At 34.5% G+C, this 133,025-nt stretch overlaps 1 protein-coding gene across 1 annotated transcript; it reads left to right on the top strand.

Moving 5' to 3' along the window:
• Window positions 1-21,778: 21,778 nt before the first annotated feature.
• Window positions 21,779-132,177, top strand: LOC124642954 (nephrin). Its single transcript, XM_047181755.1, has 25 exons — window positions 21,779-21,931; window positions 32,097-32,172; window positions 40,636-40,751; window positions 58,189-58,342; window positions 80,478-80,614; window positions 85,669-85,836; window positions 88,005-88,136; window positions 103,602-103,738; window positions 109,801-109,954; window positions 111,276-111,413; window positions 113,005-113,169; window positions 113,815-113,973; window positions 117,692-117,823; window positions 119,318-119,398; window positions 120,037-120,319; window positions 121,196-121,431; window positions 122,051-122,159; window positions 122,423-122,592; window positions 123,906-124,076; window positions 125,041-125,240; window positions 125,674-125,842; window positions 126,320-126,438; window positions 128,286-128,421; window positions 129,285-129,388; window positions 130,411-132,177. Exons 2-25 carry the CDS (start codon window positions 32,150-32,152, stop codon window positions 130,657-130,659), a joined length of 3,642 nt encoding a protein of 1,213 aa, XP_047037711.1. The 5' UTR covers window positions 21,779-21,931; window positions 32,097-32,149; the 3' UTR covers window positions 130,660-132,177.
• Window positions 132,178-133,025: the final 848 nt, after the last annotated feature.

Raw genomic sequence — 133,025 nt, 5'->3', positions numbered from 1 at the left:
ATTTTATATTATAACTGTATAAGAACAGATTACGATACTTGCCTGTTATTTTTAGCACAGCACTACAAAATATAAACCGCTGACATAACCTTGTAATAGCGCAGTATAGATTTAGAAAAATATTGTTTACCAAGTTATTTGACACTCAGTTTGGCACAAAATTATAACATTCATTGATTATTGATATAATAATGTTGTTTTAATGCTCCTCAATTGTTAAAACGGTAAACAACCAGCAAAAATATTTTTATCGTAACTGCAACGCCATTGCAAAGTTACGTCGTCAGTTCAATCGCGACGTGTCAGGAACGCATTCTCTGAATGGCCGAACTATAGTCATAATTTGCCTAGCCTTTTCCCGACTATGTTGGGGTCGGCTTCCAGTCTAACCAGATGCAGCTGTGTACCAGTGTTTTACAAGGAGCAACTGCCAATCTGACCTGCTAAACCCAGTTACCTAGGTTCAAATGACAGCCGGGACCCACCAGTTTCTCGTGTCTTCCGAAACACGGATTGATTTATACATTAAACAGTTATACATTAAACAAAAAACATCCTCTCATTAAGACCAAGGAACCTATTTTATCAGGTTTAACCAAAACCAATGTAACCAACAGCAGCCCGGATCAAAATCTTGGCTTACCCTTCAAAAGTCAAGTGGAACCGATCAAATTGAGCGTTGATAAGCATCATACCAAAAACTAGCCTATTTGTAGAACTTCAGACCAATTAATTAATGAAGAGCCAATAGCCATTGAAGTAACGACGATTTTCCAAAACGTTTGAATCGCACGCCTTGAGATAGAAAGTTTGTTAACGGTGGCTATGCTTTCGGAATCTTGGGGGACTGTCCTGTAATTAATATTGTTAAAGTAGATTTTTATGTAATGACTAAAGAAATCATATATTATTAAAGAGGTGTATGTAGTTTTTTTTTTTAATTTCTCTCTAATGAATAAATAGATTAAACAAAAAAAAATTACAAAGCATAGAAAATCTCCTCATCGCTGCCTTTTAATTATTTTTGCCGTGTTTAGTTGGTTATAATAGTACCTCCACAAAATATCGATAGAATTAATAAATATTTAAAGGCGCTCAGTTTGTGTTTGTTTAAAGTTTGCTGAAAGAAAACTTTTGACTTTTTGCCTCGAGATATTTGATCTTGTAAAATTTTTCGATAGTTTTAACACGAATTCATAAATTACGTAACTTAATTTAAGTGTAAAAAAAAGTTTTTAATTAATTATGACAAGAAACGAGGTACACCAGAACCCAAGTAACTGGGTTTTGGAGTTCAGATAGGCAGTCGCTCCTTGTAAAACACTGGTACGCATCTGTATGCGGTTAGACTGGTAGCCGACCCCAACATAGTTGGGAAAAGGCTCGGAATATGATTATGATGATGACAAGAGGCAAGGTACACCTGTGTTTATCTTTGTCATGCAAATCAACTATATATTTTTTCTATCGTAAATATTACGTTTGTCAGGAAAGTCTATCCAGAATCCATGGTCACCCCAACCAAACCAAATTAACTTCACTTCGAACCGATTGAAGTCCACGATATATTCCAAAAGTTCTAGAAATTTATCCAACAAACTTGAATTAACTCCGCTGTAGAGAATTTAACTGTGGTACGAGTTATCTTCGTGTTTTCTGGTTAAATTCGTTCAGTTAGTTTTTGTTTGTTAGTTTTATGAAGGGGTTAGGGGGTAGTCAGAAGCCAGTAAGTCTGACACCAGTCTAACCAAGGCGTATTGGTTTGCCCGGGTAACTGGGTTGAGGAAGCCAGATAGGGCAGTCGCTCCTTGTAAAGCACTGGTACTCAGTTACATCCGGTTAGACTGGAAGCCGACCCCAACATAGTTGGGAAAAAGGCTCGGAGGACGGATGAATCCGTCTCAGTTAAAAGTTACCACGAACCAATTTCTTGGTAAACATAATTGTTTGAAGTCGTGATGAAAATAATATCTTGATAAAACCGGATTTAAAAGTGTGAAATCGACCAACCTTGAGAAAGCATAGTTCCTTCTCTATGAGAAGAGGCCTACAATAGGAAAATAAAATGGCCAATGATGATGATAAAGTTTCAGAGTATCATATAAAAATGTATGCACATATCTCTCGACTAGCGTTGCTCGTCCGAAGTTAGCTACAAATGATTGTATTACAAATATTTTATGTAGTTACAATTGTTAATAAAACATAACGCATGGGTGAAGCATAAAATTACAGACTTTTTTGAAGAGGGCTGTTGTGTTATTTCCTCCTTTGTAGCAAGTCTTTAAAAAAAATTGTCACAGTCCGTAACCCTTTTTTAACATTACAATTTTCACTATTGCAATCACCATAAAGGCCTTCTCCTCACACTCGTCTATCTCTGCCTACCCCCCAAAAACTACATACGGCACCATACCCCTTTGTCAGACCCTAAGTGAATCAATTTATCACCAGAGAAGATATGATGCGAACATTTATAAGCAGAGGAGAAAAAGTAGATTTATATTACGTTTCTTGCACAACGTGATATTATATCATATAAAGCATAATCTACACTTATGTTGTGGTAATCTTGCTTCCTATTTATTTGAGAAAATATTATGAAGATGAAGAGTTTGTTTGTTTTAACGGGCTAATCTCAGTAAATACGGGACTGGTTTAAAACACACATGTATTTTTTTTTAAATTGGACCAGTAATTCCAAACTTCATCGTCATCATCTGCTTAGCTTTTTCCCAATTATTTTGGGGTCGGCTTTCAGTCTAACCGAATGCAGTGCTATACAAGGAGCGACTGCATATCTATCCTCCTCAACCCAGTTACCCGGGCAACCCAATACCAGTAGGTGAGACTAGTCGTCAGTCCTACTAGTGTCTGACTACCCGTTACGACTGCTAAAGATGTTCAAATGACAGCCGGGACCTTCAATTTATCGTGCCTTCCGAAACCAGTAGTTCCAAACTAATAAACTACAATCTTTATAATATTCTAGGTATTAAATATTATTAAACAATTCACCAAAATACTCGAAGTAACGTAATCTTTCAAGTTGATCTAAAAATAGGTAGCTTGCTTTATTCGCGACATTTTCAGAAGATTTCAGGCCTACATAATACAATGACAAATAACAGCGACCTTTATCATTTTGTACAATGGAATATAAAATTCTAAATGTATTTCAATTGGTTTTTGAAAGGATTTTTTGGCTTCAATATTTATTTTAACGTAATTTAATAAGCGGCTATCAGTGCGATTTTGCTCAGGTTTTTTTTTTGTTTAAACTGAAAAAAAAGAAATGGGAAATTGAAGCATAATAATATAAAGATATGGGTAGTTTACATACAAGTAGTTTGGACAAACTAATCTCCAAAATCATTATCAGCCTTTTTATTGTCACTAGTACACATAAAACTTACAGTAGTACCTTCCAGGAATCGAACCCTACTTTAACCACTAGCATTTTTAACCACTACGCCATCACGACTTTCATACCCCTTACTTGAGAATAACCCGCGATACTTCCAAGTCCACAAAAACATAACATGTCAGACATCAGACGGTACCGGTCTTACAAATGTCAGAACATCATTCACTCCTCATCCCGTCTCGTTGAATGATAAACCTCAAGATAGGCGATAGTAAGAAATGTGAGATAGAAATAAGGAATTTTTAAGGGTTATAAATTGTTTGGGAAATACATAGGTATTTTTGTTGTGGGGTGTACCTATATACTTTCCATTATTTAGTGAGTTGTACAATTTTATACGTATACTAGCCAATAGTTCGCCAATAGTTTTAGTGAGAACTACTCCACACACTTGGATGAAAAGTAGCCTTACTCTGTAGATGAAAAATGTAACAGTAAAAGGAGTTTTCAGATCGGATCAGTAGTTTCTAAGATCAGCACTTAAAAAGAATATCTTCAGTTTTATAATCTATAATATAAAAATGAATCGCAAAATGTTTTGGTAAGCGCATAACTCAACAACGCCTGGACCAATTTGGCTAATTCTTTTTTTGTTGTGTTTGTTATTGTCAGGAGAAGGTTCTTATGAAAAAAAAAATAGGGTAAAGTAGAGAAGTCAGTTGACGGGAGCGAAGCCGCGGGCAAAAGCTAGTTGTTAATATAGATAATGTTATCATGTTTTAATTTTTTTCCGTCACTTCACTCTTTTAAGAAACTATGCTGCCAGTTTAAGCGTCGAGAAGGCAAAATACAGTACTTTATCGAAAATCAGCATTCCTACAAACTAAATCAAAGACTCAGCATAATAAAACAAAATTTATGTTATTTCCTATTTTCATGCAAAGCAATTTATTACATTATTGTTAAGTCGACTTTTTCAACCCTTTTCCTTATAGAGTACCCTTCGGAATTACATATCTTTGGGAACTGGTTATCTTTTGGGAAATTATATAGTTGCTTAGTATATTATTCGGATTAGCTAGTGATGTGACCATGTCGATATTTTTTATCGATGAATATAACATTATAGACTCCGCTGTCTACTTGTTTTTTTTTTTTGCAGACAGTTAAACAGAAATAAAAACATGCTTGACCTTAAAGGCTTATTATTTATTTAATGGCTTGTTACAATTGTAGTACCTAACATTTACATCAAAATTTCGCTGAGATTTTGTTCCCAGAAAAATTCAAATTCTAAAAAATAAAACTTAACCTTTACTTCGACCCATTTACCTAGAAACGTAACAATTTCTTGTTACGACTGCGATTTAATTTATCGAAAAAAGACCAATTAGGAAAAAGGGTAAAGAAACAAAGAAATTAAATTCATAAAAATCCCTTTTTGGTCCAAGCGTAGTTAATAAAAGAATATTAGGCTTTTGTCATTGCGAGCGATGGTTAAACGTAATTATTTTTTATCTTTTAAATGTTGCAAAATTTTTAAGAAAGTCCACTCCGTACAAAAAAATATAAAAGTGAACATAAAATACTTTAAAATCTTTAAAATATTTAACACTGTGTCTTGGTTTTTCTACAAAATTCTTTCTTTCTTTAAAATCTTAGTATTTTATCAACATAAAACTTAAATGCTTTATTCTCTCTTGATAAATAAGCTTGTTTAGAACTTACTTACTTAGAACTTCTTATACCAATTTCTTTCATTATTTAAGTCTATATATTTAAGTCTAAATATAGTATTGCGCTTTCTATAATAAAATTGGCATTAGTACACACCAAAAAGCCAGCCTGCAAAAAATAGAACTACTGTCTTAATCTGCATAATGACCCAAAACAATGGTTCCTTGAGATACAATTCCTTCTTGTAATTATAATCAAATGTAACTGCGGTACAAATAAATTTAGCTGAGGTAACTCCTGCAGATAATTTCAACTGAAATTTCCTTGTTTTCCGAGATAAATATCTGATGCTTTTGTTTTGGGAAACTTTAGAATTTCAGTCTTATATCCAAGGTGACAAGGATTTATTTTCAAAAATTAGTACGAAGGTAAAAACCTGGAAGTTAAGTAATATCTATGTATGAAATATGCAAGGTTAAGCTGCGTTCACCATGGTTACTATATAGGCGGGTGACGGAGCGTTAAGTGCGATATTGCGCCTGATCTCTCTCCGGTCGTGTCGGATTGCCGTCCTATCGGAGTGCACCTGTGTCTGCGCAAATTCTTGTGCATTAATATATAGCTTGGATATAACGGTCCAAAATTTAGTTGAGAGGATATGTTAACGGTCGAATAAAGTTAATTCAACTATGAATTTCGTAACCAAAGCAGTTTTATCGTCATTATTACGCTTCATTTTGCACAAAAGGTAGGCAGATGCTTTACTCTATTATCATGCAATGGTCTAGCCGAAACAATATAGATTGGCTTATGTAGAATTACGCCCTTTGTTTGGATTTGTGTTTGGGAATTGGGTAGAGCTATTGTTTCTCTGTGATACCATTTGGTTAATTAATTGAAAGATGGATCGTTAGTTATCTTTGACTTTATTAAAGCTTAGCTGATGATTTATCAGATTTAAGAAATTATAATGGTTCAGTGATCAATATTTCATTCAACAGTTGTAATATTGGGTAATATTAAATTCATACAGTTGTAAGTAAATAAATGAAAAATAAAGCCAAGAAATTATGAAAGAAAAAATATTTTTCCCATCTGTAATGTGTATTTATCAGTATAGATATAAAAAAAAAACACATTATTAATTCTAATAAAAAAAGGTTGGGTTATTTTCACTCTATTAATTCAGTGCATCATTCTTCCCGTACCTATTATATGAAATACTGGGAAGGTTCTATTTCAAATTATTCCGAATACAATTAAACAAACAGTATTGTTATCTTAGTAATTTATTGAACGAATAAATTTTATTCGGCTTACTGTTGAACGCCTAGCAATTTGATTTGGTTTTTAATTGGCATTTTATTGTTTGTTTTTTTTTTTTTTTTGTTGAAAATGTAAAAATACTTTATTTTTGAAAGCTTTCATTAGGTAAAAAGAAGATTTTTCTTATTTCTGTTAGGTATTTCCAATGCTAGCCAAAATCTTGGCTGAAACTAAGTTCATAATGTGTCAGCTAAATAGAAATATAGATATTAAGCGTCACGTTTGTAAATTAAACCTGCTTTTACATTGTAAGTAAAGTTATGTTGGTATTTTAAACAGAAAAATACCATGTTTTCATAACCGGTTGCGAGAAAAATGTATAAACTTCGGTAGTTCTTACAAAGTAAACAATAGTTCGTAAATAATACATTTTTTATTCCAATATTATGCCGAAAATAAACAAAATGTAGCCGAAACATATCAATTTATCGAAACCTTGTTGAAACGGCCTGGGAGCTGAAATCTCTACAGCTAGTGTTGTACCTGCTATGTTCCGGGAAAAATCCCGGAATATATTTGCGGGATATATCATATTTGCACATGAAAATTTAACTGACTCGTTATCATGAATGAATGTAACTATGGCAAGCAGCATTTAAAATAAACTTATCTTGATGGGACAAACAATTCATTATAAATGGCCAACAAGACCGAGATGTACAATGATGTGCCGATGTGTAATTGAACGCAGAACCGAAATGAATTTACGCTGCAACTCTTTTAATATCTGCCCGAAAGGCTTTTGATTACCAATTTCGCAAAAAACCAAAGCGTCTACAAAAATTAATTAACGAAAACTCATTTTTAAACATCCCACCCAATAAATCCGATAGCAATTCGGAAATTTCGATCACATCAATCAAAATCCCGATCGCGGGGTTCGAAAATTCCGGAATTTTCGTCGACATTTCGCATCCCTATTAACCCTTCCGTTGGGATTCGAGTAGTCGTCAACAGAATTGTGATCGAAACAGTGCTGAAGAAATTGAAAAAGGCAACCCTCAGAGACATAGACAAAGGCATATTATAAACGAGTATGAGTTTCGGAGTAAAAGTCTCCTTGCACGTGTATTTCTTTTTACAGACTGGCAACATTCAGCGAATGAAATAGCGTAGAGTTTTTATGCTTCGTCACTGAGAGAGAAAGGACTAAAAAACAGTATTTTTCCGTCAAAGTCGACAGTGTCAAAGGTTCAGACTTGTTTATGAAGTATAGCAATTTTTATTTTTTGACATTTGTGTGTGTAACTTCATCAGCTTTTGTGTTGAAATATCTAGTTTTTTGACTTTATGCTTCGCTCGCTTAGTGGCGTTTTTTGGAGGGAAAGATGTCGCTTTGTCTCTATTCTTTAAATATTTTTTTCGTACTATTCTGCTGTTCATGGCTATCCATTATTCGTTTCCTTTGTCGAAAAATAATGAAGTGTTTTTTAATTCTTATTATCGTTAGTATCGTGCATCATGGAATAAATTAACTGCATCATCGAAAACATTAACAAACCAACCCTTACTAAGTACAATTTGTACAAAAAAATCCTTATCGGAATAACGAAAAAAAATAGGCCCTTTAGACCGCGACATAATTTTAAAAGGGTTAAAAGTTGAATTCGGTTTAACCCTCAATAAAACAACACTTTAATTGAACATTAATGTTTTAACCCTTAATTGCTACAAGTGTTGGGTTGATTCTACCAATGAAATCGTCATCAACGAACATATGGTATAGCTATTGCTTCACAAAACAAATGAACCACAATATCGAGATCTTAGCCAAGCCAAAATAGACCTTATCTTAATACTGTTAGAGGTTATGTTAACTGTCAATATAAGTTTGTAAACGTCACAATACGTTGTGGTCTAAGTTTGAAGAGGGGTGTATATGAATTCAATTAATTAATGCAAATTATTTTGAACATTGATTGTTTGAAGGGCTTCTAATGAAAGTTTGACCATTGCTTTTTGTAATGTGTGTAGGAAATTATGCTGAAGTGTTTTAAAATTATACGTTGACTTAATTAATTAATTTTCTGTAAATGCCAAAATGGTTCCGTCATTTTAGCACTTGACTCTAAACTCTTCTTTTCAAACAAAAAACAACAAAATAAATGATCAAATAATAGCCCATGATAAACTATTACTCGATTAGTTAATTCCGGACAAAAAAATATGACCTTGATTATTCTTTAGCTTAAATTGCTTACTCTTATCAAACTCCTTTATATTTAACAATATTGAAAAAAAAACTTCCTACCTAATCTTAAAAAAGCTAAACATATCAATCTCATATTTTCACCCACATTTAAAATATCACACATCATTCACTCACCCATAAAGGCTACCCCAGACTCGCTGCCGCCTATAAAATAAATCCTCTCACCGAATGCGACATTTGGCACGCTCCTAATTGCTCAGTGTGTGCTCGCCTTTATTCCACCCCTTTATACCCCTTTGTCTCTGATTGCTTAATGCCAGCATTTTTAATTACTGGCTTCACAATTATTATTGTCATTCAATTTTTAACTTTTTTTTTTTGTATTTTTTAAATGGTTCGGCTTTTGTTTTTGTTGAATATGTTCCTCTATAGTGGGTGGATTTTGATGTGTAAGGTGGGACTTGAATATAGTCTTTAGAGTAGGAAATATTCGGTAAAAAAGCTTGAACTTTTGAATTCATTTTTCTTATCAGACTGGTCTAGAGATTAGCATGTTAAAAAGTACAAACTTAACTTTTATAATCAATAGATTATAGCGGTCATCCCGGCTGCCCACGAAATATTAATAATTTATACGTTGACCTTCCTCAAGAATGATTCTATCTACAGGTGAAAACCACATCAAAAACCGTGTTTAGTTTTCAGTATGATTTATTTCATTCATGTAGTTTATAAGATGTTAAAAGATATACATGATTCTGCTAAGGCCCAGCAATATAAGTACACATTTTAAAACTTTTTGGTTACTATTTCCATTCAAATTACATATTACTGGGGTATATTACTGAAGAGGTCAGATAGGCAGTCGCTCCTTGTAAAGCACTGGTACTCAGCTACATCCTGACTACATAGACTGGAAGCCGACCCCAACATATTTTGGAAAAAAGACTCGGAGGATGATGATTTCCATTCAAATTAGATGATGATTGAAGATTCCACTTACTATACCAGATTTTTTTATCCTACCTAGCATTTAAAACCAATGCCTATAGATCTATTACCAAGAAATGGCCCAACCCAGTCACCTCGGTTCGTTAGAATTTCCTGAACAATTAATTCGTTGCTATTCGATTCCTGTGCAATACAAATGTTTGCAGTACGATGCAAATGTTTGTTTGTGTGAGTAAGTTGTGTGTGTATTGGTGTTTGTGAATGGACATATGGTATGTAGAAAGTAAGTAGGGGTTTTTATCATGGTAATAGTAAACATCTACTATCATATTTTAGTCTTTATATATTGCTACTGGTCTTGATTATTTTCAAAGTTTTATGAGGGTTTTATGTTTGTTACGGTTTCTCCGGATTTAACTCAATCGTATGCGAGAAAGCAACTTAGTTAAAAAAATCTAATTTTCTAGGGCTCAAAATGTTAACATGTCTGTTTAGATAATTATGATTTACTTAGTAGTTATTTGTCCTTTCTAATACCATCTGAAAATCAAGTTTATATTTCATTAATTACTTTCCCATCTTAAATCTTTACCTGTATGATGGGAAATCACCAAATGACTGCTCTCGCTGTGGGTGTCAGACTCTTACTGACTTAAACCCACCATGTTCCTTCTTAAACCTTCTATCCCCAACTTTACAATGCACATACGTCAGTAATCAATTTAGCAAAAGCAAATAATAATAAATAAGCAGCATGTCTTGTGTGATCGTCCAATTATTTGGGACTAACGTCTGCTTCGGGCGGGCACGCCACAGTATATAAATTACATGGCGTAGGTCATGTGACGATGGTGTTTGCTATGAGATTTACGCGATTTGTGGGTTATGTGACACTTTGAGAAACAAAAGTGGTAGAATTTTAGCAAAAGAATGATGTAATATTGAGATAGGTCGTGGACTCATTTTGATCGACAAAAGTGGTAGACTTTAAGTAACAGAATTGTGTTTTTATGAGATCAAATCACACATAAAAATATAGAGGTAGACTTAGGTGTCACTTCAAAATGCACTTAGAAAGTAAAGGATTAATAAATAAAAGAAGAAGAAAGAATATGCATCTAAACTAAATCTTCAGGTACAGAAAGGTAAAGTTCAAAAAATCTGATAAGAAGGCAATAAAACACGAAATAGCAAAATGATATCATAAGAATAATGTTGAAGAATACCTCTAGTACCTCCGTATGTTTATTCAAAAATTCAGTAGATATAGCAAAAATACTAGCAGAATATGAAATTCCGACACCAAAAATTGGGTCACAGAACTGACCTACATGCAACTACCAAACAAACAACCTTTTGTTTACATTACTATTATACATTCACAAAAATGATTTACATTTACTGCCACGGAATAAAATATACCACCCGCTTCCGCTTATAAATTACGCCCCAAGCAAATGCAGTCAAAATGCGTTCGTTATGGGCAGTTTTGGAGAAATGCCAGCAAATACGACCAGTGGATAGGCACGAAATATATATGATTTGTTAATATCATAACTTAGAGAGGAAATGAAAAATCTTATGTCGTGAACTTTTGATCCGGATTTTTGCTAAAGCTATGTATATATATTGCGGATGGTTCGTGCGTATGCAGTGATTTATATTGATAACACTCTGGGTTGTCGTAAATTCTAATGTGTATGACGTGTTATGTGGTAACTTGAATCTATGTATAGTTGTAGATAGAATTACGTACAAATGTGCATTAACGTAACTGTGAATTTCTCCGTAAACTCCTTTTTAGGAAGTCGGCTTAAAATAAGTATCAAGTATTTCTTTTGTCTTATAAGAAAAATATATTCTAACTTGTCCGTCTGTTTTCTTTATATAGATTTCGAATTCGTCTGTGATTCCAATTTGATTATTTTAGTTAGTAGTTCCAAGATATAAGTATCACATATTTAGCACTTTATATACTTATATTAAAAAAAACAGCCTACCACGACTAGTATATCGTTAAAATTCCTTCAAGGAACAACATACACTTCTTTTCTAGAACCAAAGGTTACCCAATTTGTTAGTGATTACCAACGCGTTGGAATTCGACGGAATGCCAGTTCTACCCCTGTCTAGAGATTAGACTCTAGCGGTCGGCCGAGTCTATCGAATATATTCGATAATGGGTGTTGAATGAACAGGAAAATAAAACTTTTATCGATACTTAGAGGGTACTCTAGTGTTCTGTGTGAAGATAATGTGTGAAACTAATATTTCTCTTGTTTTTGGTGATTTTCAGTCGAATAATCTTTTTGTGGTTATTGATATAAGTTCACACTATTCTCACCAAATGGATATGGGGTTGCCCAGGCAATTGGATGGGGTCATATAGACAGTGGGTCCATGTAAAGCACTGGTACTCAGCTGCATCTGTTAGACTGGAAGCCCCCAACATAGTTGGGAATAGGTTAAATAAATTAATATAGTGTAATATGATGATGTAGGTTTAAATAAGCACTTACCCTTTTGAACTAAAAATCAGCATTTTAAACATCGCGCAATCCATGGAATTCATCAAGATTTTACCTCTATATACTTAAGTACTTTTTACCCGACTGCATGGAAATGGTATGAAAGAACAACACGTTACTTCTTTAGACATTGGCCAACTACGGTCTTTTTAGACTGTGGAAGTTATATGTTACAGAATGTTGTATTTTATCTGTGTCAAACTTTCGATAGCATACTGAAGTACATATGCGTTGAAATATGGATTCAGCGTTCAACCGAATAAGTTTATTTATTTCGTTTGACATCTCTTACTTAATTTTTTAAGCACGTATAATATGAATGTCGTTTTCAGTTAAATTTCAAAAGACATTTCCTGAAACTCACTTAAAAATAATTTTACATATTTTGTAAAATACTAAATATGTATTTCAGAGGAACAACTTAATTCACTTTTATTTATACCTACTTTGAAAATTACGAATCAGAATATTCATTTGACAATGAGGACATTTTCGAGTTTCAAACTTGAATATTTACAAGAATCAAAGAAATGGCTTATTAACTCCAATTAGCGTTTTCGAATTACTAATTAACAGAGAGCCATTGCACAAACGACTTCGAAAACTTGAAGAAAGTCGAAAAATTTGACGTCGAAATGTTAAATCTAATTAAAAGTTTATTAGAAAATAAGTTCCGTCAAACATTCTGTCATTGAATAAATAATTTGATGACATCTTCAAACGGTAGGGATGGGTAATGGCCGGTTTTGTTCTTTGGAGAATCAATTGGAGAGATTCTCTGTTTTGTGAAGAAGAATTAGGGAGTGTGTTTGTGTTTATTTTGAATCACCAGGTTGATATATTCTGTTATGTTTTACTTCTATTATCCACCGTTACATTATTTTGTACCTAGATAGATTGAAAAAAAAAAATGAAATGAATTAATTAATGTTTTTTTTTTTTTTTTTTATACCTCCGGCTGCAAAGCTCATAATAATATTTCATTCTAAACAAAATTAGAATAAAGAAGTTACTTTTAACCTAATACTCTAACCGTTTATTATACAAATAAAATATTCTATTCCAACTTAATTTTATAACCGTCACCATTAACACGAAACCCATAAAAATAATAATAAAATAAATACCCATAAAATTAACGGAAAAAAATAAAATTTAATTTATTACTGCTGCATTGTCAAGACCGTTATTCAAAATGCGCAGCGCATACGTCATTTTGAAATGACAGTCATTTTTGTCGACAATGACGTAAAGTTAAATCATTAATGGTGATTAATTTTACTGACGGTAAAACGACAGGATTGACGATTAATTTATGGATGAAAATTTTGTCTGTGGTGGACGGTTTTGGGTTTATTTTTGCTGATATTTTTGGGTGTTTTAATGGCACGTGACTGTGTATTGGTTTGATGATCGCGAGTTAATGTCAACCATTTTCTTTGTTTGATTTTTGCATTTGGAATAGTTTAATTTTATTTTTGGCTATTTGTAGTTATTTTATTCATGGTATAGTTATCGGCACGGATATTGAGCTCTCGGCGGAAGTGTGGGGATCGCTTTGCGCACTGTACACTTATGGCAATAAACCAATAAATCACTTCCGCGCAGGTTCAGGGCTCAATATCTTTGCCGATGATTATAGTACTGTTTTGTTTTCGTTCTTATAGGTATATTGCATTATTTAAAACAAGTTTTCTTCCTATCCTCTAAAAATAAGACAACATACATTCTCAATCCGAATTGCCATTTCCGAAAGGTCGTAAAACATTTATTCTATAAAATAATTCCTTAAAACTATTCTACAATCAACGGAAACCACCACACCCAAAGCTAAGCTAGCTAAAACAATTTTTATAGCAGCCAGCGTCCCCATTAATCTCTATTACGAACTTACCCCACAAGACTAAACGAGCATGGCCGAACGTATAAGTCAAAAAAATCAATAGTTTAAACTGAGCCAAGTTTTAGGGTACAGTAAAACTAAGAATTAAACAATCCGAGTTGGTCTTCTGCCAACTATCTTTGTTTCATTGATGCATATCTCGCGAGTTTTTGGCAGCGAAGCAGTGGGAATGGGCTCCTTGACTAGTTCTGATTTTCTTGATAAAAAATTACAATATGGAGGTGTCTGTTTTTGAGGTAGCGGTTTCTGATTGGTCAGTATTTTTGAATTTTCGATTTGTTTGAAGTTTGTATTGGTAAGTTTTTTTGCTTTGGCTGGAATTTGGGGACATTTCAGATTTGTGGCTTTTTAATATTGGTATTATTATCAGTTGCATTTTATATTTGGTAGGTAATCATTCCGTATTTAATTCTATAGTTTAAACTAGCTTATGCCTTCATAATTCGGCGTTCAAAATATCATGACATCAAATTCCACAAAAAAACCGTCTAACTCCAAAGTACCCTCATTAAATCCACCCAGCTTTCATAACTTCATAAAAACAAAGTCGAAAACCGTTTTAATATTAAAAATACCCATTGCAAACTCTATTAAGTTTGTCGTTTTCAAGTTTTGAACAAAGCACGAAATATCGGTCCAATCTCAAATGTTGGCACTTATACAGGGGGTTCTATCAATACAGATTTTTATCTGTGAACTTCCTGTATAGTTTTAGAGACCGTATTTTGTAGTTGCGTATGTATGTATCGGAATTTCTCGTGTTTTTGTAAGAAGGGGAATTGAGAAAAGGTATTTACTTAAATAGGTTTTTTCTTATTTTTTTGTTGCTATGGTTTTTGTTTTTAGATAGAAATGAATATATATAAATAAGTTTAGGTTACGTTTGATTTCTATGCATGTAGTTGTCCTTTTTTATTTCATTATAATTTTTATATGAACCAATCTTTTCTCACGCAAATTATTTCTAACATGAGCATTAAAAAAATTGATAAAGCAGAAAACTTACAAATAATAAGGTTTCTTAAACTATAACCTTCTTTTGGTATTCACATACAAAATGACACCAAACAACTCCAATAGAAGTTCCACCACCCCAAAAAACACCAACTTGAAAAATATTCGTTCAAACGAAAAAAAAAAATCTCGACGAAAATTTTCGGTATTTTTTTTTCCATTTTCGTCCTTTGTTCCACGGGCGTACGCATTTGAAAGTATGAAAGTTCAGCTGCCTTTGAGTCGTGTATGTCAATATATGACTGTTGTTTATCAAAAGCCTCGGGCTATGTTTTCTGTCCCAAATTTTGATAGAGGACTCCTGTTTTATTAAAAAGGAAAGAGAAGTGGCGATTTTTTTAACGTTCGCCAATTGGCTTTCTGTTTTCTGTTTGTTTAACAAAGGTTACCTTTTTCGGGGAATCACTGTGGTTGGTTTGAATATTTATTGGAAGCGCTTTTTTTTGGATTCAATATTTTTATTTTTAAATAAGTATATATTTTTTTCGATTTCTACTCGCCCTTTGTGCTTTGAAATACCTACTTCACGAAAATTCGTCATTAGTTCTCTAAAGTATGTTAAAATTCACATTTTGCATAATAACGTAAATACACAGAATATGAACTATTTTCGTTATTACTCTAAAATCTCAAAGGACAGTATTCATTAACTAATGAAGTGTAATTTCGCTTTTCTTGTAACACCAATTAAAATATTTGCTAACCATAATAATTATACCATGAAATAACATAATACCATCGTGTTTCGTCTACTGAAATTCCTATTGATAACGTTATTCGTCAAAATTTCGTGGTATTCGTAAAATTTGTTGTGAATTTTCACCAAATACGTTGGAGTGAATAGTGCACTTTCAAGTGATGTTTCAATGAATTTCGTCAAACAATATTGTTTTATATGATTTGTTACAATTAACGAAACATGATCAATTTCAATACGTCTATGTCATACTAGATGTTACTCGTGCCGTAATACGTATGCCTACTTATACAGCCTACGGTATTCAAAAATATACTTAGTAAAGTTGTTTTTTGGTAACTATGTTTTAAAATCAGTCTAATGTTGCAAATATACATAACTTACCTCTTAATCTGTTTATATAGTCGCTCAGGATATTATCTGGCTGTCAATATTACACTTATTATTTGGCCTATACTCACCTAGTTTTGATCAATCAAGGACTATCGTAGACAGAAGATAAAGTTCAGAAATTGAAACGGGTAATAGACTGTTTTAATATCTTCAAAGCTTAAAAATAGTGCTATATAAAAAGTTGAAGTTAATGGTGCCTAATTTCACCTAAAAATACTGTAGCAGTTTGTACCCCAAATAATTTACGAAATCCAAGATCCCTAAAGCTCAAAATGTTCTAATAAAGCACTGGTACAAATCCGTGGTACAATCAAGAACACAATAGTTCTTCAAATAGTGGCGGCACAGTAAATACCGCTTCAAATGAGGTACGTAAGTGTGGGTCAGGCCTTATTGTCCTTGTTTAGCTGCCGGTCTTTAGGTACGAATGTTTTTTTTTTGTTTTTTGGTTTATTGTAAGTGCTGGTTTTTTGTTATTGTATTGCTTGTTTTTTTTTTTTGTATTATGTGAGATTATTAACTAACTGTTCTCAAGAGATCTATTTTCCGCAGCTAGATACAAAGTAGATTTTTGAATTTTTATATTTTGATATTTTGAAGATTGTAAAACCATTACATTATGAAATAAAATAGCTATATTTACTTTAAATACAAGTTTTTCTTCTTATAAAAATTCCAGTCATCTTCATATCCATGTTATCTCTGCCGTGACATGCATATACCATGCTACACCGATAAAATCTTGACTCAAAGGACGAAAGATTTCGGTTCCTCCTCTACTCTTGATCACGTCGGTCTTGAAAAGAACTACAGAGCTGGGTTTTAATTAGGCCCGTCTTATCTACTTTCGCCAGGCGTCTAGAGGGGAAAGGAAGTTGAAAAAGTCAATAATTACCTTTTCCCACGGTCAGAAGTGGCTTTTAGTAGAAGGGTGTGGCTTTAGTGGGAGTGGGGAGCGGGTAAATTAAAGGCAGAATCAGTTGAAGTGTTTTTTTTTTGCAAGATTTTTGATGTTATTTTTTAATTCTGTAATCTCAGTCACTTTAACGAAGTCACGTTAAATCATCTGAGTCTACCAATCAAAGTAATTTATTAAAAAAAATAAGGCATACCTACATGTAATTCTGTTTTGAGTTTTGCAATCAGCAATGCAAAACTCAAAACATCTTTGAATCAATGATATTTTTTTGAGTTTTTATCAATTACGAAAAAAAAGGCGGCCTCTTTTATCCAAAAGAACAAATAACCCATAAACTCACACAAAAAATCAACAGTTTTATTTTACCAAAATCGCTACTGCCACCGCTCATGCCTGTAACCCCATCCAATCTTACAAGCAGCACTTCTAATTGCATTATTAACCTGGCACATTGCGATCGGCGGAACCCTTTTGTTTTTTTCGCCTTTTCCAAGGTTCCCGGAAAGCTACTGAATTGGATTAGCTACGGGAATATTTAAATATATTTTGAGTGAACTGGGTTTTTAGGTTTTTGTATTTTAAAGAAATAGGTCACGTCAAATTAGTTTACCGTTCTGAAGTTGCGTTTAATAGCTCGTCGGTCTTTGACTAATGGAATGCAAATAAAAATATATATTCAAAAGTAAATAAATAAGTAACAGTCGGGTAAGACAACACTTGGTGCGGTCGGTCCATAAATGGGTTACCATGACGAGTTCCTCCGTGTTTCGGAAGGCACGTTCGGAAAAGGTTAGGAAGATGATGCTCTAACGTAGCATAGTGTAGTAACTGCAACAAACTTTCTATTACCTACCGAAGACTTTAATGGCTAATTTTACAACGTCAAAGTCAGATAATTTTATCATTCGATCCGATATGTCATTCTACAAAGGTGTTTGTTATGTCTTGGGAAGTTAATTAGGGAGTGTTTCGTCGACATGTTATTAACCATTCATCGAGTTTTGGTCTGAAAATTAAATCAATTAGATTCATTAGTATTTCGCCACCTTTTAATTGATAGCTCGTGACAATATAAATAAATGAACGGATAAGATATTACAATTTATATCTTCTTACACTAATATTATACAATAAACAAATTGTTTCTTTGTACCTTAATGCTCCGATATTACTAATTCGATTTAAAAAATTATTTCACTATTGCAAAACCATACTATTGACAAGGAACATTTTATTCGGATACGGGCAGAAGTTCTCCTAGAACGTGGGAGAAACCGCGGTAAAACAGTTACGATAAAGATGTTGAATGATTCAAAACGTGGCAGTAAGTGTGGAAAGTCACGAACTTCAACTAGTTAATATCAATAGTAAAACAGTATATTAACTACACACCTCCTTAATACATTACCCACTTATCTATTTACTATTCTCTTTCCGTCTTAACATTTACCAAACTCGCAAACTCTATATTCGTTAGACCCTTTTTCTTTCTTTCCTTCTTTCTTCAAACTTAGCGAGATGTTCAGAATAAGTGATGGGAAAGAAAGTCAGTTACGAGATCTTTATACCTAATTAGTAAACTGATGATTTTATTATTAACTTTTGGACGAAAGTTGAATGTCCGATTGAGACTTTTTGCTTTTTGAGTTCTTGCCGACTTTTGCGAGATTTTGTACCACAGATGGTACAGTTGAATTTTACTGTAAAATGTAGGTAATTACTATTCGGTTGTATTTAAAGTGTCACACCTGTGTTCTTTAGTGTAGTGTTAAGCGTTACTCGAAATTGAAAACAGGTGTTAATTAACTTATTAATGCTGATATTTTACTTCCATTTTATTCATAGTTTCGTAGTAACAGTTTGTGCCACATAACTTCATGACATTATGCAATTTGACACTTCAGGAATTCAATTTTTTTAACCGACTTCAAAAGAGGAGTTTTTCAGTTTGATCTGTGTTTATGTACCCATGCAAGTACTTGTAAGTAAGTGAGCGATTATTTCACGTTTCGATTTTGTTGCGGTTTTCAGTATAGTATTTGTCAGACTTAGGCAAAGCTAGAACAAAGGCTCTAGGTAGATTAGTGAAGTCGATTTTTTGATCATTTGTGTATCATTGGTATCCAATTTTGGACGAGCAAAGCTGCTTGACATTATTTGTGCGACCTTAAGGTTTATATTTGTATAAGAAGTCAAATGGCTAACTTCAGAATTACAAAGTTATGTGGTACGCTATCGTCACTGTTATAGTTTTAGTTATCAATTCTACGAAACATTCCCACTAGCTACTATTCCTTCACACAAACCATCTTATTACTACACTTTTATCCCCACGCACACATCTGCATATCCATGTAAAAGGGCTCGTATATTACGAATAATATCCCCCACTATAATCGTATCCATATTTTATTGTTACAATCATCCCGCCCCGTTGCCATGGCAACGGAAGCCATAATGCTGTACTAGAAATTCTCCATTCATGGAGTATTGATGGAATGTATTGTGAGAAATGTGTTAGAGTTATGGGGTATATTGTTGTTTCCGTTGTCTATTTGTTTTGGGGTTAAGGGACTAATGTTTTGTGGGGTCAATAGGTTATTTTAACTTACCTATGTATTTTGACTTAAGCAGCGCGTCAAACTAATTTTGTGTAATCTTATAAAGAAGATTTTTTTTTATATACTTGTTTGTACTTTTAAGGCTCCTAAATTATTGACCAGAAAATGAAAAAAAAAAACACTGTTGAAAATAAACACTATTCCCGGGTGACATCTATACTAATACTAGGAAAACTTTGTTTGTTTGGTTGTAATGGATAAACTCAAAAACTATTGCACCGATTTTAAATATTCTTTCACCATTACAAAGCTATATCATCTGCGAGTAACATAGGCTATATTTATATCGCGTCGCGGGCAGTAGCTCCCACGGGAAGCGGGTGAAACCGCGGGAAAACGGCTAGTTGAGTATATTTTATCCGAGGACAGAACAAAGTTCTCACGAGACGCGGGTGATACCGCGGTAAACAGCCAGTAAAAGTTCACGTGAAAACCCTCAAATTAGAATCAAATATACTCGCAACATGATCTAAAGGTTAGAAAACACTAGACTCACAACTAAAGGTGACAACACTTCAACATTTTCACCCACCCAAACATTTACACCAGTGTATCTATTAAACTTATTTTTTCTGGCAACACAAAACCAATACAAAGTGCCACGCAGACCGCAACAAAGGCCGGGCTCCCACCTTTGTGTTGAACGTCGCTTGTCTGACAGCAATATCCGGTTTCTGACCGCAAGCTATAAGTGTGGGGCGGGCTTTATGTTTCGAGTGTTGGATTGGCGGGAGAAGTTTAGGTGTCTTTGGTAAGAGATTTTTATGGTTGGAGATTTCAGAGGTGGTAATGGTTTGAATTTTTGTTGAAATAGTACCAATATTTTTGAAATTAAAATTGCGTCCATCGATAATGCTATCGAGAATATAATACTTACAGTGTAGGGATTCGCTTTAAATGTAATAATAAATATCTAAAGATAAGAATTCTCATAAAACAAAAGGTATATGAGGGAACTTACGTGAACTTTTTTGTGTAGGTAAATAATGGTTCATTTTTTCAACTTTACCTTTCAAAAGTATTTGCTTAGCTAAGCCCCACTAAGCAACGAAACAGCACTTTTCGAAATCGATATTTAATATTACTTTATGAAACTTATTCAAAGCTTTAAAAAATCCGCTTCAGTGTTTAACTTAAACTACAAACCGTCTCCTTGTTTATAAATGTTTGTGGCAGGTACCTCTAAGAGTTTCGTTACAATTACATTATAATATTTAACTTCGCATACAACTTGAATTAAACATAGTCTGTGAAAGTCATGAAAAGGTAGACTAGGGATAAACATTTGTTGATTTACAGGCTGTTTCTCGCGGTTCCATAGGAGTTTTGAAAAAAGGAAAAAAATATTTAGAAAATATCATGATAAAATTAATAAGACAGTAGTATGCCTGGTGCAATCGGAATAAAAAAGCGTTTGTTCTAAGTAGGCTGAAAATCGGTACTTTTTGAACATCAGAATAGATGACAGGTTACAGCTGTCAAGACAATATACATACAATATACATATATATATTTTTTAATTCTGAAAAATCATTTGAGGTATTACTCAACCACGGTAAAAGTAATACAAGTAAAAGAAGGAATAATAAATATTTCATTTCACCTGACTTTATCACCATTTTTTGTAGGCATTATAAAATTAATTCAAAAAGCATAAATTATTATTAATTATCACCATTTTCTGGCCGAGTATTACATTCGAACATCATAAATTAAAATATAATCCTTAGGGATGTTCAGTAAGTCATTTATTTTTTACCAAAAAAAAAATGCTACTGATTTGGGGATGAAAAAAGGGGATCTGACTTTTTGTCAATTTCCGGATATATATTTTTTTGCTTCATCTTATTAAGCCAGGATTTTTTTGAAATTGATGGTGAATGAAAAAGGAACTTTCCGGGAAAATCGGCAATATTTTTTGGCATGGATTTTTTTATGAAGAGTGTATGATTAGGTCCATGTTTCAAAACCAGCTTACGATTAATTTATACTTAAAAAATGTGCTTAGCACAATGTGTACCTAACATATATATACACATATTAACATGTCTACCGTTTCATTGGAGTCTGCAAAGGCCTATTTGAAATAAAAACATTTGTCTTTGACTCTGACTTTCACTATGATATGTGTAAGATACCTACTCTCTTGAATATACCATGTACCCAATCCTTCCTGAAAAAACAAGTGTCATGTTATTTAAAATCATTTTTTCTTTCTTTCCAGCACCCCCAAAAGCAGTGGAGATCACGAACCACCCCTCAAACTCCAAATTAGAGGTGAAAGAGGGAGAGGATGTATCCCTCGAGTGTCTGGTGAAGAATGCCAAGCCAGCTGCCAGGATCGTCTGGTTCCGAGGGAACGTTGAACTCAAGGGAGATAAAGGTAGGTTGAAACAGTGGTACGTTTGAAACATTGTTGAGGATGGGGATTTTAAATGTGGTGGTTATGAAGGAAAGACTGTTAGTCGGCTAAAAGGAGGTTCTCAAGTTTTTTTTTTCTTATCCGGAACTGTTTTACTGCTGGGTAAACGCTTCCCCATTTTATCTCCACACCTTTCGATCCATTGATTATTCAAAACAACCATGGTTGTGGGCTCAGTTCATCTTTTATATTTTTTTGTTGCGCTCTTTTAAACAAAATATATTGCCTCTTTATTCATCTTACCTTAGAAACCAATTTCAAATTCTCGGTAACACCTAAAATAAAACGAAGACAGCAAAGTAAGTTTTTATTTTCTTTTTAAAAATTCTTTTCTGCATTCCAATATTTCGAAGTTCCGAAAACTCGATAAAATACCGGGATACCTGCATAGAATCGCAACTCTATCGCTAGGGACTGACCACTTTCCAACTAGAGGTGTCGATATGCCGACAGCACACCTCTAGCTTTGCTTTTGGGAATATTATTACGTTACAACATGCTACTTCAGTAGTTAGATAGGTAACTTAGTTTAGTAACCCAGGAAGTCTTGTCTACAATATGGGGTTTCAAAAAATTCACTGCACATACAACGTACATACATAGTATTTTTATATACAGCAACTTTAGAAAGTACTAGACAGCAAATATTTTATGAACCTTAGTTTTCTTACCTTAGTTACATACCTAGTTTAAATAAATACTGAAAAACTGTAAATCAACTGAGCACACAAGCTTACCCACAACCTTTATTGGTACAGATAAAAACAAAAATACTTAACTAGGTACCCTCGATAGCGGTTTTAGATGACCTTTCTTCAAACAACTCTAGAGGTATAAAAATATTGACACTAAAAGTCTTTTGACGTTCACAGTGAACGTGCAAAATAAATATGGAAATAATCTATCTTTCGCTTCGGACACATCTCGCAAAGGGAAAAATAAATATCGGGACTTAATCCAATCCGTCAGTGGGGATTAAAAAAACTATATTGCTTTCCGAGCCATCAGTTTTTTTTATTTCAATTAATATGTGATCATGCGTACATAGGTGTTTTTTGGAAAGCACGTTAAATTGGTGGTTCCCGGCTGTCAATTGAACATCTTTGGTAGTCGTTATGGGTATTTACAAACCTGAAAGTCTGACGAACAGACTTACCAAGGGGTATTGGGTTGCCCGGGTAACTGGGTTGAGGAGGTCTATGCAGAACTGGTACTCAACTGCATCTGGTTAAGACTTGGGAGCCCAACGTAGTTTAGGAAATGGCTAGGCAGATGATCAGTGTATACACAGGTGTGTGTATATTTTTATAGCTACATCTAGTTTTCCAAGGAATGTCAGTACTTAAAGTTACCGGTCCGAATAATGGCCTCCATTTTTTTTCTACTTGTTTGTTTGCCAAAAGTTTTATGGTTGAAAGGTACAGAGATTTTCAATTAGCGACTATTGCTTGAGCAAGTAACTTTAGTGGCCTTTAGTGTTTTCTCTCTATTTCTATTTATAAATGACTTTTTCTGTGAGTTACGACTACACATGTCATGGTCGTGTCTAAGACGAATTCCGACACCAAACATTCGTACAAAAAGACCAGAAAATTGAGAAAAGGACCAACATAATGTAATACTAAAAATAAATCCTGATATCCGTTTTTGGTACAATTTTCTCCACATTCGCTTAAAACTACCCTCAAACATCACTAATTAAATATTAGTATATTTAATTAGGCACGCTACTCGATAATTGGGTGGCCCAACACTAATTGGCTCATCGCTACGTCTGTACGGTCATTAATTAAACAAGTTTTTGATTTCAATTAGTAAACAATTGCACTGTGCTATTAACGAGCTTCGATGGCTAGTGATGTGAGCCATATCGATAGTTGTCTCCGTTTTACGATGAGGCTGTTTATCGATGCACGGGGGTGCCACCGCCTGCACCACAAGGACCGCCCCTTGTGCTCCGGCCATCATAGGGACCCCCTCCCCACTGGGGGGAGGCATGAGGGGCCTGCCGTAAGGCGGGCAATCGCCGGTGGGGGACTGGATGCCATAGATTCCCAGACCCCCTCCACTCAGGCGAGGTCGGAGTGCCGCTGGGCCTTTTTAGTGGGTATACCGGGAACGTCTTTACCGGGGAGTCTCACATACCACTCTCCCGTCCCCCGACGGGAAGGGGATGCGTAATAGCATTTTTAGCCCAGCGACAACAAAAAAAAAAAAGGCTGTTTATCGATCTTTGTTGATTTAGACTAGAACGATGAGATTTTATGAAGCTTTTCAGTTGATTGCGTATTCCTTTAACATTCTTATAAAAATGTGTTTGAATATTAAAAATGATTACTTTGTTTACCAAGTAAACAGGAAAACACACAAAAAAATACCAATAATAATACCCACTCAGACTCACTGACACGAAACAATTATTTTAAAGAAGATTGACACACACAGCCATCCATTTTCTTTCTACAAAAACGAAATCAGCCCACCATACAGCAATCTTGCTCAAATTTTTCGCATATTAAACAAAATAAAATGAACTGACGTGAAGCCTAAGTTCGGTGACAAATATTAATGAAAAAAGTGGATATCGATAGCCGTCACTATACGACTGCGAGTTTCGCGGCATAAAATATTAGATGTCGATATTTGTTAGCTGCATCACTAGATATTTGGTTTTGTGGAGTAACTGGATATGTCAATGGAATTAGGTGTTCGAGCGTGAGTAGTGCAGAAATTAATCAAAGTATTTTGAACAATTAGAGAATAATAATAATATTTTTTTGCCGTTGCCTTGTATTGAAATATTATTCTTCAGTTTAAAAGTGGTTTCCGTTTGATCCTTAAAAAAAACGCGTATTTCGGTGATTTAATAATTCTTGATATTTTTTTTGAACCTGTGTCATTTTTCGTTTCCGCATTTTGTGTAGTAGTTTTTGTTCATAGAGTTCAGAAAGTATTATTTTCCATTTTAATTGGTTGAAATTCAGCTAATTTGCGTGACACAGTTCCCACTCGGTTTCAAATTCACAGGAAAATGATAGTTAGGTGCAGTATGTTGCAACCTAGTTCAGGTCTGTTACTAAACTAGTTATTTCCCACTGTTTAACCGCTTCCAGATAACTTTTACATCCTATATAGTGTAGAATATACAAATGTGTTTTCTTAAGCCATAGTTAAGCTATATATACAATAGATATTTATTTTATTTAAGGCACACCAACAACTTATTCACAATAACTTTCCAAGATTAGGTATTATGTAAGAAGGCTGTGTAAATAAATTACAGCAAAGGGGTCATTTCATGTTTTTTGACGTCGTTAAAAAAAAAGGTATGCACATCAATCACAGTGAGACAAATATTTATAGGTCTACCTTAACACTACCTACAGGTTTTTTTTAATTTATACATCTATTCACGGTAGTAGACTTTATCAGAACATCTTAGTACTTTTCTTCAGCACATCTCAAAAAAACCTCAAGAAAAAATTAAAAAATGATCAAATCACATCCAGCAACACTATAATTCGGGTAGCTCCGCGCGCAATAACCGCATGTGACATTGACGTGACCCTAGATCGTTCCATATTACGAAGTATTTGGGGAAAACGGGGAAAAAATTTGAATTTCCTTCCAGCATCCGTTTATCTGACGTTGGGGATCGTTGAAGTTTTTAATTTGATTCCCTATTTGCTTTTTGAAGTTTCGATTGAAGATTTTTGGGGCTTCCAGGAGGTATATAATTATAGGTATGTTTGTGTGTGACGGTATTTGGAAAATTTTGTTTCCTATTTTTGTATAAGGAAGTTTAAAATTATAATTCTTGGATGTGTTTTTAATTGAATTAGGAACGTGTAAGCTTTTAGAAGAATGGACTGTTTGTGAGTAGATTGTAAAATTAAAATATTATTTCGGGTGATCTTTAATCAAATTATTTCATTGTTTATCAAAAAAATCTATTGTTATTATATTGTGTAAAATATACACGTACAAAATCAAAATATTGCAGCGACAAAAATAAATATCATGATAACATAATTATATTCGAAAACATATTAACGAATAAATTTCAATATAATTCTGAGATTCATATATAATGTAATAATATTGCAATTATTCTGAAAGTATATTATTTGAATCGGTTTCTGTTGAAAATAAATTATTTTCAATAACTCTTAGAAGATGAAAATATATCACAGAATTTGTCATTTAATTAGTTTTCATATACCTAATTTTATAGTCTGTACCAATATCACCCATTTAACAAATTTATTTGCTTTACTAGCTTCCGCCAGCGGCTTCGCCCGCGTGGTGTGGAGATAAAAAGTAGCCTATGTGTTAATCCAGGGTATCACCTGTCTATTTATTTATTTATTTATTTATTTAGGACAACCAACAAATCTTACACTAGTTACAATGAGTGTTATTACGAAATTTTCAATCTTATGCTAAGTGTAGACTTAATTATAGGTTGCCACATACCAAATTTCAATCAAATCGGTCCAGCCGTTTTTGCGTGATTGAATAACAAACATACATCCATACATTCTCACAAACTTTCACATTTATAATATAAGTAGGATATAATGAATATCCAATGTACTGATACCAAAAAAGTAAAAATGATTTCAGAAGGCATTGTATGTATTTTGTGATAAACGCACATTTCCTATCTTTCTTTCTTCTTTTACACAATGGCATATTAATCCTTACAAATGGGAGTAGGATTAGCAATCATGGAACCAGGATAATATACTCGTATGGCGAACCAATTGTGAGCCGTTTTGATCTATGTGAATTACTTCAGAAATTAATCTAGAGTAAAGTATTTGACAGACTTAGTGAGTTCAATAGTTTTTATTAAAATAGTAACTAATATCAATGGTGAATCATTAAAGGCAATTACAGACGTAACTTTTAAAAATTATAATTACTTTCTAGGCGTACTTGTCTGTAACTTTAATGAGTAACTTATGATGAAGGAAAACATAGTTGAGAAACACGGGACTTCTTGAAGTCTGAAATTGCTATTCAACCTTGAGCAAGCGTGGTGATAAACGTTCATTCCTTCTCTGCGTGAGAAGAGGCCTGTGCCCTGTGCCCTGCAGTAGGTTTATAAAAAGTTCGATAATATACCTAGCTATCCTTGGTTGCTATGCCGTAGATATAATTCGATGTCTAAGTATAATACATATTGGCAATTACCTTATTGACATTCTTAACCGACAAGGAAATAAATCGTAAATTATAGCTTTTATACGTCTCTAAGGAAGCATGTTTACATAAAGAATTGGTGGTTTTTGACAAGGATAATGTGACTATCCGAAGGTTATATTACTCGGAAGCCATGGCTAAATCTATTGAGGAAAGTGAAATAAATATAGTAGAGAAGCATAAAGAAATAACTAAGGAATGTTTTGATGAAACTCGAGAAATGGAATCCGATATTATTATAATGATAGGGAAGGAAATTTTACCTAGAGACAGCGGTTTTTTTCGAAAGTAAAAATATTGATTTTGATGTAAACAATTATAATTGCAATATGGTTGACAAAGTAAATATCATTGAAATGAAATCCTGCCTTCTTTTGAATTCGAATTCTTGATACAACCACAGATTATATAATAGTTACTACGTAACAGATAAATCACTCCATACAAAAAAGTCCATATCTACTGTTATAAGCACCTACAAGTTTCCCAACTACCTACAAATTCATAGCTGCGTTATAAAATGAACGTTAAAAGCTCGAGCGCTTGATTGTTATTCCAATGCGATAGCGCACAGTTCAGTGACCGCAACCGTGCCGTGGCCGTGCTTAGGGTTGCTTCTTACAATTTATTAATATTTAAGTAGGAAAACAAAGTTACGCTTATTTTAAGATAGCCTTTTTTAAAACTGAGTTTTTAAATAAAAAGTAATATCAAGGATATTTTTCTTTAGTTAACTATTGTATTGCCTACTAAAATGGAGTATGGGTACATATTACTAAATATTACCTGATACGTAAGCATAGGTAAGTACTTAAGTAAAGCTTTCGTCAAAATCAAAGGCGGTTTCCAACTATTTTTCGAGCACAAGTGCCATACCCCATATGGTACAACTCCGTCGAGTGTTGATACATACCTAAAATTGGTTTCTGCGTAGCGACACACTCGAGATGTGTTTTGAGCTACAAAGGTTGGAGTGTAGCAAAGGGTGTGCAAGGCTTTTGGGACTTCGTCGACGGAGTCGACGGAGCCCCGTTACGCGGGGCTCCTTGGTCCTAGGCAAAAGGTGCCCAGATGGTTTTCGTCTTATTTTTAAGTATTCTATACGATAGAAATGAAAAACTAGACATTTTCAGAAATTTTCATTTTTTATGAAAAAATTTCTAAGTCCCAAAAGCCTTGCACACCCTTTGCTACACACTAACCGCTACAAAACTCACAATACAGTTCATATAACTAAGTAGGTATCTAAAGTAAAATAGTACCTAATGATCTTTGTTGTTAAAATCATAAAGTAGATAAGTATTAATTTATAAAAAAAAAAATAGAATTACTAGATAAGTTCATACATATAAAATGTTTCTAAATCTTACAATAGTCGCATATAAACCAACACAACTCAAAATAATCCATCAGTTTGTGAGGTAGCTTAAAAAACCTAATAAAAACCAACAGCATAACATGCCACGAAATAAAAATAATAATATTGGAGCGCGCGCGGCGCGTGTGACTGTTGAAAGCCCTGAGCCGCGTGGGGCTACCGGTAACCCAGCGAGCGGTAGGCATTTATCGCGCGCAAGTACGTCGAGTGACAGAGGCCTGATACAACGGTAAATAAAACAATAGAATGTAGTTCTGAAGATAATATTAACGTTTCCTGAGAAATCGATTTTTCGAGCACATGTGACACAAAACTGGTGAAACAAGTACCATATAACCTTAGAGGGAATTCTCAGGAAAACTAATATTTCATTTTATATAATGTCGAAAGCAATTCGTACTGTTATAATGTATCAATGGGAAAGTATATAGATATTGTAGATAATGGCAGCAATAACACAGATATAGAAACCATCAAAGGGTCGATGCTGAAGGTTCGTTTCTTTAACTTGCTGTCTAAGTTACAAAATATAGCGGTTAGAAAATTAGGATTTAAAAACTATTCATTGATTAAGAAAGAAATGTTACTGGAAATATTTCATATAAAATACGATGTATTCCCATTCAAAACACGAAACAGTAATGGGATATAAACGAAAGAAGAATCTTGTGTAATAGGTATAACCATTATAGGCCGGATGCACCCAATAAAATTCTTAATTCGTCTTTGTCTCCACATTTGTTAGGTTTTAATTATTTAATAGTTGCATCTTGTAATCATAGATCATGCTAATTCTATTTGATATTTTTAATATAACGCGCTATCGCTTATACCATGAACTGACTACCAGGACATTCGTAAGCGTTTTGCGGTTTTCAAACCATCTATTTATTGGAGGCCGGAGTTTTTGTGGTCGCCCCAATAGCGAGCTTATGGCAGATGAAGGCTCATTGAGACTTATTAATACTTATATCGCTGACAAAAATGACAAGACACAATTTCAAACGTTTGGGGAATGAAATTACGTTTTAGACGTTGAATGTAGCTATCTGAAAATAGATTTATTAGTGGTAAGAGGTGGTTAAAAGAAAAATGGATAGATAGAAGAACCGGTTTAAAAAGATTTACTTTTAGCTGAAGCTAACGATGTTATGCTTGATTAAATCCTTAAAACTGCTTATAGTATTTCAAACTTCATTATTCATGCAAATTCCGCTAAAAACTACCCAGCACTACAATTAATAAAATACGCGAACTACTGCAAAACGGAATACTCAATAAAGAGCGCTTGAAAGCTCAAAACGTTCAATAATATGCTTGAAAATTTCGCCCAAAGATTCTCACTAATTAATACTGTCGATGCGGATCCGTCCAATACACGTCGTTGACTTTCGATAACTTGGCCCGAAAATTTTCATTACAACCGCACAGAAGCTGGTTTGACAGATTTAAAACGGAGAGATTTAATTGGCTTTCGAGATTCGAGCCAGTAGTGATAGGATTTATTGGGAATTAATTATTTTTGGCAGTGATCCGGGAGTCTGGATTGTACAAGGGCGTATAATCAAGTAGAGGTGGATTATATTTTTGACGCAGACTTTTTCCTTCGTTGGTATTTAATCGTCCTTTCTTTAATAATAGGACTAAAATGTGAATTCTAAGTTGTAAGAATTTTGTGCATTTGCTTTTGTGATGAAAATTAAAAGAACATTTTATGAATAAGATTTTATTTACCTCGATGACATACTAATGTGACTTAAGTTTTGCAATTTGACTTAGGTAGGTATGATATAAAGTCATACAGATATAATATATATCTATGTATATCTAAATTTTCTTTCGTCTCCAACACAGTAAATATTTACCACAAAAAAAAAAACATCAACAGTAACGTTGAAAATGCTTTCAAAAGCCTTCAATGTAAATTCGCACACCCAATGAGCAACTAATACTCGCTTCGACACACAGAACATTAACGTAACACAGTGCTTTATTCTGCACAAAATACAAAATGGCGGCGTTTCGACAAATTCGCGCGCATTACGTTATGACGTCACTGCTGGTGTGGACACACTACCGGAGTTCGGAGGACATGTTTGCTTTTCCTTTTTATTTGTAAGGACTTATGGAATATGTTTTTTTTTGGTAATATCTTTGAGGTTAGATTGCAGACTGTTTGTCTGTTTATTGGTTGTTTGATTGTATGATTTGTGCAGGTTATTTTTTCGTTAGGCTTCTATCATTATGTTAGGTGTTTGAGATATAACAGGGTGTATAATTTTATGGTATAGTCAATTTGTGTAGTTTCTCAATATTATGTACGTCAATTCTACGAAACGAAAAGTCGCAATGTATTTTTGGATTCCTTGATTTTGCAAATGCTTTCAATAGAAATACAATTGATAATGAATGAATAGATCTATTACACAAAATATAGTAACCTGATATTCCACTGTTGGTAGTTAGATTGAAATCGAAACTTTTCCAATAAATAACATCGATTTTATTGTTGGAGCTCAAATTCCAATCAATTTGAGCTTTCTGTTGTCACGTCACAGTGGGTCTGAAAATAGTTTTGCTAAAACCAGATCAATTAATATTTCAAATTCTAGTTTTCGGTTGTAATATTCGATTCAATCAATTTGTTCATGCTTTGTTTTATTCTTGTGTTTTGTGGATTTATGATTTAACGATGAGCTAGTCCTCCATAGAATTAGGCTAGGCCAATGATGATCAGCCATATCGTCTTCCACACAATCCATCTTAGGTTTAACGAGTGCTATTTATAGACTAGTTCTCACTTGAGAAAGTCAACTTTTAACATCTAATCTTTTTAATCAAGAAATGCAAAATTCAAAAGCCCCTCCCAAATAGTATCCCGCAGTTTAATTCACGAACATACCCCCTACATTCTCAGTGGAGCACTGTCAGTACCTAGATAGCTTAAATTAAGTAGGAACAAGCGATCCCCTGAGTGTGATCACACCTTTACAACGTCGGGATAAAGCGTTCGCTTAAAATATGTAGTTATGTTAATGTCTGGGACGGCCTTTACAGTTTAGTTGTTAGTTTAAAACATTGTTTCGTCTTGTTGTTTTATAATGTTAATGGTTTTTTGGGTTCTTGTTTCGAATTGTTAATTAGGATGATGAATAAAATGGTTTCGTTCGTTTTTATTTCTGTTTGTTTGAGTTTTATTCTTTTAGGCTATGTGTTATTCTACTGCTGTACTGAGGCTAGCATTTTAACATACAAAAGTATGTATGTTTTTATTTGCATCTAAATTGATATTAATTATTTATTGATGGGTAATTTCGTTGCCTTCCATTATAATGAGCACGTATGAATGTGTAGATCTTAGTGATGTAAATATTTATCCAGATCTTTTGAAAGTAAATTCACTCTAAGTTCTTATGACGTAGTATCATTAACCTTATCGTAAGACTGTACTTAGTTATCTTGAGCCTAAAAAAAAGAGTGATCAGATGAGAGTGTAAATCGTTGTAACTTTTATTAAAATCGTCTTTTCTTTTGTTACAGTATCAAAGGAAGAAATACGAGAAGTCGAGAATGAGAATGGCAATCCTAAAGCTATGCGATACACCACAGTATCCAGGTATGTAAACTATGATTATTTTTGTAAACCCAGTGTAAAAATTGATCAATACTTTCAGAAAAATATGTATTGACCAGAAGCATGCTTTCATTGCAATGTTACTGACATTCCAACTCAATTTTATCTTAACAGTACATAAATAAGAAATAGTCAAAAATCTTCCATTTCAAATTAATGGAAGCAAAAACCATATTGCACCGACCCCAAATAAATTGGAAACAGGATATGAAGAAAACTCCGTTTCAAATTGATCTTTACCAATCCCTAACTTCACAACACTTACAACATATTAATCTCAAAAAAACTCAAATACCGTTCCCTCTTAAGGTTAGAAAACAAAAACAAAACGCAACCAGGAACCTATCTAGTCGTCAGTAGTAATTGACAACTGGTTGCAATGGGTTCCAGGAGCAAAAACTAGACGCAACTATACTTCTTGATAGATATGACGTCAGGCGAAACCGGTTGACAGCTAGTGGTGCGAATACCTTAAGACGGAATTTAGGGTTCGGTGAGAAATATTGTGATCTAGGTAATATGATAGCGTATGTTATGATAGGTAAGATTTGTGATATATTTAGGTATGTACTAACTGCTATTAAAAAATAATTGTTTAATTAAACCCAATAATATTTATAAAGGCACCGAAACTACTCAAGAGCTTTGGGAAATTCTTTCACTGTTGAAACTACATAGGTTCCCGGTTGACATATGTAGGTTATATGTTATCTGGGTTAGTGTTTTCCACGGGATTCGATTAAAACCGCGGGAAACAGCTAGTGTATAAATACGCTTTTTTCATAGTTTCATGTTCAGCTAACACGATTAATAATACTGCTGTCATTTGACTTACTTAAACCAAACGATATGACAATGACAAAGCTCATTACACCAAAGATTAATTATTTATTAACCCAAAAACATTAAAAATTAACCTCAAGATCCCTACCCTGTCTGGCTTAATAAATACAAATTAAAATCATAAAAAATACCCCGCCATTAATTATTGCAAAAATTTTCCTTCTTGAACCAAAAAAAACACACATAATTTAAAGTGGAAACCCACAAATTTTGTTTGTTTTTTCTAATAAAGACGCGTTAATATTAAATTTTAATAAATAAAACATATTCCCAAAGAAATTTTGGCAATATTCGCCTAGACCCAAAATGACCTGTGTCAAATTTTGACAGCAATTGTCGTAAAAACAAATTAGTTTAGCTACGGAACCGTTTACTTTTAACACAATGTTTTACTGGCATAGTATCGTGTTTACGGGTCTTTATTTTGTTTGCATAAATTCGAACCTTAGGGTAGTAACTGGGATGTTACTCCATAACATTAGAGAGTACTTATTTTGGAAGATAAGAAAAGTTCTGGTTCCCAGAAACTACTGGACCGATTAGAAAAATTCTTTCAATATTAGATAGACCGTCTATCAAGGAAAATTCGCATCTCGAGGGAACTACGTCCCGCACCCGGATAAAAAATGGCCATGTTCTTTCTCAGTTTCTAGACTATCTCAGTACCTCACTTCAGTAATTTTGGCATGACAGACAGATAGTTAATTTCATCGTTATAATTGTAGTATTTATTAACAAAAACAATCATATCCCAGACGTGTCTTAAATAAATTCGGAAAAACAACTTTGTATTGTTCGTAATTTACGTAAAACAACCTCAAAAACAGTTTGAACAAACATCACAACTTGTAACGACGTGGAGTTGTCACGAAAATTGTTAAAATTTTCCCAAAACTTTTGTACGCGGTTCAAGTTGTAGGCATACAAATTATATTTGGACCATTTTTAGTTTAAAATAGGTACTTCTTGTGGCTTTGCTTGCCTTTATACTGGTTACCTGTTGTAACTTTGTGTTTTTGCTTTCTGGGTGCGATGACCGGGTAAAAATGGGACCTTATTTTTAAGACTCGACTGTCCGTTTGTCTGTCTTTCACGAGGCTGAATTACCATGATAGCTCTATTCTTAGTTGAAAATTTCAGAAGTTCAGTTGTCTAAAAATACTATAAAATAAATCTATCGTGCTCCATACAATGAGACTGATATTTTTTTAATATGAATTAAGAAATAACTGTAAGGAACCATCCGTGCGGGATTCCAACTCGCACTTGGTCTGTTATTTTTTAAGTAAAATATAGCAGTTATTACATGTTACATATTTGCCGCTTTTAGAACAAAAAAAGTACAGGTAAATATTTTTTTAGTAAAGGCTAGGTAGATCATACATATCCCATACATCTATATATCTTTAAAATCAACATGGCCGCGATGCATTTTTAAAGCAATTTAATTTGGTTTCACTGCTGACTGACAATTAAAATTTTAATCGAATTCATACTAGCTTTTGATTGTCCGGTGAAGTTTAAATTTGCAACAAACCGTGTGTACCAGTATAGCTTATATTTATTACTAGCTTCATCATCATCCTCCGAGCCTTTTCCCAATCATGTTGGGGTCGGCTTCCAGTCTAACCGGATTCAGCTGAGTACCAGTGCTTTACAAGAAGCGACTGCCTGTCTGACCTCCTCAACCCAGTATTTATATATTCATATTTATTACTAGCTTCCGCTAGCGTATTCACTCTCGTCCCGGGGGAATTACTCCGCGCACCTGGTTCAAAAGTCAATAGATTTCCTCACACACACTAGAACACTGCAATATATTTTTTTCAAATACAGTCACTCACAGGTATCCAAACCTTGAATTGTATAATAATAGTATGTTTTTTTTTATCTAAAAAATTATATTAATTAGATACATACGTCAAACTGGAAAACCAAGTCGAATTAATATAGGCTTGGAAAGTACAGAAAACTGACTAAAACGAAATCCCAAACAGCTAGTACATACCACAAAATTCACAGAAAATTAATATATAAAGTAAAAATTATATTATAAGAGTCCTTCACAGTACAGTTAAAGCTCTGAATTCCAACGAAAAACTGTACTCATTTTGATTAATTTAACATCAACAAACGGGTTTCGTGCTTGCTGCAATGTCACGTAGCTGAAAATTGCTAAAATGCACTAAATTTATTAGTGGCTCGGCTCCTAGCTTCACTAAATGGGTTACAATTAAGTGAAACAAGAATTGTGTTCCGTGATTTGAGGGAAATGGACGATTTATATTTTAGTTAGAAAGATGGTGTCTTGTGTCTAGTTATTATGAAAGAAAACGATCGTTTTACTTAGGGATGGTAGATTTTTGACAGCCTCATAGGAGAAATGTCAAAATTACCATTCAAACCAATCATTGCTTTTTTAAGAGGACGAATTGGAATTTTTGGCGCCAAGGATGTCAATTTTTCTCAGTAAATACAAAACGGATCAAAATACAACTTGGTTACCTGAAAGTTCATGATATAAGCCTTATTTTGTTAGTTGTAGAAACATGATTAGGTAACTTTTATAACAGAGAAAAATATATCAAACATACCTCTTTTTAAAAAGAGATTCACATATTATGGGCAAACGGGACCGATTTAAGCCTCTTAACTTTTTTAGTAGTTGAGTATATACATACTCTTTAAAATGGTAGTAGGAATTTTTATTAAATTATCATTTCTAAATATTAAAATTACAAAACCATTTTGTCGCTTACGACTTTTAGTTATAAGCTAGCGCGCGTATTGTTATCCTCGCCCCGCTCAGACGCTCCGACCCCTTTTGGCGCCTTAGATGCGCGTGCCGGTTATGGAATTATTGTTGACCAATTCCTCGCCTTAAAGAGATTTGGTATACAAATTAAGGTAGAACTGTTTAGTAACTGGAAATAGAAGGTAAAAAGCCAATGGATAACAAAATTGACTATGATTTTATTCTTCAATGGCTTTGCAAGCTTTTGTCTATAAAAACGTGTCTATGAAACCTGCAGATCAATCTACCCGAATCTGTCAAATTTTACCTTCCACCATTGTGATAAGGTTAAAAATCTATTAAAGAAATTTGACAGATAGAAGTAGGTTGATATCTGTACCCAAGAAATCAGCTACAATTTATCCCCCACAAACGATCTGCATTTATCCCTTGCTCCCCAGATAATTGCAGCTACCTTCAATATTAAAACCGTTTGCTATAAATCCGCCATGACACAGCGGCTGTCAAAAAATATTTTATTTATAACACGATATCATTCGTTTAATTTTTGTCAAAAGTTGGCAGTTACGCCCGAAAATTTTATTTCTTTTTGAGCGCGTTTTATTCGTATCGGTGGTAAATAAAATTGTGGACGTTGATTTTCATGTAAATTGTATGTGTATTCGAGTTTTTAGTTAATGCCAGTTTTATTGCTGTTTGAACTGTAGTAATTAAACGTGTTTTGCTTAGAGATGTTAGTTTTAGAATATTTTAATTAGGTGTTTTCATGTTAGATTTATTTTTAGGTACTGTAATTACAACTATGTACCTCAAGCCAATTCACTCGCACACATTACTAAAATTGTGTATTCCTGCTTATTCTTCTTACATGAACTGAAAAAAAAATACTCAAAAAAATAGACATTTAAATCCTTAAGACTTACTTGACCCATTTATAACTGAGCTATTTGCACTGCACTCAAGTGCAAATGCATAATCTATGCAATTATGAAGTCACGATGCGATCACTGCACCAGCTTGCCAAACTTGGCTGATTATAGGAACACCTTGCCAAGATCGTTCATTATAGGTGCTTATACAGAGTGTTACTAACACAAATTGACAATGTATAGGGTGTGGAGTTATTGATGATGTTGGTTATTTACACCTGGGTCCATATAACTTGTGATATGGTGTGTTTTGAAGTTTTAATACACTAACAAGATTGTTTTATCGTTTTGAAGGAGCTAGTGAAAAATAATTCCGTTCACAAAAATATCAGAAACTATATTCAAAACATATCCTTTCTCGGGCTCCCGACTACCCGTAAATATTAAAATCAGTACTGACAGACAGTTGCTTTTGCATGTATAAATAGATGAACTTTAATTTAAAAGTTTTACCAGTACCTACCTATAAATATGAGTACATAAACAAAAGTATATAGAATTATCAATAAACCAGACAAGATGAGATGAATCAATATCTCCTATCTTTGAGTATAGGATTATCTTTCGATTGATATTGCAATAAAACCCTCTAACCACGTCGAATAACTATTATTATAGGATAAAATAGCTGTCAGATTGGTGATTATCAAGAGATTTATAATTGCCAGATAATTAAGTCTGCCATTGAAATAAGTCACCCTCAGACTATAAAAGCAATCAAGACTACTGTAACAATAATTTAGGCTCAAAAATACAGGACAAAGTGTTCAATTAAACCTCCAAGAAACAGACTCAGAAAATAAAGTCAAAACATGTTATCCTATTCTCTTTAAACATGTGTACTCCCATTAAAAGCAAGTCACAAAGTCTGCAACGAAATAAATTCCGCATTATTGCAGATTTAACCCGATATAACCGGATTAAACCGGATCCGGGACGTCGCGCAAGTGACAGCAAGGGAATTACGGGACATGTCCCGTCTGAAATTAAATGCGTGGCCACAATAGCTTGATGTTTTACGAAATATTTCTGTGAGTTGGTACAAAGCAGTGCTAGTTTTTAGGACAATTTTTTGATCACTCTTTTTTCATACTTTCACTTACAAACAATCTAGGCACCTCTAATAATATCTATATATAATAATACTATAATTATCCATGACCTGTTCATAAATCAATTCTCTTGCTGTCGTTTCCTACCCTATATTATCCTACATTTATCTAGAAAAGATGTTTATTCATATCCGGGTGCGCGAAGTAGATCTCACGGGACGCGGTTCAAACCACGAAAGAAGCACGATACATATGTGGTACTACTTCTAAATTTCTATGTAACCAAAGAACTTCAAATAAGAAATAAGGATATTGGCAAAAAACTGTAGTATCTTGAGAAACAGACAGATGCCACATTTTTTTCAAAACCGCTTCAAAACTAAGACTTTAAACTATACTAGAGTATGCATAGCATTTGTGATACATGAATTTGTTCTAGAACTATCTTGGGTCACGTAGTGTTATAATGGGTCTGCTAAGATATTTTACACCCTCTCGCTCATAAATATAAAGATGTAAGTTGCTTGTGCCGTTGTTTGGTCATCTTAATATTTGTGGCATTCTTGGGACTTGAAATAATTTTACCAAACTTGAGACTTGAAATTTCGTTGTCCTGGTTACTTACCATCAACTATTTATGTATTTGTAGTCATCATTTCTGACTTATCCTTATTTATTATTTGAAGTCGACGCAGTATGCCTTCTTCTTCCATAACTTCCTATCTGACATCATCTCACAATTATCATTCTTTGCATTCATATCGTCTTTCACACCATTCATCCATTGTTTCTTTGGTCGTCCTCTATATCCATCGCTAATACTTGAACTACGTTTTTAACAAGCCTTATTTCTGCAGTGCTTTTCTTCAACGTGTTTAAGGCCATCTTGATTCCAGGGGTGCAGGATCTTACAGAAAGTGTTATACCAGTCCTGCGATGCAAAGTTATAATAGGCGACATGGATAAATTAGTACATAATCATTAATATACCATTCATAAAAAAGGATTCATCTACAATGTACCTTTCATCATCATCATCATCATCAGCCTATCGCAGTCCTCTGCTGGACATAGGCCTCTCCAAGTGCACGCCACTGAGATCGATTTTCGGCTTCTATGTATGTATGCTTCAATGTACCCTTACTAGAGCCAAAAACAAGTTACAATCTCCTTAATCTCCATGAAACTTAAGCCATTCCTTCCTACACATACATCCACGTAGAATCGTCTATACAAGATGACAATATTGTTTTGTCATCAAATATACACACGACTGCAGGATCGCGTTTCAATCGGATTACGGGAATAAGCGAAATATCGATCCAGAGATTTGAATGTTTGTGAAATGATGTGACTTCTTTTGTTTCGGTGATAGAAACACCGGGGCTGCGGGATTGATCGAAAGAGTTACAGCGACTCTAGTGCTTAAAGGGCTCCAGAAGGAATAAAGATGGGTTTTGGTCAGTAAAAGTCTGACACCTCGCTGCATCCATAATTATACTATACTATACTATGGCTATAATTAGTTCGGTTACGGGAATAAGTTCATATGCCACATGTCATTTAGCCTGCCACATAGTAATCCTGACACCAGTCTTTCCAAGGGTTATTGGATTGCCCAGGTAACTGGGTTGAGGAGGTCAGACAGGGTCGCTTCTTGTAAAACACTGGTACTCAGCTGTATCTGGTTAGACTGGAAGCTGACCTAACATAGTTGGGAAAAGACTAAGCAAATGATGATTTTAGCCATGTCTGTGTGGCTTAGGCGATTTCATCTAATTATATACTGAAATAGTTCCGAGATGTTCCGAGAGAGCAGCTAGATGTTTTTTGATACTTTTGTATCTGTATAGAGTAATATTCATATAGTCGTAGTGATATTGTAAAACTCGGCAGCTGGCCGTATTATTACACTATGCCATGGGGATATTGTTCACATCTGTTGCAATGTCGTTTACTTACAAATGTATCTACATACACTGTATGAAGATACATTTTGTAATGTCTTAGAATCTGTTCAGAGCTTTGTTGTGTAGTTCTAATGTCAAGTAATTAAGATGTTCTTTGATGACAGCTAATCTGATAAATATTGCTGAAAAATATAATGTAAAAAAATTATGAAGCTTTTGGGAGTAAAACCTAAGCTTCTCTGAGTTATACACTACAGAGTTTTACTATTACTAGGCTAGGATATGTAAATCATTTCAGTAGTTTTGGTGTGGAAATCAAACTGATAGACAGAAACTTTACTTTGTCAAAGATTTTGAGTTTCAAGAAGTAACTAAGTATATGAAAGTTAAAATAACTACAGTAGGTAACTAAAATGAATTCGTCAAAATCAAATCAGAACCCAAATTAATTTAAATATACGTACAAAATTATACCGAGCGTCGTACACTAAATTAATTTCCGAATTTACTCAAAACCAGTGGGACAGTCCGTTAATTGCTAGATTAGAACGATTAAACGTGGTCACTCTCGCGTGGAAGATGGCTTGAATTTTGAAATAAATTAATTTCTATATTGATTTTGTTAGGAAGTCCTATTTTTAACTGCGATTTGTGGTCACACTTGTCTTTTTGTATTGTATTGTGTGTCTTGTTTAAAATATAAACTGTTATTGCGATTTTAGTTTTATACAGAGGTAGCTAATTTACTAATCCTGATAATATTCGAAACGATTGATCATTCATATGGAATTTTCCAAACCAATTTCATTAAAAATGCCATCACACTTTTAGATTTGTAACAGGAATATTATTGTTAGTTTTGACTTAATTAAGATTCCAGATTTAATACATACAACTTCAACAAACATACTCAAAAACAATGCAATCAATTTTTAACCTTACCCCTTTGTTTACAGGGTTAATTTCAAAGCGTCAGCCGAAGATGATTATGCCGACTTCACTTGCGAGGCGAGGCACGAGGCATTACAACGGGACATACCTATGCGGAGTACTGTGCAACTCAGCGTGCTATGTGAGTGGTTATTAAGATATTTGGTGATTAAGGTTTATGGTGATTGTAGTAAAAAGTGTGTAGATGATGCTTGAGTGTGGTGATATGTTTGGTGATCAGAAATGGTCATGAGAGTACCACTTAATACAAGTGGGAAAAAAGTAGCCTAACTGTGTATCAAATGTTATTGAAATCGGTTCGGTTAGGGCGACAGATAGACAGAATTAATTTCGAGTTTTGCATAGAAAGTAAGGCAAATTACAAGACTTCCTTCAATTGAAAATCAAAATCAAATTACATAAGTAATTGATTGGTTTTGATTCTATTAATATAAAATTATTACCTACCATTACATAAATACCCAAATCCTTTACATAATAATATTACAAAAACATACAAATTGTCCGTAATAAGGACAGTTATAAGAATCAATGTCTCCCGCGTTGTTATTCCTCTCACAAATTGCATCGATGTGGGTCGAGCTCTCCCGCTGTGAGACAAAATAGTCGATATTTGTCAACTAATGAGGTATTAGGTTCGATTCTCAATTTGCTTCCTTTTTTCTTTGATGAACCATATTCATGGAAAGTATTGGCAGTTTTTATATTACATAATACGATTATATTTGTATTTTATTACAGAAATGATTATTTTACCAACCTTGATCTTGATATTAACCCATATGTACGAGTGTTCATACGAGTCTATGTTACTCAATTACGCTGAAACGGGTGAAGCGATTGAGATGAAATTTCGCAATGGGGAAGTTCATATTCATATTTATTTGCATACCATAATGTTAATAAGTTGGTACCTTTAATACGGATTGACGTTTTTTTCTGGGTAATGGAAATAATTTCTCTGTGGCGAGATCATGGGCAAGGCTATATTTTTCTGATTTTGAGTAAGAGGTGAACCTATCTTTACTTATAATAGAAATGCATATTCAAGTTAGTCTTTCAATTTGACCTTAAAAACGGCTCAACCTTTTTCAATCACATTTGGGTCAAAGAATATAGCTCTAAGAAAGTCCCAGATTAGGTCTTTCTACACAAAGTCACGAACATAAAGCCAGTAGAAACACAGAGAAAAACATTTTTCTTTTCTAGTATCTTATAATGTGCAAACACACTTACACTGCACTTCTTTAAACAAATTCTTAAGAAAAGGTTTATTTCAACAACACGACACGACTCAAAGACGGGATCACATGAATTATTAAAATCACGTCGGAATTGAAGTTTTATTTACAGCGCCATCTAGTTTTTTTGTTTCGGAAACATTGATAATATTATAAAAAAATATCTAATATTCTGTGTAACCGGATAAAAAAGTAGCCAAAAATCGTCTCCACCTACGTCTGTATATTATGTATTTCTAATAGAGGTCCTTAAACACTAGGTTTTGGGTTTGGGTGTATGCCAAAATGTAGTATATTAGTAGTACCTAAAATGAAACTTAAGCGCTGTCATAATATCACCGTTTTCCACCCCGAAGGGAAGAAAACGATTATTTCAGGTCTTGCCGAGGCTTGACCTTTCGGAGATTACCTACCTTACCTAGAGTACACACATGCTTGCTACTTACGTCCATTCATGATAGTGTGAGCTGCGGGCGGGCACAGCGACGACCGCGCGGGGAGAGAGGCGGCGGCAGGCGCGTGATTGTAACTCGAACGCGCTCTCGTCAGTACCTATCTCCGAAAGCCGGCAAGAGCTTGCTCAGGTCAAGCCTCGGCAAGACCTGAAATAATCGTTTTCTTCCCTTCGGGGTGGAAAACGGTGATATTTCAGTTCTGTGCCTTCGGCTTGACCTTTCGGAGACGTGTCTATCATCTGCCGGTGCTATTAAGCGTACTGTGATAAAGGTGAGAAATAAAACCTTAGGTTCTCATCTTCAAAATCAAGCTGTTTTATTAAAATTAGAATCAATGGCTGTTATACAAGTAAGTACAAAATCAGTTCAAGTCTTGTACGATCACAGCAAACGTATCTTTTAACGATAAAATGCTATTAATACAGTTTTATAACTAATTCTTCTTTATCAAACATAAAATCTTTATTCTTCATCATAGTTTAACAATTTAGCAAATATAAACTGACTCTTAAACCTTATCATTTTAAACAACAGGGTCCTGACCCTTTCTTATATCTAATAAATAAACATTAGGTAAAGATTGAGATCTTTAATGAGATCAAATGTTCAGTCTTACACTGCATTAAAGGAATTATTAAGAACATTAACATTTCTACCTCGAGGCTGCTCTACTGATTTACAGTAGTGTTTGAAAAAAATTGTCGAGCCTCTCCAGTTCCCTCGTTTCAAGATATCATCCAGCGGTACGTTGTTCTGGAAGTCATTAGAAGCTACAGCTGATCGAACCGAGCCTGGGCTGCAGTCTATGCCAATATCCTTAAAGGGTGCCTTCAACCAGCCCGCAATAACGGTTCTGGAAGCTGCTTTAACCTTCCCTCGCGTTGTAATAAACAAATTATTTAAGCCCTCTCGTGCCCTCCTTCTACTGTTAGTCACGTCTATTAAGCAATTTATCCATTTTACTAAACTCAAATCCATGTCGCCTGAGCATGTTAGATGCCATCCGGATTGACGGTTCCTGTCATTATCTGTTTTTGAGCCAAATCTTGGCCAAAACGTTATTGAGGAATCTGATCTCTCACAATGCTGGTCGTCTATCATAAGGAGGGTGAGGTCATGTATACGTCGACCTGAAGCTAGCAATAGAAGAAGCGCCACGTGACGAGATACTTGAAAAATACTTTCCTTATCAGGTATATTCGATTTTAGCCACTGAAATAAGTCTTGAATGTTCCAGATCTGAGTCTTTGGTACTGCTGTCATACATTTTTGAATTTTTATGGCTTTGAGCATTGCAGCCACTACAGGATGATTTCCTAGTTGTTTTTCTTGAGTAGGGTCGGCAAAAGTAAGGATTACAGACTTGTGAACCATAATTGTTGATGGGGCTAATTTCCGTACTCGTGAAAGGGAACCCAGGTAAGCAGCAACATCAAGAGGTCGAGGACTATTAGGTTTTCTCCCATTTTGTCTACACCACGAGACCCATTGCTTCCATGCGGACTCGTAGGTACGCCAAGTCGAATCGCGCCATGCTGACTGTATCAGGTTAACGTCAGCTTGGTCTAAACCAGCTACTAAATCCGCCCACCCCGTATCTTCCAGACCTCCAAATAGAGATTTTCTACCTTCGGCGGAGGAAGGTTCGTGGATAAGTCGATTAGGTTCTCTATTAAGTTCGGTATCAGGTACGGGGCACCCAGGGCTCTGTGTTTGAGGTCGCTTCTCCAAAACACTGTCTTCCATCGAGGTACCACGATCAGAAATGTTCCGGAGGACTTGTTCAGATGTTGGAGTACCCGAGGTACAAGTGGTGGAGGGGGGAAAATCCACGCCAGTTCGTAGTTCCAAGTTCGGCTGAACGCATTCACGAAGAGAGCTTGTGTGTCCTTTGCATCTATCGAGACATAGACCGGTACTACTTTCGATTGGTCTGAGGCGAAGAGATCTATCTGAGGAACTCCCCATTTTCGAAATATCTTCTGTGTGATCTCGCTTTTGATGTGCCAATCGGGTAGGGCTTTTCCTCTGGATAAGCAGTCGGCGATTGAATTGTAGCGGCCGGGCAGGTAAAACGAGTGAATGGTTGCATTTAAACTCTGAGCTAAGACCAAGATTTCTTTTGTCATTTCTAGCAGTGCGATAGACTTGGTTCCACCCTGGTTTCGCAAATACGACACCACTGTCCTGTTGTCTGACTGAACCATTATTGATTGACCTAGAACTACCTCTTGGAACTCCTGCAAAGCTACTAAGACTGTGTAAAGTTCCTTTCTGTTGATATGCCATTTTAATTGCTCTTCTGTCCACAGACCTGAAAGGAGGTGGTCGCTCGTCTGAATGCCCCAGCCGTCGTTGGAGGCATCTGTGCTCACAAACATCGTCGGTTCCGGTACAAAGATCCTTCCGGGATTTCTGATATTTTGAGCCCACCAACGAGCTTCCTGAATAGCCTGTGAACTCACTGCCACCCTCTTCCCGGGCCGGTCTTGTGACAGTTTTCTTGCCGCTCTTTGCATATGCCTGGTGTAAAGTCTTCCTAGAGGGGTCACAAGTGATGCGAACCCTAGCCTTCCGATCAATGCCGTGCCGGATTCCCATGACCACTGCTTTGTTTCTAAGACTTGATTGAGATCTCTTGAGATCCGGTCGATCTTGTCTTTTGGAAGCGTCTTTTGGTTTGTCGATACATTCCAAATAATTCCCAGAAATTTTATTTCCTGTGTGGCCCTTAGCACGGATTTTTCTAGATTGACACACCAACCCATGCTCTGTAAAATTTCTACTGCATAACGCATGTGCCTCTCCAGCGTGTTTGGGTTTTGGTGTGCAAATAGGAAGTCGTCCAAGTAGACTAGAACGCGAAGACCCTTTTCTCTCAGAAAACTTGCTACCCACTTGCTGACACTGGAAAAGGCTATTGGTGCAGTGGACAGGCCGAAAGGTAAAGATGTCATTTGATAAACCCGATTCGCGTAAGCGAACGCAAGGTATCTTCGATGACTCTTTTTCACTGGGATATGAAAATAGGCTTGGCTGATATCTAGCTTTCCGAGATAATCTCCTTCTTGCATAAAATTTGGAACTTGACTTTGATTTATCAGACGAAATTTCGGGGGTTTGAGAAATTGGTTCAAGCGTCGTAAATCGAAGATTTGCCGTAGCTTTCCGTTTCTCTTGGGTATTAGAAATATTCTTGATAGGAACCCGTTCGCAACCTCGCAATTCTCTACCACACCTGACTTGAGCAATATCTCTATCTCCTTGGACATAGCAGGGGACAGGTTTGTGGAAAACCTTCCTAAATTTTCGCCCAATGGAATCGAAGGTGGTTTTGCTGCAAAGGGTATTGTATAGCCTGTAATAATTTTTAAAATCTTCTTTGGAGCTCCTAACTCCTGCCACCGAGCTTGAAATTTCTCCAACTGTCCCCCGTGAAAATTGTCAGTACTTACGACCTCTTTGTAATTTCTTATCCTTTCCGTGTCGATCGGGATGCTTATTTGGTGCCTTAGAGTTTCCGCTTCGGCGGTAGTTTGCACTGCGAGTAGACGTGGTGGTGGTCGCTGCTGAAGAGTGACCGCGACCAGTCGGTTGTTTGCTTTTGGAAGCATGCGAAGATGCTTTGCGAAATGAGTTCTTCCGAAACGAATGAATAGTTTCTTTTTTATTTAAATTAGATGAGGCAAAAATTCCCGATGTGCCACCGTTGTCTTTAATAAACGCGCTAAATAGTTTTTCATCAAACAGGTGGGTTGGCGAAGGAGGTATGTTGTTGAGGGCGCTGGTGAGGACGTCATTTTTAGGCCTGAAAGTTTTTCTACGAACCTCAATGGTTTCAGCCCTATTAGCGCAAACATATTGTAGCAGTTGATCTGACACTAATTTGAACTTAGAGTCCTCTGCCTCCACCAACCGTCTCAAGTCCGTGCTGATGTCTGGGCATTTTTTAATTATGGCATTGAGCCCGTCTGCTAGCGCCTTGCGCTGGAGCAACAATCCGTGTGTGATTGTGCCTAGAATTCCTTCTTGCCTCGTCACCCACGGAGAGAGCCGCGAGGCTAAAGTACCCAGTTCTGTATTTACTTTTAGCGGGCTAAATGGCGAAGCGGCGTGTAAGTGCTTCTCTACGTCCTTGTATCTGATGCGATTCCAGCTATCAGTGCCCAGTCTTTGACATTCAATGCCTTCCTTTTTGGCTTGCGACGACGGCTCCGGAACAAGAGGATCTGCTTCTTTAGTCGTGGGTCGAAACTCAAGCTCCTTTTCGTTTCGCTCGTCTTGCTCGTTTGGATATGGGCCCCAGGTAGGGGCTTTCCACGATGGGGCGTCCAAGGCGTCCGAACTTACTTCTTCCTCGCCATCGGAAAAATCGTTTTCCTTGTCAGAATCAGAGTCCGAATCTTTGTCTCTGCCTCTGCTTTGAGTGACCATCTCCAGGAGCATTTCCATTTTCTGCTCTAATGCACAAAACCTTTCTTCCTGAAGTGACGTCCCAGTAGAGAACGGCGGAGACTCAAGCCTGGGTCGACGTGTCGCGGGCTCTTTGACCCGAGACGTCGACCTCCTCTTTCGACTGGTCTCTTCTGTCTCCGAAAGACAGCCTGAGAGTATTTTATCTGTCTCCGCTCTTGTGTGGAGAAGAGGCATAAGCGCAGCAACCGACTGTTTCACGTATTCCGTGCGCGCCGCAGATCCGCGGATGCGGTTGGAGATGGCAGGAGGTCCTATAATAAGGGCACGTGTAAATGCCCAGTCTAGTATCTTGTGCCGAATTTCCCTATACCTTTTTTCGGACAGGTGATCCGCCTCCGGTATAAAGGCACGAACTAACCCTACGGTAGGCAAAGCAACTACGAGTTTGTTTAGTATATTTGGGTCGACTTTCTCCCCAAAGACTTCCTCTTTCGTTGCCGTGGTCACCTCCCAGTTCGTCCAACCATCGGGGAGATGCTCTTGAGCCAAAACTTTCACCCGTTCCAAGATCACGTTCTCTTCCTCCGCTTCGGCATGCTCGTCCAAAAGTTCACCCAGAGTCACCACTCCTCCAAGCTGGGTCATCTGAAGCAAAGTGAAAAAGTTCACTGAGTGCTCACAAGTTGGGGAGCGGTTCAAGGCGCGGGGCGCGCCGCTCAAATATCGAGCCGCGCCATCCAAATGTTGGGCGGCGTCGCCTAGATTAAGGGCCGCGCGGCTCGAACCTTGAGCCGCGCCGGTCAAATATCGAGCCGCACCGCTCAAATGGTGAGCCGCGCGCCGCTCAAATAGTGAGCCGCGCTGCTCAAATGGTGAGCCGTGCCGCTCAAATGGTGAGCCGCGCCGACCAAAAGTTGAGCCGCGCCGCCCAAGTTTTGGGCCGCAATGTTTATGTAAACAAAACATGCAACTCGCAGCGCGACCCGTAGGTACGATAGTGGCTGGCTTGCCAACGTATCGCTTATATCGGTCGCAGTTTGTGGATGGTATGTCCGACAAACATTTTATTGGCTCTAATAAAATTGCAGATGCAAAATTAAGCACTTAGACCTCAGCATTCTTGTTCACAGTTGGCCCGCACCTAAAACACACAATTCACACAAAACAAAATAATGAATAACTTACCGTTATATATATTTTCTTACACAAACGTTACAACAACGTTACACCACAATATAACGGTTACACTGTAGCAATACGTGCGCACGCTAGAATAAAGATAGCGTACTGACGAGAGCGCGTTCGAGTTACAATCACGCGCCTGCCGCCGCCTCTCTCCCCGCGCGGTCGTCGCTGTGCCCGCCCGCAGCTCACACTATCATGAATGGACGTAAGTAGCAAGCATGTGTGTACTCTAGGTAAGGTAGGTAATCTCCGAAAGGTCAAGCCGAAGGCACAGAACTGAAATAATTAGTATAGGTACTTACACAATGTGTTTACATTCAAACATGTAGTATTTTTTTTACATTTACACTGACAGACCGTTAGTAGCCATTTCATGAATTTCTAATTGAATCTTTCTTGCTAATTATCACTAGATATTTCACTATAAACTCACTAAAGTTGCTAAAGCTGTGAAAGATAAGTCCATATAGTAAATACCATAGTAAGTTCCACCTTTATAAATAACATGGAATCACTGACTGTAATCTTACTGCAACTTTACCGTGTAACCTTTATAACAAGCCAAGTTTCTAGATCCTTTAAAAAAGAAATTCCACTTCAGCATACAAATTCTCAACTCGCATAGGTTTGTTTTCACCCCACGACACGACTCCGACATATATGAATTATTAATAAAGCATTCGATTGAGACCGCTAGACCAACGTTTACATTGGTTGGACCAACAGTGGCTTGCAACGTGTAACGTTATGCGCCATCTAGATGAGAGTTTTGGCAACTTTTATTTGTTTATCGTTTTCATATGAAGCTCTCATGTTTTTTCATAAAAGCTACGTATAATGTATGTAGGTATATTTTCAGTACTTTTTTTTAACGACGTCAAAAATCATCAGCAGATGTGAGGGAGTGTCAGACTCTTACTGACTAAAAACCGTCGTGTTCCGTCGTAGGCCATTTATCTACCATGTACATTTATGTTTATTTTCAGTACTAAAATATAGAATTAAAAAATATGCGTGGAATATGTTGTGTCGCTAGAAAAATCTCTGTGTGCAAAAATTTGCATAAAAAGGTGAAGTCTTTTAGTAAAACTGCAAGAGAAGTCATTTCAGCATTAAGCTCTTACACTGTTATTTCTTACTCAGTATTTTTTACTTCACTAAACAAATTAAGCACAAAATAAAAACTGGTAACAACAATGTAACTCACAAACACATGTTTTCTTAATAGTTTCGACCCAAATTTTCCACAGAATTTAAATAAGGGAAACTGGGCTAAAACGGAATAGAGAGAATGCAAGTTTTCTTCCGTTTCCCTCAGCTTTAATTTCGAATTTTAGAACTGGAAATTGCGTCGGGAAAATTCTTATTTCTTCATTGTTCAGTCTGAAACAGTCTGATTTACTATTAAAGAACTATTTTGTATCTTTCGGTCGGAAATATTCTGAATTTCTGGTTGTATTGCAAGAGAGGGTATCAGTTAACTGAAACGCCTCCGTGCGACGCTGTGACAGTATGAAAATGGCATTTAATTTATTCACTTGCGAATTTTCTTATAGAAAAACATTTGACTAAAGCTTAATACCTACTTACTGTTTTTTTTTAAACTTAACTTATTTATTTATTTGATACTTTATGCACAATTTTGTACAATGGCGGACTTAACGCTCTAGGCGTTTTCTCCCGGTCTACCTTTGGGTGGACGAGAAATAGCAGTGGTAGGTGCAAATTTTCTGGAAACACAAAACAAAAGATATATACATACAATAGATGAATACATAAACATAATTTACATACAACACAATGTACATAACTTCTTTGCCAGAATCCAACACTATCTCAATCTTATAATGTATTGCAACGTTATATTACTTTTAAAAGAAAATCCAGCTGAGGCCTAAAAGCTCCGATCAAAATTGATCAGTTTCGAAATTTTCGAGTCACAAACCTTACGCAATTAATTCCCCCACCATCACCGAGCGATAAAGTCAATAGGGGACATCGGGGTAAAGCAAACATAGCTGGTGCCGGTTTAAATGGAAAATTAATAATTCATGGCTCTAAGTCCGTTTTGCTACCGTGTCGTAGTATTCGAGTGGGCTGTTTGCTTTGCCCCACTCTACCCTATAAAAATGTAATTTGTTCAAAATTATGATTGGATTCAGTTTGTAGAAAATATTTTTTTTTTATGGTGACGCCAATTTTTTAGCAGGTGGTTTGTTTCGGGCCACGATCGGGTTGCCCGGGTTAGGTACTGGGTTGAGGAGGTCAGATAGGCAGTCGCTCCTTGTAAAGCACTGGTATTCAGCTGAATCCGGTTGGACTGGAAGCCGACCCCAACATAGTTGGGAAAAGGCTCGTTAGATGATGGTTTATTTCGTGGACGTTTTAGATATCCTTTTTGCAATTTTACATATTTAAGTTTGCAATGTAAAAGTACCTTACCTAGCTTAAAGTCCTTGGAATAATTTTGCCATTGAATGATTCAATAGAAAGCAATCAAAGCTACCGTTTGCATAAGCACCGCAGAGAGACTTTATCAGACCAGTAACATTTTATTACAAACCATTAGTTATAATACTCTGAGATTACACATACTCGTGCAGGAAAGATATCACTAATTTCGAAGTCAAATAAAATCATTAATCCAAACTAATATTATAAATGCGAAAGTAACCCTGTCTGTCTTTTTTTCACGCCTAAACTACTGAACTGATTTGTGTGAAATTTGGTACAGACAAGGTTTAGAACTTGAGAAAGGACATAGGATAGTTTTTGTACTATATTTTACAAAAAATAATTATTCCGGACATTCTCTCATCTTATTCAGCCTCGTGCTGGACACGCTCACCGAGGACGCTCAACAGAAAGCATCGTGGACTTTTGTGTACGCGGATGATGTAGCAATCTGTACAACGACTCGTGAGGCTCTGGAAGACGCTCTGGAGGCATGGAAGAGGCAGTTGCAGGCAGGTGGCTAATTCTGAGCGTTTCGAAGACCCAGTATATGGAGTGCAATGTGCCTATCCCCCGTACTGACCCTATAGTGGTTGATGGACAAGTAGTTCAACAGTGCGAAGAGTATAAATACCTGGGTAGCATAATTGCCAAATCCGGAAACCTGGAAAATAACATTCAGAACCGAATATCAGCCGCCTGGCTTAAGTGGCGCGAGCTTACGGGAGTTACCTGCGACAGTCGAATGCCCATTAAACTGAAAGGGATTATTTACAAGTCAGTCATAAGACCAGTTCTCATTTATGGAAGCGAGACGTGGGCCGTAACAAAAAAGCATGTCAGTACCATCCAAGTTGCCGAGATGAAGATGTTGCGGTGGATGTGCGGGGTAACGAGGCTCGATAAGATCCGTAACGAGTACGTACGCGGTAGCCTTGGAGTACGCGATGTCGCCGACAAAATACAAGAAAAACGGCCGCGATGGTACGGACATGTTAAAAGGAGACCACCTGAGTACATCGGCAATGCGACACTCAATCTCGATATACCCGGTCAATGGCGCAGAGGCAGGCCAAAACTGCGGTGGTTGAGTGTCGTAAAGAAAGACATGGAAATCTGCGAACTCAAAGAGGAAGATGTCCAGGATAGAGCGAAGTGGAAGAAGAAGATACGGAAAGCGGACCCCGTCACAAGACGGGATAAACGCTAAGAAGAAGAAGAAGAATTATTCCGGACATACAGCGCCATCTATTGGTCAAAAGTCGGCATCGATTCACTATCTTACGCGAACGAAGTCGGGGATAAAATTAGTTAGAACTAGAACCTAAAATAAACGCCTAAAATTCAAGTGTAATGATTAAGTTATAAAACATGGTGTTTAATTATGAGTCTAAATTCCTTTGTAAAATTACATGGAGCACTTTGTTTTCTTTCCCCTATGGTCGGTTTACATAGCGTAGTGCGGGGATGTGTGCTTATCGACGTTTTTTAATTGAATTTTAAATCGAGTGGATTTAAAACTTACCGTTTGATTTTAGTCGACGGTTTTTTTTTATTGGAGTGAGTGATGTTATATTGACGGAATAAGACTTTACTTAATATAATAATAATAAGACTTTTTGCTGCTTTATAGTAAAGAAAATGGAATATAGGTAACATCTTAACTATAAAAAAGTTCTTAATAGTAGGTACATTTTGGTCCTATGGTAGTATTATTATACAAAGAAAAGCCTGTTCTCATCCCGCGTATTTTATTATTTGACAGCGACCGCAAAAGCCTGCCAGCAATGCAGTAACATCTTTTTTCTTACCAAAGTAACGAGATTTACTGAAACTCCGAATTTAATTTGTTGCTCAGTATTTTATTTTCTTCAAGCAAGGTACCTTAATTGATTGAATGAGGCGTTACTTTGTAGGAATCCCTTGTAAAAATAATGGCTGTCGGAAATACTTTTTTTGGACCCTACACAGGGTGAGATTAATAAATCAAATAAGTTTGGTCAGATAAAGGTTGAATGTAATCTTAGGGTTGAGGTCTCCTCTTTTTAAATCTTATTTCGAAGTCTGATGGATGTAAAAAGTTTTGGTCGTTCAGGAAATTGTGGGTCAATGTCGGTATTGAGAGGTTGATAAATTAAAGATGGTGTTTTATTAGATAGAAAGTTACTTTATCAGATTTGACTTTAGTTTAGAATATTAGTTATCATATCAAAAACCATGACACCATTTAAGAACAAATTATAATTTTAAAAGTATCGATACATTTTACTATCGACACCACCCCACCCCTAACCCACACAAACTGAGGGAGGTGAAGTATTTAAAAAAAAAGTTTAAATAATAATAAAAAATTACCACCACGGCTACAAAAACAAAAGATTTTTACACAAAGTGAGTAGACAGCGAGGCGAAATAGCCCCAAGGCAATGACGAAACAGAAAGATTTCATAAAACAACATTATTTCTCAATTTTTTATTTGCCTACTCATTTTTTGTACTGTTTCCCTATGGTTTTGCTTGCGTCACTGGGGAACTAGGACAATATCTATGGCTGGAATATTTAGCACCTATCTCCATGACTAATATGTTTAATAGTCCAATTTCACATTCATAATATTACAGTAAAGAGTAGTTGCTTCGCGGCAGTTTCACCCTGATGAAATGTAGTCTTTAATTTGTAAGGTCTTATCGTCGTCTGCCGGGGCTGCGGGATTGTTCGAAAGAGTTACCGCGGCCCTGGTACATAAAAGGCCTACGACGGAACACGACGGTTTTTAGTCAGTAAGAGTCTGACACTTTCTCACCGCTGCTAACCCACAGCGGGATCATTTGATGATTTTTGACGTCGTTAATAAAATGGGTCTTACCACTGTCTTTATCATTGAACTCAATTTAGCCATTGCAGAATGTAAGTTTAACAAAAAAACGCCACCTTCTCATTTACAAATAATGAAAGATTATCCTATGACGTATTTTTGTCTATTTTTACCGGCATCAAAAAAAGGATTTTTGATGATGAATTTTCACGTATTTTTTTCCTGAATACTTAACAATATGATCAAAGATGTTTTTGTTAATTTCGTTTTGTAGAATTCTTTGATCATAGCACAGACAGACGTATAAATTAGAAAGGAAGGATGTAGGTAGGAAACTTGGGTCTTTTTGCAAACGAAGTTCTATTTGTTTTTTTAATAATTAATTAGGGTTATGCCCTTTAAGAAGCCTCGTTGAAATTAAAATCTCGTAATTCTGAGTTTGTTCAGATCAAGTGTAAGTCAAGATCTGTTTAATAATTAGAAATGAGAAATTAAGCGCTTCTGTTTTACATAAAAATCCGGTAAAAATATTTTTATTTCATACTTGTTTCCGCGCTTTTTGGATGGAAATAACTCTTTCTTCTGTATTGACATTTAAGTTACCTACCTACATATGTTACTGAAAAGTTACATTAAAATCCACCCAGCAGTTTGGCGTGAAAGAGTAATGAACATACATTCTTACCAACTTTCGCATTTATAATATGTATTAGTAGCATTATCCTAGTATAACTACTGTACCCAACAGAACCAAAGGTCCTTAAAATTCAATTAACTTTTTTCTTTCCTTTTTTACTTTCTTTGGAGCTCAAATCGCATCAAGGACTTTGTATTATTCATGTTCGGAATAATTAAAGGCTCGTATGAACAATTTTATGGGAATTATAATAAAAGTTAAATTCACCGACACGACAGAACTTTTATGGCGTAACATTGGGGGATGTCTGTTACACCGAAGTGTTATTACATTTCAAAGTAAATATAGAACGTAATGTTGATAAAAAATAATTGTACTTTGGAAAAAGATATACCTATCAAGATCACACAAGAATTAAAGAGACATTTGTCGTGTGAGAGCCCCTAAAATATAAATTTTAATTCTGGTTTTCGAGTTTGTTGTTATAGCGAAAATTTCAACTGTCTCAATATCAAGGATTGTAAGAGAAAGCCTGGTGACAAAAGAACTGACCCCTTAGTGATAATATACTGTCAAGAAAGTAAATAGATTGACTCCCGTTTTACTTTTTGTTTACGGAAAAATAAAAAGGACTTTTGTGACGTCAGAAGAACAGTGATTATTAAGCACTATCTAATATTAGTTAATCTCATGGAAAATTCTTCCCAAATTACTGTCTAGACATTTTCTTAAGGCTATTGGTAAAAGATTAAAGATTAACCTATCATAAGGCAACGACCCCACAGAGAGTAGAATATCTTGTCAATGCAAATAACTGTTTTATCATAGAAATGAAACGACAACAGATCGGTGAATATGGCCTTTATCGCTTCAGAACTAAGCCGGTTTAGATACTGTGTTTTTCTATTAAAATGTAAAGTATTTTATCGAGTATTCTGTTAACCTACAGGCAATGGTATAGAAGTTAACACGCGTGGCTGTTTTTATTAGTTTTATTTTTTATAAATATAGTTGTCCAAGTTCAACTAACACGCTTTTGAGAATAAAGCAATCAATTTTTTTTTCCTATTGATTAAAATTGGAGGTTGGATTTTTTCTATTTTTTTTCTGTCAAATGTAAATCCGGTTCCTAAAGTATTTATATCTTTCGTTTATATGACTTTCTTAGATCTAGAATTCGGGTTGATTTATCACACGCAAGTATTAGATAGACCAACCAACCAATCCCATTCCTAGTTAATATCGCTAATATAACTCAACAGCAGATTTCATTAAATAAACTAATCTTTATCAACCCAACAAAGACACACCAAATAATTTATCCCCCACAATTTCTACAAACGAACACTGCCGAGCAAAATTCAACGGAGAAACTAAATTACAATTACAGTTCGGTGTGACGGGCGGCCCAAAGTAACAAATTTGTCGTTCCTCGGTACAGTGCCCGCTTAATTACAAAACGCTAGACTTGACGTGCGTATTACGTGCGTTTTACTTGCGTATTTCTTGCGTACTCGCGTATCGTACGAGATTTGCCACATGAAGGCGTATTGGCGAAGTTTTAAACTGTATTACAATGTTTTGTAATTTCCGTGTAAAGATTTGCCGAGTTTTGGATTATTGTTGGGTGGGTTTGATACATTTTGTTTTAAAAGATTCTTGTGCTAAGATGTTTATATTTTGTGTTTTTTTACTCAATATTTATAAGTTAGTTGCCCGGGTTGAGATTTGCCCGGGTAACTGGGTTGAGGAGGTCAGATAGGCAGTCGCTCCTTGTAAAGCACTGGTACTTAGCTGAATCCGGTTAGACTGGAAGCCGACCCCAACATAGTTGGGAAAAGGCTCAAGAGATGATGATTTATAAATAAGAAAGATTTATGTAAAAACTCCTAATTTATAAGGTATGTACTTACCTATACAAACCCCGAAAGCTGTACTACTTAAAACTAAACACCTAAAAAATATAGCTAAAAGAAAATAAATCGAAGTTCAATAGGTTTTCCCCGGTGACAACATTTATAAATAAAACCCATTAATAGGCCAACATCTGGCGCCATTGTCTAACAAACTTATTCCCTACGAAATCGTTCGGAATCTCTCACAAAGCCTTTACAAGACCCTACTCTAAATAGGGCCCATCATATTGTAGTCAATGGCTCATATTCTATGAATTGACCCCCTCGATTCGGTTCGCGTATAAAACTATTCATGCTTAAATATCAACGGGTTCCGTGATAAAAATAAATCGGTTTTAACCCTCATTGGGACTTCGGGAGGTAATGGTTATTGTGTCATAAGATATTCGTTCTTCGGAGTAGGTTTTGCTATTTATGGCTTAAGCTAAGAGTTTTTTTAGAGTCCATTAGAGGGAAGTATGGGAGTATTTGAATATAAATGCGGGGTTTTTTGGTTGGAAAGTAGCTTTGCTGTTGTCACTTGAAGAAGTAGCTACTACCTACTTGAAGTTAAAAGCAATACCTACGTTAGTTATGCGAAAATTGATGAGAACTAGCTAGCTTCTTCGATAAATGGGCTTTCCGAATTTGAAAGACATGTTCAAAACGGATCAGTAGTTCCTAAGATAGCGAGCAAACAAACAAGCTCTTCAGTTTTATAGTATTTGTATTAGATGTACCGCAATCAACGCCGAAGTAAAAGCGAGTATGTAATAAAGATATACTGTAATACTCCGTCACAGTTTAATTTACCAAAATCAAAGCCCTAGGGTAGACAGTAATAATAGACTGTTAGAGTGTTAACCATAATTGATGAAGTCTAGCCATTGAACATAATAACTCAGGACTCAGATCTATAAACGTTATTCTCAATATTAATCATAACTTCCAAAGTCATTTATCAAAATTCAAACCGAAAATACGAGCGGAGTCAAGGGGCGAATTTATATTTTGAACACAAAATGATTTAAAGTGTAATCCAACAAACAAATGATATGACCCCAAGACAGGGGAGGGTTTTAATATTTTTCTTGAGGAACCCTTATTAATAACGTTACGGAACCCCGTTTCGGGGTTAATGAACTCTCGTCGAAGGCAATTTTCCTGTACAGTCGTTCGGAAAAGTGTTCCTTTGTGGTAAAAAATCTTTATGAGTTTTTTTTTTTCTCTTTTGATCATTTTTAGCATCTTGTTGCGAAAAAAAGGGATTTTTGAGACAAAAGAGTTGTGTGCTGTGTGTCAGTAGAGTGAAAGATGATAACACTGAATATTTTTACTTTCCTCTTATTTTGCCTGTTTGTTTTTAATGCGTTCCTGAATAAAATATTTCCTACAAACTTGATTTGGCAACGTATTTTTATTGCATGCGTTTTTATTTTTTATTCGCCGGATTGACGTAACTGGGTTATAGCCTTGATGTGAAATGGTAATCTCTGCTTATTTGATATGCAAAAAGATTTGATTTAAAAGGGAATTTTCCTTTTTCTGGTTTTACGTGTCAATAACCTTAGGCGGTATTTTTTTTATCCACAAAAGTATACTTATAAAGTTTTAACAAGATACTTAGTGCTTATGTGTCCCATCCTTGTCACACAACCGCAAAACTTCATTTGCAAAAGAGAGATGGAAATAATACAAGTGTTCAATATTACATTATTTATTTACCTTATTATGTAAAGCTTTTGTCCTCGCCTGTACCTTGACATTACTCCTATATTCTATATACTTGTAATCATTATCTGATACTATGTTTTCCACTCCTCTTACAGGAAAACAAGTATATAATTATCATTATATAGTCGTACAAGTAGTTTCACGCGATTTCGTCTGTATACTGAAAAAATAATGCGTAGTTAATTTCTAGTTAGTCCTTGTTCGTTAGTTAATTAATGTATACCTTAGTCCATACTTAGGTATAATGTAGGATAATATTTATATACTAGAAGTGCAATCTATCCACTAGCGATAGAATTTCAACAGCAGAATAATATTACTGTACAGTCGAAAGTTTATCAAGTGTGTGTGTCAAGTTAATCAAGTTTATCAAACAAATAGTAGTACTATCTTTTATCCACCTGCGAAAAGTAGTTCACTCATGAAGTAGCTTAACACACAGGAACAGCTAATTAGTCATCAAATATGAAACTTATTCATTAAGAAGACCAAGACCAGTCTTACCAAGGGGTATTGGGTTGAGGAGGTCAGATAAGGCAGTCGCTCCTTGTGAAACACTGGTAGTCAGATGCATCCGGTGAGACTGGAAGCCGACCCCAACATAGTTAGGAAAAGGCTCGGAAGGTGGACCTTCAAGCAAACTAATCTACAAGGCATATTGTTTAAAACATTTCGTCAGTACATATCATAGTTTCTAACAGTATTTTCTTTTCTTTCTTCCCTAGATCCACCCGGAGCCCCCTACATCGAAGGTTATGCAGAAGGAGAAACCGTCCGCCGTGGTCAGAGCCTGGAGTTAGTATGCAGGAGTCGAGGAGGGAATCCACCAGCTCAACTGATTTGGTACAAGAACGGAGAACAGATAAGGATGGCTTATAGGTAAGTTTTTTGTTTATCGATATCGATATTTTTGTGGTGCGGAGGAGGAGATGATTACCTAAGTTGTGAGATTTTTTTTTGGTGAAGATTTGGTAGTTTGTTGTTAGGATAGAAAATATAGAACCTGAAAAGGTTATTAACTCAACTACAAGCATTTACTACGTCATAATATGAAGCAGATCTCGTTAAAATTATTTTGGGTATATCTGTCAAACAATAGCAAAATACGAGTAGATTCGATTTTGATGACCATGTTATTATCTAAATGAATTCCTTCTTCTTATAGTTGCGTTTTAAGCATACCAACAAATATGTTATTTTCGCATTTTAACTGAGAAAAACTTATAACATCTACACGTGTTTTCAATAAAAGTCAAACTACGCTTTAACTTTAAGCAATCGGCTCAACAAAGCGATTTTAGATTGAGGTCAAATTTTTATTTTTCTTTGAGGAAAACTTCATTGTACCACTTAATTAAGTATGCTTTTAATATTTTACTTAAAAAGGGGTAGTTAAAAGACATAATAATGTTACCAAAAAATGTAATTAGTGAAGATCGTAATTAAAGTTAGGTTTAATTAGGTGGATTTTTGTTTGAAATGAATTCTTAATTTCGAAGCTTGAGATGGTTTGTTTCTGTGGAAGATGAATTTTAAGTTAAGTGCCTTTTAATATCTCATTATTACGTAACCTAGCTACTTATTCATGTAATTTAAGCATTTTTAAGACAGTAAATTATTTCAATATACAACATATTTCCCCATTACGCCATATATGGCTATGGGTTTTAATTCCTTTTTCACGAAAATTACTTCATTCGCTGACGACAATTTCAATATATTTTTTTCCGAAAAAAAATCTAGACCTATTTCCAAGATTTTTTCACGTCATTTTCAGTACCTACGTAACCGCTAAGAGTGTGGCTGCCATAAATATTTATATGAAAGTGCTGAAAAATTCAACGAGGCGAGCACCGAACCTGCTTCCGATCGCTGAAAATCAATGTGAGAACAGCTTTTAAGATGTCTTTCAGCGAAAAATGTATCGGTTATATTCGATTTTATTTGTATTGCTGCGAACATAGGTATTGCGGGGTTGTCTAGGCTTTTTTTAGGAAGGTAGCTTCATTTATGCCACAGTTGTGTTGGTATACCTCAGCAAAGGTATATGGTGTTTTGATGTGTTATTTCAAGGAATACATATTGGTATTGCTCATTCGCTAAGAAACAATTGAATTTTCCTGAGTACATGAGCTATGTTTTTGCTACTTTAACATGAGCTTAAAATATTAGCAAGAAGAAAATAAAAGTGTTCTGTTTTTCTTTACACATTTTTTTGCGGAACCTTGTTTGTTTCTTACATTGTAACTCCATTACACCGAAAAGAAAAACCATTTAAAAATTCAGCGTTTCCTCGAACCGATAACGGAATCGCATCTTTTTACGAGCACAACAAAAAAACTGTCATTAGATATTTTCTTAAAATCTGCTGAATAACAACGCTTAAAGATTTCCAATATAAAGTGTATACAATACGATGGCAAGCTCAGCTTTTTGCCTATAAAAAGCACCCCCCACCCCTTTTTGGGGGATCGTATTAAGCTCCCAACAGATAGGGCGTATGTCCTCATGATTTATGTAAGCTGAAGTATAATGATGGGACCGGCTTATCGATAGAATTGGAAATGTAATGGTTTTTGTTCGATCGAATTACTTCGCATTATTTTGGTAACAAAAAGTTTATTCATCAAAAGTAAGTAGTGAGATAAATAAATTGTCTTAGTTATAAAGGCTAGGGTTTTGTATAACGTTTATCATTTTGTGTCGCGTTTTTGTGATCTTTCTTACCAAAATTAATGTAACTGAGCGAAAATTCAAACATTCCGCTAGTCTTCTTCCAAGATTTTTAGACCTTTATGCTTAAGAGTATACTTTTATGTAAGGTATTAATAATCCTTTCCTGAGTTAACATATGTCAAACTAGAAAAACAACCGCTGAAACTATTTTTTCACTTTTACAGTTCCAAGAATACCCTCATATTTTCTGTCGTTAAAACTCTACACGACAGCGTTTTTTGTTATCGACAAAATCTTATCGATAGCTGCACATTGTTTGCACCCGTCACTTATAAAATTGTATTAAGACGTGCCTACAGGCGACGGAAACTGATTTATGGGCATCACTAACTGCATTCTCTAGTGATGTGACAAATATCGATAAAAAAGTCATTCGTATTTCGAATTGAATTTCACTTCCCTAATGGAGTTCATGAAATATTTTTTCTGAATAAAATATAAGATTATTTTTTAACGTTTGTCAACTCACTTCGGCGTATTGCTGTCAGAATTTTAAAGAGAGAATAAAATGTGGCAATTATTAAACTTTCTGAAGATTACTTACAAATATTTTTGTAGTACCCCAATAAACTATCGACCTCAATTTATAACGTTACCAATAGAAATGTTTGCCAAGAATAATTGGGTTTGTTACCGACTGAAATCCGATATAATGAGATAGTTCCGTAAGTAACAAAGTAAATATTCATTAATAACGTTGGTAATTGATTATTCTATCGCAAATTTGAAAATTGGACGATTTCATTCGTGTTTTGTATTGATTGGATATCGAATAATTTGGTTGTTGTAAACGATTGTAACTTGTTTGTATTGTTAGTATTATAATAGTTTATTGTGTGTATTGTGAATGATATTTATTAGAAGTATGTGGTTTATTTTTAATATTAATTAAGTGGATCGTGATTGGCTTAAAATTGTATTATGAAGAAGTATGAACACAAACGACGTTGATAAAACATGAAAAATTATTAAAAATTAAAATAGCTACTTTAAATTACGTGTCAAAGAGAAAACATCGCCGTATTATTATATTGCAGCTTTTGTAACATTTATGAGAATTCCGAAACGGTTTATGCAATCACAAGCTCGTTATCCTTGTAATACACAAACAGAATGATATTATAAGTATATTAAACGCGAAAACCCCGTAAAGTTAAAAATAAAAACGGCCACTAAAACCTCAGCGAGATTTTATTAAATTTTTCCAACATCACGAAACGCAAACATACATTTTAAAACCAAGCCCCAATATTTTAAATCGACAGCGAAAACAAAACGCAACCAAGTCTAATACATTCAAAGCTTCGGAACGGAACAAATCAATTCCTTAATAACAATTGAATAGCCGACGTATTTCGCTAACCTACCGGAAAATAGCCTTATCGCTTTTATCGATAATCGATTCCCAACACTAGTGCTAAAAAGTGGCCTTATCTGGATAATATTTTACTTTTTCCCTTCACTTTTTACCTGACTTAGACTGTAGTCTGTCGATTTATTTAGTCCGAAGAATTTATGAGAAAATTTTCTTTATTCATTTACCTTTTTTTCTGAGGAAAGCTGTTTATTTATTAGTTTTACGTAGAAAAGCCTTGGGGGAGTAAACGATGTTTGGGAAGAGATTAGGCTTTTTTTTTCGTTCTGGGTAGTAAGGGGTCGGGTTTTATCATTTTAGGTTGTAAAGTCAACCTATTTGTTAGTTTTGGCACTTTTGCTTTATGGATTTTTTGACCTCTGTGTCGGAGTACTTGTGGAATATTCTGATGTTATGAAAAAACTTTTTTATTACACTAAGCTTTATTAAGTTACTTGATTTTGATATACATTATCAGCCTTGATAATGTAGGTATCTTTAAAATCTTCAAAGATATAATCTATGTATATACACACAAACTATGTATTCTCTTAAAATTAACGAAGTAATGTTGTACCTTCTTTGTTTTTATCGATAAAAACAAATAGAAAAACGTCTTACAGAAACTGTTTCAAAGACATATTACAGGTTGTACCGACAACATTATTAACAAGTATAAGCAAAACCAATATGTTTTTCATAAAGGTTATTTACTTAAAAAAACCGGCTAAGTGCGATTCGGACTCTCGCACGAAGGGTTCCGTACCAGAGCAAAAATGAGCGAAAAAATCACGTTTGTTGTACGGGAGCTCCCCAAAATATTTATTTAATTCTAGTTTTCAGTATTTGTTGTTATAGCGGCAACAGAAATACATCATCTGTGAAAATTTCAACTCTCTAACTATCACAGTTCATGAGATACAGCTTGGTGACAGACGGACGGACGGACGGACAGAGGAGCGAAAACAATAGGGTCCCGTTTTACCCTTTGGGTACGGAACCCCAAAAATTAGTATTCTCCACACGCACTAAAGGTAGTATGTGCCTATCATGCCTCATCATATTTCTTTGAAAATATAAAGCAAAAAGGTGACAGTTTTTTTTTGTATTAGCTTCAGATTTAGCTGAATACATGAAAAACTGGTCTAGACTGGAATACGTGCCCAATCATGTTCAATATATTATTTTTGTATTTTTCGAAGTTGATATCTTTGTACATACAAGGATTATGTGAGGAGGTAGAATTTGGAATAATCATCTTTTGTTTTTGTTTTGAGCACAAATAAGACCACTATTTTTTGACATATATTATTATATATAAGTTATTAACGCTCAATCCTTCTCTGTGTGAGAGGAGGCCTGTGCCTAGTAGTGGGACGATGAAAAGACTGATGATGATAATGAGACCTTTTTGGCTTAATTTGAAATGAATAAGTTTTCTAAAAGACGAGCAGGATTACTTTAATATTAGTTATTTGTAGTTGTATTGTAAATAGGGATTATTTTCTTACATAACTTTTGTCCTATTAACTTATGCCTATGATATATGCCTCCAAAAAATCTGCACGACAAAGTAGTTTAGCATTTCCCCATTACACATAACTTCTAGAAACCCAAATACGACTACAATACTATCACAAAACAACCCTTTTCCCCCACATTTTCATCCTCAATAACTTATGGGCTATTCTTACCACAGGCTAAGAGCAAAAATACGATGCCATATTTCCTTGCAAAGAAAACTCTGGAAAATTGTATGCATATTATTGGCGTTAATATAAGGAGCTTGGCACAAAGATTCGTGTGTTGAATATACAATGTGTTAAGGAAATATTGTGGCGTTATACTAAAAGGGTAAGCAGAGATCTTTTGTGAATAATAATATGTTGGCCATGTGAAAATTGTGGCACGAGGACGACAGTTATTGCTGTTAATAGGTGAAAAGTCTTTATAGAATCAGGGTTAGAAAAAAGTGGATATAATTAGACTGTTGTCTTATATTAAAATAGGCACACATAGGTAATTATATAGTAAGATAAAGCTAATAAAATGGGTGGGGTCTTAGTAATTCACACGCACAAAAACACGCTTAAAAATTATAAAAGTGATCATATTGTCGGTACAAACTTAGATAAGTTGCATTGGTACTTGCTTGAGCTGGAATCGAACCCACACACTCATACTTGAGAGGTTGGTCTTTACCCACTATAGTTCGGCCATTCAGAGAATGCGTTCCTGACACGTCGCGATTGAACTGACGACGTAACTTTGCAATGGCGTTGCAGTTACGATAAAAATATTTTTGCTGGTTGTTTACCGTTTTAACAATTGAGGAGCATTAAAACAACATTATTATATCAATAATCAATGAATGTTATTACGTCGTCAGTTCAATCGCGACGTGTCAGGAACGCATTCTCTGAATGGCCGAACTATAGCTCACCACGACATTGCCACTCAACATAGTTTGGTTAAGGCTAGGCAGATGATGATTATATATTTATCGACATAGGAGATCTAAATAAATAATTTGAGCCTTGTGTAAGGGTATTTTTTATGTGATGAAGTTTCACAAGATATCACGAGAAATAGCTAATAAACTATGTAAAAGGAAAAATTGTGAATACAATACATAAATAATATCATCCATACATAAACACAGTACTAACGAATAATAATGTTTGTCCGTAGTGATGGGAAAGTATCGACAATTGTTATTCGAATTTATTGAGTAAACAGAACGAATGGATTTGTTGAAAGGGAAAAGTTGTGTGTTTGTGTGTGTCCAATCTTTTTTGCGTTTATATGTTGGTATGTAGGCAAGGGATGAAATGGATGTTGCAAATAAATATTATCCAATGTGTGTTGTCGCTAGCTTGGAAAATGAGTTTTTTTACTTCAAATAAAATGGCAGTTTTTAGTTCATTTTGCATAAATATTATTGTCCTTTATATGTGACCTATATTTGTTACTGTAGTCTATTAAGTTACAGACTGAAGACATACTTTTTTCTTTAAAAAGTTTATTCTAAGTAAGCTTTAATTATTTTCTCGAATCAGACCATTTTCCAAGTATTAAAAATTCTTTTTGATCTAAAAACAACAATGTCTTACAGGCCATAAAGCAATATTTATTAAATTCGATAAGTTTCTTAAACCAAAAATATACTTTGTACGTTCCCGAGCATCGTAAAAACGTCACAGCTCTATTGTTAGTTGCTACAATAGTATCGACTGTCGATAAATATTACGTGTTGCGCGTCACTACGCTAGTTATATTGAAAATATGTTTTTATTTTTGTTTTGTCGTTTTATTACTGTGCTGGTTGTTTGGTTAGCAATTTTTGTGTCAAGATTTTACCCGACTACCACAGTAGGTATACAATATTGTGTACTACATATTTCAGCGACTTTCATTATCATGTTATCTTGGACAGTTCAAATATTCAGCGAATACGAAAATTCCACCATTATTATAGAGTTAAAATTACTACTATGGCTGTTGACAGATTCTGCCTAACTGACGTCAACAGCCCAGTTTCCTGGCTAATCAGAGTTAGACATTTTTTTTTAAAGCACAAAGTAACTAAATCCCAACACACGCATAGCCTTCAATTTAACATAAATAAGTCATCCCCCTTTTCCGTACTCAAAAATACCCACAATTTTCCAAATGAAAAAAAAAATCGTCTTCAATCCGTAATGAAATTTGGAAAGACCCAAAGGACTTGGCCTCTAGTGGCCTCAGTTCTAATCTGAGGCCATTTATCACGATGTCGGCGCCTGTCCAAATGTCTTGATAGCTAAATTATCATCAGCTTATTTTGCATCCTATTGCTTTTTTTGGTTTCGGGATTAGTTACTGTTTGTCTGGTAGAATTTGGAAATTGTTTAAATTCATCTGCATCTATGCTAATAATAAGAAGCTGAACAGTTTGTTGGCTTGCTTGATCCTTAGCTTAGGAACTAAAGAACTGATTTGGAAAATTATTTCAGTATCGGATGTCTCATTCGTGTAAACCACTAGTGGTAGTTCCACCTAATAGTTCATAAGCATTTTAACATGAACTTAACAGTGAGTTTCGCTCTTTTTAACAAACAAGAACTAAACTCTTTAGAATACTCCTATTTCATTGCCTAACAGTTGAAACAAAACCACATTCACATTTAGTTCACCAGATATCTCAAATCTTATAGCAAACATAACCTACGAACATAAATGAACATGTATATTTACTTAGCTCTAAGCTCTTACCTAAAATGTCACTTATATAAGACATAACTGTGTCAGGACGCGGTAGGTATGTACCACGGAAGAAGGAAATATAGTGGAGATGCCTTAAGGATGGTAGGTCAGGAGCCTTCTTGTAGGTCAAGTAACGTAAGGTAGGCGTGATCAATTACTAGAACTAACGAGACGTCCAGGGTCCTTGTCAAATTAAGTGATTGGTGATTTTATTTTAAAACCAACGAGTGGGTTATATAGAAGGTATGTAAGGTTGGAGCTAGTAACGTCCCTCGTCCCCCGAACACCCGCATTTTGGCGCGCTCTTTCTTAGTAGACATTGCGTTATGACATCTCCGCTAGTCATTTTGTTCTCCGTTGTAACACATAGCTAGGTAGGTATAGCTAGGCAATTCCTTTGAGACGCGGTATCGTTGCGGTATTACACCAAAAGTAGTAAGATAATATGAGTATGAGATGACGCGTTTGTGTGGTTTAAGTTATAAGAAACGTTAAGGCATAATGAGGACACTTATATCAATCGCCAATCCGCCTTGAGCAAGCGTGGTGATTAACGCTCGTTCATTTTCTGCATGAAAACAGGTTGGGGCTCTGCAGTAGGTCAACAAAATAGTTGATGCTGAGAACATATTACTGACACCTTTTATATGTAAATATATATCGCACAGCTATTAAAAAGCTCGTGTTTTAATAACACTAACATGAACTCCAATTATATCTTATCAGGTAATCTGCAACCAAATCAAGAGAAGAATCGAAATAGCGACCAATTTTGTTCTTGGAACTAGATCTTTCAGATAACTACAAGCTCTATTTACAACATCCCTTTTTGAACATACACGGTTTTAAAATCCAATCAAAAGTTTAAGAACAGAACACAAAAAAGGCTTTCACATCCCCTAAAACAAACAAGTACTTGTACAATCTTATCTACAAATACAAAGTCCGATTTTTCAAAAAGAAATTGAACCTCTGAAAATAAAACTCCTAGGTGCAATATCTTATTACTTAACCCTCGACTGCCAAGAGTTAAACGTCTACCATTTTCCTTTGTAACCCTACACTGAAGTCGATGTTAGAATACCCGGGAACCGTGTCAGACGTAATCGTTCCTCATAGTTCTGATTTTCTTTGTGGTCCTGTCAGAAGTCCGGGTTAAATTGTGATTTTGAGGATTGTATACAATTTGTTTGGTCGTCCATTTGGATGATATTTTGAGTCTAAAATCGATGTTTTGTAGTGTTTTTACTTGTGTAATGACTACAAGCAATAAAGATGTGCTTTAGTTTTAAACTTACCTACTTCCATTGGTTTTGAGCGCGCCCCGACTTAACTAATCAGCGTACTTCACGTCTTTCTCTAAGTAAGTGGACTATCACATAACACTAAAACATTTTAGAGCAGACCTGAAGTTAATGAGCTAAGCGCGTTCACGCTATCCTTTCAATATATGGGTTATCTGACACTAAAATGTATTTGCCAAATCGGACCTACAATAGTTCCTGAGATTCGAATTTCAACCTTACTCTTCAGGTTTATAATATTAGTATCAATAAGACACATATTGTAACACGCTTGTTGACGTCATCCAAAATAACATCAATATTGAAATACATTGCTTCATTGAAACGCAAGTGTACATTTGAACCAGTAACCAAACCAGCAATGGATGTTTAAGTGTCGTTAACACGGACAATTACATGCTGAACTCATGAGGGTCGGCTGATGGCTATTTCTGTACAATGAGCGAGAATAGCCAATCGATGTTAATAGGCTGTTAGTTTGTTTTGATGTTTTAATTTTAGCGTCCGTTGGTCTAGTTGTGTGCAATGTAGTTCGTAGGTAAAACTGTTTTATCTTTAAGGTTCCTACTATAGGAAAAAACACCCTATTTGATAACATATTATTTTAGCAATGGTCTGACAACCAGTCTTACCTAGGAGTAGTAGGTTGCCCAGATAACTGGGCTGAGGTCAGATAGGCAGTCGCTCCTTGTAAAATACTGGTATTCAGCTGCATCCGGTTAGACTGAAAGCCGACACCAACATAGTTAAGAAAAGGCTAGGCAGATGATTTAACAAAACATACCAACTCCTTCTAAGAAAAATATAAAATAAGATATTCATTCGAATTATTCACACATAAATTGTGAAACCAATAACACGTAACTATAGATAGTACAAATATTATGTTTCCAATTAAAACACAACTACCCGCAAACATCCAAAGCCATCTAACGCTCAAACTTTGTAAATACGTCGTCTGATAAAACTTTTAGACAACCCAAGACCCCAACGACACAACCTTGTCACAGCGTAAAAACGTGGAACGTCTTAACGATAGATTGATTAATGGCTACCCGCATCTCGAGTATACGTGTGACTTTGGAGTGAGGTATCTTTTTTGTATTTTTTGGCGACGCTTTTTCAAGTATTATGGCGAAATAATAGGTTTTATAGTAAGTGCACTTTTGTGGAAAGTTTTCTAGACGTGATGTGAAAAGGGTTTTGTTTTTGTTCTTAATGCATTAAATGGCTCTTAGATGACCCAAAAATCCTGACGGCAAAAATCATTTGAAGTCTTCTATAATCTTCAGCACTCTTCAAATGTTTACATTGCTACAATTTTTATAAATTTCTGGTTAATAAGCAAGTAATCAAACAAAAAAAATGGGTCCTCTTGATCCAAAATGGCTAATTTCGATCAAACGCTTGAAGGGGTTTTCAAGCGTGTAATATTTCCATACTTGAGTGTGACTTACATAAGGGTACATTTCTTTCTCCGAGTTCCTTTCACAAATCCACCGTTTCTTTGAAAGACGATTCTTAGTAGGTGTTTAGTTCCAGAATCTTGACTTCGAAACGGCTGATGTTTCAAGATATTCCAACTGCATAGTTCTTCAAAAAGTGCATTCAGGAGCCCTATAGCATTGCGGAGTGTTCTGTTCCTTTCTATTTTATTCTGAAGGAAAGTACACTCGGAACAGTGAAATTAAACCTTGTGGAATGCTGGTATAAGTGGCAATTTTATTCTGAAAATTGCTTGAAGGTTTTGGCTTATTTTCAAAGACGTTACTTGCTTTTTCAGTGATGTAAGTAGAAACTAAACTACTTACTACATTCATCAAAAAAAATTCTTCCCTTTTTTCTAAAGAGATTAAAATCTGTATCTATTATAATATTGCAAAACCAACATTTTCATAGAAAAATTTAAGCATTAAACTTCATACTTCTTTTCTCAACGCACATGTTACCAGTGCTTATCCTAGAACACCACTTACCCACTATAGAAGCCACCCGTAAAGCCTAGACTCCAAGGAATAAGAGGACATTTCACTGGATCTTAAAAAGATATATCTCTCGCAGTTAGCGCTTAAAACATTTACCGAGCTTCGAGATTAAGTTATAAATAACGCCTCGAAAAATTTAGAGAGAAATTTATAAAATGCAGCGGAATTTAGAAGCGGGGGCGGTGCTTTTTTCGCTTTTTTTGCTTTTCTTAGTTTTTTTTTTGTTCGCCGATTATGGGTGTTGGGCGCTAGAGTTCTGTAGGTTAAGCTGATGTTTTTTAGTCTAGAACAGTGTGGTTTTAGTATGTGCAGTTTTGGGTATATGGTGGTGTGACAAACGTTTTTTTAGTGCGATTATAGCAAGATTTTTGTGTGTGGCTTGAAAGCTGCTAATGTAGTTTTTGAAGTTTCAAATAAAAAGCTTGATGAACACCGTTGTTTCTCTCAACCCCCTGCGCCCCACGACCAGAAGAGGCAGTGCTCAATGAGGGATTCCACCTAACTACGATCCCTAAAGTATTTTATCAAATGCTCAATCCTTCTCCGTGTGAGAGGAGGCCTGTGCCCAGCGGTGGGACGATAAAAAGGCTGTAACAGTAACAGTATTTTATCTCGCGGCCTACTTTTAGTTATTAAATTGATAATTTTTTACCAGCCATAGTTAGTGTAGGAATGATTAAATCTGCCCATATCCCAATTTTTGTGGTCGGTTTAGCATGCTTTCTTCTTCCAAACTCTGTCATCTCGCAAGTATCATTTCTTTCTTCGCATCACTTGTGAAACATGTTTTCTTCTTTCATATCAATCTCACAAGTAAAATTCCGTTTTTTGGCATCACTTGCAAAATAAAACTTTAAAAAAATCCTTACAATTGTAAATCGCTTGTTCTCTTCACTTGAACCACAGCCTAAAGCAGTAGCAGCGTCTTCCACACGTTCAGTTTGATTTATTTCAGTCATAATAACTAAAAGATATCTCAGTGCTTTATATAGAGATTAACAACAACGCCTTTTCTTCCAATGTAACATTACTCGAATTTCTTTGCCGAATAAAATCTTCTTGTTTTCGTGTTTAATTTTGAGTTTCTTTTTTTAATCTTCTTTTTAGTAAAATCGTAGGAGAAAAACTTCAGAGCCAAAAATAATAACTCCAAGAAATGTTTTGGTAACTACGAACATTGTTTAATTCCAAGAATTTGAGTCTTAATTAGAACTTATACAAAGTCTCATTGTTCTAAAACAGGCTGATGTTATCAAAATCAAAGCCTAAAGAAGTGTTATTAAAGTAATAGATTGCCATACTATCTACCTATGACCATAGAATAAATTCATTTTACCGTCTCCCAATGATTTAAGCAAAATCACCTAACCCGTGTCACCAATGATCTCCTGCAACTGCAAACGATTTCCAGCCCTATATCTTCATAATTAAAGTATATTATTGTATGTACATGTTCAGTGACAATCTCTACACATTTGGCTCGAATTTGATACAAGTCTGTAACTGAAAACTTAGTTACAGGTACAGCCAATTATATTGTGTTCAACCTTGAGTTAGATGGAGATCACAACGGGATTTAGTCTATTGTGTTAGACTAGCAACAACGTATTTACATTAAGACCAGACTATAGGTATAATCCGATCGATGCCGTGAAAGCTTTCCATCACGGCTTAGTCTAGGTTTTAATAACAAATAATTATTGTGAAAACAATTTTTATTTTAAGGTATAATAAGAAAAACATAATGTTTTTGAGGAACCAATCATCCTACGAGCCTTTTTCCCAAACTATGTTGGGGTCGGCTTCCAGTCTAACCGGATTCAGCTGAGTACCAGTGCTTTACAAGAAGCGACTGCCTATCTGACCTCCTCAACCCAGTTACCCGGGCAACCCGATACCCCTTGGTTAGACTGGTGTCAGACTTACTGGCTTCTGACTACCCGTAACGACTGCCAACGATGTTCGATGACAGCCGGGACCTACAGTTTAACGTGCCATCCGAAACACAGTCATTGGTGTCTAAGATATACTTAGAAAGTACATACAAACTTAGAAAAGTTGCATTGGTACTTGCCTGACCTGGAATCGAACCCGCGCCCTCATACTCGAGAGGTTGGTTCTTTGCCCACTAGGCCACCACGACTTTTGAGGAACCAATATGGACGAAAAATAAAATTCTTTGCTACTCTGAAGTTCGTAGACATAAAAATATAATTATAAGCTAATTCATATGCATTTAGTATATCTTTTATCCATCATCAAAGTCTTGCTAGAGGGTAAATTCCTCTTCTCATACAGAGAAGGAATGACCGTTTACAAAGCTCAAAGCGCCCATTATCCATCTCCAATTAATATTACAAATAATTGGTGTCAATCTCAACCGAAAAAACGTTATGTAGTTGACAGGAAAACCCTATATAAACGAGGGTCAAAAAAATACAGTTGATTCGACTTCTTAACGCCAAATCGAAAAAAATATAGGTCGAAACCTGACCCTTTTCTGTAGGCCGTATTTTTATAAAAAGGGACCAAATTACCACATGGATGGAATATGTTTTGAATGCAAGGAATGGGGGTATTTTAACAATAGTTGCTTGGCGAACGTGGGTGATGCTTGGTTCAATAGATAGGTTCGTAAATAAATAGTTGGTGTTTTGATTTTGGTTTGTTTTTCTATGCCGTGGCATCTTTTTTGGGAGAGTAGTGTCACTGATAGACGTTTTGGCGTTAATCTTAAGAAAGTTTCTACCAAACTCTGTTAATTATTCAACTATCGAAATGTAGACTAAGGTAAAGTCCTACCGTCATCAGAGCAGTGCACTTCATCATCCTCCGAGCCTTTTTTCCCAATCATGTTGGGGTCGGCTGAGCCAGTCTAACCGGATTCAGCTGAGTACCAGTGCTTTACAAGAAGCGACTGTCTATCTGACCTCCTCAACCCAGTTACCCGGGCAACCCGATACTCCTTGGTTAGACTGGTGTCAGACTTACTGGTTTCTGACTACCCGTAACGACAGAGCAGTGCACTTATTCGTTGTTATTTCTCTGTTTGTGATCTTAGCCCCAACAAATTAAACATCAACTCTTTCACAAATTACCCGAAAGCTAAAAACGGGTAATTACAGGTGCATTATATTCAGATTTCTAAGAATATACCAAGCTTAAAATAGAGATACTATTTTTAACCGACAGCCAGGAGGTTTTATCCTCAACGCGTTTATTTAAGCGACTTTCATTGATCTATCTAGAGGAGAGAGGTAGTTGCATTTTTTATTCGTCAAGTTAATTTAGATTGAAAGGTATCGACAAGAAAAAGGTCAATTTGAAAGAAGATTTTACAGATATTTATTTTCTACTGAGTGTTATTTTCAGCCTGATAAAAAAAAAATGGTCTGAATTTACCATTAGGTTTGTTCTTATTTTCGGGTTTCAAAAATCAAAAATGATTTAAAGTTGTAAATAAATAAACAATGAAAGTAGTTTATTTAACTTTTACTCTTGAAATAATAAAGTTAGTGTTAGTTTTGCATTCTTTATGCGTATTCAGTCTTCAAGTGCCTTATCGAAACTTTTTAAGTAAACCTTTTTTATTGGTTGTTAAAACAAACTTTAGAACTAAAACAATCTGAAATTCATTTTATATTTTTGTCAATCTTTCAACTGTTTGTCTTAGAAAAGAAACTATGAGTAGCCCATACCACTTTTCAGGCTATCTGTGTATTGAATTTATTTTGTTCGTTTTGACATGAAATTACAACAGATAGGTAGAGTTTCTATCTTAATTGTAATATGTATTAATGACCAGTATTTTATGCTGTATTTTTTTAACACGCTTATATTAGCTTCACTTGTAACTATGTATGTAAGAAAATCTTGGATACTTAATTTGATCCACTTCCCGGTCTTCGATTAGGATGAAATTTTGCACACGCTCTAAGTTCTGATGACAATACATGACTAGCTAAGAAACGTTACATAAAGTGTGTTTTTTAGTTTTTAAAACTATTACTTATTTTTTAAAGATCGATCTTATATAAGATAGTATGTTGTTTGTATTTTTTAAAGAGAGCTTATAAACTGCAGGGGTTGGCAAGCTTGGATATGTGCCAATGTGTTTTTTTTATTTCTCTCCCATAACTGTCTGGCTTGACAATTGATTTTGCTTCTTCACTATTTTCAGAGAAGAATAAAATACTAGTACATTTAAGTCCTATTCGAATGTATTTCTGTTTTGGAACAATGTTCCGAGACATGCAGTAGGAATTTCTGTGTGAATAAATTCATGTTGAAAAAAATCCTACAGTACATTATATTTTAGTTGAGTTTATAAGATTATTATTAAAGAGACTGACAGAATTATTTATGAACGTGCTTGTCCCCGCAGTTTTATCTGATTATTGAAGAAACTATGTAATGAAAGTAAGTATACTTATGTCCTTTCTCTGGCTCTAGTAAACTATCTTTATACAAAAACTATATAGACTATAAACACTAAAATCATACTGTTTTGGCTGTAAAATAAAAAAAGTTATATATTTTCCCGATCTGGAATCAAACCCGCACGTTCTCATTGATAAGCGGATGCTTTAACACTAGGCCACAGCGATTAAATGACAAAGTATTTTGATGAAATCTCGTAGATACATTATCACTGTTTATTACTTACGTAATACAAGTCAAATTAAATTATAAATTACTGAAGTCGTGGTGGCCTATTGGGCAAAGAACCAACCTCTCGAGTAAGAGGGCGCGGGTTCGATTCCAGGTCAGGCAAGTACCAATGCAACTTTTCTAAATTTGTATGTACTTTCTAAATATACCTTAGACACCAATGACTGTGTTTCGGATGGCACGTTATACTGTAGGTCCCGGCTGTCATTGAACATCCTTGGCAGTCGTTACGCGTAGTCAGAAGCCAGTAAGTCTGACACCAGTCTAATCAAGGGGTATCGGGTTGCCCGGGTAACTGGGTTGAGGAGGTCAGATAGGCAGTCGCTTCTTGTAAAGCACTGGTACTCAGCTGAATCCGGTTAGACTGGAAGCTGACCCCAACATAGTTTGGGAAAAGGCTCGGAGGATGAGGAATACAAGTCAAATTAAACGTCACATAGACAGTAATTCCAAGAAAGAAATTTTCAGACAATGAAGTTCATTATATCAATAACATTAATACCAATTATTGAGAAACGTGATTGACAACTCGACACAAAAGGGTTTAACAATAATTAACTGTAACAAGGCTTCAGTTGAAATTAATGAGTATGCAGTTATTTTCGTTAATTACATATTATTTTTGATCTTTGTATGAGTACTGATTAAACAGCGTCGGAATAAAGCGACTTCTGATAATAAGAAGATTATTGATCCGTGATCCTTAATACTGTAAATGCAAAATTAACTATGTTTGTATGTTGTGCTTTCACTCCTATATAAGGTGCTTTAATATTATCTGCCAGGACTTGAATGGGGGGTAGTATTGCGTTTATAGATTACAATAGTAAAGATAAATAATTGATTATTTGTCATATTTTTTTACAAAAAAAAAAATACGTATAAATTTGACCTAATTTATTAGTTTAAAACCATCCAGTAGAGTTGCGCGTTGCCACTCTTGCAGAACAGATAGAAAGAGATAGCAGTTGTTTTCATTGACGAAGCGACACTACGCGCGTAATTTGCGAACCACGTTATGCAGAGTAGAGCCAATGTTAATTTAACTTGTTTAATGTCTCAAATTGAATTGACTGTTTCGGGGAACGAAATTTCTTCACTATTGTAATCTATAGACGCAATACTACCCCCCATTCAAGTCCTGGCAGGTAATATTAAAGCACCTTATATAATTAAACCGATTTAAACGAAAATTGTATATCTTTGACCAAGTTATGTAAAAATGAATAACTATAGATTAAATTCAATATGATTGGGATGGCTTTGTTTCCGACGGGTTCTTTGTAGAGGTAAATATACTAATGTTACGTAGGTAAAAATCATAAAATAGAATTCGTTAAATATGTATATTGCCTAATGTGGTTTTCTAGCTCATTTGAAACAAAAGTTGCATTCAAATGCGTGTACAATAAAGGACCAAATTAGGCCGAATTTCGGACTAGTCCTAATTTCGAGTAACTAACCCGATATATTTTCCTAAACGATTGGTACAAAAAAAAAATACACGAATAAAGAGTAAAATTATATCAAACTTTAATGGCCTTACTACAAAAACTTTAGCAACTGTTTTACACTTGTCTAAAAAAAATGTGGCTCCAAAATGAACCATATGTCAACGTATTCGTACCGTTTTGTTTTTGTTATTCGTCGTTTGACATTTTTTTAGACAAGTCTTAAACTGACGTTAAAAAGTTTTTGTGGTAAGACGGTAAATATCTATTGCAAGGTCTTATAAAATGTAGAGGCACGTACACGAATGTATGTACTTACAAACTATTTAATTCATAATTAATATTCGCACCACATAACGAAAATTAAGTCAGGTACCTGGGTCTTACAATCGTTGTCAGACTTTCTCGCTTCTGACTGCCCGTTACGACTGCCAAAGATGTTCAAATGACAGCCGTGACTGACCAATTTAACGTGCCTTCCGAAACCCACTTGAAATAACCTATTATGGTAAGAAAAAAATGAATCCTAATTAACAATTATTAAAAAAAAAAAGTTACCCAACCTTTCTAATTAACATAACCTTCCCAAATAATTGCCTCATACCCAATTAAGATTAAAAACAAAAAGCAATTAGTATCCCATGCACTTTTATGTAAAAAGTCTTGCACCAATAAATCTAGTAAGATGCAGGCTCACGGTTCAGAGCGCATCGTGGGAAGCTCTGTGAATGGGAATCTTTGATTTCGTTTCGGGTAACAACTTGGTAACTACTTATGTGTGGTTACCTAGTTGCTGTGGTGAGCAATCGTGGGGAGTGTGGTACTGGGTTTTGTGATGGATCGTGTCATTGGTTGAAAATTCGTAAAAAAATGTGCTTATGCGTCTCATAAGGTGATCTTCACACTGCCCCGCATCACGCTGCATCTTGCGTGTCGACGCACCTACGCGCGTTCCTGCGGGAGTGCAGATCTGCATCATCGTGCGGGTTTTTCACGCACTCACGCGCGTAGGTGCGTTTTGTAAATTCACGCACAGCGAGTTCCATTTTCAAATATACACGTCACGCCCATTCAAAATCACGCGCGGCATTGCGGGATTCAGTGTGCCATACCTTGCGTCTCGCCCCGCACCTACGCGCGGGGGTGCGTGTTTCTCCGCATGTATGTGCGTGATCCGCATGAACGCGCGTGGATGCATTTTCAGTGTGTTGGACTATGCGTGTTTTCCATACAAACGGAGATATTTCCATACAACGGAAAAAAACGCATCCACGCACTACGCTGCATCATGCGGGGCTGTGTGATAATCGCCTAATAATTATTTTTTCATTATTTATCTATCAAGGAAAATTTCAATAAGTACCATTTTACTAAAATTGCATATTTGTACGTGTCAGGCATAACATGGCGATATGTAATTAAAAATAAGACCTTTAATTTCATACTATACCAAATAAAATTCATTTGATTCGATCCTACATTGGGCATATACCATTTAACTCATTACATACAGCTTATTTTGTTTGCTGCAGAAAACCAAACTAAAAATATGTATTTCTAAACTATATGAATAAAAAAAACTTATTCAATTTGTAGCAAAAACAACATTTTAGAACCTTCTATATGCCTTCTATTTCTTCATTATAATTCCTTCCCCAAAATATCACATAACTCAAACCGCTTTCATCACAAAACTTGCACCACCCCCCAAAATAATTAGTCCATGTGAATGCGCGGGTGATTGGTAGCAGTCGTTGTCACAATTAGTAGATAGCAACCGGTTGTCGGAGCCGCGACCCTATCGATTGTTCGCCGTGTAAGACAATTTGGGTAACTTTGTATGAGAAGATTTTAGATAATTGGATTTAGTTTGTATATACGTTCTAAGTATATCTTAGACACCAATTACTGTGTTTCGGATGGCACGTTAAACTGTAGGTCACGGCTGTTATTGAACATCTTTTACAGTATTTTTTTTTTATATAAATAAGGTTCTTATACCAAAGAAAAAAAACTCGATTGCCCATTAAATCGAAGATTGTTTTTTCGAAAGATTACAGGTATTCTTATGTGTGTAATTCTCATGCAATGTTAACCTTTACGTTCTGTTATCTGTTACAGCCTTTATATCGTCCCACTGCTGGGCTGCGGCCTCCTCTCACAGGGAGAAGGATTGAGCATTAATCACCACGCTTGCTTAATGCGGGTTGGTGATTTCAGACTATATAGTCCAGGTTTCCTCGAGATGTTTTCCTTCACCTTTTTATCAGCAATTGGCGTCTAAGTTATACTTAGAAAGCTTTACGTGACTATCATGAAATTACATAATAAAATAATAATCATTCTCTTGGGACGAGTAAAGTAATGAAGCACTTTGCCTATTCTATTGAAACTTATATAACCTACAATACTTTTGTACGAAAATTCACCTACCAGTATTAAAAACAAAGAAATGTTTAATCCTGCCCAAAAACTCAAAATAAAACAGCAAACAATTAAACTATATTGTTTTTCGGACTTTTCGGCTTAACCCACAAAACCCTTTACCGGTCGTCGTGTAACCCTAAACTGCTCTTGTTTGTAATAAAAACGATCTGTGGTCGCCATGATCCCACGAGATCAAGTTATGGGTGCCTACCCATGGGAAAATAGGTCTATGGTGTTATGCACCATAACAAGTGTTACGGTCTATTGAATTGTAAGAATCAATACGTATAGTTTTTTTTGTTTGTTTGTTGTTTTCATTGAATAATTCAATGGTTGTTGAATTATTTATTTTTTTGGGTTTTGAAACAAATTGTTGTTGTAAATTGGAAATAAATGAGTTTTTCTGTAAAAAGAAATGACTGTCTCTATTCAGTTTTTTGTCATAACATCATCATCATCATCCTCCGAGCCTTTTCCCAACTATGTTGGGGTCGGTTTCCAGTCTAACCGAATGAAGCTGAGTACCAGTGTTTTACAAGGAGCGGTTGCCTATCTGACCTCCTCAACCCAGTTACCCGGGCAACCCGATACCCCTTGGTAAGACTTTTTGTCATAACATATACTTTTTATTTTTCAATACATATGCTTCTGACAGAATATTTTTACCACAATTATAATCAAACATTTAGATGCTTTCCTATATTATCTTTGCTTACACCTTATCCCCAAGCGTGAAGGTAAAAAATACTTACAGAATTGAAAATCCGTCAGTAAGACACTTCAGTACACCCGACGCTTTAAATTTTAAACATCCGAAGAATTTCGAGAGGAAATTATTCATCTTGGAAGCGAGAGAACTTTCAAACTGGGGTCGGCAGAGTTGTTGGTGTTCCAACAATATTTATAGAAAATAAAATATAGACTTCCGAAGTATGTGGTTAAGCGGTTTTTTGCAACTTTCTCGAGCGTTTTTAGTTTCGAAATACCTGAACGGAAAACTTTTGCGCGTTTGAGATTTCTGAGATACTTTTTTTTTGTTTTATTTTTTGTAGAGATTTTGTTTTTTTTTTTGTGTAAATATTTTTAGGAGCGCTTGTGAAGGGTTATGGTTTTCCTTATGTTTATAGGGAGTTTTTTTTTTATGTAAGTATGAATGCAGAACGGTGGTAGTAATTTTGTAAACTGGCAAATGTATGGAAATACACTGATGTTTACTATTCTTATTCTATTGCCATCATCTTGATCATAAGAAAATCATATGTATTTGTTTTTACTTCTTAAGTTAGACTAGCTTTGAGGGATAAACAAAAGATGAACCAGTTATTAAATTACATGAACATCAACACAAAAACAAATGAATTTAAAATCCTTTGTTAAACTAAAAATGCAATTAAAAATTCAAAAGCTGAACTAAAAGGGGGAAAGTTGAGATAAGCCAAACTTCCTGACTGTGATATTGTTTTTCAAGTTGTTGGTACTTTTGAAGACTTTCGATGTTAAGAAGATTTTCTGAATTAACTGCTTCGCCTTTTGACGGTCTTTAAATAAAAAGAAATATGAGTAGAATAAAAATCTTTGGCATCGAAATGTTTTGGTAACCAATATTGAGTCTTATTCTTAAATAACATTGGAAGGAAATAGGTGAACTGATTTGATAATATGATAGTGATTACACAAAATCTCTCAGGTGCAAAAACAGACATTTCAATGTTATTAAATGACGAATTATCTCTCGATAGAGATATACGAGAGATAGAAATATAAATATTACCAACTTATAATATAAGTCATATTAAACATTAATCCATCTTCAATACAATTAATAATGCACCAATAGATTCGCTATACAAATAAATAACCAAAGCTTAACTTAATACGTGGCCCCCAGCCCATAATGAACTTCTAATTGAAAACACAGAAACCTCTTGTCATCTCACTCTTACAAACCAAAGAATATTATGTAAGAAAGAGATAGCTGCAAGTCCCTTATCTCTTAATAATCTACTGTATAACCGTGGGAAGACGAACGGACCATGAATTTCAATATTAATACGGGAACCTCTCTACCGGATAATGGTTTTGTTTCATAAAAAAATCTATTACCGATTCCTGTTCTTGGCATTTTCCCAAGATGAGTCTGTCTTAGCTAGCCTTAAATGTGTTATCAATATTTTAGATTTAAAATTCAGCAAAAATTGCTGAGTAGATTTTTACGATCTACCGTTTTTTGTTCGATTTTGTATACTGCAATTTTCTTGGCACAGTGAAAGATAAGACCTTAATGCAAAGGGATCAGTAAAAAATATCGAAGTGAAACTCCTAAAATAACTATGAAAGAAAACATAATAACAACTACCATTGACGATATTACAATAGCTGTTTTAAAGTTTTACAAAGTTACGAAAATAACAATGAAAGAGCTAATCAGGAGCGAAACACGAATTTAGATGAAACTTTAATTAGAGCTAATAAAAGTAAGATAGCTATTTCAGATCTAAGTTAGGTCTCAATAACGATAATAGTAGGTAAAACAGAACTTAGAATAAACGTGCCTAATAAGGCAGAAGCATTCGGCTCTGAACTATAAAGTCTGAAATCACCAACCCGCATTGAGCAAGTGTGGTGATTAATACTCAATCGTTCTCCGTGTGAGAGGAGGCCGCAGCCCAGCAGTGGGACGATAAAAGGCTGTAACAGTAACAGTATTCGGCTGTCAGGAAAGAGTTAACAAAATGACTGACTTTTGAAGTGAAATAATTATAGAAACCTTTAGAAAATGAACTCCAACCTCGTCACTAAACACCCCACATGATCAACGATATTTCCTATCTATTGTTTCAGAACCAGTGGGCGAATGTCAGAAAACGTGCTGTCCTTCAAAGCAGACGCGTCTGACAATAAGGCGAGGTACACATGTGAAGCTAAGAACGTTATGATCAGTAATACGCTGAAAGCCGAGATCGACCTTACTGTGTTGTGTGAGTATAGCTTTATTTTTCGTAGTAATTTCTTAAAGAATCCTTAATTATTTTGGTAATAACTTGGTAGTTATTAAGACTGTATTATCATCCTCTTTATGTGTAGCAAATGTTATAATTCATAAAGACGTGATATGTTAGCAAAATACTTAATTATACAAAGACAGCATTCTAGAAATGAAACAGTATATATTTTTTTATAAAATGAAATGCTCTTAGCAATAAGCAGAAAATAATTAAAAGAAATAATAGTACAATTACAACTAATTTTTCATTGAACAAAGGAAAAGCATTTATTAATAATGAAAACGTTTTAATAAATAACAAAGAGATTGCTCTAGCACTGATTAATTAAATAAAATACAACCAGAAAGCAGAAAAAGAATGCATTGCAGTGATTCATTTGAATAATACTTTAATAGAAAATCGTTTAACTACAAATGAAATGCAAGATAATGAAATCCCTACTAATATTATAAATGCGAAAGTAACTCTGTCTGTCTGTTACGCTTTCACATCTAACTGAACTGATCTTAATAAAATTTGGTACAGAGATAAAGTTCACCTTGAGAAAGAACATAGGATAGTTTTTATCCCGGACTTTTGAAGAGTTCTCTTTGAAACGCGATATAACCTAACTCTACGAGGGCGAAGCCGCGGGCGGAAGCTAGTGTATAATAAAGACATCAAAATTTAACCTCACAAGCTTAGAATATTTGTCAGAAACCTAATAAGAGATACAAGCACGATCGTACTTTGAATAGAAAGCATCAAAGACTAAATCCCTTAGGGAAATAAACGTGAACAACCTCTAAAGCAATTAGATTGTATCAAAGTAATAAATACGGGAAATGAATGAACAATAAGATTTCAAACCGAACATTTTCAAAATGTTTGTTCTCTAAGTGCTAGGCCGGTAAACTGAGATAATTTCCCACTAATATTTTGTAATCACGTCGAAATTTGAAAATTCTGAGAAAAGTAATTTGAAGTTTGTAAACGATGAATTTATTTGGGCAATTTCTTGTCTAGTTTTCAAGATCTAAAATGTTGTGCTACATTACAAGCAATTTTGATAATGTAAAACGTCTTTCTAGGTTTTATTTCTAAAATCTTTTATGACGTGATAATAATGACACGAAATTGCGAAAGCAGCTTATCAAAATAACTAACAATGAGAAGACTGCTACTTGATTATTTTTCTTCTTAAAGAATCCATCTTGGGAATATTTTTTCAGATTTTTTCTAAGAGATGTTCGTCTAAGGCTCTCATTTGTCATAAACAACATAAAAGTAATCCAACTTATTTCTCACCTTATTCTGAGGTAGCAACATAGTAGAATCTTCTTATACTTCAGCGTCCGATATGAAGGTAGATAATTCTATAAGCTATCCCCCGGGCTTCACCCTTAAAGCAGTGGATCCTTTGACAATATAACTCTATCAGATACAAGGTAGTCCGAAAGCGCAGTAATTTTCATTTCGTGTGGCGTAAAGGATGGGCAAAAAGCTGGTGAAGGTAGATTCAGTTTTGTGAAGGAATTTTCTTCGGATATAATTTTCTGTTTTAAAATGTGGTGGGGTTCATTTAATTTAGTTATCTTTTAAATGGAGAGAACTGAAGCCATGTGAAGCTCACACCAAATAATAATAAACAAGTTAATATTTGCTTTTTATAACGGTTTAATAATAATGAACAAAATAATATTCTCCTCAGAAAATTAAAAGTGACAAATTCTAAAAGAGTCTACTTACAATTTGAAAAAAAATAATTAACTCCTAATCTTCACCCGAATTCTTTTGACTTACTCCACGTCTCAAAGAAGTATCCCCTAAATCCCGTCTCATTGTTTATTTACAAGGGCAGGTAGGAAGGTATAACCGGCCAACCGTGGAGGGCCCCAGTTTTTTCTGTATAAAACGCATTTGCTTGACTTATAAAAGACTTTTGAAGTTGGAGATCGATTCAACGATTTCGGAGTCTCCTAATATAAAACAGATAACTTTGTTATAATAAATGATGAGGGCAATGTTTGTGACTTTTGGATTGATAAGATAAATAGAGATGCTAACGATGAAAATGTTGTTAATAATTTATTGGGAGCTCCTATTAATCATGAGGATTATATTGTTTTTGATATATCATGTAACGTTTAGCTTTTGGATTATAACAATGGCTTAATGATACGAAGGTTAAAGTAAAACATCGTCTATATAAATCATAATAATTAAGTAAAAGTCAATCTTTAGTTAATTATTATTAATAAAAACTGAGACTTATACCATGATTTATGTTTATAACAAGTTTCTCTACAAATGAAACATTTTTACGATGCATTACGGTGAGTATATAGTGACCAAAGTTTTGTTCGCAACCTCAAGATGGTGGAACCCGTTGACAAAATCCACGCAGATTTAGGGATTACTATCTGCTTATACCCAAACTAATTATCGTTAATTGGCTTTTGCTTACCCCTTAAGAGATAAAGGCTTGAGTGATCCTTAATTGACTTGCGGTGGCCTTGTTAAAGGTCTGTTAGCATCGTAATCGGCCGATACACTAATCAATTAGTTGGGTTTATTTATATTTATTGGTTTATTTAAGGAGCTTTTGGTAATATTAGAGTTTCGTTGTCGTCAACACTGTTATTATCTATCATAATTAATATGAATAGGCTTATAACAATGCGTTTTAGTAATAATGATTCCTAAGTTGCTGTTAAGCGAGTTTGGGTAGCTTGTGAAGTTAATATTTCAACAATTTTATATTTGACAGCAAAAGTACAGCCATTCTGTTTATTTTCAAGCTTGCATGTAAAGCCAAACTTATAGCAACGTTTGTTTTCCTTTTGCCGCTGTTAACTGGAAGTTACTCGTATAATATTTAAGCTTCTAGAGGTTGGCAACCATTTTGGCTCCGCTAACTATGTAAAAACTAGAGAGACTTACTCCACATGTATTATGTATGAAACATGTTTAACTACAAATACTGTTTTATACTTTGCAGTAGTAGAAACTACACAATGTTTAAATAATGAATTGCTTCATATTTCCCTACGAATACAACGGTTGACTATGAACTTGATTCATGTGCTAGATAAAATATTAACTTGTCAAAATTGATCCCAAATCAAACAGTAGTAATCGTATCACGTATGACCAACTCCCCAAACGAAACAGCGCAATGATACAAGCATAAATCACCGACTCCCACAGCGACATTCAAATTTATTTGACATTTATACGAAGAGGGCAAAGTTTTAATTTGTTCCGACTCCATTGACGCCCTCCAGAAGTTTGCCGAACGTATTTTTACGTTAAACTCTTACTTCTATCGCTTCCATTTCGAAATGTACACTAGAATTTGAATTTTCTTTCGTTAAATGTTATATTTTTAACCGTTTTGCGTTGAAAACGTCGCTTGTGTTATTTGGATTAACTTTGAAGGCCTACTTATAGTTTGTAAGAATAATTTCTATTCATTGTTGTAGCTACTTAGAATTTAAGTGTTTCATTACTGTGTAAAGCTGCTATTATAAAAATAAAAGGATGTTTCAAGGAGAAAATCCTAAGAAACTTTTTATCCTACACTTTAATTCTCAGCGTTAGATAAATAGCCCGTTTAATACAAACTTCTCTATTACCCATACCTTCAGTCGTATAACTTGCTAATAACGACATCAGAGACATCTTAAATTTGTTTTTCATTCCTTTGTACTTAAGCCATCCATTAGAATTTCATTTATTTTCAGCCACCGCAAAATTGCACTCTAAATAAGAATTCAGACACTTTCCACGAACTAATTGGACTTAGATACTGCGGTGTCCTGCTACCCTTGAGACGACCCCAGACAAGACATAACTAAGTATATAATTAATTCAGCTCATACATTTGAGACCGACTTTTAGTAATGTCGATTAAATTGCGCACTTTGTTCTTACTTACGTTCTGTACTAGATTAATTGGTAAATTATGCTCGAGAAAATTAGAAAAAGACACATTAAACGCTCGTGATTCTGAGGTCGTTGACGTAAGTAGATAAAATATGTTAGCAATTTTAGATTGGACGTGGTAGGAATAAGTTTAAACAAGGAGTACGCAATTTTACAAAGGAATTCTAAATAATATAGTGGATATAAATGACAAACAAAATGTATCAATTACGTAAATAAATTAGACATGAAATCTAATTTTAACTAGCTAGGTCGTTAGCAATACGGGTAATTCAAATTACTGAGATTTGTAATGCGTTTATTTATCATAGCTTTACTCTATTTATTTTATAGAATATGGCAAACAGAGAATATTTACTCCCATTAATTATATCTAAATATCATGATGAATTACCAACATTAGATAAATAAACTGCTTTTTGCTGCAAAATCACGTGCAGATTTTCAAAAATGTGGAAAAAATGATACATATTTATTTTATACTGAAGAAAATACATCAGCAGATGATAAAAGAGGTATCAATCTTTAAATAAATCTGATCCAAACCATGATTGATTTTTCACATGCTTTCAGCTTGTGAAACCATAATACGCTCTTGAAAATCCAATAAATTTCACATTATTTGACATCGTACTTACGTGGCTTAATACGATATTAGCGATGCATTAAATTACAATGTCCCAGAACTTATCTAATTTATTCTGTGTCAGGCGTTGTTTAAAATTCAATGAATTATGTTTCTATTTTGTGTGCAACCAATGAACTAACTCGTAAGTTTATTAGTTATTATTTCTCTTATTAATACAGCTTTTCCTTTTGTTATTTCTTCATTAATGTTAATGAAATTAGCATTCCCATATTCTGCAGTTTTGTTATTGTTAGTTTTGTTTCTTATTTGAAACTAGTGTGTTTCTCACGGTTTCACCTGTGATTTGGGGAAACTTCTACCCGTACCTGGATAACATATAGCATATATACCTTTGTTTCTCGGGATATATTGCAGCTTGTCGGCAGTGAAATACAAGCAACATATTATTATGCAGTCTCTTCAACAACGTACACATATTCAATATCATTACTAATTATATTTTCTTTCACAGTCGCTCCAGCTCACGTCACAATATCAGGACCTTCAGAAGCCAGGGTTGGGGACCCAGTGCCTCTGACTTGCAGTACAGCTCCATCGAACCCTGCAGCTGATGTCAAATGGGTGGTGCTTGGCAAGCATCATAAGGAAGCTAGCAATAGGACTGTTATTTCTCCTGAAGGTCAGTAAATACTAATATTTCGTTGCTATTCTGTGCTAGCTGTTCCGCGAGTTTCCACCCGTGTTTTGAGAGAATCACTTTATGCAACCGTGTTACAAGTAATCTATATCTTAACTCAGGCTTTAAACTATCTGTGTCCTACATTTCATTTAAGTCGGTAAGTAGTCTTGGTGTAAAAGCCCGACGGATAGACAAAGTAATTTTCATATTTATAGTGTTGGTAAGGAGTTATTATTCTCTAAACATACCTACATGTACTTCTTTGCGACAACGCCAGCTATTTGCCACTATGTCAACTATATTCTGAGCGAAATCGTTCCGTATTAAAATAAAAAGTACCTTAGAATTGGCATGTCAAAATGTATGTCAATGAATCCTAAAAGTCTGACAAATACTCATTTCCATAATATTAGTAAATATTTACAATAGTATTTATATTTCATTATGATTCTTTGTATATTGATCTGTACATACTTTTATATCAAAATATCATAGTTAGATCGTCCGTGAAATTACAGCCTCAGACGATAACATAAAAATATGCCTCTCTTGGTCTCTTTTATTTTGATAAAGCAAAACATTATTTATTTTGGTAACCTATCTGATCAAGCGTAGTCCTATTTACTGTCAATACTCATTATTAACAACATACTATTTTAAAGAATGTCAGAGTTTTACAACTGTCAGCCTTACTACAAAAATTTAAACATCTGTTGAACACCTGTCTAAAAAAAGTTAGGCTGCAAAATGGACCTTATTTCAACGTCATAATCTGAAATTTTTGTAGACAAGTGCTGAACAGACGTTTTAAAGTTTTATTGGTACGGCAGCGTTAGTTTAATTTAGAACTAGATTAAACTGACTATCCTATGGTTGCTATCCGAATTTTAGTTGAGACAATATACTAATTTTCATCAAAACTACTTCTAAGATATCATACAATATTTTCGGTTTCCCTAGTTGCCTTGTTACCCAAAGAAACATTGTTAGATAGCAAAATAGAAAATATCGGTACATTTTCAAGGAATCCGTATGTAGTTTCACTGATAACTGAAACCGTGAAGGACTGATTGTTCGCAAGCCTTGGCCTAGATCTGAAGACAAACCTTGGAGTCTGCACAAAGACTCGCTTGAATTTCTAAAGGTTGATACGAAAACCAATATGTCGACTGATAACTTTCTAGACAAACTAGCACAAGGTAATTTTGATTTGAAAAATAATGTGACCGTCTTTCGTTGTTGTTTGTTACTGTTAAGTACAGCCTTTTTATCGTCCCACTGCTGGGCTCAAGCCTCCTCTCACACGGAGAACGATTGAGCATTAATCACCACGCTTGCTCAATGCGGGTTGGTGATTTCAGACTTTATAGTCCAGGTTTCCTCAAGATGTTTTCCTTCACCTTTTTATCAGCCATTTGGTGTCTAAAATATACATAGAAAGTACATACAAACTTAGAAAAGTTGCATTGGTACTTGCCTGACCTGGAATTAAACCCGCGCCCTCATACTCGAGAGGTTGGTTCTTTACCCACTAGGCCACCACGACTTTCGTTGTTATTTAAAAGGTAATGAGAAAGGTAGATAGCTCTTTATTTGAAAGAAGATATGATGTTATTTTAAATATGCTTATTCAATGTTATATTAGAAACGTTCGTGAAGATCTGGTTTGAATTTCAGATATGTGTAATTCTTTATAAAGCAAATAAATGAGAGATTATTTACATTCAGATGAAATAAATTCTGATATGGAAAATGTTGCTTATATTCTTTGAAATTTATGTAATAAGAAGATAATTATCTAACGAAATGAGAAATCTAAAGCTACACATTTGCTAAACTCAGACTTAGCTTTGTTTAATATAAATACACTCGTAATTAACTGCTTTCTACAATATCACTCTCACAATTTCAATGTCTCCATTTGTTCAATCTACCTCTATACCAATCATCATCATCATCTCAGCCATAGGACGTCCACTGCTGAACATAGGCCTCCCCCTTAGATCTCCACAGATACCTGTTGCAGGCGACCTGCATCCAGCCATTTCCACCTCTATACCAAATTTCATCATAATTAATACGGCCATTTTAACCTCACCCACCATGTATCCATATCACAAAGTCTTTTACTGCTTCTCCATCATTTAATTCGTTATTCTTCTCCACAGGTGGTTGGATCACGACCTCCAACATCACAGTAGTGGTGGAGCCCAATAAGCGATCCATCGTCGTAGTCTGTCAGGGGATCAACGGTCAGCTAACTGAGAATGTCGTCGCTTCGCATACTATCAACGTGTTATGTAAGTGTTTTTAGATATTTTATTTTAAAATATATGTACAAGGTAAACATATGATAGAAGAAGTAATAATAAGAAGAAAAAAGAAGAACGAATATTCGGTTTGTCTGATAAATATGTGGAGGATATAAACTGTCTTATTTATTTTGTTATGTATCGATGTATTTTCATGCCAAATTCTATAGATAAAGCGGTTAATAGACATTCATACATTATAGTTCGGCCATTCAGAGAATGCGTTCCTGACACGTCGCGATTGAACTGACGACGTAACTACATTCATTGATTATTGATATAATAATGTTGTTTTAATGCTCCTCAATTGTTAAAACGGTAAACAACCAGCAAAAATATTTTTATCGTAACTGCAACGCCATTGCAAAGTTACGTCGTCAGTTCAATCGCGACGTGTCAGGAACGCATTCTCTGAATGGCCGAACTATAGGTATAGAATAAAGTAGACTATAGTTCGGCCATTCAGAGAATGCGTTCCTGACACGTCGCGATTGAACTGACGACGTAATAACATTCATTGATTATTGATATAATAATGTTGTTTTAATGCTCCTCAATTGTTAAAACGGTAAACAACCAGCAAAAATATAAAAATAAATATAAAAACGCCATTGCAAAGTTACGTCGTCAGTTCAATCGCGACGTGTCAGGAACGCATTCTCTGAATGGTCGAACTATAGGTAGTCTTAATTGTCTTTGAAACTAGGCTGTCCTATTAGTGACAATTATTAACAACATAATGATAAAAAAGTTTGGATGCTGTAAAGGATCCGATAATTCTGGATTAAATAATATTACTATTACCGCGATAAAATCCGTAAGTCAGTAGTTTTATTTAAAATAAAGCTTTTAAATATATTAAACACCAATTTTACTTCGTCTATCCCGTTCCAAATACTCCACACAAATCATGAGATTTTCTATCAACGAAAATATAAATGCGAAAATTCCATTACCGTACCGAACATGATAATCTATGGCTTAAGCAAATACGAAGGAGTTTCCATCAAAAACCTATATGATTAGAGAGCTGTCATTGCCAGAAGCAAGCCCCAAGCATATTGATATACACACAAACATATATTTTTAGGGTTCCGTACCCAAAGGTAAAACGGGACCCTATTGATTTCGCTCCTCCGTCCGTCCGTCCATCCGTCCGCCCGTCCGTCCGTCCGTCCTTCCGTCTGTCTGTCACCAGGCTGTATCTCATGAACCGTGATAGTTAGAAAGCTGAAATTTTCACAGACGATGTATTTTTGTCGCCGCTATAACAACAAATACTGAAAACTGGAATTACATAAATATTTTTGGGGGCTCTCATATATCAAACGTGATTTTTTTGTCCGTTTTATAAATAACGGTAAGGAACCCTTCGCGCGCGAGTCCGACTCGCGCTTGAACGGTTTTTTACTGTACTTGTATGTATATAAGTGTATACCGATACCAACTTGAAGTTTTAGGAGAAAATTTTCAGAACTTCTAATAAGAAATGTGTCAGAACCTTATTTTATCTGAAGAAAGTTTGGATCGCTTTTTAAACAGGGTTTGTTTTTACGGAAATTATTAAGATTGAAAAATTGGGGATTGCGCCTGATCTGAAAGTTATAGCGATTTTCAAAAGGCTGCATTGTTAGTTAATAATATTGACTCTATATGTGTAAAAGAAAGTCGTGTTGGTTACACATTTTATAACTGGAAGAATGGCTAAACCGTTTAAGCTGAAAATTAGAAGGTAGGTAGCTTAGACCCAGGAGAAGGACATAGGATAGTTTTTGTCACCATGCAGGACGCCGGTGAAACCGCGGGCAGAAGCTAGTTAATTATATTATGTCCTTTACCTGTAACCTACTCTTGCTTGATCATCAAAATAATTTTACAGTTAAAGACACTGATAAATGAACCTTCAAAATCCAACAGTGGGTTTAACCCATTTCTCAAACAGACACAACTTAAACCCAATTTTATATTTACGAAACACTTACCACCACCCAAAATTACAACATCAAATGAACTTGTAAATATAAAGGGAATAATTTATGACAAGACTCTCAGACTAGGATTAAATGTCACTGCTTGAGCTACAACAGTCTCCTGGACTATTACGAATTAGACAGAGAGCTTACGGTTAGCCAAACTGTCTTGGTTATGTACTTGGATAGTACATTTGTGTTAATGAAAATTGTAGTTTGAAAGCACTCAATATACGCAGATGTATAATATTGAAATGTTAAGATTTCTATCTCAAAAATTTCTGACATTTCGGGTAATAAACGAGGGTGATAAGTGACACTGCACGACACAGGATTCAAACCTAAGAATCAGGTTTAGCAATTGATCTTATTGTCATTATTATCTCAACATTCGCTGTTTTAATACTTGAGGTAAAAAAAAACACAAAAAAAAAATATTGTTTGAATCGGTTGGGAAACAGTTATGCGCAAAGAAACATAAAAAAAAAATAGAAACATCCAAATTGAGAACCTCCTCTTTTTTGTCAGAAAAGTCGTTTAAAAATTACATTTCACCGCACAAATTCAAACAAAACTTTAAAACTACACAAACCCCATAGAATTACCATCCATTCCCCATCGCATAAGGCCACTATAACGCTACAACAACAATTACAACCCTACCCGCATATTTTCCACCATTTTTCCACACATGAAACTTCATCAGGAGTCTATTTGACTTTATAATACGAACTCGAAACCCTTAGAATACGTGACTTGAAAACGTAGTGGTACTCAGTACGATGTTGTCGTGTTATGTACAGAGACTCTGTATATTATATACAGGGTGAATATTTGAAGAGGACATGTTTTGCTGTTGTGTGGCTTTAAGTTTTGGTATATGGAGGCAGGTTTTTGAGAAAAAAATATAGAAAAACAGAAACAAAAAATATGATAGTTGGATTTCTTTCAAAATAACCCTAGGAACTTAAATAATATTGTGAGAAAACCTAGAGTTCGAGATTAAGGTGACTTACATTTCTATTGAAGACAATTTTCTATTTCATGCTGTAACATTCTTAATTATGTTCATAAAACAATGATTAACACATTTTATAATTACCAAGCCTCACACTTAAGGATCACCTCTATCAAATTCTTAATATACCAAACTATTTCACCGAACCTCTATAAACGCAAGTTCATACAATAAAATTCCTTTTACTTTACAAAACCAACTTTAAAAGCCTCCATTGAAACGGAAAAACCCTTTATGAGAATAATTGGAAATGTTAACGTTCTAGTTATTTGCTAAATGATTTTGAAAACTCTAAAAGTAGCACACTGCAGACTAAATAGTTGCCCAGTTGACCCGATGATTAGCAAACATCTTCCTGCCCTGGTTCCCAAGTCATTTGGGGTCGGCGCAACATGTCTCTTTCTTTCATTATGTCAGATATCATACTTACATCCACTCCCTTCTGCTTCATGTGATGTCCGATAATTAGCGAACATTATTTTTAAGGTAAATCTCGATTCCAATCAAAGTTCTCAGTCGCTCTGATACCGGCTAAATACCTGATCTTTGTAATGTGCGTACTACCGTTCATCTTCATACTGAGTTATGAGCCCAAACAAACTATCGGCCGACTCAGAGTTTTCAGTGTACACTGTACTTTTAGAGAACTCTAATATTTTGTAAATGCGAGCCAACAAGTTTTCAGTATTTTCTTTTGAAAGAAAATTCCGTTTTCAGACCATGTGTGGAAGTTTGAGGTTTTAAATTCTTTCGATATTCCGTGTTACGAGCTGAATGCGGTTTGTGAAGTTTTTTTTTAGTTAAATTCGTTGAATTTATTTAAGTTAAAAGTTAGTGTTGTATTTTGATATAACATATTTTTATTTTTGTAAGTATTTAGTTGGTTGAATGTTGAATTTTGTTCTTGAATTCGGATTCAAGTCAATTGATTCGGAGTCATTTCATGTTCCTTTTAATGTCATGTAAAATAATTGAAATCATTCGTTTTTTTATGTTAATAGAGAGTCAATAGTCAACTATTCTTTACCTAGTATTAGTTTTTTAGCCACCACATAACAAGTTTATTTCCTTAATGACGTTTTCATTCAAAGTCAGTCAAATATCCAGATAAATGCATCTTGAGATCGACTGTAGATACTCAGCCATCTCCATACATAATTTCATTTAAATCAATTGACCCGTTTTGGAAGCATAACAATTAAAAAATCGTATACACAAGAGACAAAGCCAATCCTAACCCATTTAATTAATCTGAGAAACCATAAACTCTTCATCTTAACCCTATAAAAACCTTCCTTGACCATGGTACAATCTACCCACAAGTACATCCCTCCATCAGTTGTGGTCTTAACCCTCGCGCACTCGCGGTAACTAAGATTACCCTTTAAATCATTTCTAGGCGGGTTAGACCCCTTTAGGACCCGTTGTGGTCAAGCGAGGCGCTTTGTAAATCGTATGTGGTGTTGCGATCTTTGAAACCCAGTTTCTTAATACTGAAATTGTTTTAGCATTGTGTTTGGGTTTAGGGGGTTTTATTTAAGTGGGTCTTGTTAATCGAGATGATTCATTTGTTAAAATTTTCAATGGAAATAGATATATCTGATAATGGATATAATGGTACTACGTAGTTCAAATAGTAGTATATGTAGGTATTTACTTAATTTTAATACAAATTGTGCTTAATAGAGCAGCTAGCTGAGTCCCAGCGGCATTCCAAGGTAACTACTTCGCACACCCGGACAAAACCTATAGTTTATGTTATTTCTCAGCCTTTAGATTTATCCGTGTATCAAATTACATATAAATCAGTTCAGTAGTTTTGGTTTAAAAGTCGGACAATCAGACAAATAGATAGAGTTACTTTCACATTTATAATATTAAAGTAAGGATTACAACTGAAACTATATTTAGATCAAAACACAATACTATCGGATATTCCCGGACATGAAAGTGAACGAAAAAAATAAAACATTCCTTTTGGCTATTGATGTAAACCCAAAAACTCAGTGAACAGTGAATCCGGTTGTGTGAAATAGCCAACGGTTTTGGACAACTGGGTATATTACATCAGTACTAATATTATAAAACTGGATAATTTGTTTGTTTGTTTGCTTAAACGCGATAATCTCTGGAACTACCAATCCGATTGAAAAAATATTTTAGTGTAAGATACCTGCAGACAGACATGTGTTGCTGGGGAGTTTGTTGCGCCACTTCTTCCCAGCAACAACACATAGGAAGTGGTGAAGGGTGGGCGTTTTGGGGATGTCTTTTGTATATATTCTGATGTACATAAACTGCCAAAGCACAAATGTTTTTGAGTTTGAGGACATTATCGGTAAGAGATTAGGTATGGGCTAATTTTATCCAGGTGTGTGAAGTAGCTCTTTCATAGATGAAACCGTTGGCAAAGGCTAGTTTAAATAATAAAACTATACCTATATAAACAACGGACAAAACGTCCGGTCTATGCGAATTATCATAATATTTGCGGAACCGGAAACGCAGCTGACGTCACAACCGTTTGGGGTTCAACGGGGAAATTGTGTAATCCATTGTGGTAGTTTTGGAAACATACATAATATATTGGGAGGGCAAGTAAAGGTGAATTGACGAGGATAAATTGCTCTAGTTTTAATGTAAAAGTTGTATAAAGGTGAAATGTTAATTAAAGTTTTGGTTTATTGTTTGAAAATTTGCACAAAAGTCGGTGAACATTTGTAAGTACCTTTTTGATTTTATACATAGAGAGAATTTTGTGACTAAAGAATTTCATGTCACATTAATGAACTGATGTTAGTGATACTGATAAAGAGCCGAACTGTACCAAAATCACGGAAATATTGATCAGTTATCGGGAACCAATTACAAAAAATATCAATACCTACGGAACCCCGTTTTTTAAAATTCATTACACCCAGTATTTTTTCCGTCGGCCTAAAGCGATAAACCCTAGGTCGGATTAAACAGCTTTTTAAACTGCTCCTGTTGTCCCTTTCACTCTCACTGGATTTTAGCTTGCTATCTCCCTCTAGCAACGGATTTATGCTGTCGTTTTTTTAGTGGTTTAAAGTTTTGCGTACCACGTTTTTGCGGGTAGGGGAAAAGAGGGAGTGTATGTTTAGTTAAAAATTGAGAAAAAGTTGTGGATAAACTCCACTGCTTAGCATATTTGGAATAACACAAAAGCACTGGGGAATGCTTTAGGAATTTGCAAATATGGGTTTGTTTAATTTGTGAACTAAACACGTTGTAAAACCACTAACCTAAAGGATGATAAAAAATGGCAACAAACAACTTAGAACGAAATTGATGAAAATGTACTGTAACATCTTACCCGGGTTGTGCCCGGGTAACTGGGTTGAGGAGTTCAGATAGGGCAGTCGCTCCTTGTAAAGCACTGCTACTCAGCTGCATCCAGTTAGACTGGAAGCCGACCCCAACATAATTGGGAAAAAGGCTCGGAGGATGATGTATTGTAATATTTCAAAATATAATATTTTCTATTTTTTCCAAAAGCCAAACTTATCTAGAACATTCTATTTCCCAACGTGCCCAAATCCACACGACATTTTACCCGCCAAACTGTCTACCATACACTACAGATGCATAAACTATCCCAGAGTAGCCAAACATCCCCTATTTGCTATAGCCCCAAGTTGACACAGGCCTTCTTTGTAAAGGAACTAATAATATACCTTTTTGTGACGTTTCTAAAAGCTGTTATTTTACGTTTATCATTATCATAACGCTAGTGGAAACTGTTGAATGTTTAATTCGCCGCCATTTTGGATTTTGAGGTCAGGTCGCGATGTCAGATGAAATGGCGGGCTACGCTGAATAGGTTTTGCCTAGAGGTATTTGGTTGAGTAGGTAGTATGTAAAATATAGCTTTTTAGGGTTTTGTAGGATTTAAAGTGTATATATTTTGTGAAATTCATAGATTTTGTGGTTGGCTATTTATTTTGAGATCAGTAAAAAGTGGTTAGTGTCTTGAAAATATGTAAATAGTGTTTTTAAAAGAAGACACTGTTTTAGTGTCTTGAAAATTGGCGAATTTTTCTATACCCACTAATATTATACACGCCGAAAAAATTGGTTTGTTCTTAAGCTTATCTTAGAAAACTTCTGGTTCTATTTGAATACTTCAGAGAAAAGGCACGTAATTTTATAAAAATTAAACATCAGTACAAGAAATATTAATCTCACCCTATCTTATAACAATCTCTAAATCTCTTATCATTTCTCGCTCATTTTCCAAACAGGCCTTGTTCTGTTATTTTTAGAACACGCCTACATAACACAGAAACTGCTATTTAGTACGTCTAATTGTAATTTAAATTAGTCCCTCACTAATTGTGTAAAGGAATCGAGATCAAAGCTTTTCATGTCCCTCATTGTTTTATTAGGTTCTATACACTACTATTTGTTTTGTGGAAGGAATAATTATCATTTTATTACTATGCTTCATTCTTCTGAGTGTTGTATTGTTTTAATTAATTAAATGCCTGTTAGTCTTGTTTCTACGCTGAATAATTCTTTTTTTTTTATACAAAGCGTCAGTAACTAATGAACAAGCTTTTTGCTACGTTTTCATCGACGCCCTATGGAAACTACTCTTCAAACCCGGATAAAATACTGACCTTATAATCTGGGATCACTTAACTTTCAAATAGTCGTAAGAATTTTTCAAAGCTGTTCAGTGGTTTAGTAGCTTTTAAGGTACAAACATCATATGCTTCTGTAATTTTGGAGTTTTTGACACAAACAAACGAAAAGTTGTTTCTCTTTTCAGTATTAGTTCTTCAACATAATTGGTAGAAGATGAATACACTGGTTATCACACGATTATTAATTACACTTTTTCCACTCACTCGCTTAGCAATTTGGTAGTCAATTGCCTAACCGCCTCCAGGCAGATTTGAATCCCCTTCTAACCGTAAATACCTGGAGGGGTCAGTCTGACAGTGTGATTGGTATCTAAAACAATTATTATTCCAGTCTGAAATCAGATGTTACACATATCTAAGTACAACTATGTTCAGATAAAAAAAAAATATGCTATACTTTGAACTGCTTGTATCGCTATTTGTAAAAAATTGAAAATCAATTGAGTCTCGCATCTATCTGCGCTCCGACTTACAATGGCTTAATTAATTACCGCGACTTTGGTAGAAGTAGGACATCAAAAGGAACATACTCAGTAAATGGGTGGAAATAAAAGTCTAACAGTCAATTCCTCTTTAAATATAACATTCAATAATTTCTCGAATCTACAAAAAAGGTTCAAAAATTATCTTTATCGTCCAAACTTAATATAGCTCCTTTAAATTTGACAGCCAGCCTTCTATCCAAGAAACTTGACTGCTTAAATATAAACAGGTCCAAAATTAGCAGGCCCTAGTCTTTCAAGGTCCACCCGTTGAGCACACATTCGTATACAAGCTTCATTCAACGTATGCTGAGCATAGTAGCCAAGTTGTTATCTACCCTACATTAATCATTTCTTAAGGAGATGGTATAAGGGATTGGGGATTAGCGGGTATTTGGAAATTATAGGAAAAGTAGCAAATGAGGTTTTTATAACATTTATTTGATGCCATTAGATGGTGGTATTGGGAAAAAATTGCCAATGATAAAAATATTGTTTACATACATGATACCTAGAGTTTTAAATTAGTTTTCTAAATAGTCGCCTTATAATTAAAAATCGTACACTTCTTTATCTGGCATATTTCCTAAAATTAAAAAAGTGCAATTACTACAGTATATTATAAATACTAGTGTTCTAAAATCCCTAGTTCACTCTATTATTTGAAGAAAATGTTAAACTATACAATAATTTCTAGTGAATAGTACTAGAAATTTTACACTAAAAAATTACAAAAAAGAAACATTCTCCCCAATTTCATAAATTACTCTTTCCAAACTATGTATATCATTTCCCTAACTCTCAAATTTTCCTTAACACCCACTTTTCCTCGCTTCATCTGCTCATTTAAGCCTAAAGCTAACAGATTAGCAAACGTATGTATCGTGGCCAGCTAACTTGCAGATAGGTCCAGGAAACAGCTTTACATATGCTGATAAACACTATCTTAATTTGAGAGTAAAACAACACATTATGTGGTTAGCACTTGGTGTTTTGCTGGTCATTTTGTTCTAGGGGTCAATTTTAGGGCAATTTGGGCTGATAATCTTTGATATTATTTATTTCTTAATGGTAAAAAAACAAACCTTTATTTTTTTCTTTCGTTTTATGCAGATACTAGTGTACTAGTTCCTAGATTATTTTTTTGTATAAATACTACCTAACATATTACAAATACCTTATTAAAAATGACTTAAAAATATCAATTACGTGTGACGAAATTGGGATGAAATATGTTTTTGAAGTCATTTGTAACTCCCTCATAAATGTGTGTGTTTGTCATCTCGACTGCCAGTGACAAATAAATTATATAGGACCATCTTTCTTAGAAAAACAATATTATTACTTTTGGTCAGGTGTGTCCAATTATTTTCTCGCTGTACCTCAAAACTTAAGCCTCACAATTTTAGGAGGCCACTGCCAAGGTGACGTTGCGAAAACTCATTCACATGTTGTTTACTGACCCCCTTGCCTCTTAGGGGGTCAAAAGGGGGCCTTTTTTGCCCCGTGAGTGTATACAACGCTTTTTGTACACATTCACGTTTTCATGCTGTTTTGAATAGGCAGTTTTTGTAGCTGTGTTATTTGATTATGTAAAGATATATTTATAGGGTTTGTGAAGGCATTTAAGTTTTTGAGTATGATTGTGATAAAGGGACTGTTATTTTTCATCTAATCTAAAATTTAAGGAGGAGGTTCTCAATTTGACCTGTATAATAATTTTGATAAAAAACCCCGATCCCGAATAATGAGTTTACGTTCTTTATATACCTACCTAATTAAGAAAGCATTTTTAATTTCTACAATCGCTTTACTCATTTTAATTTAAAATATGCCTAATCTTGCACTGTTGTTCATACATTATTTTCAAAAAGAACACAATATATGTGTTTGTATCTAATTAAAAGTAGATAGCTAAGTATCTATTAAAAAAAAGTCATAAACATATCATCTAATCTCTCACTAAAAAAAGCCGCCATTAACTAAATGAAATCGTTGTATACCAACCTTTATACATATAGGGTTGTCCCGTCCGGCACGTTCTACTCATTAAAATAATGAGGCTGTGGACATCGCGCGAATTAATTGCTCCAGTGTTGCCTCCCTGCGGTGACAACCCTAGTGGGCAAGTGTTGCCATAATTGTTGCGTGGCAACCCTGAAATTTTGCTCCATAATGTACTTTGTGTGTGTACATAAAAAAGGCTGTGTATGTGTTTTTAAATGCCCTTGTTTTTATTGCTTTGTGTTGCTGTAAAGTTTCGCTAAAGTGGACTGTGGATTGTGTTTGAATTACTAGTTTTTTTTTGTTATTTTTTTACTGTTTTATGAACCGTATATGAAAGGCCTTTTAAAACGTTTAATAATTTTTGTTTCAAACCTGCTTAAATATACGTTTTTTACTAGAAGAAACACACGTACATAAGTAATCAAAAAGTGTGGGTGGTCACCCGTCTATTGCCTGACCGCGAGAAGCATAGCTTATTCTAGTGACGTATTTACAAATATTCCTGTTACTAGGCTATGATAACCTAGTATCTGCCATACCTATTTAGTTCACTCTTAATACTTTCCTAAATATACGATTTCAACTACAAAAAATGATTCCTAAACATTGAATAATATACTCTATATACTAACATATAAGATTCAATGTCGACTAATGCGTTTACTATTAAATACCCTTGTGACGTGAATATCTAAGGAGCTACATGATTCCTCTAAGTAATATTGGCATTTTCATTCAAAGTAATACCTGAGGCTATTTATAGACACATTTGGTTACCTTTTGAAGGAAAGGTGTCAAAAAAGTCTAGGCAGTAAATAGGCTTTATACCTATGCAAAAGATTCTTGACTTTTGAAAAATGAAAAGATTTAAATAAAAATAGAACTATATTTTGGGTAACTTTGATGCCATATAATACTACAAGCTTGTCAGTATGACTTAAGAACATTGAAAATCATCTGCCTAGTCTTTTCCCAACTACGTCGAGGTCGGCTTCCAGTCTAACCGGATGCAGCTGAGTACCAGTGTGTCTCATAGAGCGACTGCCTATCGGACCTTCTCAACACAGTTACCTGGACAATTCGTCAGTCTAATTGTCAGACTTTCCAGCTTCTAACTACCCGTAACGACTGCCAAAGATGTTCAAATGACACCCAGCAATTTGACGTGCCTTCCGAATGATGGAGGAACCAAGATTTTCCTTCCAATAAAATCAAAAAGCTACCTACATTTACTTCCTACACATTATTATAATATGCTACGTCTTGATATAGACTTGTGTGTATGTTTGTATAAAAACATTAATCATGTAGGAATGCTCTTAGATACGATTCGTATGGCTTTTCTTGCTTATTGCAGTACAGTTAGAAAACGTTTATAATGGTGTACTTGTGTGGGTAAAAACACATTACTTCGGTGAATGAAATGTGGAGTGTTTTCATATAGATTTTAAAGACGATTAATTAAAAATATGTTGGTTGATAAATATGAAAAGCGGGGAATGAAATTTTTATTTTTCGTTGTTAATTTTTGGTTTTGATTTTGGATTTATTTATTGGATTTAAACTATGCTTGTTTTGGATACCTGCCTAAAAAATTACAATGCTCGAACCTTTCAAAATATGGCGAAATTCGCTTAAAACTATACCTATCACCAGTTATCTATACTAATATTATAAAGAGGAAAACTTTGTTTATTTGTTTGGTTGTAATGAATAGGCTCAAAAACTACTGGGCCGTTTTTAAATATTCTTTCACCATTCGAAAGCTACATTATCCACGATTAACATAGGCTATATTTTATCCCGGTACGGGCAGTAGTTACCACGGGACGCGGGTAAAACCGCTGGAAAACGGCTAGTCTTGTAATAATACGCTAATAATGTCTTAGACATATAAAAATGATGTATTTTCTGAAGAATAAAATATTTTTGGTGAGGATTTTAAGACGTAAACGTGTTGGTAATTTTATTTCAAGAGCTTCATTTTCACGCATTTTATTTTATTTTCAACGAATTTTCTGCATACATTACGTACACGCTAGATAAAGTATCACTTTACATTATAATATAAAAATAAAAAATCTCATTTTTATTCCAAAATTCACTTGACAGCCTACACCAAAAATCTCTTAAAGCGAGTTCGCAGCTTTCAAAAAAATGCTCAATGCATTTAATTTGCACGATAAAAAATCGTGTCTCATAGAAAAATGTTGTGAAAAAAATACTTGAATCTTGAGGTCAATGAACTCTGAAATTCGGAGGTCTGAAAGTCACCTGTTTTGGTCTGATGTTCTTGTTAATGTAGAGTATCGTAAAACAGCTTACGAGCTCTGCGCAAATTAGGAACGCAAGTTTTTGTGACCTCTGAAAACATAGTGGTGTGTATTTTGGTTGAAATCGCAGCATGTGTTTAGTTTAATAAAAGTGTTACATAATATATATATACCGGTGTCATCAAGAAATATTTGGACAGTACTATAAATATTTTGACATAAATACCGAATGGAATATTATGAATGAGTATAATTTGATTCTTCCTAAAAAATAAACCGGTAAATAAATTATCCAATTACAATTGCCACCAAAATTATTTTATGCAATAGCAAAAAAACTGCTGAAATTTTTTTGGTACGAGATTAAATAAAAAAAAAATCTTTTTTTTTCTAGTCTGACGTATTCTCAAACTACTCATAATAAAGCGTGTGTATAATTACAAATAGGTATATTAAACGTTGACTTCCGTTCACTGTTGCCTTTAATATCAGTCATTATACAGCAATCAGTTTTCTGAGCACTGTTGAGGTTATACGTACAAATAATGATGATTAAATAATGGTTTGAATTGGTTCTTAGAAGTAAGGTTGAACTTACTGAGAGCTTATGCTAGAATATTGATTGTAGTTAAGTAAATAGTTTATATGTTGTAAGGGCTATTTCTTCAGTATTTAGTTAAGTTATACGTTAAAAGCCGACTAGAATACAATCCATGTAGCTGAAAATGTCGGGACAATGTCATCTTAAGTTTTTTTTTTTTTTTTTTTTTTTAATTTTTATTGGTAGATATCTGTTAGCAACTAATTGCTTTCCTGCTGTTTCACCTGCATCTCGTGGTCACTACTGCCCTTACCAGGATACAAAATAGCCTACGTTCGTACATAGTTTCGGAGCCTGTTCCTGTCAAACAAACAAACAATCAAATCTTTTCTCTTTTTAATATTAGTAGATATACATATCATAATGTTGACTAACCTTACTAAATGTTACTTAATGTTTTAACTATACTAAAAATTATCTGCGAGCCCTTACAAATTATCCTCCCGTATAACCCACAAGGGCTGTCGCATGAATCCTGATTGCAAATCGCACGTGACAAGAATATCACCTTAACCGTTATCTGATACAAAACTGTTATTTATAGGGTAAATCTCTAGTTATTTCGGCTGGTTATTTCTAAGCTCGATGGGTTAGGTTAAGCGTGATTGCGTTGATCGAATGTTGAGATGAGGTATTTGTGAGTATTTTGCGTGTTTGATTTTTGCGGGGTTTAATATGTATTCTTAGGAAATTGCAGAAGGTAAAGTTCTACTCGTTTTATTTTACTTATTTTATTTCTTTCTTTGTACTAATCGACATATAATAACAAGTATATTAAAGTATTTAATTTAATGTGATTAGGAACGACACACACGATATACAAAATTAGTATACACATAAAATATCATGTATTTTGAAAAAAAAAACTGAACATGTTTTGATACGGTTTCCAAATACTTGTAGGGGTAGTATGTAGTCAGAATCCGGTTGCTAGTATTGTAGTCTTCAAATCGTACGGTACTCCAGATTAAAGTCACTGCCAAAAATTCATATTATGATTTGACATGGCGGTTTTTGAAACCGAGGTCAGTAAAAAGCTAAAATGCTTTGCTTTTATCAAATCAGGATCAATATCTAAAACCTTCACAATTACAGGTGCATAACAATGACATCATCACACTAATTGAACATCTGCAGCCTGCAATAGGTTATTACTAAAATGTTTAATGAATAAACAAACCAGTGTAACTCGACACCCCACTGTATTGAGCATAATTTATACCTCAATAGAAATTTCAACGTATTTCGGCATTTTACTTTGAAAACCGCTCGACTATCATATACCAAAATACACTGGTCTCTCTCTACGCATAATTTTGTTGGCTTTGGTACAAAATACGGAGTATAGAAAGATGGACAGAGATGCCAATAATGCTTGTAGGTCAGGCGCCTTCTTGTAGGTCAAATTCGTACGGTGGGCATGACCAAAACGATTAGTTACAAGTGGCGTTCGGATGCTTTGAGACATCTGTCCACGATTTTTTGGTATTACGAAAATGGTCGGGTCCAAGGAAGGCGTATAAAGGTGAAAACAGTAACGTTCCTCGTCCCTGGCTCACCCGCATTTTGGCGCGCTACTTTCTTAGGCGATTTTCCATTATGGCAACTCCGCTAGTCATTTTGTTCTCCATGCTACAAAATTTTGACACTGCAACCTGCTTACAGAAATGTTGCCATTTTGTAAAACTAATATACTTTAGTGTATAATTAATGCGTTGTGTATACGAGATCCAATTAGTGACAACCCTAAAGTAGGGTTGTGCCCATTATTTTAATCACCACGCCGTGACTAGACCCTTGCTTATAATTTGTAAGGGTGAGTACACTTGCGACTGTCTTGAGTATGGATGATTTTTGTCTTATGGTAATAGCAATTTTTGTGGTATTTTCTTCATAAATTATTATAATTATGTGAATGTCCTTCTCCGTGTGAGAGGAGGCCTGTGCCCAGCAGTGGGACGATATAAAAGGCTGTAATGATGATGTGAATGTGCATTTCAAATCTAGTATGTAGATATGTATATTATAATTTCGACCACAATTTTGCGGCTAACTAAAACAAAGAAATGCGACTTTTCTGTACCAATCGCAAAATCGCGATTGTTCACCAAAATTGCGATACTGAAAACTTTAATTTAATTCAATTAAATTAATGATATTTAGGCATTAATTATGAACTATATTTAGGCAAGTTATAACAATGACATAGAATGTCAACGTCTTTATTTTATTTAATGTAACTTGGATTTGGCATGGAATCATACTTTTTATATTGTCATATGTTAGTTTTATCGTGAAACCCTTAGTACAAAACAGGCTGCTGAAATACTAAGTAAAACTACTAATAAATAAGCTGATAATAATGATATATATAAAGTAAATCTGCTAATAAACAACTTATGATGACCTAACCTTTCTATTATTTGTTGCAGACCCACCAACAGCTCCAATGATAACTGGCTACATCCCTGGAACTACCCTCTCCGCTGGTACGGTTCAGAGGCTGTCCTGCATATCTTCAGGTGGAAACCCCTTGGCCACTCTCACCTGGTTCAAGAATGATAAGAAGGTGAGTTATTTGAAACTATAATATTGAAAATCTTTTGTAAAAGTGACGTAAGTATGTGTAGATTATTTTCAAGTTTGTATGTTATTGGATGTTTTAGTTAGCACACAGTTGTTTTAGTTAGTACACGTACGAGAGGGCGCTACAGCTTGTTTACTTTGTACGTCGCTCCGCTTTAATTTTCATTTTAAATAGTAAAAGTGCTTAATAATTGTGTTGCTTTAACTTTAAGTCCGAGCTTAGACATTGCTTGTTACTATATTAAGTTATCCATGCAATAGAGTACTCCTACAGTGAACTTTAGTGAGTGAAGTGAACAACTGTGTTGCTGACAATTACTACTATTTACTTCGATGCAAGTGCAATTTAAAAGCTAAGTAGATAACTTTGGATCTTAGGCACCCCTGCCAAGCACATCCAGGATCAAAACACCAGTGTAGAGAAGTGATTATCAGTGTTTAAAAATCCAACAATATATTCAAAATTGCAAACTCATTCAGTGCAACGACGGCGCCAAGGTCTACGTGATCGGCACCTTAACTACAGCGCCATCTATCAACATATCCAAGACCTACGGTATCAACTCCTTAACTACAGCGCTGTGGTCATCTGGCTGATAGATCTAGCGATCGATAAAGAGCTTCGTTTCGGCGGACCAGTATAGAGGGCGCTGGTTGTATCATTTTTATCAAATCGAAAGACAACCTGGACTTATGTAAAAACATTTTGTAATTTATAATAACATAAATAAATAATACTTATAGAAATGGATTCTAATAGCTCCAGTAATAATATAACTCAACGTAAACCAATTAAAGTGAACTCATTAACTGATTTATCTTCGCTTATGAACGAAAAAAGTATATTTGACACGACTATGATGAGTATACCAGATAGTTTAAATGACGACAGTGACACTATAAATAACTTGATTGAACAGAATAAAAAACTTACTAATGAATTGTTAAGCGCACATCAAGAAATTGAAAATTTAAATAATGAAAACTTTCGACTAAAAAGTGACCTTCAAGAGATGATAAAAAAATCAAACACATATAAGAAGATATGCTCGACGCCTAGCAAAAAATGTATAACGCCAACTCGCAAACAAAAAAAATTTGAATCTTAACCGTGAAATTAGTATAGACATCTTCGAAAGGGCTGATAGCAAACACGATAAAGAAACCCAAACAACCAACACAAGTAATGAAATACAGAATTTTTTACCATCAGAGTACCCACAGACTAATACAGACGCAGCAAATATAGAACCCAAACAAAATGCTACATCAGCGCACAGAAAAAACAAACTGTGCATTCTAAGTGCCAATAAACACAACAAACTTTTGTCGATTGCTGAGGAAACAAACAACTATTTATACAACTATTGCCACTACATGATACCTGATGGGAATATAACTCAACTTTTAAAGGGGATCGACACAAAACTTAAGGAATTCACAATGAGTGATTATTGTGTAATTTTCATTGGTGAAGAAGATTTTAAAATAAGTAAAAATTATTCCAACCTTGTTCTAGATATAAGAAAATATCTTAGCGAAATAATGCATACCAATATCATCTTATGCCTGCCTACATATAAGTATAGTATAAACTGCAATATGTACAACTCACGGGTTATGAATTTTAATCACATTCTTTGTCAAGATATAAGCCTGTATAATTATGCATATGTTTTCGACTCAAATGCTTATGTATCTTATTGTTATAACACATTCTATAGAATATCTGGCCAGTTGAATAATTTTGGTTTACAAAAAAATTTTCTTGCTCTATTTTCATTTATTATGGACATACAAAATTATAATAATACTTCTGTAAATAATAATCTTGTTACGTTAACTACTCACGAACCCACAAATTTTTCAAAAACTGAAAAACAGTTTTTTCTGTAAGAGTTATGTACATGTGATGCACCAGAACATTGCTGGACTCCTAAATAAAACCGATGCTTTAAATGTTTGCCTCCACGAATTGACAGATAAAAATATAACTATTGACGTCCTATGTATCACTGAACACTTCATGATGTCAGGCTATGAAACCCACTTTACGATCCCTAACTACGATTTAGCTTCATTTTTCTGTCGACAAAAAAGTAAACGAGGCGGAGTTTGCATTCTGGTTAGACGTGGCCATGAGTGGAAAGACTTACCTCAAATAGCAGAACTTTCAGTGACGGGAGTAGTTGAATGTTGTGGTGTGGAGCTAGTACAGCATAATATTATTATTGTATGTATGTACAGAGTCCCAAAGTTTAATAATCTAAATACATTCTACGAAACATTACAAAGAATATTTCACAATTTATGTAAAAAAACATCAAAAAAATTGTAATGGCAGGAGATTATAACATTGATGTTCTTAAAAATAACAACGTTACATTAGATTTTGAATGTTTATTATTAAGTTTCGATTTAAAATTGACGTTAAAGGTGCCAACCAGAATTCAATCTCAAACATGTATTGACAATTTTGCACATAATTATAAAGTTAAGTGTGAAGGAAAAGTTTTTGAATTTGCCTTGTCTGACCATACAGCACAAGTGTTAAAATGTCCTGTAGATAAATTAAATATTTTAAAATACTGGCGTGTAAAAAGACGAGATTACAATAAAGATAACATGACTAAATTTAAGAATACCATTAAAGAATTAACTTTTTCTGACTTATATGAAATTAATGATCCGAATGCTGCATATGATAATTTTATTGAAACGTTTAAACTTTTCTATGACCTCTGTTTTCCTTTCAAATTAGTAACTGTTAAAGTTATTAAAACATCCAATTGGATTTCAAAAGGCATAAAATTATGCAGTAAAAAAAAACGTGATATGTTATGGCGCTACAGGTCACAACCCAATTTGACAAACAAGACTAGACTTCTAAATTACTCGAAACGACTTAAAAAAATCATAAAACTAACAAGAAAAGCACAAAATAATTATAACATAAAAATGTCCACTAATAAACCAAAAACAACATGGAACATCATCAATAGCACAAAACCAAATCTCCCCAAAGAACCTATCAACAATATTAAAGTAGACGGTACAATTATTAGTCACCCTCAAGATATAGCCAATACTTTTAATGATTACTTTGTAGATAAAATTCAACCCATTCCAGGGTCTGGATCTAATCCTACAGAGCTTATCTCTAGCCGTAGAGACTCAATATTTGTTGCACCCTGCACAGAAACAGATATAAATAAAATTATAAAATCCTTAAAAAATACAAACAGCGTAGGCTACGACGGAATTGCTACAAGGGTCATAAAATATGTGTCAGAATATATCAGTGCGCCTCTTAGTTTTATTATAAATTTATGTATTTGTGCAGGTATTTTTCCTGATGCTTTAAAAACTTCAATAATAAAACCATTGTATAAAAAAAACTGTAAGGAAGAAATTAATAACTACAGACCAATATCGCTTATCCCCGTGTTCTCAAAAATTTTCGAGAAATATATATATCAAGAGCTATATGCATATATTGAGAAGAAATGTATATTGAACGACGAACAGAAGGGTTTCAGGGAAAAAAGGTCAATTAATCAGGCTATATATGAGTTTCTGCATAGGGTAACAAATAATGTGGATGCACGAGTCCCAGTCTGCTCTATCTTCTGCGACATGACACAGGCATTTGACTGTGTTGATCATAAAGTTTTAATACGGAAACTGGAGGCCTACGGTATTAGAGGCAACATCTCTGATCTAATTAAATCATATCTCAGCAATAGAAAACAGTACACAGAAGTTACAAAAATAAATTTTGACAAAAAATCAGAAGAAAAGTACCTCTCAAAGGAACGGACGCCTCTCTTTGGTGTCCCCCAAGGCAGCGTTCTCGGGCCCTTACTATTCATTTTGTACATAAATGACCTACCTAGAACAGTTGACCACCCAATTACTCTCTTTGCCGACGATAGTACTGTTACTATATCATGCAATAATAAAGACATTTATAATTATGACATTAATAAAACTTTGACATCAATAATATCATGGCTAGATCGCAACAACCTAAACATTAATTTAAACAAGACTAATATTATTCATTTTCAACAACGGACCAAAGTTACACCTGACATTAATGTTGTATACGATAATACAGTAATTTGTGAGTCTGCATCAACAAAGTTCTTAGGAATCATAATAGACTCAAAGCTAAACTGGCAGACACATATTGAGAAACTCTGTAAAAGATTAAGTTCTTCCGCATACGCATTATACAGACTATCCCCAGTGCTCAACTCAGATGCATTAATAACTGCCTATCATGGGATAGTGGCATCGCTACTACGCTACGCTACGGAATTATGTTTTGGGGAAACTCATCACACAAGGACGTAGCATTTAAAGCACAAAAGCGATGCATTCGAGCAATGTTTAATTTAAAAACAACAGATAGCTGTATGCCTTTCTTTAAAAGATTTAAAATACTTACGTTACCATGTCTATATATTCTTGAAACCGCCATTTTTGTTAAATTAAATCCTGAGCTGTTTCCACGATTATCTGATACCGTAGTGCGTAACAGACGAGATAAAGACAGACTTCGCCTTCACACATCAAAAACTAGTTTAATGAGAAAAAGCATTTTCTGTATGGCACCAATTATTTACAATAAAATACCTCAGGCATATAAAGATTTAAATATTAAACTGTTTAAAATAAAATTGCGAGATTTATTAGCGGATAAGTGTTACTACGACATTAATAATTTTCTAACTGACAATTTGTAACTAACCACTCATCTATATTTTTATTGACTGTATTCTTTAGCTGACATATTATGACTACTCACACATTTCTAGTAAAATTGACTGCTTGTACCTGACATTACCATTGTATAATTACTAAATTTATATGCCTAAAAGGCCAAACATGACTGTTACCTACCCTAATGTTATAAGATCTTGCATGCTAATGTATGTTTACTCATGTTTATAAATAAAGGAATCTTATCTTATCTTATCTTATCTTAGCGGAAATATAAACTACTTTATTGTATGCTGTTTAAATATAATTTAATGGGAATTGGTGCTTAAGCTTTTTTTTGTCACATATACTTTCTGATAAAGCGCCATCAGTTCATGTTCATCATGTTTCAGTTCATGTTCATGTTCATCAACCTTTGTGCTATGGAAACTACTCCGGACCCCAGGATTAAGAGTTGCCTATAGCCTACCTCGGTAAATGGGCTATCTAACACTGAAATATTTTCAAATCAGACCAGTAGTTCTTCAGAATAGCGCGTTCAAGAAAACAAACTCTCTTTATATTTTTAGTTAAGTGTACCTTCTTAGGTAACCAAGCATACATAGATAAGACACAGCCAAAAGGTCAAGCCATTTCATACTGTTTTAAATAAAAAATCTTTTAATAGAAACTACATCATCATAAAAACACGACGAATTTCCTTAGCAATATTTCCAAAAGCATTTTACAAAATAATTTTTGAAGCTAAATAATTTCGCTTCAAAATTTTCGACGGAATACTCTCATTGTTTCGCTATTAAGAATAGTTAAATCGAGTGGAACGATCCGATATCGATATTCGAGTATCGAATTCAAGTATCGATATGTATATTGTAAATTGTTGGTGAGTATGTAGTTTATTTTATGCGCTATTTGATGATGCGTTTTGTTGTAAAGCAATTCAAGTGTTTAAATTAAATATGAATACCTACATTTATAGTTCCATTACATAAATTCATACTTTTATAGTTAATAGCTGTTTGTTTGTATGCGCTTCGCTTATCCCCACGACTAGGACGATTTGAAAAACTGTTAGATTACCCATTTATCACGGAAGATAACTAGCTTCTACCAGTGGTTCCACGCGCTTCCAGATAGAACGGTTTCCGACACCAAGATAAAAATTGCTTATATATAATTTTTTCTCAGGTTTAGAAGTTAGGTGTAGTAGTAAGTTGGGCGTAAGAGATAGAGTCACTTCCACATTTATAATAGAAGTAACTATTTACAAGCCTCCTACAATTTTAATATAACATTAATCGTAATATTTTCTTTCAGATTCATTCGGTAACAAAACAGACGGAACGCTCAGTTTCTGCTGAAATCTCCATCTTAACCAACGTGACTGATAACCAGGCTCAGTACAGATGTGAAGCGACCAACAGTGCCACTGAGATACCACTGTTTGAGACTGTCACTTTGAACGTTTACTGTAAGTATTTAACGGTTAGATTTTGAATTGGATGCTGGTTATTTATTTATTATAATATATATCTTGGACACCAATGGCTGATAACAAGGTGAAGGAAAACATCTTAAGGAAACCTGGACTATAAAAGTCTGAAATCACCAACCCGCATTGAGCAAGCGTGGTGATTAATGCTCAATCCTTCTCCGTGTGAGAGGAGGCCGCAGCCCAGCGGTGGGACGATAAAAAGGCTGTAACAGAAAGTCTCTCTCTCTGTGCAGCTATGTGTTAACGTTCGTAACAATTTCACTGTCATGTACTTTAATCTGTGGTAAGTTGATAGTTAAATTTTGAATCCGCCGCTGTAATTGGTTGAAAAAAACAGCGAGGACAAATCGTCAAGGATAATTTTAAATGTGAACTGATGCATTTAATTTCAAGGATTTTTTATTTACCTATGCCTATATTATGAGAAAACATATTTTTTGATGTATGGAATCAACAAAAGAGAATCTACTTTTTGAAAATCAAATATTTATATCTACAGGATTTTTCTGTAATAATCCCGTTTGGAACGTCAATTCTGAAACATTTATGGCAAGCTGTAGTGATATTTCAAATCGAATTCACATTACACTGACGTGCAAAAAATTTTTCGTAAATTCAACTACCATACAATATTCTCATAAAATATTGATAGAATTTATGAGGGGTGCTCTAGGGGGTGTATACATATACATATATACATTTATGTATACATGTATATCATCAATACACGTTTGTATTGAATCAAATTTAGGCATTTCAATGATTAATCGCTTTTGAATTTCGCATAATGTGTATGCTGAAAGCGATATCTATACATCATTTTGGCAATTTATTTTAAACTTTATTCATTTATACTTAAAGTTGAAATTAAGGGTAAAGTTAAATGTTTTGAAACTTCAAAGGATTTAATTGTTTGTTTATGCTTTTGTACGTATTTATTAAGATACAATTCTGCTTTCAACCTGATAGAATTTATCATTAGTCTTATTAATATAAAAAAAAAATGATGCAGAAATATTATCGATAAAAAATCGATCCATATTATGTACCATCACTTCCTTCCACTGTCACTGCCAGTAAGTCTGACACCAGTCTAACCAAGGGGTATTGGGTTGCCCGGGTAACTGGGTTGAGGGAGTCAGATAGGGCAGTCGCTCCTTGTAAAGCACTGGTACTCAGCTACATCCGGTTAGACTAGAAGCCGACCCCAACATAGTTGGGAAAAAAGGCTCGGAGGATGATGATTGTGTGCCATCACTATTTTATTTCGATTTTAACATTTAATCGTTTCCAACAGTTGCCCCGGAAGCAGTGAAAGTTCGCGTTGAACCAGAAGAGCTTAAAGTGGGAATCGAAGCTACACTATATTGTGACGCAGCCAGCAGTAACCCCCCGGCCACACTGTCGTGGTGGAGAGATGGAATACCTGTACAAGGTGGGTATTTGAAATTTACTTGCATAAGTAAGAAAGAAAGGAACATTTATTTGAAGGGCCTTATCTCACTGCAAGCCTTTAGGCACTTACAACATTATATACGGTATACACTTTGACAATCGTAGAGTAAGTTAGAAGTTAAAGAGTTTTACCCAGGTGTATTCTTAAACTAGAAACCCTTACATTATTATCAATAACAAGTTAAAATGCTCAACTACATCTGGGGAAACTTTTTTCTGAGGAATCATCAAATGATCCCTCCCGCTGTGGGTGCAGTGCGAGGGAGTGTCAGACTCTTACTGATTAAAACCCATCATGTTCCTTTTGGAGCCGCGATAACTCTTTCAAACAATCCTAAAGCTCAACATTAGGTAGTACTCAAAGTCAAAGTTCTTTAATCTGTGGTCATAAATCATTATCGAAAATAACAGATATATAATAGCCATAAAGCCATTCTAACAATCTTAGCTAAACGACATCTTCACAGACAGACAATGTCCACAGTTGCACTGTTTTGCATGTAAATCCTATGTCTATGCACACAGGCAGTTTAGCCGTGCGAGCCAATCGATGTTACATACAGTTGTGTTAGTGTGTTGTCAATATATTATACTGGTGGAAATGTTCAGTTTCTGTTGTAAAGGTAGGCAGAGATGTAGAGTTGGCTATTGAACGAAAAACACTAATTTAAGAAGGGTGTTCTTATAAGTAGAATATTTTGTCGGTTGTTATATAATTGACAGCACCGAATAAGTCCTTAAAACCAATCGTTATTAATTGATATAAAAGTAAGGATAGAGGTAGAAATCATATAATATGAAGTATTTATTCAATTGTTTATCAGAAACTTAGGAAAGCCTAAAATACTTATTTAATGCCAGAAATCAATTAAAAAAAAATATTTGTAAAAATACACCACATTCCGGCTATAGCCCTTCTTTCTGTTAAGGTAATATTTTAAAGTCTTTCAACTACACCAATACTTATTAAAAAAACGATATTTAGATCTTCACCTGTCTCAAAAATAGAATAGTCAGACTGTTTATCACAGTCGTAAAGGCCCCAGTACACGTTGGCCCAAGTGCGGCCAATACACGCCATCACCAATGTGTACACGGGGTATTGGTGCAGGTTAGCGGACATTTGTCAAGGTTGGCGCGCATTCGGCGAGTTGTCGGTTTTTTGGGCACACATCAAAGGAATCGTGGCCCAGCTTGGCGTGTGGTGTTTACACATTCGGCCAATGTTTAGTTCGTCACCGGCCGCTGAGGATAGTACACTTTTGTGTTGCGTATAACAAAAAATAAAGTAGTAAATATAGTAGTGTAGCATAATATAAATATAGTAGTACAGTATAGTATAAATATAGTAGTGTAGTATACAAATAAACAGCCGCAGCCGTAACTACCTAGACGTCCATCGCAAGTGGTTTGCCGGGCAGCAATGAGGCATGCGCCAATGTGTAAACACCATTTGATCATGGCCTACATTTGTGCATTGCAAAGCTTGGCCCAACACAGGCCAACGTGTACTGGGGGCTTAACCTTTTTGAAACACAATATCTAACCCCCCCCCCCCTTTTCTTCCCCAGGACTACCAATGCAGCAGAAGAAAGGCCTGCACGGAGGAACAGTCTCCACCATCGAGCTGAAGCTGACCATCACCAAGGATCTGAACGGTGCCGTGTATACCTGTCAAGCGATGAATGAAGCGCTCCAGAGAAGTGTGCATGATGCGTTACCACTTAAAGTTTTGTGTAAGTAGTTTCCGCATATGGATAATTAATAGTAAAAAAAAATAAATAAAAAAACACGCTAGTCATGTATTGTCATCAGAACTCAGAGCGAGTGCAATATTTCATCCCAATCGAAGACCGGGAAGTGGGTCAAATTAAGGTTTTAAGATTTTCTTACATACATTATTACAAGTGAAGATAATATATATAAGCGTGTTAAAAAGTAGGTTATTATATAGCAGGTATAAAAGCTGTGTTATTGGTAAGTTTCATAAAGTTGCCTTTGGTAGTTTTTATGTGAAAGTATTACAAACATACACCTTAATACCTGCAGTCTTAAAAACTTGCTTTTCAAACATTAGATTGATGAACAGTGTTTGCTTTTTCCTTCACATTTTAAGAGAGTTAGTTCATACATCTGGATTATGTTTTTGTCCAGAGACTTTTTTTTACCTCAAAGCTAATCTTAACGAAATCTTAAACTATACCTGTTAGGCCGACGTGCAAATGAATAGACATGATAATCAATCTCAATTACAGAGCCTTGTTTAGAGTGAAGAAACTATTTAATTTAAAGTATCGTGCTTTATTTTACTTTTTCATTTAGAAACTTCACGATACTCACTACATCGTTTCACCAAAATTAACCACCCCAATTCTCCCCAGACGCGCCAATCTTCGACGAAACAACGCCATACACGACCGTTGGAGTGGAGAACGAACCCCTCATCATAGTACTCCGAGCTGATGGCAACCCTGGCAGCATCACATATACCTGGACGAAGGATGGACTGCCTATCACGCAGTCTTCTTATAGTACTGGAAGTAAGTAGGAATTTCGTAGAAGATTAGAAGAAGTTTTTAAGTAAGGTATACTGCACATCAGTGGTAACTGTCATGCACCTTAACTCAATAGTAATAAGTACGATTTTCCTATAAAACTTTTACCATCGACTTGAAGTTGACTGTACATACCCAATGGAAAACTTCTTGCACGCCAGATACAAAAGGCTGTGGTTTTATATTTTTGTTGTTATTTATAATATTAATGTGTCAAAATATAATTAATCTCCATATACAACATGTAACTTAACTAACGCACATCCTGAAATTAGTTTGTTCAGAATCGTTTACTGAATCGATTTATATCATTTTTAATATAGGTAATTTTTTATCCCAAAAATAATTAAAACTACGGAAATTATTGTCATATTAACCCTGTACAGTCAAAACAAATTCAAATAGACCGTAACTCAAAGTAATAAGACTTCGTGTATTGTCGGCTTTTTCCGTAGTTTCGTTATGTTGTGTCGAGTCGCGATATTTGCGTGCGTAGTAGTATGACCAAAAAGTTCTCCAAGAATTGGTATAACTAATTTAGTAAATAACAATGCATATACATGTTAAATTAAACATTCAGTGTATGTGTTATGATTATAACATAATATTCTATTTTTTTTTATTTTTTTAAAGGTAACACATAAGCAGGGTAATTCTGCGTTTGATATTAAATGATTGCAAAATATCATGATGGCTTGGAGATTGATATATACCTATTCCAGCGGTATGAAAAAGATCAAAAAATTATATAAAAATGATTTTTGAATTGTGCAATTGGCAGCTTTGGAAAAAAAATACGATCACGTATGTTCCCAAAAAAATACAGCAAATAAATCTATCCAAAATACTGAACTATTAGTGATTCTAAACGCAAAACCCTAATAAATATTTCTATGCTTTTCTGTATTTTTTACAATTTATTCAAGTGCAAAACATAGAATTGAAGTAACAAATATTTAGAGGTCTGTTGAGACCCAGACATTTAAAATTTACGACTAGCTGTCATTTTTCACCTGTCAGGCGTATTTCGTCCCTATATCTCTTGCGATTTTGTAAATTCAAAACATATTTTTTTTTGCTTTTTTTAAAATGTTATCTGAAACTAGCAACTTTTTATCAAGCGACACCTAAATGAAGCGGTAAATTGTGACATATACCAATAGGAAATTTTATCAAAATCGGTGTAGCCGTTCGTCGCATAAGCATAGGCAATTAACGTACCTACTTTGAAGAATTGTTAACTATAATACTTTAAAACTGTTGTATTACTAAATATTTTAAATAAATTCTTGTCTCAAAAGTTTGCGTGTCTAAAAATAAAAGTAGCCAGAATTGTGATAAATTATTAAAACAAAATAATCACTTCTAAAAACCTACTTAAAAAAATATTTGCAAATTAAAAAACCATTAAAACAAACTGTCTTTCTTTTCAAACAGAACACTAAATTAAAACATAATTTGGAGATGTAATCAAAATAATTATTTTCTTTTACAGAAAAGAACTTAGGTACAATGGTCTAATTAGAAATTTCTTTTAATTAACTGAATGAGCGCTTTTATGAAGCACTCATTTTAATTATTGTCTTTTGCAGACGTGTTTTTTATCTAATTCAAAATGACATCTAAAATTATAATATTCATATCTCTATGATATTTTCCCCTAACACTTATATGGTACCTAGCCTTGTCGTCCCACTGCTGGGCACAGGCCTCTTCTCATACAGAGAAGGAATGAGCATTAATCACCACGCTTGCTCATTGCGGATTGGTGATTTCAGACTATATATAGTCCAGGTTTCCTCAAGCTGTTTTCCTTCACCTTTACCCAGTTATTGGTGTCTAAGCTACACTTAGAAAGTACAAAATAACTTTCTATAGTTTTATTGGTACTGACCTAATCTAGAATCGAACTCGCACACTTGTACTTGAGAAGGTGGTTTCACCCGTAAATCACAGCTTAAATCAATGACAATTCGATAATCGTGTTCAAATGTAATTCAAAAACGGTAACCAAACATTCAACCATTAAAATAATTCCGTACAATTTAGTTATTAACAAAACACCATTAACATTTGATGCAAACAAACTTTGTTTTGTAATTAACTGTAATAAAGCCGGAAAACAAACTATTATCACTTTGGTATGCAATTTAAGTTAAACTAACTATTAATGATTGTGGTCCGTTAACAGGGGCGCGATTCTACTAATTTTACTCAAGCGACATACGATTCACATCCGATTGAGATCCAATCACGACTCAATTACGATTGAAGCGTATGTGGCATTCCGCAATTTTTTCTTTTAAATAAACGTTTTTATCCGTTTCTGTGATTCAATAATGAATTATATTGTCTGCAAATTATTTACAATTGCAATATGATTGTAGAGCAAACTACCGTATAGACCAAATGGCAGACCAATCTAATGTCATTGGAATACGATTGGTCTTATATTAGAAGCAGAATGCCCGCTAAGGTTAAAACTGCTATTGCGATTCAATTTTGACATTATTGACTTAGCAGAATCGGGCCCCTGTTGTTGTGAGTACAAAAATGCCGGCGGTTTAATATCTAAATAACTGTAGGTTAATGTTACCGCAATTCGTTTGTTGTTAATTAGTGTATCTGTTTTAATTGTTTATTTTATTTTGGAAGTAAATATTTGATGGAAACTGATTATTAAATTTGAAATCATAGTTTTATTAGTTGTGCCACTGAAATTATCGCATTTTGTTGGGATTTCAACTACTTATTAGCCAGATCAAGTCATAATCTAACTATAGATATCATTGCAAAATAATTTCAGGTCATAATCTACCTATATCATTACAAATTGTTATCTGATTTTATATTGTTTTTTTGCCACCATAGACATTTCCAAACTATTTTAGTTACCTGGTTATATAATAATAGCTTATACCAGCGGTTTCACTGGCGTCCTGTAGGAAATCCTTCTCTCACAAGGATAAAAAGTATAGCGTTCCTCAATAAATGGACTATCTAACATGGGAATCATTTTACAAATCAGACCACGAGATTCCTGAGATTAGCACATTCAAGCAAACTTTAGCTTTATAATATGAGTTTAGACTAAAAACGCCCACATTACCACTACGAACAAAACACACGAAACTTGAGTAAATATGATTAATGAATGTATGAGCCTAAAACGCTTATTTGTCTTACATAGTCATGCGGGTGTAGCCTAACAGAGAAACAAGGGCTAGAAATGTGGAGCGATTAATTATACAGCAATAATAAAGGTTTACACTTGATGACAATGAATCTGACCTAGTTGCATTTTTTTTAATTTTAGAATTTATTGAAATAGCAGAGTAGCCTTATAAGTCTCAATCGTACAAAAGCTTTTTTTCGCTCAGAGAAGCATTTATTCGCAAGTGTTGCGATCAATCTTATATTGATCTAGATATTATGGCAAGATATATAACAACTTGTTACATCAAATTGTCGATTACACAATATTTTTATAGTTTTTTGCTAATTTTTTTCTCTATTTAAATGGTGCTTAAATTATCCTACAATAACTCGCTTACTTCACTTTAACGATTTTATCTCCAAGCCATATATTCTACATATCTACATCTAGTAATTTGTGACCGACCAATATTTTATACTGCCAGGAGTACTATTTTTCAACATCTCACACAATAAACTCTTACGAATCTATTATCTTTTTCCCTAGATGACAGGATAATATCAGAAGGCAGTATGCTGAACATGACGAAACTGACGCGTCACGATGCGGGCATCTACACGTGCGAGGCTGTCAACTCTCAGGGCAATGCTGTCGCTAATATTAGCGTTTCTGTACATTGTAAGTATTTTTTTAGCTGGGTACTTTTTTTTGCAAGTAAGTTCTCTGACTTCGGGGTATGGAAGGCGTTCATAGAAAGTTTAGGAGGAAAATCTATGTACTTTCTCACTAAAATACACATTTTAAATCATGTCTTTTATATTATTACTAGCTGTTGCCCACGTTATGTCATAATTTTGATTTTTACTTTTTAATTAGAAGGAAAACTGTCATATCTGACATTCAGAAAGAGAAACTGTACTGTGAAACTTTTTTAAAAGTTAGTTAAAAATATTTAAGAGGCCGATTCGAAATATGTTACTGTGCCTAAGATTTATTTTACCTAAATATATAATTTATTTTTCAAAGAGAACCTTCTCACAAAATATACCACAAGAAAATTACCTCTGACCTAATTAACAACAACTATGTCGTGAAAGCAAAAGGTCAGCTTTCCTCGGAACATAATTTTAACTACAAAATACTTACAAGAACCTCCATTGGTTCGAAACAGAATTGTTGATAACTCATCCTCCGACCCTTTTTCCCAACTATGTTGGGGTCGGCTTCCAGTCTAACCGGATTCAGCCGAGTACCAGTACTTTACAAGAAGCGACTGCCTATCTGACCTCCTCAACCCAGTTACCCGGGCAACCCAATACCTCTTGATTAGACTGGTGTCAAACTTACTGGCTTCTAGACTACCTGTATCGACTGCCAAGGATGTTCAATGACAGCCGGGACCTAAACGTGCCATCCGAAACACAGTTAATGGTGTATTGTAATTCTAAGATAAACTTAGAAAGTACATACAAACTTAGAAAAGTTGCATTGGTATTTGCCTGACCTGGGATCGAACCTCACTCATACTTGAGAGGTTGGTCCTTTACCACGACTCAGAATTGTTGATCAACTATTGTCTATAATGTGCTTATCAAACTTGCAAAGGGTTACAAATTGAAGCGTTCTGAAACCCTATTTAACTAATGGTAACTTGCAGGTTAATGACGGTTCCGGAACGATTAATTCGATTAGAACGCCTTACGAGCAATGGAATGTGTGCACTTGATTGCAGAAAAATTGGGTCAATGTTTTTAGTTTTAGTGGAGTGAGGGGTTAAATGTTTGGGGTATTGTAATTTGGTATGTTTGGGGTGCGATGTGACAAAATGTTCCGCTGTTAAAATATGTGACAATATTTAGTTTAAGACTATTTTTTCTATAGACGATACTTATTTTTTTTACCTTTTTTTTTATTTGAACTCCCTTTTTCCTTCGATTTCACCAGCGTTTCATGGGAACAATTTCACGTACCCGGATAAAATATAGCCTATGCCTTCCGGAGATAGAGTTGCTTTCCAACAGCGATAGAATGTATTAAATCGATTCAATAGTCTAAGAGTCTTTAGTATACAAACGAGCAAAAATAAATTCCCCTTTATACATAGACACAGAACCTTCTTCATAAAACTTTTCTAAAGTAATAACAGAAATTAACTTGATATTTTTCTTTTAGATCCTGCGAGCATTAAGTCGGTGTCTCAGCATGAGGTACTCAGTCCCAATCAAGATGCATTGCTATCTTGCACTGCTAATGGTAAGATGTTCTTTTTATTTTATTTAGATAATTATATGACTTTTCTATTTTCTTTTTTACTTTATTTTTTTAAATCAAATATGTACACTATATATTTATACATACAACCTTAAACTACTTATTTTCTAAAAAAGTAAAAAAGATATATACAAATATACTTTCCCATTTATTTTGTATGTTATATTTAAGTAAATGAGGAGTACTGTTGACTAAAAAATAAAGTTGTTATTGCTTTATATTTTGTATTAAAATATGTTGGTCGTTTTCGCTTCAATGCAGTGTAAATATTGCATTTCGTGGTAACGGTTGTTTTTGCTGTTAATTAATTAAATTTTATTTGGTGGAATGTTAATTAAAACATGTATTAACTCAATAATGTTTTCCACATATTTTTATGAAAATTGAAGGAATTTGTCAACATCGGTATTATGTATTTCTAGATTTTTTTTTTCTGAAATTTTTCATTTATGTGTATCATATAAATTTACTTTTTACTAAGGATATTATTCCCATTCGTATTTCAAATATCAATTATTAATCATTTTTATAAAGATTTTTGATGTTGATAATGGTTTCATATAAGTACCTCGAAGTTTCTCTAATTTAACTACGAAAACTAACCACCCCTTCCATTACAGGAAACCCCCTAACAGCCGACAACATACGCTGGGAACGAAAAGGCTACAGCATCAACCCCAACCACGTATCCTTCGAGCCTCGGAACTCCACCAGCACTCTGCTCATCAAGTCAGCAACCCGTGCAGATGTAGGAAACTTCCAATGTGTAGTAGACAACGGGATTGGTAGTGAAGCTAGGCAGGATGTCATGCTGGTTGTGAGGTTTAAGCCTGAGCTGGACAGCTCGCCGAGTCTGATGAAATCTGCCTCCAATGTGGGGCAGGTTGGGAGATTGACTTGCAAGTAAGTATTGAAAACTCAAACTCATTTGTTCAAATTTGGCTGCAAAACAGCACTTTTTGAAAGTCAAAAATTAACAAAAGACCAAAAGGATAAAATAAATGAAAGGTGGTAGTTAAAGTAGATTGAACATAAAATTGACATTGAAGAAGTAATTTAAATGGTCACCCATATTTTGTGCAGTAAAGTGTAACTAAGCTTTTTAATTTATATATAGCTATTAAAAAAATACGGCCCTTAAGTTACTATAATAAGAGACTTTTTAGGTCACCAAGCATCAAATTTTGTTTGGAATACATATTTAGCACCACATTTTTTTTTGTCTTACCTATATTTATTTTACCTAAAAATAAGTCTGCCTATACTAAACAGGAAAATATTAAATATAAGGAGGAGTGAAGAAAGTAGCCTAAGTCTGAGTTATTACGTCAAATACGACGTGAACCGTCAGACAAAGTGATTTATGAATAGAAAGGTTTTTAGCTAACTTTAGATCTAGGTTAGGGAAATGTTTTAGTTAAACTATTTATATTGACCTTCCCGTTTGTCTATCTAAGATATAAGTTTATCAAAATTTAATTGAAAACTGTAACCATTTTGAAATGATCGATCTTTTGAAATCACCTCTTTAATGTCCAAAAGAAAATTAGCAACCGTATTTTTAAAGAGTTCTCCAAAGTACAGGCTCTTATGGACACACTCAGAGACATTTAATGGTTAAGCCGTTCCTTAGTGCAGAATTTCTATGAGAATCTGTTACTAAGGAGTGACTTAGTAATCATTAAATGTCTCTGAGTGCGGGGGTTAATATTGTAAACCAAAAAATCTAAGACTTTAAAAAAAGTATTCCCATAATTAAAAACTATCGATATATTTCAGATGCAAAGCAGCCCCCGCACCAAACTTCACTTGGTCGAAAAACGGCGCAAAACTCCCTGTAAACACATCCACAAAGTACTATGCAGAATACCACAAATTGGACTCGATCACGTATACCTCGGTACTACTGATCAGTGATGTTAGTTCCTCAGACTATGGGTCCTATGAATGCGGAGCCAGGAATGACCTTGGGTTCTCCACTACGTCCGTCAAACTGGATATTACTAGCGCCCCAGGTAAGGAGATAATTTAGACTGAATATTACTTCTAAATAAAACTATTTTTACGAATTTTATCGCGGTTATATCATCAACATCCTCCTGCCCTTATCCCAATTTTGTTTGTGGTCGGCGCAGCATGTTTTCTCCTTCCATACTCTTCTATCTGCCGTCATCTCACAAGTAACATTATTTTGTACCATATCTACTCTATATCCATATTTTATCGCGGTTATATAAATATTGTTTAATCCCGACGTTTCGGATCCCTGAATATTACTGTTTAACTGAACACTATAACTTGTAATTTAGGTTAGGTTTAGTAGCATCTTTTGTTATATTCAGGAAAGACGTCACTGGCTGTGTTTTTACTAAGCACATTGATAATATAAGTTTCGAGTATTTCAATCAGTTACTCATATAACTCAAAGTTAAAGGATTTCAGGACACAGAATGCCACAATTTCATTTTGAGTGTAATTTTGTAGCTAAATAATTTTCTAATGAGTTAAGTAATCTTATTGCTTTTGAAAAAGAAGCATTACCCCAATTGATTCTGCTTATATTTTTCAATGTCTATAGATACATTCATTCGCCTTTGTGAATGTGGTAGATATTAATAATATCCTTTGTTTTAGATCAAGTGATATCACTATTGGTGACGAATGTAACCCATAACACGGTGACGCTGCAGTGGGTACCAGGGTTCGACGGGGGACTGCAGTCCTGGTATAGGATACGATACAGGTTAGTTATCAATATCTTATAGCAAAGGAATCAATTATTTTATTTTGAACAAATAAGTCTACTGTAGCCTTTATTGTTACGGGTCTGGATTTCGAAACCCAGCGATAAGTTGTCTAATGAATAATCAATTCATTTAAAAAGCAATATTTGTAGTGACTTAAGTATTATAACGAAAAGAGCCGATTAAAAAGTCAATAACAATAAAAACGGATAAAAGTTTAACAACGTAAAGACGAGAATTTTAATCAAACTCTTATTTACAGGAGAATATTCGAAGAATCATACAAATACGAAGATGTAGTACCAAGAAACGCTACCACATTCACTATCGGAGGGTTAGATAGAAACACTGATTACGTATTCTCAGTTATGGCAATCAACAAAATTGGTCAAAGCAAATACAGACCTGATGACACCAAAGTTACCACACTAAGTAAGTTTACAACTACTTTATTAATATTATTTAAACTTCAACTCAAAGACGGAGATATGAAATGTAAACTTTATATCAGATTGTATGAATACTATAGTGAGCCGTTTGATCTTGTCAAACAGACTTCTCATGCCAATCTCACATACTTTTTACAATAAGAGAGAAAACATTAAAATGATAAAAAATACTTGAACTTCAACGGGTTCGAATCCCAACGATAAAAACAAAAAATATTTCACATTTCTCCTAGATCTGTTATTTAAAGTAAAATGGTTCCACAAGGTACTACACTTGGTCTAACGCACTTCAAATCTTTCCACGCTGCTCAGATATGATCCCTTCATCAATACAGTCTTCTTCCGAAGAATATAACTACAATGTACCAGGAGTTTTTATTATTACTGGTACAATTGTGGGAACGGCATTAATTCTCCTTAATGTATTGCTGATCGGATTCTGTCTGCATAAGAGGACCAATAAAAGGATCAGAGGTTTTGAATCAATCGATATTTTTGGATTTATTTTGTTAGATTGTTAGATTTAGTCTTAGCTTTTGGTGTTGTGATGATTTCTATTTTGTTGCTGTATTTTTTAAAGTAATTTTCTAAGAACACTTAAAGTGTAAGTGACTCGTGAAAAGAAGAATAATAGCATTACCCCGTTGAGCAATGAAAATTTCCCTATCACTTCCACTAAAAGCAATTTCAGTTAAAGCATTTGGAACGGAACAAAAAATGTAGATAGCTACCACTTGAATTGTAACATTAAAAGCATATCTTCTGAGACGAAAGCTCTTCAACCGTCAGTTACAAAGAGCGACCGTGAAAATTATATTACAGTCAAGGGCATCATGAAAAGTTCGCTCAAATAGTAACTTACTCTTGAATTTTGTTAGAAAGTATATTTCTCACTTTTTAACGAAAGCAAGTATTACAAAAATGAAAATTTTGTTGAGCAATGCTAAATTTATAGAGATACACATTGTTATAGTTTTTGTGATAAAAAAGCATTTTCTATTTAGTCATGTTTAAGACAGATGAAGTCTCATTTTTCATATTATTTCGGTTAGAAACATCGGATTTAAAACAAAGTCATTTTTTACTCTTTGAAAACAATACAGATAGATGAAGTTGCTACTTTTTGTGTGCAAGGAGAATTGAGTGTTATTTAAAAACAATGGTTTTTATCTTCATTTTTTTTTTACAATTAATTTCAAATATTTTTGGTCAACAAAACTAAAATCGTCACAATATTTTTTTTTTAATTTTTCTTTTGCATTTTTTTACTTATTTTTTTGTTTCTCTTTTTTAAAGCTTCTTCAGAAGTAGGCGAGCTGAATGTTGTATCAACGGAATTCGTAGAAACTGCTGATGTTTCCAAATCTGTAGTTATTTACGTATCAATCACTGGAGTTGTATTAGTATTGATAAATGCTGCTTTAGTTGCTTGTTTTGTATTAAAAAGGCGCTCCAGACGTCTAAAAGGTAAGTATCCTGTTTTATTTTCTTTGCTTTCTTTAGTATTATTTTGTCTTTGATGTTGTTTATCTAAATGTACTGTTTGTAATGTAGCTGTTTCATCTTCTGACAAATGTTAATCAACGATGTGTCCTTTCTTATTTTTCAGTTCAGTGATTGTAAAAGTAGTTAATTTATGCGCTGTCTAAATAGCTGCGTTGATTAGTATTTTGTTCAAGATGATAAAAGTACAGTTGAATAATTTCACCTATTTATATTTCTGAGTGATATATTTTTCAAGGAGTTCAAGCAATGTGGTTGATACGTGACTCTTGGTAAATTTATTCCAGGTGCTAAGCTCAGTTTGTCCCAAAGGGCGAAGTGTCTATAAATTCTTACGTAATAACATTATTATTTTGAACAAAATTTTGCTTATTTTACTTAATTAATTCTACCTTGTTAGAACGTAACCCTTTTTAACGTCAATTAATAACTTCATGTAAGATGCTTGGATTCTTGACAAATATTCCACTCTTGGTGAATATTTAATTTATTCGTATTGTAAACCTTATTAAGTATAATTTTATTAAAGGTATTGGTTTATTCATATACATTTTGTAGAAACAATAATCATGCAATTATTAATTTAATAACGATATTAATTAAAAGTTCACTTGAAATTGCACAACAAAAAATATGATTAAGTTAATTTAATTTAACTGTACGATTTAATAATTACTGATTCGTTTAATACTTTAATGAACATAATTTTATTTGTAATTCTTAATTATAGATGATAATTACAATTGCCTGTTGCAATGAATTCAGAAATATTACCTACAAAAAGCCACATCTTTATCGTCCAAATCATTATCTACCTTATGAATTACAACACTAAAATAACTTTCCTTTGCAAGCTCATACCAAGGACGCCACACTTAAAAATCAACCTTATTACCTATATCACTAAATTCATTTTCCGTTACAACAGAACAAGCGGGCCAAGCGTCAAAATCAGCCACAATAGAAATGTACGCACCATCGTCATACAATGATACTATGACTGGAGAGACTCTAAGCTCTGTCTCTGAGAAGTCAGAGACGTATTCTCAAGATGAAGGAGCTGATGATAGACAGCCTCCGCCGATTCCTGAGGTGCCTTCTATGCCGACTAGGCATATGTTGAGTCAAGTAAGGAACACAAATAAATTACCTGTAGTTAGTTAAGTGTAGTTAGTTAGTTTTAAGTTTTTCATTATAATTCTGAATAGGTATTTCTGTCAATAGTATGCGTCGTCACTCGTGTCATAATGAAGCTACTTATAACATCTGTACAAAAAATATTACACGTCCTTTCAAAGTTTTCATTCCATCTTTCTTGTAATTTATTCAGCTTTTTACTGAGAATATCTCACAAAGATACATTCTTATTTTTTGTGCTTTCTAAATTCTGATCATCAGCAATATTCAATTCAGCATACATGCTTTTGAAGGTCAGCTTTGCGTTCATCTAAACCAGAATTTTGGTTAAATATAACACTATCTCTCTAACTTTACCACTTTAACTATCACCTTCTACCCACATTATAAGCGAATTCTAAATCATCCCTTCTCTTCCAAACAGACAACAGACGCCTTCCTAATGGATGACCAAGGTCTGGTCATTCCGCCGCCCCTGGACTATCCTCCGCCGAACTACGCGGTATATGATGGCGGAGACCACGCCAGGACACTGCCGCATCCTCATAGGCATAAAGATATTAGTGGGCATAGTACGCTGGGTAGGAGTGCTGGTAAGCAATCATTGGATTCTTTGATTGAGTTTAGTTGGTTAACAAAAAATATTTTAATGTTACGTAACTTAAGGTTCTACCCAAAAGTATTTTACGTCAGTGTGACAGTGAAATATAGAAATACAGTGAAATATAGGAGCAGTCATAAAATCTGGGTCGTCAAAATGAAACATATTGATAGTATGTTCAGTCTAGTATGATTTTAAAATTGTAGCCAGTAAACCTTTAGGATATATTATTGTTTAAACAAACTATGGTGAAATTACTACTTGAATTTCTCTTGCACAGTCATTTGTCAATCAAAGTGAAAACTATTGACCTAACTCAACCTTCCTCAGTATTCAGCAATCTTATTTCAACGTTGTTTTAGTTTTTTTTTAACTTGATCTCACAGCCCAAATTACCTTATTAAAACACTAATATACCACATAAAATAATACTTTAACTTTTACTAAATACACAATATTCTTCGCACAGGCAAACCGAACTACGTGCCCGCTCCAAGCCCGATGCCGCCACTAGACGGCTCCTATTACAATATGGCGTCAGACCGCTACTTGTCATACCCGCCGCTCATCGGAGAATATTTGCAGCAGGTAAGAGTTTATTACTAGTATTATTTATGTAGGGTAAATCAAGGGTATTAGGTAGGATTGATATTTTATCCCACCCAAAACAAAAATGTGAAAGGCTGCCAAGTTCGATAATATGGGAATGCTTCGCCTATAAAAGAAGTGAGATCTGAATAAGTACCAAGTTCCATACACATACCTCAGTTAAAAATAGTTACTTTTTAATCATGTTAATTGGCAAGTTTTCACACACCTTGTTATAAACCTTCTAAACGCAATGAATCAAGTATATAATTTTCTATTAAAACTTGCCAAGTAACATCATTAAAAAGTAACTATTTTTAACTGAGGTATGTGTATGGAACTTGGTACTTATTCAGATCTCACTTCTTTTATAGGCGAAGCATTCCCATATTATCGAACTTGGCAGCCTTTCACATTTTTGTTTTGGGTGGGATTTCATTTATTTTTGTAAGGTTGTTTATTTTATTTTTTTCTTATGATTAAGTTAGTTAAGGAAATGTCTCATTTATACTATCTTTCAGATTTTTGAATATGCACTATGCTTCTTACAAAGAAATGAACTAGATTAACTAAATGGACTAGATTTGCCAACTGACTGACATGACATGTTATCATATATTATGTTCGTGGATCAAAGTTACACATTCGTTATTTTCGAAAGTGACTCACACTTGGCCGTTTTCAGATTTTTACTTTACTTTGACTAAATAAAAACCTTTGTAACGAATTTCAGATCGGTACGACCATTCGAAGATATATTATATAAATATAGATAAATTTAGTTCGTTTTAATTCCTTAGGGGTATAAATTTACACCGAGTATAAAACACCTTCATTATTTTGAAACTGACTCACACTTGGCCATTTTCAGATTTTTCCCTTTACCTTGACATAAAGACCTACCTCCATGCCAAATTTCAAGTCAATACGACCATTGGAAGTGGTCTAGGTTTTTGATGAGTGAGTCAGTCAGTCAGTCAGTGAGTGTATAGTAAAAATAGCGATTTTCTGACGTCAATATCTCAAGACCTACAATAGGTATATTAATGAAATTTTGTATTTTAGATAAGTGAGGGGGTCTCAACAGATACTAGAAATTTGATATGCGTAAATAAAATAGATTTTGAGTTATAGGGGGGTAGAATTTGGCCCGAAATGGTTCGTGTAATATAACCCACGGCCGGTGTGTCGCGTTTTTTTGCTCGAACTTGGCGGACACATTGCCGTGTGTCTAGATGAAAATGTTAGTTATTATCTAGTTGTTGTCCAAGGTACCAGGTTCATGAGAGAGCTGTGGGAGAAAAGTTGCTTACATGCATACTCTGATGTATATGGACTATCAAGTTTCATTAAAATATGTTGAGCATCTTACGCGTGAAGAAGTAACGCACACACTCACAAACTGTCGCCTTTACACATATAAGTAATGTTAGTGTGATATCATTTCTATCCCTACTGATATTATAAATGCGAAAGTAACTCTGTCTGTCTGTTACGCTTTCACGTCTAAACCACTGAACCGATTTTAATAAAATTTGGTTCAGAGATAGAGTTGACCTTGAGAAAGAACATAGGATAGTTTTTATCCCGGACTTTTGAAGAATTCTCTTGGAAACGCGATATAACCGAACTCTACGCGGGCGAAGTCGCGGGCGGTAGCTAGTAATTTATAAAGTACTGAAAGATCTAAGACAATCCAGTTCGGCTAAGTATTATGTAAGACGCCTTTTAGTAATTAACCAGTTTACCTTACCACAAACAAATTTACCTAAAACCACCCTCACATAATACAATAGACAATTACAACCAACCATACACAATTTTTTAACCTCTAAATCCCCCAACAGCAACAAGGCCGTACCCCGACTCCCCCGCAGCAATACGGGGGACAGCCGCTCCCCAAGCCGCACCTCATGAATGGGGGATTGAGCACCGGGTCCCCATCACACATGGCTAGCCCACCCCATAGTTACGCACTTGATGGTAAGTTTTTAACACGCTTATATTAGCTTCACTTGTAACTATGTATGTAAGAAAATCTTGGAATCTTTATTTGACCCGCTTCCCGGTCTTCGATTAGGAAGAAATTTTGCACACGCTCCGAGTTCTGATAACAATACATGATAGCGTGTTATTTTAGTCTCTTATTTAAATAACTTTTTTCACATTTTCTTCTCTGTGAGCCATTGTTTTGGGGTATGTATTTTGTTTAATGTTTTTCATCTCCATTTCTTCTAAGTTAAATTGCTATTGATATATTGAAATGATTTGAGTGCTTTAAGAAACTTAGGAATCACCTCGAGGTCATTGGTTTGATTCCCATTGAGAGCAATAAGGTCAAGCATAGCATTGGTCAACTAAATAAATAAGTAAATGAATAGATAAAAATTGAAGTCTCTTGACCGGATCTTGGGGAGTTGATAAACAATTTACATTGGTATTTATCTTGGTTTTTATGTAGGTTGGTATTTATGTAGGTTCGATTCCTATAATATTTTTTTTGTATATTTTCTTGCCTAAATGCAACATAGCCACGTCTTTTTTACGAAAAGCAGAATCTATACTCCACCCAAGCGGAGAAGAATGGAGAAGTTTTTAAACAACCAACAAATAAAATTTCGTTTTTCAAACGTCTGGTCTCCGCTCACTCAGTTGTATCCCTGAACGGAGAAATCCCATTGGTTATTCGAAAACTTCTCCAGTGCACTCTGCCTTAGTGAAATCTAGACCTTACTTGATGATAATCATTATAACCTTAGCTTCTCTCATTTCTCATCCATGTGACTAACCCCTTATCACTACAAAAGGGCTCAGCTACATGTAACAATGAAGAATTCTATCTGTAGACAGACAATCGGCTGGGGGTACACTGAGGCGGCAGAGGATGGACAAGATGGCCGCCGTCCCACCTCCCGACGTTACTGTACTGCATCAGGGTAATTGTGCACAGGTAAGAGTTTTGATATTGAAACGGGATTTTAAGGAAAGATGGATTGATTAAAAGAGGACGTGAATAGGAAGGGAGTGGATGGTAGTATGATGGCTGATAGAGAGGAGTTGAAACGTTGAAATAACATATTGAGCTGACCACAAATAACTTGGGAACAGGGCAGGAATAAGAAGATTAAAACTGGCGTTTGACTCAAGACATAAGGTGAATGGAGAATATTTCATTTTTATGTATAAACTACTTTTACTTTTAGTGTACTTCAAGGGTTTATCCTCTCTTAATATGCTAGATTTGATTTTAATTTGTTTAGTTTAAAAAATATTTGAAGCATTTTTAAAATGAAGGACGTGTAGGTAGTACCAGCGGACTAAATAATACTGAAGCTTAATTCTCCTATTCTTTAATTAATTATTGCTAATCAAATCCAATAGATCTATTTAACAAGAGTTCCGCCTAATTACTGCAAGTAATTATAAATTACAAACAAACAGACGTAAATACCAAATAATTACTTCAAAAAGATCAAAAGATCCTATTGGACTCCTAAATCTTGCTCACAATACTTTTTCAAAACCAGTTAAGCTTGAACGATCTCATAATTTAAGATTAATTAACAACAAATTCGTTCCATTGCTAAAGCTTCGAAATTCCAATCTTCGTAAAGTTTTCAATGGATTTCAAAATCCTCAAGTTTTTGCTAAACTTTGTCATTTTACGCTCAAAACGTAATTGTGCGAATGCCGTAAGAAAATACTTGATTCAATTTTCTATTGGGCTCGATCGAAATAGACTGTTTAGTTGGTAATTTTGTGAAATTTGATTTTGATTGGACTTTATAAAGCTCTGGGCTTATGGAGCTAAATATAATAATTTCATAGTACTTCTTGGAAAAAAACTGACTGGCCTAAAACTCCTCTTTCAAAAGTCCAAACAAAAACGTGATGGCATGTCTCTCTACCGCTATATTATCTTTAAGACAAAGTACCAGTGATATGTTCTCTAACAAAATCCTTTTATTTCAGCATCTAGTCCAGACACCAGCCCCAAAACAGCCCCAGTCGATCCTAAAGGACCCCTCGCGCCACAAATATGGCAACCAGTACGGTAGTCCCATATCATCGAGCACGCCGCAGAACTCCAACCAGATTCTGACAGTTCAGAACCTCACTTCTGACGTCCCACAATACGGGACCATCAAAAAAGAAAACAAAAAACAAAACGTAACCATCGATGAATCTTTTAACAAAAGAAGTGAAACGCACGTGGTCTAAAGTGTAAACTAAAAAGTGACCAACTAAAACTAAAAAGTGACAATCTTAAATACAAAAAGTGACAAACTAAAAGTGTAAAGGCTATGAGTGTAAAACGTTTATGTGAAGTGTAAATAAATGGACTAGATAAAATTGTAGATAGATTAAAAATAATTGAATGTGATACATGAACGAACTCTCAAAACGATTAGTGTCCATCTAGATAGATATGACATTGCCTAAATTAGAATTTGGGCTAGTCGGGTTGTATTAAAAATGTTCGACTGACTTATCATATTATATATAGGTAATACGTCCAAATGACATAGACGAACAAAAAAATATGATTTTTTCAATGTCCAATTGTAAAATCATTTTAGATAATACATTTAGATGGTAAATGTACGATTTTATTCTTTTTAATTTTTGTTTAAAGGCTGGATCTTGTGTTGTTCGACAATTTGATGGACGCTAGAATAAAGAAATTTAATTAGATTTAAAAGTGTCATTTTAAAATTAAAATGACATTAGTGTGTGATGTCAGTGTCAAATTTAATCGTGACTCTCTAGAACTTTAAAATATAAGAAGGGTCCTAAAATGTTGTTTTCCGGAAAAAACAAACCGTGCAAATTGTCGAACAAATAACTCAAATGTGTGAATCCAAAATTTTTATTGATTCCATAAAAGGATCTCTCGTAATTAAGTTTTTAAGATAATTATGATTGTTATAAAATACGATTTTTCGAAAAATCAAGAAATTATTAAGTCGGGAAAAATTTTGAATTTTATCCTGTCATCGTTTTTTAATTAAAATTGTTCTCTAGGATGTTAAACACATTTTTATTGTTAGAAATGGTTTTCGAAACTTATGAAGTTGTTCCTGACGATTTTTCTAATTAATTTCATACTTTTACTTACATCATTATTTCAGAAAATTTTCAATTAAATAAAAAACTATGATAAAAGACCCCATTACGTAATGTGTCAAATATTGAACGACTGTCATTTATAATCTGTAAATTGTATTTTTTTTACAAATGTAACTGTATACATATTTACAGTTTTTATTATTATTTTGTAAATTTTTACTCTTAAGTTACTTTTCTCTGCATTTTTACGATGTAAATAAGAAAAAAATAATAATACTCAAAGCGCGAACTGACAATAAAAATAAGTTCAATTAATTTTAATTTATGTCCATCTTGATTCTATGTAAATAGTATAATTATGTACCTAATTGTATTTTTTTACATTAATAGCATTTCAGCCCCAAAATTTAATCGGTCATAATACACATGCCAAAGTTTTATTAATTTTAAACTTTAAGTTATTAAGATACTTAATTATTTTCTATTATATTTTCTTTACATCGATCTTGTAACAATTGCTATGATTTTCGCAAAAATGTTGACTGATTGTCAATTTCTTTTGATTATTTCTCCAAATTTGAGAGTCCATCCAATGACGAAATACGATTTTATATTTACAAAAGAAGTCTATTGTTACATTTCGAATAAAAATAAAAAACCTAATAATAATTTATTTTGTTTTATTTTTTCGTTCCTTTTATTTTTTTCCTTTTTAGATGAAACTTCCAATTATTAAAACATATCATACGGGGAAAAGATAAAGTTTTGTTTTGTCTTTTTTCTTTTAACAAATGTATGAACTGAAAAAGTGCCAAAGCAGATCTTTTTTTCGCGACTTATAACTAACCATTTAGATAATAAATTAGCTGGGTTGACGTCCTTCTATATTTAAGTAAATTTAGTGAAATATTAAAAACCGTGCCTTATACTTTTATGCCATTTTGAGAATAAAATATCACTTTAAATATTGCCAATTTAGTATAATGGATATTAAACGAACTTTTTAGTCGTAAGAGCATTAATTTCATTAAATTATAATTTTAGTATGATCATCTCAAATATGAAATCGTGTCTTTGTGTTCTTGAAGAAATTTTAATACAAAAAATGTTGTGAATTTTTATCACCCTTTTGTTTTAACTCTGTCCTTTTTCAAGTTTTCTTTATTTTTACATACATAAATGCCTCTTGTAAAACTAAAAATATTTTACATCACATAAATTATTTTGCAAAAAATAAATTGCTGTTTTTTTTAGTTTTTATTTGAAAAAATATGAGCTTGTCATTTAGTGGTAAGTGCTAATCGAATGTTCAAAACATATTGTCAATATGAATAAGGTAATTAAACTAATTAATTAAACAAGTCAATGTTAAAACTTCGGTAATAATCGTCAGTTTAATAATTATTATGAAAAAGATGTGGTAATTTATTAGATTTACCTATCTTCGTATTTTATTTCTCAATTTCTTTTATTTCTAAGAGTAAAGATAAATTAAATATTTCTTTCCGTTTTGAACC

This window comes from Helicoverpa zea, chromosome 26, assembly GCF_022581195.2.
Source record: "Helicoverpa zea isolate HzStark_Cry1AcR chromosome 26, ilHelZeax1.1, whole genome shotgun sequence".
NCBI lineage: Eukaryota > Metazoa > Arthropoda > Insecta > Lepidoptera > Noctuidae > Helicoverpa > Helicoverpa zea.
Note: the sequence above shows the minus strand (reverse complement) of the source record. Positions and strands in the feature narration are given on the sequence as shown.

Coding starts and splice junctions, on each gene's coding strand:
- LOC124642954 (XM_047181755.1), top strand. CDS start 32,150: ATGCGATACACCACAGTATCCAG. Junction 113,170..113,814: donor GTTACCACTTAAAGTTTTGT/GTAAGTAGTTTC, acceptor AATTCTCCCCAG/ACGCGCCAATCTTCGACGAA. Junction 128,422..129,284: donor CCATAGTTACGCACTTGATG/GTAAGTTTTTAA, acceptor TTCTATCTGTAG/ACAGACAATCGGCTGGGGGT.